The 122442-nt window shown below is 44.2% G+C and overlaps 9 protein-coding genes and 1 pseudogene across 18 annotated transcripts in view; all 10 read right to left on the minus strand.

Annotated features, from left to right (window-relative positions):
• The window catches only part of LOC147319798 (uncharacterized), a 4767-nt gene extending 4397 nt beyond the window's left edge, over positions 1–370 (minus strand). The window contains exon 1 of the mRNA XM_086312567.1: positions 258–370. Coding sequence (XP_086168693.1) covers position 258 — 1 coding nt within the window. The 5' untranslated portion in view covers positions 259–370. The remainder of the gene's footprint in view (positions 1–257) is intronic.
• A 3276-nt stretch (positions 371–3646) lies between these two features.
• On the minus strand, positions 3647–18013 carry hjv (hemojuvelin BMP co-receptor). Of its 5 annotated transcripts, none has more exons than XM_086312564.1 (6): positions 15612–18013; positions 12225–12275; positions 9167–9280; positions 8372–8491; positions 5335–5879; positions 3647–4964 (listed from the first exon to the last, which is right to left on the minus strand). In XM_086312564.1, exons 4-6 carry the CDS (start codon positions 8448–8450, stop codon positions 4341–4343), a joined length of 1248 nt encoding a protein of 415 aa, XP_086168690.1. In that variant the 5' UTR covers positions 8451–8491; positions 9167–9280; positions 12225–12275; positions 15612–18013; the 3' UTR covers positions 3647–4340. The 5 variants fall into 5 exon arrangements, with proteins under 5 accessions (XP_086168690.1, XP_086168688.1, XP_086168691.1 ...); XM_086312562.1 differs by lacking the exon at positions 9167–9280 and having other exon boundaries at positions 15612–15857; positions 16266–18012; XM_086312565.1 differs by lacking the exon at positions 15612–18013 and adding an exon at positions 12898–13066.
• Positions 18014–19020: 1007 nt separating this feature from the next.
• On the minus strand, positions 19021–46871 carry thbs3a (thrombospondin 3a). The gene is made up of 23 exons (XM_086312560.1): positions 43211–46871; positions 38729–38935; positions 34357–34610; positions 33639–33741; positions 33450–33476; positions 33278–33360; positions 31848–31899; positions 31616–31764; positions 31058–31195; positions 30224–30298; positions 29422–29574; positions 28447–28557; positions 28185–28292; positions 27948–28107; positions 27610–27728; positions 27158–27210; positions 25827–26008; positions 25119–25297; positions 24784–24832; positions 24504–24700; positions 24165–24337; positions 22375–22514; positions 19021–20900 (listed from the first exon to the last, which is right to left on the minus strand). Exons 1-23 carry the CDS (start codon positions 43290–43292, stop codon positions 20839–20841), a joined length of 2856 nt encoding a protein of 951 aa, XP_086168686.1. The 5' UTR covers positions 43293–46871; the 3' UTR covers positions 19021–20838.
• A 305-nt stretch (positions 46872–47176) lies between these two features.
• Positions 47177–61502, minus strand: mtx1a (metaxin 1a). The gene is made up of 8 exons (XM_086312566.1): positions 61378–61502; positions 54705–54774; positions 54540–54619; positions 52528–52620; positions 52263–52445; positions 49637–49713; positions 49070–49227; positions 47177–47644 (listed from the first exon to the last, which is right to left on the minus strand). The coding sequence occupies exons 1-8, from the start codon at positions 61456–61458 to the stop codon at positions 47409–47411; spliced, it is 978 nt and encodes a 325-aa protein (XP_086168692.1). The 5' UTR covers positions 61459–61502; the 3' UTR covers positions 47177–47408.
• LOC147319803 (uncharacterized) lies at positions 56348–58616 on the minus strand. The gene is made up of 4 exons (XM_086310125.1): positions 58596–58616; positions 58303–58374; positions 56821–57437; positions 56348–56429 (listed from the first exon to the last, which is right to left on the minus strand). The coding sequence occupies exons 1-4, from the start codon at positions 58614–58616 to the stop codon at positions 56381–56383; spliced, it is 759 nt and encodes a 252-aa protein (XP_086166251.1). The 3' UTR covers positions 56348–56380.
• A 2483-nt stretch (positions 61503–63985) lies between the features above and the next one.
• Positions 63986–69846, minus strand: LOC147319804 (uncharacterized). 3 transcript variants are annotated; one of them, XR_015131428.1, is made up of 7 exons: positions 69716–69846; positions 68112–68486; positions 67760–68023; positions 66077–66161; positions 65864–65936; positions 65313–65350; positions 63986–65054 (listed from the first exon to the last, which is right to left on the minus strand). XR_015131428.1 is itself a non-coding variant. In XM_086310098.1 (6 exons), the coding sequence occupies exons 1-6, from the start codon at positions 69765–69767 to the stop codon at positions 65047–65049; spliced, it is 822 nt and encodes a 273-aa protein (XP_086166224.1). In that variant the 5' UTR covers positions 69768–69846; the 3' UTR covers positions 63986–65046. The 3 variants fall into 3 exon arrangements, 2 of the variants coding, with proteins under 2 accessions (XP_086166224.1, XP_086166223.1); XM_086310098.1 differs by lacking the exon at positions 65864–65936; XM_086310097.1 differs by lacking the exons at positions 63986–65054; positions 65864–65936 and having other exon boundaries at positions 65160–65350.
• Positions 69847–72103: 2257 nt separating this feature from the next.
• LOC147319805 (uncharacterized) lies at positions 72104–81720 on the minus strand. The gene is made up of 8 exons (XM_086310099.1): positions 81473–81720; positions 80388–80473; positions 74571–74945; positions 74228–74491; positions 73858–73948; positions 73195–73249; positions 72885–73018; positions 72104–72660 (listed from the first exon to the last, which is right to left on the minus strand). The coding sequence occupies exons 1-8, from the start codon at positions 81718–81720 to the stop codon at positions 72603–72605; spliced, it is 1311 nt and encodes a 436-aa protein (XP_086166225.1). The 3' UTR covers positions 72104–72602.
• Positions 81721–82485: 765 nt separating this feature from the next.
• Positions 82486–91519, minus strand: LOC147319806 (uncharacterized). 2 transcript variants are annotated; one of them, XR_015131597.1, is made up of 8 exons: positions 90359–91519; positions 87753–88127; positions 87398–87673; positions 86665–86755; positions 85502–85556; positions 85094–85212; positions 83612–84529; positions 82487–83571 (listed from the first exon to the last, which is right to left on the minus strand). XR_015131597.1 is itself a non-coding variant. In XM_086312569.1 (7 exons), exons 1-7 carry the CDS (start codon positions 90408–90410, stop codon positions 84472–84474), a joined length of 1026 nt encoding a protein of 341 aa, XP_086168695.1. In that variant the 5' UTR covers positions 90411–91519; the 3' UTR covers positions 82486–84471. The 2 variants fall into 2 exon arrangements, 1 of the variants encoding a protein (XP_086168695.1); XM_086312569.1 differs by having other exon boundaries at positions 82486–84529.
• Positions 91520–93503: 1984 nt separating this feature from the next.
• LOC147319807 (methyltransferase-like protein 27) lies at positions 93504–102318 on the minus strand (annotated as a pseudogene). Its single transcript, XR_015131598.1, has 5 exons — positions 102052–102318; positions 100627–100755; positions 100100–100235; positions 99197–99289; positions 93504–94190 (listed from the first exon to the last, which is right to left on the minus strand). The product of XR_015131598.1 is annotated as a methyltransferase-like protein 27 (transcript).
• A 2030-nt stretch (positions 102319–104348) lies between these two features.
• On the minus strand, positions 104349–110022 carry LOC147319808 (macrophage mannose receptor 1-like). Of its 2 annotated transcripts, XM_086312571.1 has the most exons (6): positions 109631–110022; positions 109381–109426; positions 106568–106912; positions 106054–106392; positions 105830–105984; positions 104349–104562 (listed from the first exon to the last, which is right to left on the minus strand). In XM_086312571.1, exons 2-6 carry the CDS (start codon positions 109415–109417, stop codon positions 104419–104421), a joined length of 1020 nt encoding a protein of 339 aa, XP_086168697.1. In that variant the 5' UTR covers positions 109418–109426; positions 109631–110022; the 3' UTR covers positions 104349–104418. The 2 variants fall into 2 exon arrangements, with proteins under 2 accessions (XP_086168697.1, XP_086168696.1); XM_086312570.1 differs by having other exon boundaries at positions 105830–106392.
• Positions 110023–122442: the final 12420 nt, after the last annotated feature.

Below are 122442 nucleotides of genomic sequence, written 5' to 3' on the forward strand. Positions count from 1 at the left end.
TGATTTACCTTCGAGCGCTTTCCTTTTTGCCATTGTTTCTTTTACATTCATTTCAGGTATTTCTGCTTGTTCAAGCATGCAGATGTTTAGCTGTGCAGCTTATCCCAGCTGCTGGGAATAGACATGCATTTAGTTGGCAGACAAATATTGAAATTCAAGCACAAACTCTAAAAAATGGTGCAAAAATATCAAGAATACTAGTTTTAAATGTTTGAAATAAAAGGTAAGCAAAGGTAAGGAAGACATTTAAAACTGACTTGTTATCCTGTGATGGTCCAGACTTCAGTTTGGTCCCTGCTCCTCTGGTCTGTGGTCCTGTCCTGTGGAGGCTGTGATGTGAGGTCTTCATGCTCCTGATGCTCATATTTAAGCTCCGTCCGTCGTGTGTTGAAGCAGATTCCGAGGAAGCCGTCGGCTCGCTTCTCAGAAGGTTTGACATCAGTTTTTTTTTCTGCTAAGTCACTTTCCAGGACAATCCGGAGACTCTCAGAGCTGAGTCAGAGTTACACTGAAGGTGTTTCCTGCCTGCACGTTATATCACATCATTAAATAAGGGGATTTCCTGATCTTCCTTATTATTCACATTTCACAATAACTCTGCGTTTCATACTTGTAGTGAGGCACTTACTCATACATACATTAAATAACCACAAAGCACAGGAACAGGGATGTAAAAGGAAAACAATACTTTAATACTTTTTTCACTCTTCTAGTAGAGAATATCGTACATGGCACATAAAGACATGCTTTCAGAGAAAATGCTGATTGGACAATATTTGAAAGCCTTAAAATTCACACATTTCATTCACACGTTTTGCAAACCACTGTTTGCTGCACTTGGTAAGTGGACTGGCATTTCTAGTGTCACTGACATTCAAAAACACTTCACACTGCACGCATGCAGGGATTTATTTTATTAATAGTGTTTAAGTGCAGGCGGCACAGTGTGGATGGCTGCCTGCGTCTATGTGACAGGCTGGTGAGCTGTCCAGCTGTACCGCACCTCTCGCCCTAAGACAGCTGAAACAGGATAAGCGGAAGAGAATGGATGGAGCGTGTTTATGTATTACATATACACGACAATATAGTCACCATCACAGGAAATGATGAAGCTGGAAAAAAGTTGCCTTTAGGGCTTTTTAATAGTAAAAAAAAAGCATATAGGGAGCTGAAAAATAGTGGAAAGGAATTTTTGCCCCAAGTAGAGGACAAGTAGAGGAGTGTCTGCAGAGCTTTGCTACAGTAGCACCAAAAATGTGATCAGAGCGCTGTTTTATGCAAATAATGAACATTTGGGCGGTCGTGAAGTTTTTCAGTCCTCGAATGAACACCTGCAGGCTCAGCGGATCCAAATTTGGAAATAAGTCATACGTCTGAGGAAAAGACCTCAGGAATGCTGGAGAGATTAGATGTCTCAGCTTGGGATTGCGTCAGCGCTCCCCTAAAAGAGAGCGAGGAGCAGGGCTGTCGGCTTTGTGAGACAGTTTGAAAACTTACAGTAAGTGTTGAAAGATGGCTGCAGGGTGATTTGGGTCCAGGTTCATGTTCACTTCTGATTAAATGAAGGTGGATCATCAGCCTGAAATGAAATTATGACAAAAAATCTTTAAAAAAACAAATGAAGTAAAATTATGAAGAAGAAAAATAAAAGTGTCACCATTTTTCTTTTTAAACTGACACATTTGACATGAACATCCTGGATTATACTCGCAGGACTTTGCTGACTGTTTGAATAACCCCTGAATAATCCAGCCTGCTTATTAATTCATTGTGTGTCTTTGTTTTCTCATGGTGAGTCACGTTGTTTGACCCACGTTCCCTTTCACTTTGTGATTTTAAAGTAGCTTTTCCTTGGAAATGAGGGTTTACAAGCACTTCACTTTTACTGCAGCTTTTTGTGGTGGGCACGAACGTGATGCAGCTCACTCAGTCATCCTGCTCGGTTTGCTGTGAACTTCTGTTCAACATTACTCTGATTCAGCGATTAATCAGATCTGAGTGATGATGAAATTACATTTAAATTTGTAGAGGAAACGTTTCAGGCTGCTGGAATGCCATGTCGTCATTTTCCCTGCTTGGATGTGATTCTTTGGAAGTCTGAGGCTTTTAGCTTCATAATGTTTCAGACAAACACATAACAACCCCGTGTGTCTCTGCCTCTGTGACCAGGACCTGTCCCCTGCTATTCTTACACTGAAGCACACTCTTACACTCTCTTTGTTTTCAGGCCACTGCAGCTGTGTGCGAGCACTTCGGCTGGTGGCTCCTCCGGGAACGTGAAAGAATCCAAAGACACACAAAAAGATGCAAAGCAAGCAGAGAGAGACTCTGTCGCTAGAAAAAACCCAAAGTGAGACAGAAAGACAACGAGATGTCGACAGCGCGTCTGCGTCTCCACACTCGTGATCTCCTCTGTGAGTTTACTGTGGATCGCTTTTGCTGCGCTGCAAACAGGAAGATTTAAACGATCTTTATTGTCAACAAAATAAAGTGCAGTCCCTGCAGAGTCAAGAGAAACAGTTTGAATATAATTACAAAAGAATCCAATACGCAAGAGTCATAAACACGATGTCTGCGCAGTATTTGTGAGACTGAATTGGAGGAAATGACTTGTAATTCAAAGCTGCTATTTAGATCCTGTATCTTTTGCCTGATGGCTGCATTTGGGTGTTGCTCCAGAGGAACAGCCGAGTTCCTGCTGTGCAGCTGGGGACCCGCACACAGAGGCAGTAGCACAGGATGCTCTCGATAAACATCGATAGCAGGACACCGGCAGCTTTTGACGGATGTTATTTTTAATGTATTCTATTTTGTTTTGTATAGTATGATATTATTTCTAATCTTATTCTATTGTTGCTGTTCTTCTGTTTCTTAATCTTTGCTGCTCTTAAATTGTAACCGTGATCAAAACATTTCCCACTCGTGGGACTAATAAAGGTTTATCTGGTATTAATTTTCCTGAGGTTTCTCAGGAAATAGAGCTTCTGATTTTCACCCAAAGTAGACACACTGCAGTGCAGTCCTCCAAGCTCCGGGGGAGGTTTACTGAACAAACAGTAAAAAAAAGAACCGGGGTAACAAAGGGCTTCTTTTTTATCCTGGGTCCTCATTCAGCCACAAACACATCAGGAGTGGAGTTGATGGAAATTTGGGTTCAATGTTTTGCATCAGGACATTTCAGTTCATTATGGTAGAGCAGCTGAAACTGTCTCGTCTGAACTTCATTTGATGCCGTTTGTCTAAATAGTAAAAGCAGACAAAGACTCGCAGCAGAAGAGAGCCAGAGATGAAAAATAACTCAGATCACATGCAGTGAGTAAAGAAGAACTACTCATGTGCATCATGGGAATCCCCGGCAGCCTGCGTCTATTGCAGCATAACTAAGGGGGGATTCAGGGTCACCTGGTCCAGCCCTAACTATATGCTTTAGCAAAAAGGAAAGTTTGAAGCCTAATCTTGAAAGTAGAGACAGTGTCTGTCTCCTGAATCCAAACTGGAAGCTGGTTCCACAGAAGAGGGGCCTGAAAACTGAAGGCTCTGCCTCCCATTCTACTTTTAAATACTCTAGGAACAACAAGTAGGCCTGCAGAGCGAGAGCGACGTGCTCTTGTACTGCACTGGAACATCAAAATAAAACAAAATCACAAACTATTCAACATTTCACGAGGAAATCTTTATTATCAGATTGTTAATTAGCAGCTAAATGAATTTCTTTTTTCTTTTGCACACAGATTTTTTTAAGGTTCTGGATCAGCTGCAGTGATCCACAAACATTCGGGGCTCCGATTAAAGTCTGCGGCCCCGGAAAGTTTCCAAGCGGCTCCGTTCCATCCAGACTGTCACCATCAGGACGCCATCTGCTGGTTTTATGGTCCCACAAATGTCTCTGTGGGGTTTTCATCCACAGTAGACACACTTCCATGCAGTCCTCCAAGATGTAGCGCAATGCTGAAATTACATGATGTGAGTAACTGCCTAATGTCGACTGGTCTGGATACAAGAGGGAGTGAAAAAAGAGTTTAACGGGAGAACCGTAGCATAAAGTTCAAAGAGCGAAACAAACAGGCTGCAGTGACACTCTCAGTTTCAATTCAGCTCTTTGTGTTTTAGAGCTTGACTTTTCTCCGTGGCTAGCTAACGGACCAACAACAGCACAAAGACAGGCAGATGGGCCACGCCCGCACGGGAGCTTCCTCTGTGGGACCATGAAACCAGCTTCAGGTGTCAGCAGTGATGTCAGCGTCTGGGACGTCACGTTTAGGTCCTCTTCCAGGTGCTGTGTTTGGGAAATTTTCCAAACATTTCCTTCAGCTTCACAGTCTGAGGTCACTTCCTGTTTCTCAGGGCCTGCTAAGAGTTCCCAAAATGCTAAGCAGCAGCAGCAGCGTGAGGTGAGGTCGTGTGTGCCCTGCAGATCCAACCAGCAGCAGGTGAACCCCCTCCCTGTCTGGGATCATGGTTTGGGCATCCTGCAGTGCACTGACAGCGGCCATGCTGGAGTTCAGGTCTCCGCTGGCGATCAAGTCGAACACGCAGGCCTGATAGTAGACGTCTCGAGCTGGAAGCAGAGCCGCGCAGTGGTCCTCAGCGCTGATGGCGGTGGACATCAAAGGGTCTGATGGTGGTGGGTGAAGCGTGTTGAGTCTCTGGGAGGGGGGGCAGCCCCACACGCACAGCTGGAGGTCCTGCTCAGGCCTGAACGCCTCAACGACGCCACGTGGCGAGAGGACTGAGAGGCCGAGCGAGCGGCCGCTCTGACGCACCACCAAGACCGTGCCGACGTGCACCGCTCGGATCTCGGCGTGCCGGCCGGGATTCAGAGACCGAACCGTGAGGCTGCGATGACCTCGCCACTCGCCGCTCCACATCGAGCCGTCAGCGAAGGCGGCGGGGACGTTGTCCAGTTCGGCCTGGTACAGCTGCTGGTCGATACACTGACGCCAGTTCTTGAAGATGATGGTGATCTGAGAGGAAAAAGAAGACATTAAATGCCGTTTTCCATAATAGCTCTGTGATTATTTTCATTTTGGGGTCGTAAATGTTTATTTCTGCTCACTGTTACATTTTTATTTGCTGTTATTGGGACATTTTGTCGGTTTTCAGCATGTCTGACATTCATTTCTCTCTTTTCACAGTAAACTGCATTTTGTGCACTGGGCTGTAGTTTGAGCACAATGCGACGGCGCTCTATCGGTCAGCCCTGCAGCAGACTGACGGCATGCAGGGTGTACCCCACCTCACCCTCTGCTCGGATCCCCCCCCCTGACCGTAAGTTGAGGTTTACATGAGAAGCTGATGGTGCATTTGACTGCTCCTGTAAGTGTCAGCACTCACCTTGGTGAGAACTGTGGCGTACATGCCTCCCCTGGCTGGTGAGCTGGTGGCTTGTACGTACAGATACTCATTGTCAATGAGAGGCCACGCCCCCGGAACGGCACATGTGTGGAAGTCATTGTTGAAAGTTCTGATGTGCGGGTCTCCGAACACGCTGCAGTGCAGGTATTCGGGTGTCTGCCCCTCCCTGCTGAAGAAGCTCCTCTCATACAGGCAGGTGTCCCCCGACAGCGTTTCAGCAGGGGGGGCCCGGGGCTGTGCCGTGGGCCCGACCCGGGGGCAGCGATGCTGGATGAGCAGATCTTCGATTCCTTGGACCGCAGAGTGGTAAGCGAGGTCACCACGACACGCTCGCGACAGCCTCTTGGTGCACATGGCGTACGAGCGCAGGGCGCTGCAGTAACCGGCGTTCGCCGCCTGCCTGCTGACAGCTGCTGCTCCTCCTCCTGCTGCCCCGCCGCCGCTGCCACTACTGCTGCTGCCCAGGTCCAGCGTTGCAGCCACAAAATCCGAGTTACACCTCAGGATATGACAGGAAGCTGTAACTGATAAGAAGGAGAAAGTGTTTAGCATAAACAGGCTTACGGACACTCGAACTAGGGCTCCCACCATGCAGCAGTTTTCACATTTGCCTGATCAGCAAATTCTGGAAGGAGATACAAATCCCTCTGGAATTGCATCAGGGAGAACATCAGAACTGCTGTGGCAATCCTTTGTGAATAAAGGAGAAGCTCAAAGTAGCTTCTTCTTATACGGGGTTGACCCTGGAGACACAAGTGGACACTGGAACTGCAAGTTTTGCCACGTCCACATTGACTTTTAGACTTTTACCGTCACAGTTCTGGAGGTTGCTGAAAACCAGCTTCATGCAAGTGAAGCCAAATAAGGAAACGCTATCCTGGGTGTACTGAACTGGCTTCCTAGTTTAGTCTCCAGGAGCCTGTAATACAATAATACTGCAGTCTCAGCATTTTCTGGACTGAAATGATGTGAAGAATAAATATAAAAATACATTTCAAATGTAGGACTAGCTTACTTTGAAATTTGATTTGGTAAATGGTAAATAGACCAGACAGGTCGCATCACTAACAGAGAGAGAAAGACAACAATGGGCACTCACACTCACACCTATGGACAGTCCAGGTCTCAAACTCTCGGCCGCGGGTCACTTGCAGCTCCCTTAACCTCTACTTGGTGTGAAGAAATTTTTTTTAATCATTATTCAAAAATTCTATTAATATGAAGGCAATATGAGCAGAGTGCTACAGGCATGGGCAGTGTAGTCCGTGCTGCAGGGAGCATGGACTGCTGTTATGTGTCTGTGAGCGAGGGAGGGAGATAAAGGAAAAGTACGAGCTGTCGCCGAGCAGAAACGGGAGCTGGAAGCATGTAAATATAATAATAACCTGCAGCCAAGAAGAGAGCCTGACGAGCCCAGTTGTAAGTAAGCTGTTAAGACTCGACTGTACACCGTGTTCGTGTTTTCCTCCGAAACAATAAGCAGCCTTTCAACGCCTCTCTCTGTCTCTCGCTAGCAAAGTTGACCCAGACAACAAAGTAAAGCTAGTTTTCAGCTACGAGCCCGACGTATTAGCCAGAGGTCTCTTTACTACCGTGGCGATCGTGGCTCAAGAGTTGGGAGTTCGCCTTGTAATCGGAAGGTTGTCGGTCTCGGTCGTTGTGTCCTTGAGCAAGACACTTCACCCGTTGCCTACTGGTGGTGGTCAGGACGGCTGTGGCTACAATGTAGCTGCCATCACCAGTGTGTGAATGGATGGATGACTGGATGTGTAAAGCGCTTTGGGGTCCTTAGGGACTAGTAAAGCGCTATATAAATACAGGCCATTTACTATGGCTCGGAGCCGCGCACCTGTCTGAGGTACAGTAAAGTACAAACATGTTGAGGGATTGGCTGTGTTAGTTCAGATTAATGTGTACACTGATGTCTGCATTTTTATTTTGTTAAGTACGAACAAAATGATAGAAGTGCTGCCACGAGGAGAAGGAGCTTTGTTTAGTTGGTGGACCAATGAAAGGCTTCAGTTAGTTGAGAAAAGGAGTGAGAAAACAATTCACGTTTGCAGTTTTGTCGTGTTATACAATATTTGAAATTTATTTGAAGCAAACAAACAAAACACTACATTTCAGGAAATATCAGTGGGTGGTTTCTTGTTTGTTTGATTTTTTGTACTACTTAAGCACTAAAGTGGTCCTCCAATGAGATGACGATGCCAGCAGCGGCCCACGGCTCATTTGAGTTTGAGACCCCTGGTATAGAATCACCATTAACCTAACCGCACTAACTGCATGTCTTTGGACTGTGGGGCTGGGAGAGGACCCGTACATGCCACACAAAACAAGGATTTGAACCCAAGACCTTCTTGCTAACCACAGCGGTTTAAAACTCTTTACTGCTTGCAGTTAAATTTAAAAAAACAACAGGCATACAGACACATCTGAGCATCTAAGACAAAGACTGTTTGGGATGCATTTCCAGCCATACATCCGTGTTTGATGGATCTTCCAGGAATTCTGCTATTTTCGGGAGAACTGGTCAGCAGGTGGTGCTTTCATACATGCTGATCTATGACAGAGTCTGCTCTGGAGCAGGTGTGGAGTGGTGTTGTTGCTCGGAAAGTCCGAAAATTCTAGCAAAAAATAAATCTTCAGGAGAAAAACACAAGCTTTTAAGAATCCACTGGCACTCTGTCTCTCTAATGGGAAGCTTTTATTTTGAAGGCCCTAAGCTGCTGCTAAAGACTGATACCTGAGACATGCATTGATTAATGCTCAGCTGAAAGGCTGCTGGTTAAAAATCCATATTCTTACATGTTGGCAAATAAATATTTAAAGGATCAAAATAACAGTTTGTGGTTATTATCGCTAATGGCTTTCCACTTCCTGTTGGGCTCTCAAGATGAAGAACTCTCCTGTTTTGTCTGTAATGTACTGGGCAGTCTTTTGTTTATCTCTGTGTGTGTGTGTGTGTGTGTGTGTGTGTGTGTGTGTGTGTGTGTGTGTGTGTGTGTGTGTGTACCTTCAGGTAAAGAAACCTGGATGAGCAGCAGAGTCAAGTGGATCCAGCACTTCCACAGCAAGGCAGCCCAGAGCGCCATCAGCAGGCTCACAGCAGGTCGTTCAGTCAATCAGCACCAGTCTGAAAAATGCCACAGACATGTGCCACACTCACCTGTTAGCAGCCAAACCCTGTAACCCGCCTCCACTTGTAAATGAGCTGGTTCGTTTGCTCTGATAAGGATTTCTGATCATGATGATGCTCTGAGTGGGAACTGGTACCTCTCTTCCCCTCTCATGATGCTACTCAGCATGATTCACTGGCAGGCTCATGTGATAATTAAATATTACAGTCCATCAGTGATTTCACTGCACATGAGTTCATCTGTCTGATTGCAATCATCATTCTCTTTAAAACTGATCATCAGAGTTCGTATTAATTCTGTGGTTGACTGAAACCAGTCACTAACATAATTTTGACTTCCAGGTAGGGGTGGGCGATATACACGATATATGATAAAAACGATATAAATTTGGCCAACGACAGAGATTTTGACTATATCGCTCTATCCCGATAGCGCATGTTGATGACGTCACCAAGCGGCGCCTGTTTTGGTTGAAAGCATCGCAGCGGCTAAAACCATTATCATCTGCAAATTATGGCGGGCGACAGTCATAGCAAAGAGGTGAAGCACTTTTGAAATATGGGGAAAGCCAAAAACTGCGCTTCCTCCACTTCCGTAACATTGATTCATTAATGTTGAATTCTCTCGCAGCTGCTCTGTTCCCATGTTGTTGCAGTATATTAATAACTAACCTCGTATTGTGGATGAATGCTCTCAGTTGTTCTCCTGACTGAAGTTTGCCCCGTGTACAGCATCCTGCTATGCGATTGCATTTGTCCCTGACCACCAGAATCCCGCACGTTAACCTTTATTGAGTGGAAAAAAAGTTGGCGTTCATCCTCCAGCTTCACTGTGCTAATGTTATGCTAACATAGCTGTGTCGCTAGCAATCACGTAGCACAACATTATATACCAGCTAGCCCAACTTCAGTAACCCTGCAAACCCACTGCTGTTTAGTTTCCTGTCTTTATGTTAGAAGTGATAACAGAGCTGTACGTTTGAATTAGTTTCAAAAATCTGCAGCCAAAATCAGTTCGAGGTCAGTAAGCACAACCAGAATTCATACATAAGGAACACTCTCGATTTTTGAGAAAATTAAAGGATTTTAAGTCCTTATAGTGTGGAAAATACGTTATACAGAAGAAAAGAATATATTGCGATATATATCGTTACCGCACGTGCTTCAAATTATGTCGCGATATGGCTTTTAGGCCATATCGCCCAGCCCTACTTCCAGGCATGAATCCCTCCTTTCAGCCTTTTTGTCTCTGAGTTGGGCATCTTTTATATAAACTATTCATGTGAACAAGAATTCAGATAGACATAAAAAACAAATGCACTGGGATGTGTAAAATTATGATATTATTTTATGCCATGTTATACCCCTAATTAAAGATTGTGGATTATTATGTAGTTTTAGTTTGCATTATTCTCCTGAATTAGAAGAAGCTGATAACTATTGCATTAGTTAAACTGATTTGCATTACATTAAATTGCTGACTTGTTGTGAATGAATGATATTGTTTTATGATGCATTATATTGCTGAGTTATAAGAAATACTGTTCGCAGAAGGTTATTGTCTAATTTGTCTGAGTAGAAGAGAACAGAGTGTGCTGGAGTTTTCTGCCCCATTTCAGCAGGAGCAGATAAACAGGGAGCCAAGGTCGTAGCTTAGGCGCTGTGTGAGAGAAAGCATGTGAATGTTTAGGCTTTTTATGATAAGGTGGAGGCACCAGAGGTTATAAAAGTTTGAGCAATGCTCCACCATTTTGAGATTTTGAGGCTGTCTGCATCAGTGTCCCTTTTTTGTTTTTTTTCTTTATGCTTGATTACAGGCTGCTTTGTCGGCCCGGAAAAGCCGAGGCTGACCCTGGACTCCTGCTCTCCCCTCTACCATCTTTGATGTGACCCTGACTAAATGCTAAAGCAGCTGAACCCGCAACAACAACTTGAAAATGTCAACAGTGCTGCAGGAAAATGATCTCATGCAGCCCAGCTCTGGACTGATGTCATGCTTGGAGAAAACTCTCCTGAGTTTCTCTGATACACCGGCTACATAGGGGATGACAGTGTTGTTGAGTCTGTCGTTCTTATCCTCCCTTGCTGGTGTCTGATCTTCTCTTCTGATGCACAGAAAAGAAGATGACGACATCCTGGTGTACTTCAGACCCAGCAACACACTCAGACAAAACCTGGTTCACCCGAAAGACAAAACTCCTAAACACAAACTTCACAGGACAAGACTCAGCAGTCCATCTGCATCTAAAGGTCAAAGGTCACTCTTTCGAGGATGCCAATGTTCACATTTTGGACAGAGAGGACAGATGGTTTGAAAGAGGAGTGAAAGAAGCATCTATGTCCACTGTGAGCGACCATCTTTGAACAGAGGCGGGGTTTACGACACCAACTCTCTGCCATCTATGATCCAGTTTTGAGATCCCTCCCAGACGCCTTAACGCCCACTCACATCCTGGGCCAGCTGACCTCAGGAATTCACATGATAGGGTGGGGCCAGGTTTCACAATGAGCTCACCTGATTGTAACCCACACCCATTTTCACCCCTTGGCTCATGTGATTAGGTGGAGGATCATCAGAGGGTCCTTTGTCCCTCTGTGGGGGGAAACTCCCACTGGGTTTAAATCTGGGACTCTCCACCATTTGACCTTAGAACTGAAGAAGCTTCTCAGATGATAGTCATGTGCTTTTTGTATGCGCTGTGGTGTTTTTTTTTCTGTTCTCAAACTGATCTCCCTGTTGGAGCTCAGTCTGGGGGGAGTTCTTTTTTCTCCTCGTCTTTCCTCATGTTGTGCATTTTCCATTATTATACCTCTCTGACCTGATCGTCTCCATGAAAGTGTGCTGACATCCTGCATCTGTGTGGTTCTCCAGCTGCACCATGGCACACAAAAAGGCACTTCAGAGGATCATTATTATGGCCCAAAACATCCTCTTCCCTCCCTGAAGGACCTGTGCAGCACTCGCTGTCTCAGGAGGACACGCAGCATCCTACGGGACTGCACACACCCAGGACAGCGGGTGTTTACGCTGCTGCCGTCTGGCTGGAGGTTCAGGCTGCTGAGGTCCCGGACCAACAGACTCAAGGACAGCTTTTACAACAGGGCGACAGCCCTAATCAATGCTAACAGCTGACCTGATTGGCTACATCCCTGGACTTTTTGGGTGGGCAATAACAATAACAATAATAATGTGCAATAAACTTTCACTCACTCTTTTATTTTTTATTAAATCATTACTTTTTTTGCTCAAACCTTTCTTGCACTTGGACAAATCCACTTAAATTCCTCTGTTGTGTTTGTTGTGCTTAGTTGTGCTTATGCCAGCGTGGGACATTTTCCAGTTCCATTGTACTATTGTGCTAAGCATGACTGTGCAACGGAAACAAAGAGTTATCTTATCCTATTCATGAAAACCTCAGGAACGGAAGAATGACCAGTTCCTGTACTGTGAGTCAGCCACCAAAGACTCCTCTGTGAAAGTGTCCCGACTTTTACAGCAGAAAAAAACAACACATTTTGAGCCTTGTGCAACAATGTTTGGGGCCTTCGGTGTGAGTTTCCCCCCCTCTAAACAAATATACAGACGGATCTTTTCAAACAGCGATTCACACATCTGAGGATAAAACATAAGAGTCACATTCCTTTTTTTGACTTTCTGTGGAATCGTGTGACTGTTTTCTCACAGTAACACAGATGTGACAGAGCGCCACCATCGGGACCTTCAGCTCACCTGCATGATGCTCGCTGGAACCTTCTTCTTCTCCAGGAGCCATTAGAAAACCTGCACACACAAATGTCACATGACTCGTGATCACCTGAACGATTCTTTAACATTTTTTCAACCCTTTGATTGATTTTTTTATGTCATGGTCAACTTAGCCGAAGCTGCACCGACACTTTCACTGTAGACTGTGACGTTCATGGATTCCATTCCTGTTACATTCTTTTATTGTCTGTGTAGTTTTTGGTTGTCTGCATTTTTATTATTAAACGTGTTTTTCCAGTCTGTGATTTAGATCACACTCTGGCAGATGACTGGACCTCCCCGAGTCTGGTTCCCACTGATGCCAAAGCGCTTTCTCATACGGATCGTGTGATTGTTGGGGTTTTCTGTTTACTCACCCGTGAGCTAACTGTTGTTGGCATTTGATTTGCTGGCTTGAAGGGGAGGGGCTAAAAACAGCTGTTTTCTCTGTTCTCTCCAAACCACATTTATTGTCCCATTTCTCTCTGTTAACGTTATTTATATGTTCAATGCAAATGCTGCTTAAAAAATGTAAGCAACTGATTATCTTTTGTTAATTAATGATGATTTATCACTTTTATCTGTTTCACGCTAGTTTTTGTGGAATAAAGAAGTTAAAGATGTGAAATTTGGTCAGAAGCTTTAATATGAGGCCTACCTGCTCAGAGTTGGTCCTCACTGATAAACTCAATAACAAAATTACTTTAGATCCTTAAATATCCTGTTTCTGCAGTTTCCTCCAAGTTAAGCAGATCTAAGTATTAATAAAAGAACGATAAATATTCAGCCCGAGTGATTCATTCAGGTCAACCTGCCTCCTTTTTTTCTCTCTGCGCTGTAAAATGGACTCTTGTCTGTTTGTCTGTGTTTTTTCCTACAGAACAAACAGCAGCGGTCAGTGGGCGGGGCTTACTGCGATGGTTCCACACAGAACTTTGCGGACCGTCGCCTACACGTCGTCCCCGTGTGCTGTTAGCAGGAGGCAGTGTCAAAAATACGTTGAACACCTCAATAAATGATTGATGTTGTTGCCTGTTCCGTTGGGTTTTAGCTGCCACCACAGATCAACCTGAAGGCAACTAGTTTGTTCAAAAACCTCCACAAACACATGAAGTCAGCACAAATGTGGAACTACTTCAGTGCTTCATAAAAGCAGCAAATAAGGAATAACGGTGTCACCAGGTCTGACCGGGAGACGCTAAGGCTGTGACTACAGAAAGGTGACCAGACTGCTCTCTGGAGTTGGTTACTGGGACACACACACATTTGGGAATGTGGGAATGAGGGGCCTCAGCAGGGGCCCCCGGGTAGGTTCCAAATATGTGACGCTGAACAGGGAGCATGCCGGCTGTTTCCAGCATTTCCAGTCTTTAAATTGAGCTTTGGGGGCTTGAAATTGATCCTCAGTCAATCAAAGGATTTATATAAAAACACTGAACTGGTCCTTTAAAATAATGACCAGCATGAACGGTGACAGACAGCTGTCAGCTGACCTTTAGCCCTCTTTAACAGCTGTGTGTGTGTGCGCGTGAGCTTGTTGTACTCGTCTGTTTACACAACTGCATGGTGAGGACTCGACCTCCTGTTGATAAGCGAGTCCCTATAAGGTGAATGATTAAATCTGAAGGTGTGTCCTCGGTTTAAGGTCTAATGCGATACATTAATATTAATATGCAACGTTAGGTCTGCTGCAAATGCTCCTGGTCAGCGTCCTGTGTTTCCAGTAATGCAAACGTGACTGTGTGTGTGTGTTTTGGAGTGTGAGGCTAAATTTAAACCTCAGTTGCTCTGCAGAGTTACAGTCACACAGGCTTATAAATACCCACACACAATATGAGCAGTTTATATGTATGAGCACACACACACACACACTGGGAATATTTTTTGAGCATGAGTCTCACTGGTCATACTGGTCACAGAATTCTACCCAGGCTGAGTCACAGGTAATTTGTTCGTGTTTCTCACGTTTTCATCGCTGGTGTCCGAATGTAAAACGCAACCTTTACCAACCCTCTAATAGCCATCAGAGTAACGTCTGTGTGACCGGCGGGTTTAAAAATCCAAAGGATGTGATTGTTGTGCTCTTCAGTGTCTCTCGTCTCAGTGAGCATTACTAGCTGCCACTAACTTTGAAACAGGGTGAATGACTCTCTGCACAGAGAAAGCAACACTGAAGGGTTAGAGAGCTGCCCGCTGTGTTGGGGCACAGCTTAATCTATACCAGAAGCTTCCTCACGTTCTTGCCTTTCACAATAAAAGCAGTTGACAAAATGTACATTTTGGTGATACACAAATGAATAAAATGTCTTATGAAAGTACGCCAAAGCAGTTTACCTTAAAACTCATGATTAAAATAAGAATATTAAGAAATATAGTAATTAAAATTTTCTTGTCTTTGTTGTTGGACAAATGCACTAAAAACACTTTTGGTAAATAAACAGAAATAATTTGGATAAAGTCTTTGGGGAACTACTCTGGAGAAGTCAGACAATATCTGCTTTCATAGCAGTACTGTGGTGTGCTGCGAAATCACACGCAACCAGTTTACAGTGAAATCGCGTAACTAAAGTGTTTTCTGTTGGACAGCAGCTGCTAATTATTAAACCACATGAATTCACTTCTGCGAGACTGTATTCATCAAAAAAAAAGTGAAAAAGTGTGTCAGGGTTTAACGATTACACCAACGTGATGGTGAAACTACAAAGAGTCTCACTTAAGCCATGAAGGCGATCGTGGCTCAAGAGTTGGCAGTTCGTCTTGTAATAGGAAGGTTGCCGGTTCGAGCTCCGGTCGTTGTGTCCTTGGGCAAGACACTTCAGCCGTTGCCTACTGGTGGTGGTCAGAGGGCCCGGTGGCGCCAGTGTCCGGCAGCCTCGCCTCTGTCAGTGCGCCCCAGGGTGGCTGTGGCTACAATGTAGCTGCCATCACCAGTGTGTGAATGTGTGGATGACTGGATGTGTAAAGCGCTTTGGGGTCCTTAGGACCAAGTAAAGCGATATACAAATACAGGCCATTTACCATAGCCAAAAGAAGAAAAACATAATTCTATATTTTTTATACTTTTAGAGCCTGAAATGAAATTTGCTAGAGGTGTGAACAAAAAGTTTTCCATAATTCATATTACAGTCCAAAACTACATGTAGGTGGTTTCTTCAGTGTAAGAAAAACTCTGTTCTGTGACGTCTGGAAGTGTTAGAGGTGATACTAAACCATAAATATTCAAATGCTGCTGAAAACACACAATGATTTTATATTCTTTATGTTGAAGGTAAATTAGCGATACAGCCTCAGGTAAAATCCTAACAAATAATAATAAAAATCTGATCCAAGTTTGTAATTTTCTAATTATGTACTTTGTTTTTTGTCTCTTACCTTCTGCCGGTTCTGTCCGTCCATGTCTGCAGTTTATCGAAGGGAAATCGATCCGAGCTCCTGAACCTGCTGCTAAAGGTCTCGGTCCAAAACTCTCCTAGACTCGACTCAGATCTCAGACTCAGTCCAGGTTAGTGTCTGAGGATCGACCCACCCCAGGTCCTGGTCTGGAACTTGTGGTGCGTTCACACTGGGAGCTTCAGTTGTTCCTAAATAAGTCTGCAACAACCACCTGCTGCACGACAACTGTCCTCGCGCGCACACGCACACGCACACACACACACACACACACGCACACACACACACACACACACACACTATTTATATTTCAGACCTCCATAAGTCAAACTCTATTTGCATCCTGCTGCTGTTTTACTTGCTGTTCCTTTTTTCACATCTTTATAAGCATGCATATGTGTGGCTGACATATGTAGATAGAGCATTAGATGTAGAATATGAAAAGTGGCTGCACAAGACTTTAAGCTTCTTTTTGTACAATGCAGTGAAAGAAGTATAATTTTACTACAGTACAAAGTGTTTAAAATACATTTTATTTTAAAGTAAGCTTTAACATTAACCATATGGAGTACGATATCTTTATTATGCAGATTAGTCGAGGAAGAAAAAGTATAAAGTGTTTTAATGTAGACATACCTGCTGCTAGGGGGTCAGCTAGCTGGGGACACAACAGGCCACCCCTGTGAGGGTAATGAGGGGGAGGGCCGGTGGTGCTGGGGGCAAACGCGGTTCCACGTAGCGGCAGCAGGGGGCAGCACTGTCACTTTGAGGATGCAGAAAATCACCTGCTGCTGTTTTAATGTCATCGTCATTCAGACTTGCGGCTGATGACGTCAGAGCTTAGGCAGGTGGGAGCTACAATCAAACACTGCGTCTGCAGGTAAACACAGGTGATTGGCTCCTGCTCCATCGGCCCTGGGTGAAGTTCTGCGAGTGTGAACGAGGATGTAAGCGAGTGCAGATGGACGCTGCCGCAGGGCTTCCCAGGTTAAGTTGTTGGCCCTTTAAGCGTGAAGCGGGGCCCCTCTACGCCTCACTGAGCAGCTCCCAGAGCCTTTGTTAGTGTTTAGAAGTGGGGGTTTGTGGGTGTGGGTGGGGGTTCGGATTAAAACCAGCACTGACTGACTGGGACCCTCCACAGACCTGAAACAACAAGGCGACATGGACAGGCAGAGGGAGGCTGCACAGAGGTGAGCTCTTCTTCGTTTTCGCTTTTATCACAAGAACCTGAACTCATCACGTCAGCATGTGACGATGATCTGGTAAAAATAACGTCAGGAGGGAGAAGCGGAACCTTTTAAACACTCGTCATGACTCGCGTCTCTGTGAACCTCAGAGGCGAAATGTTAAACATCCAGGAGCTCCTAACCGCGGATGGGTCAGCTGAATCACAAACAGCTGAAAGGAAACTCTATACCCGCCAGAAAAAGTGCGTTTTTATCAAACGCTTTTTAATCATCAGTATCTGAGTGGCTGCTCTACATTTTTAGGGGGGGGGGGGGGGGGTTCTACTTCATTAGTTTGTTATAATATAATTGTGATGGCTAAATGTTTATAAATGTTTATGTCCAATCGGAAAATGACTTTTTGCATTGAATATAAAACTCATCATTTTCTGTATAACATGTTCATTTAGTTTTTATAACATCTTTCGCTGGAAGATGTTTAACTAAAAGAACAAGTTGTTAAGTACAAGTGTATTTATCAAGGTACAAAAGTGTAAAACTTGTTTTCAGCTGTGTTTTTCCTCAGTGTTACCGTTTAAAATAAATTAAAGATAGCGACATGTGTTCCACAGACAACTTTAAAGAAAGACGTGTGTAACCTTCACACACACACATAAATCCTGTGAAGATCCCTTATGTGTCACATGCGGAATCGCAATCCTAACTTTACTTTTCTCTTATTTACCTGTAACTTTCTGTAAAGTCATGATAACTAATGGACGATAAATAAGTTATAAGTTGTATTACTGGCAGCTGAAAGTTTTGTGTTTGGTTAAAAATTAAAAACAAACAAATAAAACCTGATAAATGTACAACAATCTTAAAATTAACGTGTAGCTTTAAACAAAATAATACTGCATAATATTGCTACTCAGATGCATGCATTTCTGAGTTGTATACAATTACTATTATTACATGCAGTAATCCAAACTTTGTGTGTTGAAAGCAAAGTGTGCATCAGGGTTTAGTCTGAGGAGAGATTAGGATTAATGAGCTTGTTCAACAATGTCAGCTATGATGTAATATCCTCTGTAGTCACGGAAACACGGCTGTGCGTTTCAGGGTGTGTGGCGAGTTTCCTCCCGGGGTCGGGCAGGTCCGGGATGTGGTGCGCTGTTGTCATATCTCCCCTCCAATATTGCACTCGTCCCGGCCTCCCCGGCCCAGGGGTCACGACCCCGCCCCCTCCCCTCCAGGCCAGCGAGAGAGCAAAAGCAGCGCTGGAGCTCAGAGACGAGGTAGATTACAAATCACGAGCTAACCCACAGTTTTGTCCTCCACGTTGTTACGAAGTTTAAAAGCTTAAACAAAAAGCTTTCATCGTTTCATTTCCAGTGATGAGGCCGCCTGACTGAAATAGCTCCCAAAGCTTAAGAGCAACGATGAGACGTGGTGGATATTTAGCCTGAGCAAAGTGTTTAGCTTGTTTGGAGACGCAGACAGCTTTCACGTCATTAGAGTGACGCTGCCTTTACGTCATCAGAGTGACAGCAAAGCTGTGCGGCAGAGACGAGGCTGCACTTGCGTCGCTGTGATATCAAACAGCTTGTTGGGAAAACAAAGGCTGATTCTTTTAACGCCTCTTTTTCACACACCTGTTCCTAAATACATTTTGCAGTCCATACATTTCTTTTTAGCAAAACATGGCACCAGAGGCGCCTTCAGTGATGCCACTAAGGCTGCGTTCACACTGCAGGCGAAAGCGCATCAATCCGATTTTTCTGACCCTCTGCGACCCATGTCCGATCATGGTGTGACAGTGTGAACGGCACAAATCCGATATTTTCAAATCCGATCTGCCACTTTCGTATGTGGTACTGAATCCGATACATATCTGATGTTTCAGAAAGCGACTGCTGTTTGATGGTCATGTCGCATTAAATCCGTCTTTTACGTCACTGACACAAGACAGACGCCAATTATCAGCTCCGGAGAAGACATCGCGAACGCTTCCTGGCCATCCGGTGAAACTGTTGGGAAGACAACGTTGGAGAAACGTGAACATTTTATTTGTACTACATAATCTGCAGATTCTGACAGAAATCTGCAGCTATCCTTTGAAGCAGCGCTCCTCTCAAACAGCAATAAGGATCATTATTAGGTTATCTACATCATTATGTAAATAACAAAATAACTTAAAGCAAAAATTGGGAAACGTGAAGTCCGAAGTCTTTATATTAAGGCCATCAGTCAAACATACTGTTTGTTCTGGGTCTAAACAGAGCGCGTTGTGTGTGACATCTTCTTTTGCGCATGCGGCCGCTTTGAGCGTTCACACTAGAGCGCGTTTGCTGTCGCATTTTATTTGTAGTGTGAACGAGCAGACAAAAAAATCGGATTTGATCAAAAAATCTGAATTGAGCATCAAGACCTGCAGAGTGAACGCAGCCTATGAACATCTGCTTTCTGCTCGTGGCTTCTTACGCGTCCTCCAATGCAGAAACACTGACAGCAAGAAGAAAGCTGCTCGTCAGTGCTTCAGTTAGCTCGTACGTGTGATTGAATTATTTACTTTTTTTTGTCATCATCTGTCAACCATAACACGTGTGTGATAATATCTTTGTCTCTAAATAAAAACGAATTGGTCATTTCAAACAGAAGTAGCCTTTTGAATCGTCTGTGTGGTTGATAATTGTGACAGCTGAATAGTTTAAGGAGCGATTTGCTTCATGTGCAAACGCATGTGCATGCGCTGATCTCTGTGCGCAGGGCAGCGCTGCAGGCAGATGCAAAGATGCAAAACGTGCAGCAGCAGGTGCATCAGTCTGAGCGCCTCTGCTAAGAAATCATGAAACGTGAAACCAGGATTGTAGGAAAAGTCATGGTTGGGTTTATTTCAACAAACATATTACATTACATTTGAAGAAACACAAAACATACATTTCACTTTTTGTTTGAATCAGACTTCTCTGTAACGTTAGCTTATCAGGTCTCAGCACGAGAGGTTTGTGTTTGCCGCTCAGTTAAACTGACACAATCTGATTTTTTTTAAAAAGGTCCAAAAATAATTCAGAAATCTTTGTTCCTTCTTCTTTGTTTAAGAGGACGCACACTGTTTTGGAAATGAAGTCTGTGTGTGTGTTTCTGGCTGTCAGGATGCTGATTTATACGTCTTTGTCTGATTTAAACATCGGTGATGAACATGAACGCGAAATAAACCCAGATCAGTAACAAGCAGAGAGAGGAGAGTCTGGGGGAACACGACGAGCGCGCCGACATGTCATCGAGATGAAGCAACAAGCTTTCACGCTGCATCGCTGTTCAGATATAAAAGAAGCAAATCTGGATTATTTCGTTCGCTAGAGCTTCACAGCAAACTGGACAGGAGATGATCGAGGATGCAGGCTCACGAGAAAAATGAAACAGGAATATTCACGGAGTGAAGCTGCTGTTCTTCACTCTTACTTAGCTTCAGCTGCAGATGGAAAAGTCCTAGAACCACCGTGAGGGCGCTAATGTGATTTTAGCGGCAGTTGTGACTTTGGCTTCCAAAGAAATTCAAGATAAACCCTCCAAAGGTTTAGTGATGTCACGTGTACGTGACGTGCATACTGACACATTTTGGTTCGAACTCGTTCTCCATTTCGCTCCGGTTATTAATGAGACAGACTGAGATGCGCAGCTTCTCCTACAGTTAAAAAAAGGTACATATCATTACTATCATACACTAAATGTTAACGTGGACCTATTCTTCTTCTCTTTAGTTTCTGTCGTATGTTTCCATGTTTATATTAAAAAACCGAGACACTCAAACGTCACGTAGAAGGACCCCGATGATGCGTTCAGGTGCTTCCCCCAGACTGTTCGCTCTTTGGTTGCTTTCTCTCCTTCGCTTCATTCGTGACACACACATAAACACACTCATTCAGACTGGACTTTCTCAGCTGGCGTTCAGACTACAGTTAAAGTGGGTTCAGAGAAGCTGTGTGTGTACTCGTTTTAATGGTGTGTGTGGGGTTGTGTTAACAGTCCCTCTGCAGCTCTCAGACCTGAATGTGCATCAGAACTTGTTTACGATGAGTCTGGAAGTCTTCAGGCACCGTGTCTGGAATAAAGAAGGAAATGAGCAGAAAGTTCATCAGTTGTCAGAGTCAGCAGGTTGTACTTCCTGCAGATACCGACTGAAAAGTGGACACAAGTCTTTAAGCCCTGATCTCATTGGGATTTTTTTTAGTTCTGCAGACATGAGAGGTAAAATGAATAGGAAGGACGATGGGTTATTAAATATTAATGCATGTGAGCTTCTAATTGTGCATAATTTTGGGCCTTTCCTCTGAGTATTTCATTTCAGGAACAAACACCAGCCTGCTTGTAGATGAAACTATGGCATCAATTTGAAAATCTTAAAGACATCTTTATGGAGTTATCAGTGTGTTCACAAACCTTTCAGAAAACTTGACCTCTGGACTAGTAGATGCATGGTAACAATTTGAAAATCCTACGTTGACTCGTTCTCTAGTTATCGTATTTACCAACTAGGATGTGCACCCTTTCTGTAGATCCAAGGAGTGCTGACAGTATTCAGTCAGCCTTTTACGGCCGAGGGGTAAAAATGATAGCAGGAGGATTGTTTAGATTAATAATATTTTTAAAAGTTCAAAAAAGCTTCTAAAATTCCAAAATACTGGTTCCTCCTCAATTATCACATTTACAAGCTTTTCAGAAAACCTGACCCCCAACCTTGAGGTCGAGGTGACTGAGATTTTCAGTAGACATCAGCAGGGAGACGACAACATTCATCAGCCTTTTACGGCCAAAAGTAAAAACCCTGCCTCACTACAGATTAGCCAATCTCCCATTCAAGATCATCTTCCTTCCTCTGGGCCAGTACAGAGGTGCACTGCACTTGTACTGGTGTAACTGTGATATGCGCTGGACCTGTGCGTCAAAACAGTGATCCTTTAACAAGTGTTCACTTTGTGGATGAAGTCACAACGAGCCAAATGGGACAACAGCTCCAAGTGGTGAGCAAAGACTAAGTTGGTGTAACAGCAGGGAAATAAAAAGTGTTCACATTTCACAGATTTTCACAACTCCATGAATCATCAAACTCTTGGGTCAGTCCTCACCAGGTTCCTGACAAGGTGCCTCTGTACTTGGGAACTGTGGACTCTTGAGCTGAAAACTGCTTGGTGGCAGCTGCAGATCCAGCTCTCATCAGTCGTGATGATCCTTGAAACAACGCTAGGATCCCTTCAGGACAGAAGCTGGTGTTTGCATGTTTGTGGTCAGAACGAGCTTCCAGGAAGTCATCCAGCCATGCGAGAAGAGGATCTTGGATCAGTGGTATTTAAATCAGGCAAGGTTTTGGGATTTTATGGGCTTGTTTTAAGAACTTCTTGTATGTTCGGGGAAAAACTGAAAAGTCTGAAGGTGAATCGGTGTCACTGGTAACACAATCGTCCACTTCAACACGGCAGTGACATATTAGCACCGTAAAAGGCTTATCAAAATATTCCAGGACTCCCCAGAAACAAATAAAACGACAAAATAATGCCAAGCAGGGTCGGCGGTCCTACCATTGCATCTGTAGCGCAGGTTGGACCAGATGATGTTTTCCTGGGAGAAGCAGAAGACACCGAGCCGTCCTCCTCTCATGGTGGTGTCGACCACAACGCCAGAGTCTGCCACCACGCGTGTCCCTTCAAACAGCTTTACCCTAAAACCACAGGAACACGGCGATGCTCCAGGTTAGAAGCCAATCATTCCTATGGATGAATACTAGCATCAGGCATCAGGCGAGCAAATAAATGATTCTCGGGTAAATGATCGGTAAGGATTGTAAATCCAGCAGCTTCAGAGATGAAAATGCAAACACTCCAGAAGATAACTGCTGTGATGTTTGGAGACAGAAGTTTCCTAAAGATAAACATGAACTCTGGAACGCTCCGAGGCAGAACCCGAACCCAAGCTTGAAATACAAGCCTGTTAGAAACCAAACATTGCTTGGGATAAATAATAGATCGGACTGGGAATTACGTGGATAGAGTGTATGAAGTAGGATGAAAACCTAATTTTCACATAATGTCTGTAATAAATAAGTAAACGGTTTTTTTCTCATTTTCTGAATATTTGTGCCACATTTGGACAAATCATCAGACGTACTAAGTTTTAATGAAACGATGCAAACAGATTGGAGGTAAAACCTTCATTTCTGCACTCTTTATTTTCAGTCACATGTCCAAACTGCACAGAAAGTCTCAGCAGCAGCTCTGAAGTACTGAGCTGAAAAATGCAAAGACAGAGTGCGAACAACCTGGGACTCTCTCTCTTTAACGACTCTCTGAAGAGACTTTCTGAAAACCTCCTCCTCCTCCTGCCTCGCTGCCTTTATTTCTTTGCTTTTCTCTTTCTCCTCCTGACCGGCTGAAGAATGTGAATCCAGACCTTTTTTTAATCTGCTGCCATTTCCAAAAACGTAAACGTTTTGAGAATCGTGACACTCACTGGAAGAACCAGAATCTGATCATTTATCCTTCAGTGAGCGTTGCAACACTGTAACATTTAATATCAATCAATCTAATATATACAAATGTATTACAGAAATAAAACAGCACGGAGGAAGAGTGTAACTTTGAGTCGATCTGCGTCAGGCTCACTTTTCGGTAACGTGACTCGAGGTCTTATCAACGACTGATTTAGCACTTCGAGTGGGTACAGTAGATATTTTACGGGATAAAGTTTTTCAGTGTGTCGCCGTCTCTCCGTATGATCTGCATATCAATGGCCTCGGAGGTGGATTCTTGCCAGGGCTTTGGTCGTCATGGAGACGAGTACAATGGAGTACCGGGGGGCCCCGAAGCCACAAAGAAGTTTCAGAGGGTGAAGAATGCAGTAAAGAGAAAAGAAAGAAAGAGACAGAAAATAGATGAGCGTGAGGGACACAGCTGCAGGCTGAGGGAGTACTACAGAGTACTGCAGTATCTGCACTTAGTATATATAATAAATTTGTGCTACAACATGAGTACTCACTGTTACAGAGTACTGTAGTATCTGCACAAGTGAAGATCTTTTAACAAAGCTGCAAGGTGTGAGTACAACAGAGTATATCGAGGCTACTGCAGTATTTGTTCTACAGATTATTCATATCTTTACTACAGCAGAATATATACTGCAGGCTTTAGTACTACACTAAAAAACAGAGTTAAAACCACAGAGCGAGAGTACTACATAGTACTCAAGTTCCAGTCCTGCACTCTGCATGTGCTATGGAGTACATCCAAATAAGAGTGTAGTACAGGATACTGTCACACTGCAGTATTTAAGATACTTTAGTCAGACCTCCCTGAGGGTCTGCCTGTGCTCTCACCTGATGTATCCCACCTGCGGTCGGTGGCTGAGCTGCCAGCGGTAGGACGTTTTGTCCATCCAGCCGGTGTTTCGCGGGTCCTTCCAGAGCAGCTTCACCTCTCCAGATGTATCTCCCGTGTGCCACAAGGCATTCCTCAGGAACTCACCTGGTCCGGTCCGAGACTTTACCGCCTGCAGGATGAACACAGGGAGAAAGTTCAGGGGGTGCAACGTCCTGAATGAGACAACTGAACTCTTCAAGAATGACCAGCAGGCATTACAACCTGCCAACACATGATGCAATACTGGTTTCTGCTGATTAAATGTGCATTAAAGGACAGTAGAAGAGAGTAGAAACCTTGAGCTGCAGTGCGGGCTGGGCCATGGCTCTGAAAGGTATGGATTGCCAGTAAGCCTGCTCTGTCTGTTTCCACATCACCACATAGAAGCTGGATGAATCCTGGTAGCCAAAGATGAAGCCAGCGTAGTCGTCGTCCGTAACCGTGTTGACGTGGAACGTTCCCTCGAAGTCAACGCCATTAAATGCCGTGTAGCCTGCAGACAAACGGAGGAGGTGATGATCTGCTCGAGGACCAGAGGACAGCTGTGAATTCTCCACTTTAAAGTGGAACTCGTACCTACGGCTAAACCAGGATCGCTGTTCATCGTCTGGACAATCTCCATACCCTGATGAAAGAGCATCGAGATCACACAGGCAGTTATTGTTTATAGCCTGAGACAAATATGGTAGTAGAGTCCAGCTGGTGCTGGAAATGAGCAAAATAGGCACCCTTGTTGTGCTTCCAGTCCACCAGAAAGAAACGTTAGTATCAGTTACATCTTCTTGTTAATGCTTTTACCGACTGTTTAACACCAATGGACAAGCGATTATACACATTTTCTAGTAAAGAACAGGTGGAGAAACAGTTGTACTTGATAACCAGCCATATTCACATAAGACTACCAAAGTTACCTGATTCAGCACCACCCAGTTGGGGTCAATCTGTGCGTCACCCTCCGGGTCCAGGATGACAGTCTGATAGGCTCTGAAGTCTGTCAGAGTGACCTCGGCACTCTCCGGGCACACATCGAACAAATCCATCACAGCGTCGTTATCAAAGTCGTTCTCACAGACATCTCCGATACCGTTCACTGCAGACGGACACGATGGAGCGGTTTAAATCTAGACCTTCGCAGGATTTCTATGAATAAAGTTACTTCTCTGTGCAGACGACACAGTTCTATTTACTGCCAGAAAAACACAGTTCACAGCTTTGCTACTGTTGACCTGTACATTCAAAATTCACTGAGGGTAATACCAACATTAGAAACACTTTGATGGCAAATACAACAAAACAACATGAATGTAGCTCCAACAAAAGACTTGTGGTAAACGCATCAGGGAACTTGGGCCACATCTGAATGCAGACATTACTACACCGATATGTAACCAGGATGTTAAAATCCTTGGAAACTAAAAGTATACATTTTATAATAAACTATTCAGTAAGAATATAAAAGTAATAATCACACAGAAAATGTAAACTTCAAGAGGTTAATTGTAACTAACCCGAGTCTAATTTTCTATCATATTTTCTGCTCTTTAAAAAAGAATAAATGGATGGTACACAGCAGCAGGTTCTGGTTGTTTAGCCTTTGTGGGCTTTTATATGATTGTTACCATCTGAGTCTTTCTGATTGGGGTTAACGATCAGTCTGCAGTTGTCGTAGTCATCGAGGATGCCGTCGTTGTCATCGTCGTGGTCGCAGTCATCTCCCAGGCCGTCGTTATCGGAGTCCAGCTGGGAGCTGTTGGGGATGTCTGGACAGTTGTCTCTGCTGTCCTGGTGACCGTCGCCGTCCCTACAGATGTTAAATAAGCGACCGTGTTTCGCCTTTAATGAGCAGGTTTCTGTTTTTAGAATTACTGTCCATTTTTAAACATGGAACTGTGTGCCCACTAAAGCCTGGCTATGAAAGTGAGTCAGTCTCCATAGACTTCAATATTTTCTTCTAATTAGAGGTGTGGCCAATTTTAGTGACACAGCTGGCTTGTAGCTCGAGGCTGTCATAAGACATAAGACTGATATACTGTATTCCTACCCTTAAATGTATGTTAATAAAACATACTTACATTTATCAGAAACAGCCTGTTTGACAGGAATTGAAACTAATTGAAAATAAAAATGAAATCACTTCAAACAAAGACATTTTCATTTTTTAATCTACAGTGTAATTTAGATCCAAAGTAATCCCATTTATTCCCAATTTCATTTACCTTACAATATAAAGCCCCCTCCCTGAGCAGATGGCCCCGCCCCTCCCTGAGCCTGGTTCTGTCGGAGGTTTCTTCCTGTTAAAAGGGAGTTTTTCCTTCCCACTGTCACCAAAGTGCTGCTCATAGGGGGTCATATGATTGTTGGGTTTTTCTCTGTATGTATTATTGTAGGGTCTACTGTACAATATAAAGCGCCTTGAGGCGACTGTTGTTGTGATTTGGCGCTGAATAAATAAAATAACATTGAATGGATCCCATGAAAACTCAACTGCAACTAGAAAACAAGTTTACATCATTTTTTAATTTTCATTGCATTTTTAAATGTTTTATGGCATCAAAAAATAGAAAACTAAAATAGATCTGTGTGTGTGTGTGTGTGTGTGTTCCTGTCTAGCTATCTTTGTGAGGACTGAAATCTGCATTCTACTATACTTGTGAGGACACACTCACCGGTCCTCACAAGTTTGAAGGCGTTTTTGAGGCTCAAAATGAGGTTTTAGTGTCAGGGTTACAATTAGGTTATGGTTAGGTTTAGAGTAAGGGTTAGGCATTCATTTTTAATGGTTAGGGTTAAGGTAAGGGGCTAGGGAAACCATTATGTCAATGAAGGTCCTCACTAAGATAGCTGAAGGGGGTTTTGTGTGTGTGCGTGCGTGCGTGCGTGCGTGCGTGCGTGCGTGTGTGTGTGTGTGTGTGCGTGCGTGCGTGCGTGTGTGTGTGTTTTCCAAACATACGTGTCCAGGTTGGTGTCGCAAACGTCTCCGACCAGGTCGTTGTCTACATCAGTCTGAAGAAGAAAGAAGACAGACTGTAACCTCTGACCTTTCTGCTATTGCTAGTTACAAACACAAAACAGTTGTTACTGAGTTATTTGTGCACACCGTGTTACACTGTCTCTGTTTACTGCTGAAACGCACAGAAATGCTGTTTTTACATCGAGCTGTTATTCATCAGCCGCCTCAGTTGTGAGTTGTTGGTGTGACCTTTTAATTCTTTTGACTTTCTCACAACTAAAAAAGTCACAACAACAACAAAGATGCAATACGCAAATACTTTTCAAAACATTTCTCAGCATTAACATTTAGTGTTTTTTGTTTGCGATTTTTATTAAAACAAATTTAAATTCCATGTGTGATTATTTATGTCCAATAAAACGTAGCGTGCCACAGGGCCTGAGTGTTTGTACCTGCATTGGGTTGCTGAGCTCAGGACAGCTGTCGCAGGCGTCTCCGACTCCATCTCTGTCTCTGTCTGTCTGCATCGGGTTCGGTACCTTTGGACAGTTATCCAGAACGTTGGGAATACCTGGACACAAAGCCATTCACCAGTCTTGTTTAATGGTTATAAATGGCATTCATGCAGCACTGTGGCTTCACCAGTTTGCATGTTTTTGTAAATAAACAGCCTTAAAGACAAACTTCTAGAGCTTAATTTGCTTCACAGCTCTTGTAGTTCCTGTTCTTTGTCTCTAGAGGGCAATATAGAGTCACGTGTCTCCTGCGAGGTCTGATGGCAGTTTCTAACCGTCTCCGTCGATATCCTGGTCGCAGGCGTCTCCCTGTCCGTTGTTGTCTGTGTCTTTCTGGTCGCTGTTGGGGACGTTGGGACAGTTATCACAGGCATCTCCGAATGAGTCGCTGTCCGAGTTCTGCTGGTCTTTGTTAGGAACCAAACGACAGTTATCCTGAAGGCCAGAGGACATGTCACATGACCACATCACAGCCACGACAGCCACTGACAGACGCATTCGCGGTCTCTAACCTCCACGTTTTTGATGCCGTCCCCGTCAGCGTCCTCATCACACTGGTCTCCGATCCCGTCGTTATCGGCGTCCTCTTGGCCAGAGTTTGGTGTGAACACACAGTTGTCCTGGTGGACAAAGACAGCAGGTAACACACACACATACATCACAGTCCAAATTACTTTTTAGAGTTTAATTACTAAATTAATCAAATGACCTATTATCAGTCAACAACAGCTGATCGCATGTGACACGATACAGTGATAGTGTCATATGTCTGACCTGTTTGCAGTGTTTGTCGTTGTCCATGCAGGGCAGAGAGCGGTCGGGATACCCGTCAATGTCCGTGTCCATACCGCACGTGTTCCCGTTGCCGGCCCAGCCCACATTACACTGGAAACACACACGTGACAAAACAGGATCATCCAGGTGATTCTCTGGTCTGTTTACATGAAACTGCAAATATATCTGAAAAACTAAGTACAAAGGCGTAAAACTTCTTATTGTAAAGACAACATTACGGTGGACGTCCACCGTACTTTATTAGCTGTTAATGGTTTGTCTGACCTTTTCCAACTTCAGATGAACCACCGCCTCATTTACTGACAATGTGTGCACCAGGAGGATGATTATATGCTCTAAATGTTGAGAACTTTGTGACAGCTCAGGACAGACTTGAGGCAATACGACCTTATTGGTGCTATCATAAAACCGAAGCTTTTCTTTCTGTTTAACTAAATCAAAAAGGTTAATTAACGCTTCTGCATTTTTCATTAGTTTTTAATTTCAACCCTAATCATGAGTGGGTTTGTTTTAACTCGTTATATCCATAATTTTGTAATCTATGTCGTATTGACAGAGGAATATTTAAGACGAAGCGGTATTAAAACACAGTATCAAAAAAAGATCCACCATTGAACAAGTTTGACCAAATTAAAAACACTAAACCCAAAGAAACGTCACGTATATATGTGTTGGTTTTCATTTTTTCTGGTCACTTTTCATAAAGCACTACTCCAAAATGCCACTAGAGGGCGGTGTGGATTAGTTTACATTGAGCTGAGCTCAGTGAGCTGTGAAGCGTGATGACAGTTAGTAGTAAACAATGCAGATGTAGTCGACTGTTTGGAAGTTTTTTAGGTTTGGTGTCATTGCTCCTCTGAGGAGCATCATGTTCATAAAGGTAATTTGTGTGGAAACATGGATCGTTACATGACAGTTACATAAACTCGAAACAATCAGGTCTGATGTCCTCACCCTGCAGGCAACCTCTCCGTTCCTCTCCATGGCACAGTGGGCGTTGATGTCACAGGGGTTAAAGGTCAGTGCAGCACAGGACTTCCTAGGGAAGCATCCTGATGTTTGGTTACCGAGAAAACCAGGTTTACAGCCTCCACATTTGTACGAGCCCTGAGGGGAGAGAGAAATATAACGTAGCAGTTACAGCTGGATCTCCACCAGAGGGCGCTGTTTCTCAGCTAAAGCCCCTTTTCCAGTAGTAGCTACTCGGATCGAGTCGCCACGGCTTGCCACTGCTCGACTCGGATCGACTGGTTTTCCATTACAATCGAGTACCACCTGATGTGTGTGGTCATCGTCATAGCAACATGGCAGAGCATCCCGTGACAAAATTAGTATGCAACATCCAGTTAACAATATACCTGCTGCTCGGTCTGCGGCTTTTCGTCAAAATCGGGAACACGGCATTGTTTCTGTAGCTGCTTCTCTCGTTGTCGGGTTTCAAAAATGGCAGTTTTGATTTTCCTGAACGAGACGCTCTCATGACTCATCGAGTGACGCCACTAAGCAGCCAATTGCACACAGTCTGATGATGTCACCTTTTAGTACCTGCTCAGATCACTTGGAACTCCGGTTGAGCAGGTACTAATTTATTAGCTGGTACCAGGTACTATGACTATGGAAAACTGTGGCAAGTCCATCCGAATAGGTACTAATGGAAAAGGGGCTGAAGAGAACAACGTGCAAGTAAATTTATGTTCTCGGCAAAGACATCACAGGAATTTTTATCTGTGTGAAGAGAACAGAGATGTGAACTCACCACAGTGTTGACGCACACAGAGTTTGGCACGCAGGCGTCAGGTAGATCAACACATTCATCAATGTCCACACAGTCCTGAGAAACAGATTCAGGTTTTCAGAACACTTTTCTCTGCAGACACGTTGGCTCATCGTGCAGGAAAAGCACAGGTCGAACTGTTTTTCCACTTATGTGAAGCACGGCCAGAGTGCTGCTCACTGTCGGGGCTCATTTACAGGGACACCTGATGTACTTGTTAAAAACAAGTTTAAAAAACTACAAAAATGCTCTCTCTCTCTCTCTCTCTCTCTCTCTCTCTCTCTCTCTCTCTCTCTCTCTATCTATCTATCTATCTATATATATATAGATAGATAGATAGATAGATAGATAGATAGATAGATAGATAGATAGATAGATAGATAGATATGAGTACGCACACAGTGGTCATTTACAGTGAATTTTGCCATATGTACTCAAACTTTCTATTTTTTTCTATTGTTTCCGTTTATTCTTTTCTCCAAAAGTTATTTTTAATTGTTTCCAGCTGCATTTTCCTTTTATAAACACATCCAGCGCTCGGGCTGTAAAACAGTGTGAAGTCTGGATACAGCAGACATGCTGACACAAAACTGTATCCACCCATAAAGGTACAGTGAAAGAGAGAAAACAAGCACACCTTTGTGTGTGTGTGTGTGTGTGTGTGTGTGTGTGTGTGTGTGTGTGTGTGTGTGTGTGTGTAAGAGAGAGAGAGAGACCCCGGGACAGAGAAATAAATCCAGAGTTGAAGTTAAAAAAAAAAAGAGTTAAACTGAGTGCCAGTGGAAAATTAAAAATAAGTGCAGTCTATTGCCTGACCTGTTTGTGCGTCTTAGCGTAGTCCAGTCCAGTTCCTGACAGTGGCGCCCCCCACAGGCCTGGAGGACATGGCTGACAGCTGAACCCCCCAGCTGTGTTCACACAGGCTTGGGGAGAGAAACATGGCTGCACATCGCACTAAGACAGAGAAGACGGGTGTTACTGAAACACACATCTGGCTTTACAAACATATACCGTGCGTAGTTGTGCTTATTCTAAAGTGACAGCTTCTTCTTTTTCTTCTTTTCCGTATTATGTATGTACTATTCCAGTGATCAATGTTCAAATAATGAGGTCAGTTTATGCGAAAGCCAAAAGCCAAGGATTCATTTTTTCTACTCCTACATCTGTATGATGTCAGTAAGTGAGGATATCCCTAATATGGTCATCTGCCTGCTGTTTGTGAAGGGCAGCCAATCAGAAAAGATTTGATTCAAAGAAGGAGGAGTTAAAACAGTACGGTCTGAGAATAAAAACACAGAGCTGGAAATAGGCCGAGCACACCCCCAATGTGCAGTACTGGCATTGTTGTCTGTTGAAGTGTAGTTGCATTGTTACCTCATCAATGTCCCTGCAGTGTGTCCCATTGCCAGTGGTTCCAGGTGGACAGGGACCACAGGTGTATCCAGGGTAGTGCAGACTCTCCATGCAGGACACGCCTTTGTGACAAGGGTTAGGAAAGCAGCGGGAACGAGGCTCATGGAAACCTGCGACAGAGACGCTGAGAGTCAGAGCTTCCTCGCATTTCAAACTCAAACTACGAGGAGGACAAAGAGCACCGCCATCTCACCGCAAACCTGACACTCCAGGATGGTGTTCCTGATCAGAGACATCTCCTTCACCTGCGGACCATGACAACACACCAATAAGCTTTTCAGGTTATGCCACTTCTCTCCCTTTACCTCACTGTATTTGTGTGTATTTAAATTTATACATCTCACTCTTGGTGAACTGAGAGCTGAGCATAAAAGAAAGGTCCTCAGTTTACTGGTTGAGCTACGTCCCAACCCTCACCTGTGGTTATGAGCTCTGGGTAGTGACTGCAAACTGAGATCAGGGATATGTCACACAGTGGAAATTTGGTTGTATTGCAAGTTTTTAGTTTGTTATTTGACATTGTTTTAATCCACTGTGTACTGGCTGCGCATGGGATAAATTAGTTGATCATGGATGTAAAGATGGATGGATGGACGGACAGATGGTTGGATGGATGGATGGATTGACAGATGGTTGGATGGATGGATGGATGGATGGATGGATGGATGGGTGGATGGACGGACAGACGGATGGATGGATGGATGGATGGATGGATGGATGGATGGATGGATGGATGGATGGATGGACGGACAGATGGTTGGATGGATGGATGGATGGATGGATGGACGGACAGATGGATGGATGGACGGACAGATGGTTGGATGGATGGATGGATGGATGGATGGATGGATGGATGGACGGACGGACAGATGGATGGATGGATGGATGGACAGATGGATGGATGGATGGATGGATGGGTGGATGGACGGACAGATGGTTGGATGGATGGATGGATGGGTGGATGGACGGACAGATGGTTGGATGGATGGATGGATGGATGGATGGATGGATGGATGGATGGATGGATGGATGGACGGACAGATGGTTGGATGGACGGACAGATGGTTGGATGGACGGATGGATGGATGGATGGATGGATGGATGGATGGACGGACAGATGGTTGGATGGATGGATGGATGGATGGATGGATGGACGGACGGACAGATGGATGGATGGACAGATGGACGGACGGACGGACGGACGGATGGACAGGGGCGACCGTGGCTCAGGGGGTTGGGAATCGCATCTGTAACCGGAAGGTCGCCGGTTCGATCCCTGGGCTCTCTGTCCTGGTCGTTGTGTCCCTGGGCAAGACACTTTACCCTACTTGACTACTGGTCTTGGCCAGAGGGGCCGATGGCGCGATATGGCAGCCTCACTTCTGTCAGTCTGCCCCAGGGCAGCTGTGGCTACAACTGTAGCTTGCCTCCACCAGTGTATGAATGTGAGAGTGAATGAATAGTGGCATTGTAAAGCACTTTGGGTGCCTTGAAAAGTGCTATATAAATCCAATCCATTATTATTACAGATGGACGGACGGACGGATGGATGGATGGATGTACTCCCTGAAACATGAAAGTCTACCAACAGAAGACTTTTTCTCACCTGTTTGTCTGCCTCACCTGTTCTCTGATGTCCTGTCGCAGCTCTCCCAGGATCTGATTAAAGATAATGAGCTGGCCAATCAGAGCCTTGGTGTGGTCACCTGACAGGAAACGTATAGTCAGTGATCAGAAATCAGCTCAAATGTGATTATTGGTTTTGATTATTTGCATAAAAAAAAGCAAATCTCACCCAGGATGGAGTTCACCTCGCCGCTCACTGGAAGAGAAAGAATTCATCACTGTTTATTAATGTCACACAGGGTATAATTGATTACAGTTAGAAAATGATCAGCTGGAGTGTAAAGCTGCAGGAGAAACCAGCTCTCTCTGAAGGTCTGAGTGCAGAGAGCCACACTGAGTGAGATCTCAGTGAGCTGACCTGAGTTATAGGATGACGAGTCTCCTTGGAACGGGCAGTCAGTCAGAGATCCAGCTTTAGCAACGCTGCCCCCTAAAGCCATCATGAGGGACACCAAAGCCCCCTGAAACAAAGAAGAAGAGAAAGTGTGGAACAGAGCAAGAACTGTGAGGGAACCGTTCCCTTCATTTATCAAAATGTGTTCCTCACTCTCACGTTGAAGCTCAGACGCAGTTAAACTGGCAGAGGGCTGTAATTAGCACGCCCTTTAATTGGGTTTTTTCCTCATGTGAAGTGCAGACACTGACGAATGTTCCACTGGCGGTGCTGCCCATCACTGCTTTATTCACTCTCCTCTGTGCTCGTCCCCGTGCTGGCTCATGCACAAAGGCCCTTTCAGATGGGATTTATTTCTCTGAGGGAGGTGGAGTGATTTTAATATTACCTGCCCCACTTAGTGATTTTAATCCAGAGTTTATGCGACTCATTTTTCACCCCCTCTTTCACAAATAATTACCTCCTGCTTTTTCAGCAAACTGGCTGCTCGTCAGGTAATTTAAACCCTGTTCTTCTACTTCACAGTAAAAGTCTCATCTGTATTTCCACAGCCTGAAGCAGTGTCTTCAAAAATCCAGTTTAGTCCAACCAGCAGTTACCCCTGACACATCCTTCTATTTCAAAAACACTCATAATATTTCCTTAATCACTGAACAGATCGTTAATTTTCTGCTGCTCCAACCTGGAGTCGGGCGTAAGTCTTCTGCCCGTGTCTAATCTCCACCATCTCCACCTCTCTGGGCAGGGGAACCAGCGGCGGCAGGCCCTGGCTGGAGTCAGCCAGTCGGCAGTCAACATACAGCTCCATGTTGATGTTGTTACGCTGCAGGCCACCGACTCTCAGGATGATGGAGTGAGTCCGTCCATCAGCCAGGTTAGCGTTCTGCATGTTCACGGTGTGGACCTTCCCGTCAGCTTTGACGTAACGAACCAGGACTGAAGAACCAGAAGAACATGGACGGTAGAACAAAAGATAGTAAAAGAAAGGAGAGGAGAGAGAAGTCGCAGTTGGAGCAGAAATAGATGGAGTAGAAGAAGAGGAGAAAAAAATGAACAGTTTGACGTTTGGTTTAAATGCATCATGATCACAAACACGGCATCAGGTATTTTATAGACTTACATATAAAGCATAGCTCTGTTTTTATAGGGTTTATATTAAGATAACGCAGAGCCGCTGGTTAGAGATTATAGATGACCACCTTGTAATTTGCAGTTTGATCTAACAGTGGCAGTATTAAGTCATTGCAACAACACCTATAATTAGACACAATAATGATATAGAAGTATCATGAAGGTTTAGTGTTAAGCGGCATTTTCTGTCACATGTCAGAGAACCAAGTCGGCCAGATTTTATTTTCATATATTACCTGCTGTAGTGCCATTTGTGGCAGCATTTTGAGTTGCTATATGTCAATACAGCCATTATATCCCAGATGTTAATAATATGTTTGCATTAAGTCCATAGTAACTACATAAATTACAAAACAAAGTGCAATAAACTAGGTTTATATTTAGTTGCATGAAATATTTTCCAAACACTGGAAATTTATTTTGAGTGTCTTTACATTTTTGAGATGCACCAATTTTTATAAACTGCAGGAAAAATGAAAATAAATAATTTGTGAACATTTTGCAAAAAAAAGCATCAAAATAAACTATTTCCAACAACAGTGCAGTTTAAGTCCTGAGCCTCCAACAAAATGACACAGACAGGCCAACATGACTCACAAACACCAGCAAACCTTCGAAAGGCCCCGCAGGGAAAAACTATGTTTCCCGCAAAAATGACATCACTTCCGGTTTTGGCAAGTGAGGGCGGTCGTGCGATAGCTTGCGCTGACGTTTATTCCAACGTTGATCGGCTCGGCAAAGCGTGTTTCTCGATTATAATGTTTTTGTTGTTTCCAGCGCTTTTTATGCGGTTTTTAAAAAAAGACATTTCTGGAAGGAAACTGTGACCTGAGACAAGCTGAATGCGTGTTGCTTAAGTACGCTCCTCCGGTTTCATATGCAAAAAAATTAATTATTGCGCTAGCTTATGTGGCTGCAATTCTAACGGGATTTAGAAATAGTTACACAAATGGGCTTTAACCTCCTGGACATCACATTTTGGGTTATTTAGACCAAAAAACTCAATTTTGCTCTACAAGGGCCTGATATCCACTTACAAGAACATTATCCTGCTACTGTTCTATCAAATATTTTAAATGAATATCCTCATATGTGGCTCTTAATAAGGTAAAAATCTGGTAATTCTTTGTTTTTACATTCATCAGGTCCCAATCAGCCCAAATATCAAAGAGAAATTAAAAATGCTGCTGTGGGAGAGTTCGGGTCTCAGGAGGTTATAGAGGACAGCTCTGCAGATGAGAACAAACCTGAGAGATGTTGATGAAAGAAAAATAGAACTCATCGATATTAGACTGCAGTACTGAGCAAATATTAATCCAGTCTTTAACTCCTATCTGTCTTCTACACAGAAAGTGTTACTAAGATACAAATAAGAAAGTTATTTATGAGGGTCAACAGGAGGAAATCATCCACAGCTTACTCATAAAGACAGGAACTGCCCATGCTCTAATTTCTAAATGCTTTTGTTTGAAAGTAGGCGATCAGGGCAACGGTTCCGTGGATGAGAAAATGGAAGAAGCGTAACGGAAAAAATTAAAAAGAATAAACAGTCTGAAGGAGCGGATGGCTGGCAGCTCGCAGCAGCAGGAAGAAGGAGCTCTGCTGACCAATAAAAACATGAGAAGCACCAAGAAAATAAAACTACCAGGATAAAATAACTGTGGTGGCGTAAAGATAAAAGTTATAGTTGTATCTTATTTCTCTGTCCCACAGAGCTGCGCTCAGTTCAACATAAATTACTGTCACCAGAGAACCCAGTGCAGATTCATCCGCTGCTGGAAATAGTCCCATTATTGGCCTATTTTCAAGGCGAGGAGGCTCTCTGGAAAATTTGTGTGGATCATATTCAGACTAAAGCATTTTGAGACAGCTAAATCACGAGGTCAAAGGTCGGCCTAAGCCAAAACACAGACACAGAGTAGTTTATGAAACATGGAGTCTGATTACAGCAATCATGTAGTTAGAGCAGCTGCAGGCAGTCTGTCATTATCAGGATGAAGAAGATTATAAAACGACAACAGAACCAGATTCCTGTGCCGGCCCGGCGGAGACCAGCTGATCAGACCAGACTGCACCCGCCCAGCACAGAGCCACGTGAACGTCATTCAGAGCTGAACCATCAGAGCGCAGTGTTCAGTTTCAGCTTCATTAAACATCATTGAGCTCGGCGTGATTACCAGCTCTGTAATCAGCCACCGTCTCAGTTCTGCAGGACTCAGAGTTTCCACAGATCTTCAGTCTGTCAGGCTCAGCTGTGTGTTTGATGTGGCAGACATGCGTGGAGTCTGCAGGTTAAATGTGTCACTCAGTGGAAACGTCACATCTTAGTGTCTGCATCTTTACAGCCCATGTGCTCCTGGACCAGCTGATGTATTTTATTTGCCACTTGTGGGAAAACTACATCAGAATGTATCAATAGGTTCATATTTGATTTTTTGACAACAGATTTTTCCTCCATGTCTAACTGTCAGTGGACAATCTGTGAGAAATTTCTGCTGTTCAACCTTTATGACAGGTAAGAAGGAGACGCTGCACCTCGAGTGGACGTAGATGGTGACGTAGTCCTGAAGTTATATACATTTTCATCTATAGCAAAGACAAGAGGGCGTGCAAGAGACTGATGTCACAAACTGAAACCTGAGAGAGCGGCCTGTGCAGAACCAGAAATTCCAATACATTCAATTCAATTTTATTCACACAGTGCCAGATCACAAAGTCGCCTCAAGGTGCTTTATATTGTAAGGTAGACCCTACAATAACATACAGGGAAAACCCAACAATCATATGACCCCCTGTGAGCAGCACTTTGGCGACAGTGGGAAGGAAAAACTCCCTTTTAACAGGAAGAAACCTCCGGCAGAACCAGGCTCAGGGAGGGGCGGGGCCATCTGCTGTGATTGGTTGGTGTGAGAGAAGGAAGACAGGATAAAGACATGCTGTGGAAGAAACAGATGAACAAACAAGTGTGACGGAAAACTCTGTGCACTTTCTGATGAGCTGTTTAGGTCAGAGTCTGACTCTGGGGAACTCCAGGCCTCGAGAGCCGGTGTCCTGCAGCTTTTAATATCACCCTGGGCCAACACACCTGAATTACATGATTAGTTCACTACCAGGCCTCCGGAGGACTTCAAGACATGTCGAGGAGGTCATTTAGCCGTTTAAATCAGCTGTGTTGGATCAAGGGCACATCTAAAACCTGCAGGACACCGGCCCCCGAGGCTTGGAGTTCCCCACCCCTGGAGCACAGGAAATTAAAGTGTAGTTTAACCTGTGGAATATTAAAGACTGCTTTTGTCCCCAGATTGTTCAGTGTCTCTCTGGTGAGTGGAGTGTGCAGGATGATTGGTGGAAACGGTGTGAATAACTCTAACAAGCCTGTCATAACGGTTTTTACTTCCTCCATCATCATCATCAGCTGAATGATTTTAATGAAACATCTTCAACAACAACTAAAACCTTTGCAGTGACCATCACACCTCCTGAAGAACCCCACAGAGTCTCGGGATTCCTCAGTGATCTGTGGAACCTCCTTACTGCTCCACGGTACGGTGCGTTACTCTCCAGGGCCCCGTGGGTTCAAAGGTAAAATAAAACGTTTCTGTCAGATGTCACAGAAACACTGTGGACCAGCTGCTAAGCTAAAGACGCCACATTTCCTTCCTTTCTTTCCTTGTCCTGAACCTGCTACGTCGACCCTCTTGGTGAGGTGTTTCCTCTCAGTGAAGTATTCGAACCGCAGCCTTCATGCTTTCATGGAAAGCTTTTACAGCTCTGCTGTTTCATTTCAACAAAATCCATCCTGACACTTTTGGGATCTGTGGAAAGTTTAAGATTTCCAGCAGAGTTTAAAATAAAGAGGATTTGGATGGTGTTTGGATCAGAGCTGGAGTCAGATGAGGGTGAGCTGCTACACGTCCACCAACCTTTGTTGATCTTCCCCATGATGGCGACCTCCAGGTACTTCCTGTTGTCCTGCTTGCTGTAGATGCCCAGCAGAACTCCTCCGAGCTTTGCCGGCAGCCTGAACGTGGACACCACGTAGATGTCACTGAGTGCGCTCAGACCACCAGACAGCTTCTCCACCGCTGCAACGCTCTGCTTCGAGTCCTGCAGACCCAACACGTCGATCACTGAGGAGCAGGAAAGAGTGCACACAAGTGTTTCGTTAACACGAGAGTCCGTTAGCTCAGAAACCTCAAAGAGAAAAAAGCTGAACTGGTTTTTGACTCCTGTTCAGATTTCATCAGAGACACCGTGAGACAAATCTGACACTCAAAGGACTCACACAGGAATCGAACCACTGCCCCAAACAGCCAATCAACGGCCAAACTGGAAATTAGAAATCATGTTGTAGTGACAGCTGTGGACAAAGACCCACCGTGTGATCGCAGAGATATCTCTGTACTGATTATCTTAGCAAAGATGCAGAGAAGAATCCTGTTTTACTTTCTCGTCACTACTAATTAATCCACATGTCACAGAAATGTAACTTGTATAAAAAGATAACCAACAACAACAACCATAAGTAAAGAATGACACAATAAAAACATCTGGTTATAACAGGCATCAAAACTAAGAAATAAAGCGATGAGGGAATTCGCTCATTTCCAGATGTTTTCGATTTGTTGAGAAAGTCATCAAATAGAAGAACTTTTTTCTTTTTATTACATTCAACACCAGGGCAGATGTTTGGCAAGTCTCTTTTGTTTTGATCGTCGACAACATGAAACGCGTTAGGTTTTGGTCTCAGTTTCAGAACCTTTACATACAATCAGCACACTTTTAACATCTGGAAAAGTGCCGGGCGGCGTCAGGTCGATGCCAAAGCCTGGCAGCATATTTTAAGACGTTCTGTGGTGACGTAGAAACAGATACTGCCTCGAAATGATTGATGCTAAGGCTGAAAGTTCAACACTAAAAATCATAAACTCTGTGATCGCCTGCTGAGCTGTCCAAGGTACACGCCGCCTCTCTCTCCAGCCAGCTGGGATCAGCTCCTGCCCTCAGGACGCTCTCCAGAATAAAGCAGACATAACTGATGGATAAATGGAAATCATTTAGAAAGATGTAGGAGACCCACCGTCGCCCCCATTTTCCTTAAAGACCATCTTTATTGGTTTCTTCTTCATTTTTTTTATTAGAATCATATGAGGATCTGAGCATCTAACAGCTAATATCTGACTTTCTTGTGACCTTTGCACGTTTAAATTAGACTCCAAGTCACAACAATACTGAGTTAAAGCTTCCTTTTTAACATCTGAAACTTCCTGCAATCACTCAACTGCTCAGACTGCAAAACGAGACAACAGATGCATTTCTGCACCTCAGCTGGATTTGTACAGACGCATGAAGGTGGTTTACATCTCCCCTCTTGTTCTCACTGGGTGTCTCTAATTGTTGCTCCTCCCACTGTGGATTTAACAGTGATGATTTCAAACACACCAGAAAATTCTGGGCGAGGATCACATGAGTCAGAGCGGCTGCTGCGGTTTAATGTCACCGAGACAAATAGATGAGATTCCTCTGGGAGCTAAAATATTGTCTGAACATCGCAAAGGATGCAAGAATATTGTTCTTTAATACTTGACTCAAAGAAAAAACCTCGCCTGATCTAAGATAAATGGAACCTGTGCTCCATGAATGCTCTTTCGAGACAAATAAAAATACAAAAGTTAATCCGTATCCTTACACAGAATAGGCGTGGTTCAGGAGTACCTAAGAAATCTCTACCCTGAGTGAGCTGCATACAAAACCGATTAGGGACCACCAATGCAGGAACACAAAAGTGAAGCTGCTCAGCAGAACGGCTCTTTCCAAGCAGCTACGGTCTGATGACAGAAGGCGAGATAGAGATCAATCAGGGCAAGGGCCGGCTTGCCTTGATTGACACTAATCAGCACACAGAGCAGAGCAGTGTGCGAGGTGCTGTCGGCTATGCTGAAAGCAGTGACTCACTTTACCTGCTGATACATGAACCGACGCAGCAAACTTCAACGTGCAGCTTCCAGGTTTTTATTGTGAAACTAAGCTACGTTGGTGAGCTCGACTCAGGAAGTTTCTGATCAGTCCATCTGCTGAACACAAACACCACAGAGGAAGAACAACACAGACAGCTGATAATCCTGCCGCCCCTCCACCCTCACACCAGCCAGGATGTCTTAGTCCAATAACAACAGATGACTCCTGATGTTTTAAAACAAACCCCAACAATCTTCAAACTGGAGACTAGTGTAGCACCTGAACCTCCGCAGAAAGAGGAGTCAGCTCCATGCAGCCCGCAGGAGGGGGCTCAGACCATAAACATCTGGCTGGAACCAGTTTAAGCTCAATTTACTGGTTTCACAAAGGTGGCTCAGTGTTAGACACAGTAACAGGTCAGAGCATCACGCAGACACAGCTGACGCTAAAACTGATCCCAGTGCAGAGGCTTTAAAACGCAGAAGAGTCGTGAAACCAGCAGGCGACCCCACAGTGGCCACGCCCACCTTTCAGTCTGCAGACTTAACACTTGGTCCTAAATAAAGTCACTCCTGCAAACGTTAAACACCTTTTCTCAGATCACTTGACTGAGTAGTTTCTTTTTGATAGTTTGTTGGTCGTTTCTTAAAAGCAACAGAATCTCTGCCTCGCCTCCAAAACCCTGCTTTCCATGTTTTAATGGTAATAAAGTATTTGTTAATAAAATGAAAGATTTAAAGATGATCTCTGTCTGCACTGGGCTTACGTCACAGAAAATGAATCCTTAGCAGACGGGGAACCCCTTTCAAGTCCTCGCTTTTAGTCCAAATCTCTTGCAGCTGTTTTCCAGAAGATAAAATTGAAAAGATTAAAAAAAATGTTGTTGGAAACCCAGAAAGTTACTATAAACAATCCCAAAGTGGAAGAAAGCAGTGAAAGCGCTGACACACTGAGGAAGCTTTCTTCTCATCAGATTGTTTTAAACACTTGAAAAATAGGAGCAGTGATCCTGCTGATCTATAACATCTGTTCCTCTTTATTAGGCCACTGTGAAGATGGTCTCTCAGCCCAGAGTCAGCAGAGGTCCGCACCTCAGTCCTGAACTCCTTGCTCGGTTTTTATTTGGTGTCTGTGTCTGTGTTTCTCTTTAGTCTGAGTGAATCTGTCCTCACAAAAAAATAAAATCATTACAATTCACCCCAATATGCAGCTGCTGTGTTTTATGTAACATTCATCGGTGAGCAGCAGCTGCTGTCACTGTGGATTACACAGCATGTGCAATATGGACACCTTTTGTGTTCTTTAATGTTTTCTGTATTATTCCAAAAAGGACTTTGGAAAGTTAGGTATGATTAAAAATCTGGATCTCTAAGACCACAGACTGTATGTAGAAGATGGACATGGCTGCCATGACATCATCCACTGGTTTTGGACTCCACATTTTAAAGGTTCAGTGTTAGTGACTTAGAAACGACCTCATTCAGTTATCAGCTAGTGCTAGCTGGCTCCCTTTGCCAGCTGGCTGCATCACTATTTATTACTATAATGGACTAATAACGCACTCAGCAGGACTGGAGTCTTTAGCAGGCACTGATGTTATTATCAGACTATAATTCAGATAACTAAACGCTCCATCATGGACGTGAGGCCTGAGGTGAGACCTTCGTCAGCTTCCACCTGCTGTTCAAACTTCCTCAGCAGCACACTTTGTTTCACAGAAACAGCATCCTGAGCCGAACACGTCCTCGGGATGTTTTAGACCATCTCACTCTGTCTCCGGGACTGGAAATCCAAACTAAAATATCCAGGTTGTGCATCCATAATCACCTTTTCACTGCCTTACTAAAATTTCTGACTTCAGGTGATCGACTGATATCTGATACAGTCTCAAGAACTTTTATTAAAGAAATAAAACATTTTAATTTGAGTAATTCATGAGTATAGATTAGTTTTTAATAGGTTTAAGAACAGAAAGGGAGATTTTACACCACCTGGTTAGAAGGTGTAATAATGAAAAGCTTATTAATACATTTAATATAAATGTAGAACACATTTACCTTTTTTCCATAAAATCGTAAGACCAACACTAAAACAGTATCAGTAATGATTTATTTGTTATTAATAAACCCGTTTGCTATGAACTCATAACCTGAAAGCTGGTCGTGCAATATTAGTAACACAAACCTGGTATTAACATTAATAAACACCATTTATTAAAGAGCAGTTTTTCAATGTATTTGCTAAGTTTGCTAAAACTGTGTGTAGCGTTGAAACAATATTAGTAACGTGCTCGGAGTTAATAAAATCAGCAGCTATAGTTAATGTGTCACTACGAAGTGTACTAAAGCAGTACTTCAGTGCAGTACTCGAGGATTACAACTACTTCCCATCCCATTTTACTCGGTTTCAGTTACAGCATCAGCTGCAGGTTGGTTCGGTTCTCTGACCTTGGACGTCCGGTCCGTCCGGGACTCCCGCAGCGAGCTGAGCGCCGATGAGTGACAGCAGAACCGGGACACACCAACCCATGCTGGACCTCAAAGAACCGGCTCTGGAAACTTTAAACCGGAGATCCCGGAGGTACAGAAACCCGTGCAGGTCCCACGCGATGCTGGACTTGGGGGAACCGAAGGAGAACCCGAGGAGCTCTCCAAAGAAGGTCGGAGAAGCTGGAGGACGGAGAGGGGAGCAGGGGCAGTTTCAGCCAGGAGGAAGGAGCAAGAGGACCGAGAGAGCAGGCTGTATCCACACCGACGAACAGCAGCGGTGAGCGGTGAGGAGAGGAGCCGAAGCACCGCAGGACAAACCGAGCAACTGACGGGCGGGTTCACGAGCACAGCTGGAAACTGCTGCTGGCGCGCGCTCAAGTCGTGCGCGCGACCCGAGAGCAACAATAACAATAAAAGAAAATCAAATTAATTCAACTTTAAAAACAACAACAAAGTAAAAACAGAGAAAGGAAGTTTTTTTCATAGGTTAAAGTTTTCTTTTCTTGAAGTGAAACATCTGCACTTCACTTTTTTGGATAACAAACAGAGAAGCAGCTCGGATCAGATTACATAACAGCGAATAAGGGGTCGAGAATCAGTTTAGTGCCTGATGGCTGCAGCTGTGAGGGCAGTAAACAGATCACTCCTCCATCCATCACAGCAGGTCAGAGGTCAGGTGTCAGAGGTCAGGAGCTGCCTCCCAGGAGCTCTGATGTCCGTACCACCTTTGTGTTCTGGGACCCTCATTCAGTCCTGCAGGGGGCCAGCTGAGGGTCCAGGGCCAGACTGTGACACCCCCGGGTGCAGGGTCCTTGTGTGAGTTCAGAAAATAATTTACAAGAAGAATTAGAAGAAAAACGTCCAGAAGTTCAGGAAGTGGACCTCTGTTGAATCCTTTTGGATGGCTAATGGAACTAGCTGAAAAAACACACATGGCATGCTGTGCGATACGTCCCACGTGTTTGTACTTCAGTGTCCATACGGATTTTATTAGCCTGATACTGCAGTGATTTGCAATTTAATTCAATTATATTTATACAGCGCCAAATCACAAGTCAGCTTAAGGTTCTTTATATTGTAACATAAAGACCCTACAATAGTACACACAGAGAAAAACCCAACAATCGTATGACCCCCTGTGAGAAAGCACTTTGGCGACAGTGGGAAGGAAAAACTCCCTTTTAACAGGAAGAAACCTCCAGCAGAACCAGGCTCAGGGAGGGGCGGTTGGGGGATCGTCTTTACAGGCTGAGACCTCAGTCTAAAGTCTGTGTGTGATCTCCAGCGATGGGCAGTAATGCATTACTGTAATCCGATTACTTTTTCAAGTAACAAGTAATGTAAGGGATTACTATTGCAAAAAAAGTAATTTGATTACTGTTACTTTCCCGTAAGCAAGCTGCGTTATGATGACATTATTTTATTTTATATGCAGGAAATAGGTTTAAATGTTAAACAATTTCTTCAAGTCAAAGACTGTTGAATATAATTTATTTTCTGCTTGATGCATAAAATTAAAAGTTTAAAAGTAATTAAACAAGTTTTAAAAAGAGGCTTTCCATTTGATTCAATTTTATATGACGATTAGGCATAAAAATTAGAATTGGGCTGAAAGGTCTGTTGCTTTATTACGTATTCAGGTTGTGTATCATGTTTTTAAAAAGTAACTAAGTAACTAATTACTTTTGATCAGCAAAAAATGTAAGTAATCAGTAAAGCAACTGGATTACTTTTTTGAAGAAGTAATCAGTAATTAGTTACTAATTACTTTTTTAAGCTGTCTGAACTAAATTGTTTGGTTGGTGGGTGGGCGTGTCTTAGATGGGTGGGCGTGTCTTAGATGGGCAGGCTGTACTGAAGGATTCATGTGTGAAGAATTACTCAAGGCCAAGCTGGCACAGACTGAGAGGCATCAAGAGGTCGCAGGGCCCTGCAGCCAAACAAACACACATGAAAACATCCATGGATTCATGATTTTAATGTTTCTAAAGTCCTCATCACAAACATGACTGAACATGAAGCGCTGGAGGTTTCCAGGCTCCCGTCCTGATGTAAAGGAGAGAAGCGAACTTCAGTGAAAACGTAACGTGGGAGTGATTCTCGATGAAATCAGCAACACAAAGAAGGCGAGCTCTCGGTTTCTGCTGCGGTCCTCCCTGCATGCCTCCTCTCACGCTTTCAGACTGTTTGTTTCTGACTCCAGCACGTTGCCATGGAAACTCGTGTTTAACAGCAGGTGAGGGGAGGAAGGAAACGCCACCTCTCCACCTCCAGACCTCCGGCTCCTTTTTGCCTCCTCAGTCTGAAGCAGAAGTGTGTGAGGAGGGAAAAAGTGTCACACAGAGTTTGTAATTCTGTCTTAACTGCGTCTGGAGAAAGAATCCAGCTCCTCAAACTGCTTCCAGATCAGTCATTAAGCCCAGCAGAGCAGGAGGGGGGGGGGGGCACGCACGTTAACAGCATGCAGCACAGAAGCCAGGCCAGGATTCCTGTGAGGTGGCGTCATGTGCAGCTGTACGTCCCCGGGGTCCAGACCCGGTCAGGATGGGTGGAGTCTCGGGGCGGAGGGGTGGCTCAAAAACATTCATTTCTATTATCCTGACATGTGGATGTTGTCTGCTGTTGTTTCATTGTCCAGTTTACGGTAAAATCACCTCTCGTGACCTCTCGTTTCAGTCAGAGTGAGTCCAGATGATTCTTACTTCTCATTTTCAGCAACATGTTTTCATTCCTAAACTAGTAGAGTGGCTTAGCATGATTACCAGCTCAAACAATAATCCTTATTTATCTTACAGCGCACTGTGACGCAGCTCCCCAGTTTCAAACTGTCTGGAAACTTTATTCTGATTGGCTCAGAAGATTTGAACAGAAGCGAGAAGGGAGCATACTTGATCAAATAAACATCACGTTGTATTAAATAAGACCTCAAATTGCTGCTGGAGATAAACTCCATCAGAGGTCACGGAAATGAGCGGAAGAGTCACCGTGCTGTCGTGGAACCAAGACGGTGAAGCTCGGGTTCGGATTTGGGAACGAATCCATGTGTGTGAATGAGACAGAAGCAGGGAAGGAGAGACAGAGGAGTTTAAATACCTGGGCTCCAAAGCAACAGACAGCACACAAGAGAGGTGAAGAGGAGTGGGTGGAGACGGGAGCCGTTTATTGTGACAGGATAGTTTAAAGATGGAGGCAAGACCTGCTGTGATGTATCGTTTGGAGACGCCGGAGGCCAAACTGAAGATGTTCTTGAGCGGGATGGACGGGATTAGAAATGAGCGCGTGCAGAGGAGGGAGGCGGGGATGGAGCTTTCAGGCAGGAAGAGAAGAGCATGGATGAAGGAGGACATGCAGAAGCATGACAGAGGAGGATGCTGGGATAGGAGGAGATGGAGGCAGATGATCTGCTGTGGCGCCCCCTACAGCGAGCAACCAGAAGAAAAAGTAGTAGTTGGTGACTGGAACCACGCTGGAAATGTGGTAATTTGGACCAAAATCAATGAAACTCCAGGTTGAAAGCCGGTAGAATTCCAGCATGAATAACAACTGGTAACGAGTCGTTGTTATATGTGCTGGTTTAGGCGCTCTTCTGCTTCTGTGCACCTCCCCTCTGTCATTCGCTGATAACTTCCACAGATGAAGTGAAGGCAGCTGCTGGTGACTTTGATTATATGGAGAAAAAAAATCATTTAAGCCACAAAACAACAAATGAACCCAAATAAGCTTTGTTTGAATCCTCCATGAGTACGGAGCCATCCGTCTGCATTTAAAGCTTTATTCTCTTGTGTCGTCATCACATGAAACTTACGCTGAAACATGTTCAGAACAAAGATGCATCAGTAGTGAACGCTGTCAACATTTCTTCTCCTTTTGCTTCATATTATGTTGAAAATAAAACAGAACACATGAAAACTAAACAAAACCATGTGACTCCACTTTTCCTTTAATTCATTTCTGTACATACACCAGCACCAAACTCCACTTCCTGTCCACAGAGGCTCGTTTGTGTCGATAAATTATTTTTTCATTTGATAAACTTCACACTGACGCTTCCTGTTTGGTCAGATGGACCCAAACTTTGTCTAACTGCACCTGGATCTTATCCTGAACATTTTCACTGCTGTCCGCGGAGTCCCACGGCGGCCTCGGCCCGTCGTCCTCAGCCGTCTCCTTCGTCCTCGTGGTCGTGATGGGAGCCGATGTCCTGCAGGTCCGGCGGCTCCTCCAGCGCCTCGTGATGGGCGTGCTGGATTGACACCATGCCTGTCAGGAGGGCGTAGCTCAGCATGGCGCCCAGAGCCACCAGAGCAGACAGGAACTGCTTCCTCCGCTTGTTGGGAACGTGGTCGAAGTCTCCGCCTTCAGAGTGGGGGGAAGTCTTCTGACTGAAGCTCTCTGAACCAAAAAACAACAACGGGGAGAATGTCAGCCGTGTTTCTACTGTGTTTCTACTCTAGGCGGTTTCTGCTCGCTCACGGTGGCTTCGCTAACCGCAGCGTGAAACACTACATCACAGCTGCTGGTGCACTTTGGTGCCATTTTGGCTCATCGTGCACATTCTGACTTTTTCTGCCTCGGTTGGGGTGGAAATACGAGTGTGCGGACCGGGTCTGCTGCCGTATCAATGCAGGGATTCCCACAGGACACATAAGGAAATCACCGCAGCAGTTGGAAACGAGAATTCCTGTGGAAAACTTTGCTTCTCGTCTTCCTATCGAAGAGGCGAAGCGCTTCATTTCTTTCCTGAGCTGTGATCATCCAGCAGCTCCAGAGAGCCCGGCGCGCTTCGAGCACCAGTTTGAACACTAATGTCAGAGTTTCCAGGAGCAATAAACAAAATGTCAACCACAACAACGTGTCAATGTCACATTACTGAAGCATGAGACGAAGTTGTGTAGACCATCAGGAACCGCTGCAGGTTGCATTAACACGAGCTACAATTCAAAAGCTCCCAGGATCCTTCACAGGGTTTGTGGCTATGGTTTAGGTTTAAAGCTGAACCATCAATGACAAGCACCCTGACCCTTGACCCCATGCTCTTAGAACATGTGAGTGGGCTTTTAAAAGTTGTTCTTTCAAGTGAAACACTGTAACTAAAGAAGTAAAGTAGTAGTAAAGTGCTGCGTCACAGATTTGTGGGTTGATGCTGTAGTCTCTTTACTTTAGAGCATAAAGCAGGACTGTTGTGGTGAACTGGTGCTTTATAATTAAATCTGAATTGAACTGGGAACTTTTCCACTGGTGTCCCCGCTCACACAGCAGGAAACGGTCCACACAAGACTCCGACTACTGGAAATACTCTGTGTGCTGAAATGAAAGCGAGCTGGGAGCGTTTCAGACGGTGTCAAGTTCACAACCAAAACTTTCTAAAAGGCACCAACAACAAAAATCTCTCCAATAAAACAAACATCGTCTTTGTGACAGCGCTCCGATAAGCGTCCCGGGTCTTTTCCCCCTAAGTGTTACAACATGTGTGCCTGATGTCATCTTCGTTCCTCGTTAGTGATGGCAGAAGTCAAACAGCAGAAAACACGTTTCAGACTAAAATGAGACAATCTGTTTAGAGTGACGGTTTACACGATGTCACATCAATCTCAGACGGATAAACGATTCCAAAACATCTCAGAGGCAAAAAATGCTGACGGGCTTGAACTGTTGTTACTTCTCTTATTAATGGTTTCAGACATCTCGCTCTCAGAGTTTCACTTTAAAGTCTGCGAACAATTTGTCAGAAGATTAAAACGTCCTGAAGTGAGCGGGACGGCGTCCAGCCTCGTCCTGGACTCGAGAAGTCTGCTCTCGGACTGTTGTGTGCCTCACCTCGGCCGTCTTTGGGGAAGTAGAGCTGCAGGATGTTGGTGCAGAAGTTGGTCAGGTTGTCGAGAGACTTCAGATGCTGTTGTAGTTTCCCATTGGGCAGTTTGCACTTCAGGATGGGCGCCAGGTGACCAAACACATAGGCATCGAGAGAGGAAGGCCTGCAGGGAGAAAAGCTTATTAGGGTCAAAGTCCAATAATCTGGTGTCACCACTGCAACTCCCAGTGACAATTACTGAGTGCATCACTGTATGCAGTGCAGTAAGGTACATAAGGAGGACAGACGTGCATGAACACAGGGTGTCTACAAGAGTTTTTACCACAGTTGACATGATACACAGTGTTTTTCAAAATGATAGCCATCAATCTATCGTCTAACGTATATTTGACCTCCTTCTCCCGAACCCTCCAGCGGCCCCGGGTCTCCTCCTGGGTGGAGGTGCCTGAAACACCTCTAGAAAAGCTTTTAACTTAATGACCATCTTCAAAGTTTCCCCAGAGTAATACAAGTGCGCTGCCTGTGAGAAAAGCCAACTTCGTGTTTTCACGTTAACGTGTGGATGAACTTACGAGTCTCCAAAGAAGAATTTGTGAGAGCCGAGTCGCTGGGACAGCAGGTTCATGCACTCGGCAGCATCTCGGTACAACTGAAAACCACAAGACAGACACAGAAAGACAAAACTGGGTCAAAGCCAGAAGCTTCAGTTTATAGATCAACAATATCTGTAAAAAAGGCTCAAAAGGTGCAGGAAGTCTGGTTCTGCTAAAAAGCTGTAAACAAAAAAACTCCGGGCCAGTTTTGTCGTCTCGTGCTGGAGCTTTTGGGGCTTTTTCTGTTCCTGGTACTGGGACGGTAGAAGAGAGGCCTTAGGATACCCAGAGGTGTGTTCATATGTGGCCCTTTGTCCCACCAGACTTCACAAGATGGAAAGTCTCGAGTAGTCTAAGGAGCTTGGAAAGAAAAGCGTCTGGACTTCTTTAAGTTGCTTGAAGATGTTTCACCTCTCATCCGAGAAGCTTCTTCAGTTCTAAAGTCTCGATTACTTGCCCCCGATTCCCAACCTTTAACCTTAAATCTGCCAAGGCTACAATGGAGTCTCGAGCTGCCTGGATGTCATGCTTGTGACCTTGGTCCTCCTTGTCTGGAGTAAATTTCCTGCAGTTCATTGTTCCTCCTCTCACTGTGTACACAGCTGTTCCATTACCAGCTCCTCTGACTTAGTGCTATTGAAACCAAGCATTAAAAAGCCAAGGGCCACCATAAATTTAACTGTGAAAGCTAAAGCAAGGAACTAACATGGCCAAGGCCAAAGGTCCGTGTCCAACTCCTGTGCTGAAAGTCTGCACGGTGTGATGCCTTTTACGACCACTGAGAGCTGTTAATATCTCCACTGGACACCTCCAAAGAGAGCATATCAATTCGTTTCTTCATGCCTTAGAAACTCCTGCGACTGACTGCTGAGGTCGGGTTATACCAAACGTCTTTGGTACGGTCACTTAGAAAGGGCTTCTCAAACATGAGCGTTATAGCCTCAAGCACAGCCAAATGTTCACCAAAGTCATCAGGATTTATTTGTGTGACGTGTTTATAATCTCCAGGGGAAAAGTGTCTGACGAACTCACTTTTCTGGAGCATCCAAACACACCTCAGACTTCATCAGTGCCGACCACAAAAAATGTCGACTCTGTGCAACATTTCAGGCAGTTCTTCTACGGTTTCCCTCCAGATGACGGAAACACTCGGCAGTACATTCATATTTTACCCAGTCAGTATTTTAAAGAGCGTGACATCAAATTAATAACTGAATTATCTGGATGTTAATATTATGCTGTTGGACTGGAGGCGTGTTTTTGGCCCAGAGTTTCCATTTGCATCGGGTACTATGGACATTTAAAGGGCCGGTTCATCCAGATGACCATGTCGACGTAATGCGTAACTTCCAATAAAATGAGACTTTCTCAAACTTTGATTGAATCCATTATAAATACAGCCGCCACGCTGCTCTGCCGCCTTGATCACAGCGGGCGAAACGGGCACCGAATTTCAATTCGTGTCTGCATGAGTGCATGTGTGAAGCAAAGAGAGAAGCCCTCGAGGCTTTCAGTTACCATCTGATAGTCTACACCCACAACGATCATCGTGAAGCGGTACTGTGGTTTAAAAATCAGTTACAGGCTTGAAACGCCACCAGAGTTTCTCCTGGGATCACAAATATCCAAACTGTGATTCAGATGTTGTCCAGATCCTCTTCTTGGATGAACCATCAGACCAACTGATGCTATCACCCTCAGGCTCCATGACTGACTTTTTCCCTCTAGTTCACTCTGCTTCCTGGCATCTCTATTCCCCTTTCTGTACATACTCAAAATTCCAGCCTCACTGGTTTCTGCTTGACAAGCCAGACTACGTCTCTATGAACCATCCACCGTGACGTCTTTATCTTGGTTACGACCTGAAGGGGAGTCAAACTCAGAGGAAACAACCCTGGAAAATAGGCGACTTCGGCGATCGTTCATTCCTGAAAAGTCGACTCTGAAGGTTTCCGCACTGACAGGAACAAATTGCTTTTTAACTACCTTCCCCTGAACGCAGCGTGGCCTCTGACCTTTGTCCAAAGCGGACTGGTTGTTCTGCATGTGCACTTTTCCAACAGAAAGCTCCGCTGACAAAAAGTTTTCCTTTCAGTCTAGATTCGTTCCAACCACTTCAGCCGCCCGAACACATGGAAACGATATCTGCGTCTGAAGTGGAAAACCGCGGAGCTTCTGCATGTTCTGCTGTCACTGCAGCCGGCTGAAAGTCAGTGTTTCCTTCACAAAAGCGGGGGGTCTGGTGGACGCTCCACGGACACGGTGACCTCACTTTTTATTCTCATGCTGGAGTTTCAATTCAGGGGAAATTCGTTCACTTCTTTTATAAACACAAGGACAAAGAGAAGGCTGGGATTTATTGAGAAAGGAAGGAAGTTGGGAAAAAGAGAGCGAGGAGGAAGGGAAGAAAGAAATGCACAAGTTAGATTAGATAACAGGCTTTACGTATGTATCGAAGATGAATTTACTGCCTATAAAATGTTAAAGAATGACTTCACAGTATGGCATCTGGATCATCTTGATCTCGATCAGCTGTTTTATTCTGAAGCTGGTAAATCAGAGGAGGCTCGATCTCTTCTGACCTCCTCCCCCTCCGAGCGCTCACCTCCTTCTCCAGCTCCTCTCCGGCCTCCAGCCTCTCGTCTCCTCGCAGCAGTCGCAGTTTCTCCAGCTGTTGCCGCTGCATTCGTCCCGGCAGGAAGAAGTTCAGGGGGAACGGCATGTGCTCGGCGTACCAGCGCCGAGTCACGTCCACGTAGTTCTTTGGCTCGATCCAGAAAGCGTAAATCTGCAGAGGATTGATCCAGAGATTCAGGGACGAGCTCAGGAGAAACGCACTCTCGGTTCGTTAGCAGAGAAACTCGTCTCACCAGAGCCGGCATGAGTTTTTCCTCCATCAGAGAGATGAAGGCCAGGCTGTCGGCGCCTTCCTTGGCCGACAGGTCGTAGTCTGCATTGAACTTCTGGGAAGAAAAAAAAAGTACATCAGGATTAAACGTCGATAAAACAGGAACAAAGAGTGGAGCAAGTTAATGATGCTCCAATGAAAGGAAAAGGAGCTCACTGCAGTCGCTTCTAAACACTTAGAATCTGTTTTTGTCAGTGATTTGTGCCTGAATGTTCAACGACTTTAAAAAACAAGAACTGGCTGCACAGTCTGAGTTTATTTACCACATCACATCTTAGCGTCCTCGTTGTCTCATATTATCTACTGCCTCCCTGAACCTCCATGAACTGAAGCTACGGCATGAAGAAGAGTTGCTCCACAACAATGTGAGACACTGATGAAGCCATGCACAAGATGATTCCTGTTGAAGGTGGTTCTACAAGCTATCGAGTCACTGGGAGTACTGGAAGGACTGGGGTAGCAGCAGGTTTTAGGACACGCACAATACTGCAGTTAAGATGCTGTTTGAAGGAATGAGAGCTGGGAACGGGAGCGTGCTCCATGTTAGCAGGAATGTCAGTGAAAAATTCATTTGCATTATGCGTCAGTTTTACAACAAGCTGTAAACGGATTACAGTTCCAGCTTTATTTGAATAACAGCAAACAAAATGTGAGAGTTTCAGCTGCTCTTAGAGTCAAGTTCAGTTTCTGAAGCTTCGGTCGTCTGCAGGAACGGCTCGAGAGGAGCTGAAGGTGTTTGTTTTAGTGTGTGTTGGAGGGTTTACAGGCTGCTGCCGTCTCTGCGGTTTGAACCGCTTCCATGTTTCCTCATTAGCACAAGCAGCTGCATACAGTGGCAGCAGCAGGGAAACCAGAACGAGCTGCTGCTGAATTCACGCTCAATGAGCCGCTCTGATCAACAGCTGAGTGCACGCAGCATTAAGAGAACACTTAACAGGTCCTCCTCGTACACGAGCGGGGCCCCGAGGGGCAAGAACACCACAAGAAGATGCAAAACGGCAACAAGTTCTGTAAAGAAAGAGAGGAGCTGAAGGGCTGACGGTTTTTCCTTCCAGCAGTTTTCTCCTCCGAGCTTCTTCAACAGCTTTCCTGTCGCTGTGGTTTCTGAACAACCCACCACATGGAGAAGGCACCGAGCATGCTGGGTAATGTGTTCCAGCTGCTGAACGAAGGCCGAGCTCCTCAGCGAGGGGGGTGTGGGCCAGAAACTGCTGTTATCACTGGGTTTGAGAGTTTCTTCCTCAAAGATATTCAGGAGCAAATGTCAAAGACGCGCTTCCAGTTTGGGCTTACGATGCTGCTTTAACAGCAGGCCGCACGACGCTGAAGCAAACCTGGAAGCTCGACAGCAGCTTTAGCTCATTTTATTCCAGTGAGCAGGTGCAGAGACACACCCACACTAACAATCATGACAACATGTGATCAGAAAGCATATCAAACCCCTGCAGGCTGAACAAGTCTGAGTAATGCACGCCACTCTTCACGTGCACGACTGTGAAATATTTATGACAACGTGTCCAGGTCGGTGTGAAAGTGCCTGAAAAAGCTCCTTCTCCATCCACACTGTACAAAGGTGGAGGTCCACCTTTCTTTCTACCTTCTTTCTCCTGCTGAGGTTTAACAGCTGGAATGTGTCTCTGGCTGCAGCTTCCTGTTGTTTAATGAGTTTTTCCAACTGGCGCGCACACACACACACATGCGCACACACACACACACACACACACACACACACACACACATGCGCACACACACACACACACACACACACACACACACACACACACACAGCAAAGGGAAAAGTTTTGACTGCAGAAACAACAAGTGGCAATCAGAGTTTTGTTCCTCGCAGCTCTGCTTTTGTTTTCCATCAGTCCTGAGAGTGATGATTTCATTCTCCAATGTCCAACAGAACATTTGAATGTTAAAGACGTTTGTTTCTTCTGTCGGACCGTAACCCTGGGAACAAGGTTTTACCTGTTTTCTGAGGTGGATGATGATGTCAGAGGGTCGGGACAGAGTTTCTTTCTGATTGGTCCTCAGAGCAGGAAGAGAACCTGAAGACAGGAAAAACAAAAATCAATAAGCGCTTTCAACAAGTCAGAGTTTCTTCTTCGTGTGTCTGCAGCGCAGCCGCCTCACCGCTGGGACTCCTCCAGGGGTTGGAGATCTTTCGAAGTTTGAGAGGAGCTCCAGCGAACTGGGCGTAGGCCTGAAAAAAAAGAAGAAAACACGACAACACATGAGAAACACAATTCAAACTTTTTTTTTTATACAGCACCAACTCACAGCAACAGTCAAGCTGCTCTGTATTGTGAAGGCCCGCAACAAAGGACGACCCCTATGACCGCGGCAAAAATGACCCCAGATGAATGAAAGTGAACTTTCAGGAGTCCAGAATCTGCATTTTACGCTCCACACTCTAAACAAACGTTATTTATTGTTTACCCTGGTGTTTAGTTTTGCTTCCTTCTTTGTGCCTGTGGGAGCGCTGACCTGCTGATGGACCTGTCAGAAGAAAAGCATCCAGGAAACAGACCGTCTGGACCTGATTTCATCACAATCCATCCGACGGTCGTTGAGACATTTCAGTCTGAACCGCAGTGTTGGACTGAGCAACATTTCCATGTGTGGAGCCAAGCAGGCAGCCTGAGCAAACCCACTCAGACCACACTGACATGATGTCTTCACGGGAAACTCAGACGAGTTCAAGGACTCGTTCAGCAGAAACTACAGCCCCGATGTTACGATCAGATCAGACTTTCCAGAGTTGGGACCAGAAAACCTCTGAAAACAAAGCTGCAGACCGAGAGAACCGTCAGTCACCGAGGACGAGGACGCTCATTATCCGGAGACCTGCTGACCCGAGGCTCAAAGAGCTGCTGTAAGACAAACACCTGAAAGCTTCCTGAAGCCTCTCTGTTCCTCTCTTCAGTCAGAAAATCACTGACCCAATTATTTCTGCCAGACAGAAACAAAAACAACCTTATAACGAGGTCCCGCTCACACGAAGAGTTTTTGAATTACTATGCCCACACATTCCTCTAAAGGTGGGCGTGGCCAAACTTGGAAGCTGGATTCCCTGAATATTAAAAGGTTTATAAAAAGTTGGGAAGCTGTGAAAAACAAGAGGCGCGTAATGCTGGATACAAGAAACGGAGCGATATTTCCCCGAGTATATTGGTGATCGTTATTAGTGCATTTGTGTTCATAGAACTTCATGTTTTCCTGGAGTGTTTTGCCTCAAAAATATGCAGTTATGATTGAAAATAACCAAAATGTAACATCACACAATGGTTTTTTATGTTCTCTGTCTTTTGTCAATTGCCTGCAATTTAAAAAAAACTACTGTAACGGTCAGAGGATAATTAGTAATGAGCAGCGGGGGATTGGGACCGACTGCTCTTACAGTAAAAGCTGGAGGTGACTCAATTCTTCTGGAAAGAAAGAATAAAAGCTTCGCTCAGAGTCGAGAGCCTCGTTCTGCTTTTACAACCAGAAAAAATGAGGAAGAATTTCCCCATAAATGTGCAGCAGTGAAGTCAGAGGACGATGAAAGTGGAGCTGTTTGTTCCACGCAGCTGTGGCAGAGCGTGAGCTGATCTCAGTAACACGGGCTGCACAGTCACTCTCCAGGCGCGATGGACGCGCTGGATGTGCTGAAAACAGAAGAGTGTCGTCCACTCCTCTGCTAAACAGTTACATGCAGAAACAAAGGGAAAGAGTCCTCATGACTCCCAGTAAAACCAAACGCTTCATAACACTGCATCTCACAAATGATCAAATTCAAATTCAAATTTTATTTGTCACGTACACAGTCATACACAGTACGATATGTAGTGAAATGCTTGGACAACTGCTCGTGACCTAAAGAAAACAAAAAAGGAAAAGGCTATGAATAAGATAGGAAATAAATATGAAAAATTAAAAAGGGTAAATTTAACTAGGAAGGAATAAAATATAAATTAAGGTTAAAAATGAAATAACTGTACAACACAAATTAGAATGAAGGGTAAATTTAACTGGGAGAATAAGATAAAATATATAAATTAAAGTTGAAAATAAAATAACTGTACAACAAAATACACAATATAGAACTATATAAGAATGTATGAAGAAATCTAAATATAAATAAATATATACACAATAACAGCAGCGTGATTTAAGTAATGAAGTGATAACAATGTCCAGAAAGTCCAGTGTGTGTGTAAGAACCATATGTGTGGGTCAGTACTGTGTGGTGGTGTGATTGAGAGACCGTATCGCCTGCGGGAAGAAGCTCCTCCTCAGTCTCTCTGTGTTGGTCTTCAGGGAGCGGAATCGCTTTCCTGACCTCAGCAGAGAGAACAGTCTGTTGTTGGGATGGCTGAGGTCCTTCACAATCTTCCTGGCCTTGGTCCAGCACCGCCTGCTGTAGATTGAGTGCAGGTCAGGGAGCTCGGAGCGGATGGTGCGCTCAGCTGACCGCACAACCCTCTGTAGAGCTCGTCTGTCCTGCATGGTGCTGTTCCCGAACCAGGTTAAGATGTTTCCCGTCAGGATGCTCTCTATGGTGCACGAGTAAAAGTTCCTGAGCACCTTGGAGGGCAGTTGGAAGTCTCTCAAGCATCTGAGGTGGTAGAGACGCTGTCGGGCCTTTTTCACCACGGTGTTGATGTGACAGGACCATGACAGGTCCTGCGTGATGTGAACTCCGAGGTATTTGAAGCTGTCCACTCTCTCCACTGGGCACTCGTTGATGACGGGGGTCTGGTAGTTCCTCTCCTGCTTAGTGCTGAAGTCCACTATCAGCTCCTTTGTCTTACTGACGTTTAGAAGGAGGTTGTTCCTCTGGCACCAGTTCTCCAGATTCTTAATCTCCTTCAGGTAGGCCGTCTCGTTGTCATCAGAGATCAGGCCCACCACGACGGTGTCGTCAGCAAACTTGATGATGGTGGTGGAGCTGGTAGTGGCCATGCAGTCATATGTGTACAGAGAGTACAGCAGGGGGCTCAGAACACACCCCTGGGGGGCTCCAGTGCTGAGAGTGGTGGAGGCTGAGACATGTCCGCCCATCCTTACTGCCTGTGGTCTGCCAGTTAGGAAGTTGGAGATCCACTGACACATAGATGAGCTGAGTCCCAGATGCTCCAGCTTGGTGGTGAGTGTGGAGGGAATTATGGTGTTAAATGCAGAGCTGTAGTCTATGAAGAGCATTTTAACATAATTCCCCCTTCTAGTGTCCAAGTGAGTGAGTGATGTGTGGAGGAGATGAGAGATGGCATCGTCTGTGGAACGATGTGGACGGTAAGCGAACTGTAGTGGGTCCAGTGTGTCTGGTAGTGAAGAAATGATGAAGTCTCTGACCAGGCGTTCAAAGCACTTCATCACTACTGAGGTGAGGGCTACAGGGCGATAGTCATTGAGAGAAGCAGGGTGGGGTTTCTTCGGGACAGGAACAATGATGGACTCTTTGAAGCATGTGGGGATCACCGACTGAGATAAAGAGATGTTGAATATCTCAGTGAACACAGGAGCTAGCTGGTATGCGCAGTCTCTTAGGATACGACCTGGGATGCCGTCTGGTCCTGCTGCTTTCCTGGTGTTCACTCTCTTGAAGGCTCTCCTTACTTTATGCTCGGAGATGACGAGCACGTTTCCGGTGCTGGCAGTGATAGAAGCTGAATGTGAGCAAAACGACATCACAAATAAAAATGGTGATAAATGTGTTTAATCTGAATAAATGCAGCCTGTTCGTGACCTCGGTTAAGAACAGGCTGCGAGCGCCGGGGTCACAGCTGGACGCTGAGATAACAACTCGGACTGAGAGACGCTTAAAAGAAAACACACAACAGGAAGACATCATTTGTCACGATGAAGTGCTGAAAGTCTTTCACTTCACCTGTGTGGACGGCTGAAGCTCCGCCTCCTATCTGCTGAGACCACAATAAGAAAACCAAGAAAGCTCTGATTGAGTGTAAAGTGCAGTGGTGGATTCACATTTCTCCAGTGGTTTGGAAAAACAGCAGCAGTGACACATTAGTGTTTTCCAACCGCTGCTGAGGAGCCCGTCATTACCCAGCATGCACTGCTGCTCTGCTGTGTGATTTCAGTCCAACACAAACATGTTTCAATCAGCTTTAATCACTCAGCAGAGCTCTGAGGCCCTCAGCGCGGTCGGCAGGCGGGGATCATCGTACCCACACTGTCACCAGAGTCTCTGGACCACGGCAGTAATGGAAACTCTGCAGCCACAAAGCATTCTGGGTGGTCGCGAGTCTTTCACTACACCTAATGCCTCCACTTAAAGGACAAGTCCCCGTTTTTAAGCATGAACTGAATGAATGATGAGGGAAGCTGCTTTTATAGGACGGTAGAAAGTCACAGCTCTGCTCCTACAGAACAGACTCGTTTCTTTGCCTTTGTGGATGACGCAGTTCTGCTGTTTAAAATTAAGACAAGTGCAAGTGCATTAGCAGCAGCACACTGCTGCGCACGCACACTGCTGCGCACACACACTGCTGCACACACAGGGCTGCGCACACAGGGCTGCGCACACAGGGCTGCTGCTGCTGATTATAAAACATAAGAAAAGAAAATATGTCTACAAAAAGGCAAGAAGACATTTTTGCACTGTCCATAAGTTTAGTTTTTCGCTCAGCAGTGTGACTGTTTGCGTCTGCTGGTGAATGCCTGCACCATCAGGACACAGGGTAAGGAGCTGGTCAGGTGGGAGGAGCTCAGAGGGGGACGGTTCCAGCTTCTGACCAGGACTCCTCCTGAGCGCCTCCTTTGTGAGGCACTGAGGCGTGTCCAGATGGAATTATGGAGATGTTTGGGTGTTTCTCAATTCAGAAGATAAAACTTTTCAGGGACACAGTCATGAAACAGCCAATGCTTCCCCGTTACATCACCAGCTGTGCTCGCCCTTACACCAGCAGCACAGTGCAGATTAATACACACAGCGACTTAAAGCACTTTTAAAAACACATTTGAACCACTAGACTGATGTAAAACTGAAACTGAAGCTGATGTCTGACGAACGTGTCGATAAAAGAACCTCTGGTGCCATCTGGTGGTCATATAAGGAACTACAGGTCAATGACTATTTGGTAAGAGACAGATTTAGAATTAATTTATTAATATTATATTATTAATTAAAGGCAAAGAAAACAGATGGATGGATTATTACATCTGGACTCTGAATACAGTGTGTAATAAAAAATAGATTAGATAACAGTAGAAAGCTTAAAATAACAGGCAGTTCTTCCTCCCGTCCACTGAGGACGAGTAAACAGTCACACTGCAGGAACCATGGCACGCAGCACTGCAGCTCTGCCCTCTCTCTCTGGGCTCAGGACCAAAGCAGGAGGGTGAGACATGCCCACTGGAGCAAAATCACAGCAGGTCCTGTTAGGCCTGTAACAACACTGCTCTGCTGACTGAAGAAATAGAACATTTAGGGACTTGTACAGCTGTGTCATGTCAGATCGTCCACAATTAATTTTTATGTGATATCAAAATATCTGTTACTGCTGTAGCAACGCCTTGTGCTCAAGTTCTCTAGGACACGCAACAGCGAGACGATCCTGGGACAAAAGCCACGTCGGCCTCTGATGGTGATTTAGCATCAAAAAAGGGAGCAACTGTGAGAAATGAGGAGCTGGTGATGTGACCCACATATGAATAAACATCATTTTTGTCCATAGCATCAGAAATATAATTACTGCAAATGAAACATCATAATCTAATTTTGAGGGTATGAATGAGAAAGATTTTTACTGTATTAATCATCAGAAGCTTTTTTCATCTGAGCTGTACTTCACTTCCTACAGGTGAGCTGGAGTCAATACAGCCGGCACTGAAAGAGCTGGTTTCCACCATCATCCTTCTTCATGAGGATGCGAGCCAGAGATCTGGCTTCAGTCAGCACACAGGCACAACTCCAAACGATCGGCCGTTTTTTCTGCTCATCACTGCGCTCTAAAACTCACTGTCACACAACAAAAACAGACCCTGCTGTCATTCAAAACACCACAGAAGGAAAAGACCCAACACACAAAATCCAAAGTCCTCCATGGAGTCAGACTTTCCTGCACATCAACCAGAAGCACTGCTTCACGAACCATGAAATTCATGTTTTAATCAGATCAGCTCCAGACTGAACGTGGAGCATTTCCACCTTCCAAAGCTCCACGGCGAGCTAGTGCTGTGTGATACTGCAAATGTAGATGCCGAGTAGATAAAGAGCCAGTACTGCTGATACCAATACTTTTAACTCATGAACGCAGATGATGTACAAGAGAGCAGTGTGCTATGATTTATGAGATCTACTTACATTAAACTTAGCAGATAGAAACAAAGTATCGATCCTATCGCACTACTATCGAGCCGATACCAATACCAGCTTTAGTATCGACACTATCGATACTTGGATCGATCCGTCCACCTCTACAGGAGCCGAGAGGAACCATGCCAATCATTGTTGAATATTGTTATTATGTTACCGCTGATCGGTCAGAAAACTTCCCGTTTCACCTCCAGCTGAGCCACATGGACATCAAGCTTACTTATTTTGAGAACAAATGAAAGAAAAACTCCGTTTCCGCCTAAAGTCGGTTTATTGCAGTCTGGTTGTGGCGCCATCACTTTACTGTTTACGTGAGTAATCGATCACGCTCCGTGCAGCCGGCAGTTTTATGATGAAACCTCGCTAACGCACGCTTACTGAGGCGTTAGCATTAGCAGCCGTTAGCACAGAGCCGGCCCACGCCCCTGAGCGTGAACGCGCCCGTGCACAGAGCCGGGACCGGGCCCGGTGTTAGCGGACACTCACCAGAACCACCAGGCAGTCGGTACTGACCGACGGCAAACCCCAGTCTCCTTCCCAGCAAAACAACTCATCGGGCGCCGCCATCTTCACCCCGGATGGTGACCTCTCACACCGGAAGTAGCTATCAAATGAAGTCTTTTGTAAAAACGCATTTCAAAGTAAAAGGATTAATAAAATGTTTTATTTTTCGATCCAGAGAAGTAATCCGTAGAGAAGAACAAGTACTTATCATCAGCACCACTAGCAAAACTCAGGGTGAGGTCATGTTTTTTTTTGTTTTTTTTTAATTAAACTTTATTTACAAACAACAGTATAACATACAAGGCACCATCATTAATCCGATTATGTTACATCCTCGGTTGAGCATTATAGCAAAACAAACAAACAAACAAAACGAACAAAAAAACCAAAAACAACAACAATAAGCACAAAGTTAAAAGAGTTAGCACAAAAAGAAAGAACAGTCATTGAAGGATTCGAACCAAAGGCAAAAACTAACGTGCAATAAAAGGGCAGTCGTGATTATAAAATAGGGAGTTTTTTTTTTTTTTTTTTTTAACATAGATTAAACTCTTTAAATAAAACAACAAGTTTATGGGCTTTCTTGTTATTCACAAGTTTCAGCGATTTAGCCCAGAGTCTAAAGTCATTCAGCCATCTGTTTATACATGGTTTAGCTTTAAAGTATCTGCATTTGTGAATAAAAATTTTCCCATTAACAAAAACGTCCTAATCAACAGGTCAAAATCTGCATTCTCAGCAAGTATTCCAAATTTTATTACTGTCACCGTCAAATGTGGTAACTGAATTCTCCTGGACTGTAGCCAGCTCCACATGTCAGTCCAGAAGGAGTGCACTGATTCACAGTTGAAAAACAAGTGATCCAGACTTTCAATATCATTTTCACAAAATGTGCATGCGTTCACATCTAAATTAAATTTCCGTCTTAAGAATTCATTGGTTGGATAAACCTCATTAATGATTTTAAAGTGAACCTCTTTTACTTTAGGGGAAAGAGGAAGTGAAATATACTTTTTTCTTATCGCCTTAACCTCCATGGTCTCAAATTCTTTAAGGATATAATTTCTTTTAACCAGATTAGGGCAAATTTTGTTTATCAAAATATTCCTGATCACTTTGTTTGTAAACCTGCTGTCACCAAATTCAACTCCAGCTATGCAGAGCTGCCTCAGTCCAGGAGAAATTTTAGAGTGCGGGTGAGGTCATGTTAGCACCCTGGAAAACTCAGCAGGCGTTCACAGCAGGAGGTCAGATAAATACAGTTATTTATTTATTCTTAGAAAACATGAAGCAGGACACTCAGACAGAGTCCACAACTCAGCTGTTTCACTCCTGAACCACCTTTAAGAAAGTCCAGAGCATCAACAGTTACCGGACAGAAACCAGCCAATCACGGGCGAGCAGAGTGACCTTTCAACTGATCCAGTGTAGAACCAACCTTTATTTAAAGCAGTGATGAGTCAAAGTGATACAACCTTGGCAACCCTGGCCTTTATTTTAATCTTTATTTCATTAATTTAGTGACACAATCCCATCTTATTTTATTTTGGATTAATTTTACGATGTAGAAATGAAAGTAGACGTGTTCATGCGTTTGATTTTTTACCGATCGACAGTTCAACAATCAGTCTCTCACTGTAAACACAAGCTGCCGTCTTTCATCGTGTGCTGTGTGAAACAACAGGATGAAGGAAACGTCCTCTGCTGCGTCTCGAGTGGGGAAACTGTGGCGTTGTTGGTTTTCAGCAGCTTCCACTCTAAAGCTCAAATGTTGCACAACTAAATCTTCCTCAATCAGAACTCGGAGCAGATTAAAATGAGAAGTCAGGTGGTAGATATGGATGTTTCTTAACTCGAGATAGGAAACCATAACGGAATTATTCATTCATTTCATTACACAACACCACATTTAACACAGCAACAAAGTAACTAATGACAAATAATGCAATACTTATTTCCCTTATAAAGAGTGTGAGGCCACAAAAACACACTCAGGCTTTCTAACCAGTTAATATTTCTAACATGATCATGTCTGAATTATTCATATAAACACGATCTGTGCTGAGAGAGTCCACAAAGATATTTTCTTTTATTTGGAGGCAAATCTTTAGTTTTGTAAATGCTTTCAGTAGTTCGGCCACAATGATCAACGAGCTGCGTTATGAAAGTCAGACTGGAGCTTCCTGCAGCTCCTCCTCTGGTCTCTGTGAGAGGTGACTACGGCTCAGCGTTCAACGCCATCGTCTCAGACAGCCTCACCACCAAACTGGAACGCCTTTAGACCCCCCAGCTCCTGGATCAGACACTTCCTCACCAACTGGCCTCAATCTGTCCAACCATCTTTGTCCCCCCAGAGGTCATCGTCAGATCCTCCTGTCTCAGGTAAACCAGGGCCATCACAGCTGAACCCTCAAACCCCGCCCACCAACTGTTTGACACCTCCAGACTCACTAACAGCTCCTTCCCCCCACACCCCATCCTGCCCACCCACCTCACCAATCTGAGCCATGGTCACAGGACACTCCCAGACTCTATACTCAGCCCTGTCTTTGCACTGCTCTCAAACACGTGTGTCTCCATTGGCTGGGGGGGGGGGGGGGGAGTCTTTTGTCTCTTTTTCCACTGTAAGAGATAGCAAGGGAGACGGGGAAAGACCCCCAATTCCTGCAGTCTTTACTATTTAGATATTTATTTTTTACTCTTGCACACTCAGCCACATATCGTTTCATTGTACATGTACAGCGGCTTTACTTCCTGAGGAGGCTGAGGAAGTTTGGCATGAACTCCAACATCACCTCAAATTTCTACAGGTGTGCGATCGAGAGCTTGCTGACGAGCTGCATCACAGTTTGGTACAGAAGCTGCTCTGCCAGCAGCCGTAAATCACTACAGAGGGTGGTGAAGGCAGCAGAGCACATCACTGGCACGAGGCTTCCTGCCATTCAGGACATTTATCTCCAGCGATGCCTCCGTAAAGCACACAGCATCATCAAGGACCACAGCCACCCAGCACATCGAGCCTGTCTGCTCGGACTACAAGACTCAAAAACAGTTTTTACCACCAAGCCACACGACACCTCAACCACAACACTTAAACACACACACACCACAGGACGCACTCAGAAGCTACCTGCAGCTTCACAAGTTCTCTGTATAATCTGCACTGGTCACTGCACTTTATTGTTATTGATATTTATATTTAAAAGTGCGATACTGTAATTTTCTGCTGCTCATTCCTGTGCAATGTCCCATCTGCCCTCCGTCATATTTCTTTTCAAGATTTTCTTGAAAATCACTAGTGTACATATATTTATATTTATAGATATATATTTAGTCATCTTTTCTCTTTTACCACGTCTCTCTAATAGTTGCTCCTTACTATTTTTCTAATTTCTTTTTTATTATATTTTCTCCTACTGTATCATGCTGCTGAGTGACTGCTGCTCGTCAAACACATTTCATTGCAATGTTGACCCTGTGCTAACTTCCATATGACAAATAAAACTGAAACTGAAACTGAAGCAATGACTTTAAAGACCTATTCTATTCTATTCTATTCTATTCTATTTCTCCTGTGTGAGCTGGACACAGGTGTAGCCGACTGTAGTTTCCTGTTGGTCGTGTTGTTCTTGAACGCTGCTGTAGACGTTATCAGGAAGCTGAAACCACAGACAGATGTGAAAACAGTGAAGAGGACAGAAACACAGGAAGATGGCTGTTAGTTTGCTCCGTAAAGGAATCACTGATCTCTTCTTCTTTCTCCCATTAGACGTCATCTCACCCCACTTAGCCTACTGCATCGTCTGCTTATTATTCTTACCAAGTCATCACATTATAAATATATCTTAATCCATCCCATTATCCTCAATAAAAGGGGTAAAGTGTGTTAAACACAGTTCCTCCCATCAGTAACTCACCTTCAGCAGCTCTCTGACCCTCTGCTGCTCTCAGCCTCCTGTAACAATATGACTGATTTTACAATCAAATATCAAAAACTACAAAGAAAACAAACATGTGGATAAAGAAGGATGACATGTGAGTCAGGGTTAAGATTATAATTATTCATAATATGCTGTGAACATATTTAACAAAATCATTAAGTGTTTAAAAGAATAAACAGTAAGAATCAGTTAAACAAACCCACAAACTGAGAAAGTGAAGCGTGTTGGGTGTTACTGTGTATTTGTGAGATGTGAGTATGAAAAATGATTTGATGTAAAATTGTTTTCACAGGTGTGACGATGGAATTGAGATATTTCCCCCACATGTGTTTTATCATGTAAGAAACAGCAGGAAATGCTCTGTTTAGGTGAGGGAGCTGTGGGAGGTTCAGGGCAGACGAGTCAACGCACATATATACACGAGGCGTGAGAGACGGAGGCTGATTTCACATTTGTACTTCAGATCATTTCTGTGTTTCCTGACATCAGACCTCCACCTGTGCTGTGGGCTTGATGCTAACACTTACACAGGCTGCTGAACCAAAGCTCAGCTGTCCGTCTCTTCAGCTCTTTGTTGGCAGAGAAAGCTTTACTGTTATACTGTTAATCACACAGGTGATGTAATGTTACATACGTGTACTTTACATGAACACAAGTAAAATCACTAAAACGTAATATAACTCAGGTTCAGCACAGCCACCTTCAGCTGCTGCTGAAGAGGAACTCAGACTGATTTGTACCTTTCGACGATGAAGAGCACGAGCGCGATCACAACCAGCAGGACAACAAACACCACACCAGGTATCGGAGGAAGGTTTCCACCAGCTGTGAAAACAGAAACATATGTAGAAATCAGCACAAACTGTCGGTATGTTACGGGTTGGAAGTGAGAAAGCTCTGATAGAAATATAGCTTTGAAACAACCTGTTTTTATGTATTTATATATGTTTAAGTCAGTTTTCATCCTGCATGTAATTTATCCTGAGTGATGAGTTTGTGCTGTCAGTGAAGTGACCTGAGCGTCCGATCATGTTTCTACTAACTTTAGTTTTCACAGAATGTCACTGGGTGCTGTTGAGGTGGTGTTTTGCTAAAAAAAAAAGAAAAAAGAAAAACGTTTTACTCACATGTTGTAACTTTATTGACTAAATAGAAAAACTAGTGATAAAAGAATCCATCCACTCGGACATAAATAGAGTGGACATGGTCCCCGTGTCTCTGGCTGGCTCGCACGAGGTTTTCTTTTCTTTCTTTCCCTCTCCCTCACTCCTCTCTGCCTGGGCGGAGCTTGTTACGGGCTCTTGCGCTTGGCCCACGCACCTGTGTGATTGTCACCACCTGCTGCTGTTCTGGCTGATTCCCCAGCTACTATTGAAGGCAGTTGCACAGAGCAGCTCTCCGCTGGAACGCAGAGTCTCCTGAGTTCGTGCTCTCAGCTTCTTTAAAGAAGTCCCTGTGTGTATTCGCCTGTATGTAGATACCCCCCTCCTGGACCAGATTACGGACCTATCGTGTGTGTGGCGGTGTGAGTGGAGATTTGGAGCGATTGCGGCTGAAGAGGAGTGAGTGTGCGTGGATTACCCCCTTCTCCCTGGAGCCCCTCCCATCTCACTGTACATATCTCACTGAGGTGTTCCATATTGTAAATAAACTGCCTTCGTTTGTGTGCAAAGAACTCTGTCTGTGCTTGAGTCCATCCAGTAGCCATGCTTTTTAATTCTGCTGCAGATCTCATTAGATCATCTGAGGACAGAGGATGCACAGGTGAGTCCACCTGTGATGTTTAAAACAGGCTAACATTGCTGAAACATACAAACCACGGCAGGACTCAACAAATACATTTTCATTTGTATTCAAGTCATTTGAGTTCTTCAGATGTTTCACTTTTTGTGTCTGAAAGTCTGTGTTTGGGGGAAAAAGTGATTTTATTTTTTTAAGGGTTTGCAAAAGTCACAATAAGTTTTGGAGGCTCATAAAATCCTTTGATATGTTAAAACAAAACTTGAATCTTTGCAAAAATTATTATTGTTATTATTATTATTATTATTATTATTTGAGGTTCCTTCCTGCCAAACACCACGTAGCTCATAAAGTCACAGCTGTGAGGCGACTCTGTGGAAGAAGTGTCAGTATTTAAATAATTTCCCAATGTGTGTAATCATTTTTTAGAACATCGTTTACAAAAGGCAAAGTTTATCATTTAAAGTTACTTGAAACCTAAAAGAATCAAATTTGAGGTTCATCCTATCAAAACACTTTACCAGTCTTTGTTTCATTTAACAACTTAATTTTAAGCATCTTCTAACTTTTCAAAGCTTCTTTTTTCAGTTTGAAATTGTGGCCGGAGATCGCTCCCACATCTCTGTAGAGTTTGTGTTCTCAGTTTGATGACGTCTTAAAAGGTTTCAGAAAACTGAACAAACCTCCAGCCTCCACCTGCAGGCTGTACGGCTCAGAGAGAGTCTTCATGCTCTTCTTCAGAGCACAGGTGTAGTTCCCAGAATCCTCTGCAGTCAGAGGGCTGAGATGGAGGGAGGGGCCAGTGTCTGAGAGGGCGTGGCCATCTTTGAACCAGGTAACCTCCAGTTGGTGGAAAGTGCAGACTGAAGCACAGAGCAGTGTGACGTTTTCACCTCTGCTCAACTTTTTATCATCACTGGAGCTGATTATTCTCATTTTAGACGAATCTAAAATCAAAGTGTTCATATTACTTCACACTTATTAATTCTTAATGATGAATGATTATTTGCAGAATTAAGATTTTTTTGTTCTCACCAACAACCATGACATTCACTCCTGTCTGGTTAGTAAAATGTCCTCGAGGACGATCAGCTTCCATCCTGAAGCGAAAGCTTGCGTTGTCTCCCTGCTGAACATCTCTGATCTGTAAAGTGCAGTTTGTCTTCTTGTCTCCCAGATATTGATAACGAGGATCGATGTTTGCTGAGTTACTGTCATACACAGATGGCATGCTGCCCTGACAGAGTACATGGTTCTTACACCAGCGGACTCTGATGATCTTTAGAGGAACTTCTCTCTGACCATCACTGAAAGACTTCCGAGGTGTGAAGGTGCAGGGGAGGGTGACAGTGGACCCTCTGACAGCACAGGTAGACGTGAAAGGATAGACCACAGTTTGACCCACAGCACCTGTGTGTGAAATATACAAAGCTGGTCAGATTAAACAAAGAATCATGGCAGGGTATTCTGGGTAGTTGTTATGGTTGCACACAAACTATCAACACAACTTTTTTTTATGAACATAACTCCAAATTTCGAGTTACTTTTCTCAAAATTTCTGGTTTTTGACACTACGGGCTTCCATACTGTAGTGTCTGCTGTTATACTGACAGGAACAAAGTCAGGTACTGATGAGTTAGCGGTTACTAATTGTGTATTTTATATTTTCTCATCACCTGTACTGCAGCAAGCCACTAGAGGGCGACTGTGATATTAAAGGCTTCGTGCAGTCCAGATCAGAGGGTTAAGATCACTTGAAAAATGGCAAAAAATCATGTTTTGCATGGTTGGATCTTAACAAGGTTCCAGGTCGAGCTTCAACATGAAACAAGGAGAAATGAGAGTGAAACAAAACATTTTTTGAACATGCAATTTATTGAAAACACTGATTAAACTGAAACAGGGTGTTTCGAAAAACAAAAATACCCACAATTTAAACTCCATAAAACCAGTTTTAGACACCAGCACACAAACAACGGTAGTTCCTCTACTTTCTAACAAGAGTTTTTGATACGATGCAAAATAAGTAAATAAGACAAACTGTAGAGATGAAGACAGAAACACATCTGATAAGCAGGAAGATGTCACAGCAAAGCTGGCCGGAAAAAAGAAGAATGAAGGAACTCGAGTGTCCCAACAACTTCCTCAAATAACTGCCTGACTGTTCACCAGGTTCCCAGCGCCGAGCAGCACCGATCTCAGGAAGGAGGTACGAGAAGATCCATGAGCAAATAAAAAAATAAATAAGTGCCAATAATAAAATCAATGACTGCATTCATTGAAACCTGCTGTCTTCAATAGTAACTGTAAAGTTTTTCTATCAAGTAAATGTGACGTCAGTCAGAAATAATGAGTCTGCTACAAAATGTTTGTGTGAAAACAAAGTAACGTAAAATAACTTCTCCTTTTGATTTCCCCTCAGCAGCTTTGAGGTGGCTACAATGATCACATCCAGCTGCTCGATCACTTATTGATCTTCTACATTCACACTCACATCTCTGACATGTGGTTTCTGCTTTTGTGCCTTTAAACAGGATTTGGATGCAGAGCAGCAGCAGCGAGCGAGTCAAAGGAAAACTCTGAACCCTGTTTCCACTGATCGTCACTAAAACAGGATCAAAATAAGACTTCAGTCTTACCTGCCAGCAGGAACATGAAGCTCCACAGAAGCTGTTTGTCCCAAACTGCCATCCTTAGTTTCTGCTGAGGCTCTGCTGCAGTCAGAGGAGCGAGCAGAGAGTAAAGAGCTGGATGATGAAATGAGGCTGAAGAGTTGTCTCTGTGAATCTGTCGTTTCTTTTATGGTCACTTCCTGAAACCACGTGATTCATTTAAAAAATAGAAACAGTTTGCAGAAACTCAGAGACCAAAGCACTCTGAGCTGCAGGAGGAGGGTTTCATGTTCATTAGATTTGCAACATGCAACAAAGAGAACAAGAACGTTGTGTAAAAATCTTTGTTTCTTGTTTTATTCAAAGTTCTCTGTTTCATCATTTGCATGAAATCTCTGCTGAACATTGAAAACAAGTGTGGACACAAAGAAAGAAGATTGTTAGCGATGAACTACTGAAACAATCTAGGAAGTGTCCCAGTCTGATGTGCAGAAGCTCCAGATGTTGGTTTCATGTGTCAGCACCAATCGTCAGAGCTGACGACTGACGATGGTAATTAACACGTTTATCCAGTGAAATGCGTTAACGTGAATACATGACATATTATTTTTATCTCTTTATTTTTTTGCATTAGCTGCATCAAAACAAATAAAGATTGTTATGATCAGTAGATTTTCTCTCATCTAACCTGCACCGAGGATCCTGTACACAGGAGCTTTTTTGTGTTTGAACACACAGATGTGATGGATGAAGTCATCGCGGTTACTTCTTCAGGTTTATTTTCAGTGTCTCCGTCATGATTTTATTTCACTTCTTTAGTTTTTTCTTTTTATATTTCTGTAAAGGTTAATTCAGCAGCATTTAGAAGCTCTTAAATGAAAATTACATTTTAAAGCTAAAATCTGATTATTGTTGTCATGCATGAATTTTCACATTTCGATAGTTTTAGTGGTTAAACTTTATGATTGATTAATTTCTGACGTGCTGCTCAAATATAGATATAAAAATGTAAATTCAGCTTCCTGTTTGTCGAATTAAAAACTGTCGAGATTTTAGTTTTACACGTTTTTGTTATGACAACATTCTAATCATTCTGTTCATGTTTTGTTGTTTTTACGACAGGTTTAGTCTCAAACACGTTTCCGTCCCTGCAGGCAGAGTCTGACATCACGTCCTGTCTGCTCATCCTCAGAAGCTTGTGCCATCATCTAATGTTTCACAACTTTGTCCTACACTAAAGGCATTTGTGAGGGATGATTAAACAGACGTCAGAGCAGATTAAAACATTAATATAGTCGATGTTTTCTCTTGTTTGTTTATCAAGAGGAAACAGGAACTCTCGAGAAATTTAAAGAAAATCTTAAAATTTTTCATAAAAACTTTTTTACAACAAACAACAAAAAACAGACGAATTTTAAAAAAAAAAATCATTATTTTTATTGCAATTAACACAGAAGAAAAATGAAAGTTATTTTTAATAAAGTTATGTGTTCATAACAAACAAAACATTTTGGACTAAAACAGAAGTCGTGACACTGAAACACAGACTGTACATAGAAGATGTCCAAAGGCCCATCGTGACGCCGCAGGTTCATGTTTTTAAGACTCTGTTTTGGTATTTTGACTCGAGATCGAGCGAGGCGGCTCTAACAGTGAAACCGAGACCACCGCAGGCTCGTACGGCTTTTGGATCAATTAAAAATAGACTAAATGATACCTGAAAATAACAGGAGAACTACTTCCTCCTCTGAAGTTCTGCAATCAAGCTGCAAAACATCTGAGGAAGTCTTAATGTGTTGCTAATCTCACTGAGCCAGTGCTGGTATAAAAAAGTGGACTCGTGCAGCTGTGGCAGCCATGACAGGGTAAAGACAAGCCGGTTATTCATTTCCTTTTCTGCATATGTGGCGTCTGCGTGGACGGCTGAATGTGTGTGAATGCAGACAAAGTGCTTTCATGAAAGGGTGAATCAGGCGTGTTGTGTAAAGTGCTTAAAGCGCTCGAGTAAAGCAGAAGAAGTATGGAAATGAACCCCACAAAGCAAACTCTCCTCCATCATCAGCACTTGGAAAATGAACTTCATGTTTCATTCAGCAAAGCTTCAAACTGCAGATGAGCCTTCAACTCACTGGGAAACATTTAACGAGGTCACAGATTAAGTGAAGGTTCGGCTCATTTTCTCACCTCTTATTGAGGTTTTGCAGACGTGTGACCACTAACCAGGTGATGGTTAATGTTTTAGATGAGTGACAGTCACAGAGACAATGAAGGATCAAATGAATTGAGTGGCAGTGATATGGGACCAATGAAGCTTTCTGACCCTCAACGTGAAATAAAAGTGAATTGTGTGCAGATCGCTCGGCTCAGATCAGGCAGCATGTGGAGGACACGACGATGGTTGTGGTTCAGCAACGTGAAGTTTTAGCTTTTGTTCTCAGAACAACCTGATCAGAGAAAAGCAGCTCAGACTCTGAAGAGTACAAAGTCTGCATTGTTGCATTTTTCCTCGTCCTGGTTTAATGAGCGCTGTAAGAAGAAGTGTGCTGGGTCCTTCACTCAGACTCGAGTTTCAAACCAGCTTCCAGATGACTGAGAAAATAATGAAGTGGAATAACAGAGAGAGTGTGGAGCAGATCATGGCCCAGAAACAAATAATTCGATTGTGAGTTATTCCCGATATGGACAGCGTTCCAGTTTGGACTGAGCTGCATTCATGACTTCCTCCACCTTACAGCACACATGCAGCACCACAGAGCTGCAGATACGCCTTCGACTCATCTCTCTGAAGTTTTTTAATAGTTCTGTATAAAGTCAGAGTCGAGCCGCAGCTTCATCAAACAGATTTACACAAACTGCCACAGCTCACAGCTTCCTGCAGCTGATTGGTGGATGGAGGGAGTGAGAGAGCTGCGATTCATCCTCGACTGGACACTGAGGAATAGACAACGTCATCGCTGGCCGCCTGCAGGCGCCTACGAAGCAAAGATCAAAAGAAAATGATCTGATGACAGCTCATGCATGCAGCATAGACAGACACTTCTGTGGTGTTATTGTGATACGTTGTGCCGAAATAAAGTTTAATCTTTCATCGCTGTCTGTTTGTCGCAGCGGCTTCAGTGTCACAGCCACAAATCTGAGCTGTCTGTTGTTTGTGTGACGACACAAACGTGAGTGTTTAAACGTTTCCGGGTCCTACCTGCCCTCCTGTTTCTTCTGTTTGAACTGGACGGAGGCATAGCTGACGTCCTCCGCGGCTCGGCCGGGTTCCTGCTGCTGAGCCGCCTCAGTTTGTGCAGACTTCACCATGTTGCTGTAGATGCTATCAGGATGCTGAGAACCACAGCAGGGAAACAAAGAGATCAGACGACTGAAGGTCCAGAATCAAAGCAGCACACTTTCAATCAATGCACATGTTTTGAACTCGAGCTTGCTAAAATAATAACCTATACAGAATGTCACATCCTATAAGATTCATTCATAGTAAAGTCCTCCCATCACCCACTCACCTTCTGCTCTGGATCACCTCCCACAGCCCTCTGATCCTCTGCTGCTGCCAGCTTCCTGCAACAGTATCAGTATTTATGAGAATCACACAACAGGACTGTAGAAAACAGACACAATGTGATTATAAATCACACACATTAGTAGGTTAGGAGTTAGGAAACATGCTGTGACGTCAGACTTGATCAGCTGATATTGTATTGGTTGTATTGTCTCTTATTAATATGAAAAACTACTCAGATTATTAAGTATTTAACAGAACGTTTGCCAACTGTCTCTTAATCAGCTCTTTCATTCTTGGGCTGCAGTTTGTACCTTTCCTGCATGAGCCTGTGGTGGAAATGTCTTCATTCATGTAAAGGAAAATATTAACATCAGGAAGCATAATAATTTCTAAACGTTATCACGCTGTGCTTCTGCATTTTTCTCATTTATTTAAAGGGATTTGATCAGATGATATTTTCCAGATTGACATAAATATATAGCAAACACGTTTTATTTTATTATTAATTATTTAAAAAAATAAACCTTTATATATTTAAGGTGAACGTGTGCTTCGTGTTTACTGAGGATGAAGTTTGAAATCCACACCAACTTCACATAATTTGCTTCTTTGCTAAAGTAAAACCACAAAAACATGAAATACTTCAAACACTCTGTTTCTGCACCTTTTGATGATGAAGGTGAAGAGTACGAGCAGGATCACAGCCAGCAGGAGACCAAACACCACACCAAGTACCAGACGAAGGACACCATCAGCTGTTAGAACAAACAACAGATCATGAGTGACATCACTGGGTGCTGCGATTTGGGATTTACAGATTCATGAAAGTGAACAAAGCTCTTCACGTGTTTTACATGTGGTTCTTTCATTAGCTGAGTATAAAAACAGTGAGTGCATGAAGGAGTTTTTCCAGATACAAATGTCCCAGTTTTATTCTGCTGTTGATCTGGAGATGATTTGGTGTCAGGCTGAGCATCATTGTGTGTTTGCAGTTTGATGACGTCTTCAAAATTGTTTCAGAAAACTGAACAAACCTCCAGCCTCCACCTGCAGGCTGTACGGCTCAGAGAGAGTCTTCATGTTCTTCTTCAGAGCACAGGTGTAGTTCCCAGAATCCTCTGCAGTCAGAGGGCTGAGACGGAGGGAGGGGCCAGTGTCTGAGAGGGCGTGGCCATCTTTGAACCACGTGACCTCCAGTTGGTGGAAAGTGCAGACTGAAGCACAGAGCAGTGTGACGTTTTCACCTCTGCTCACCTTTTTATCATCACTGGAGCTGATTATTCTCATTTTAGATGAATCTAAAATCAAAGTGATCATTACTTTCATTGAACGCTCATTTATGTTTTTTTTATTAATGTCAGGATATTTTTCTCTCACCAACAACCATGACATTCACTCCTGTCTGGTTAGTAAAATGTCCTCGAGGACGATCAGCTTCCATCCTGAAGCGAAAGCTTGCGTTGTCTCCCTGCTGAACATCTCTGATCTGTAAAGTGCAGTTTGTCTTCTTGTCTCCCAGATATTGATAACGAGGATCGATGTTTGCTGAGTTACTGTCATACACAGATGGAGTGCTGTCCTGACAGAGTACATGGTTCTTACACCAGCGGACTCTGACGATCTTTAGAGGAACTTCTCTCCAACCATCACTGAAAGACTTCAGAGGTGTGAAGGTGCAGGGGAGGGTGGCAGTGGATCCTCTGACAGCACAGGTAGACGTGAAAGGATAGACCACAGTTTGACCCACAGCACCTGTGTGTGAAATATACAAAGCTGGTCAGATTAAACAAAGAATCATGGCAGGGTATTCTGGGTAGTTGTTATGGTTGCACACAAACTATCAACACAACTTTTTTATGATTGGTTTGCATCAAAATTCAGTTTTTACACACTGACCCTGCAGTTCAACCTTCAAACAGTCACTCATGCTGTGATATGATGCTACGTGCAGCAGTTCACTGCAGCCCTGCAGACTCTGAAACACAGAGTGACCTGCTATAAACAAACGGCTGCAAACTTTCTATAGGTCATTATTGCTTATGTTGATGATTAAGTTCTTTTTTTAAATTACAAAAACTCTGGACACTAAAGGATTATGTTTATTCCCTACAGACAGAGCAGCAACAAGGATGGGGAATATATGCTGAGAATATAGCAGGATCACAGCTGGATAACCTCATCTGGCTGTTTATGATGAGCAGGAAGCTCCTCTAACCTCATCCTGTTTTAAACCACACCACAATGTTTCCCTGAGGCAAACCAAACCTGAACCAACAAACAGCGGTCTATGTTTGGAAACCAGGAGAGAATGGAGCCAGCTAAGAAGAGGAGGATGTCCTCCCCTGTGTGGGAACATTTTGATTCTATTCCTCCCAACAAGGTATGTAAATTTCTACAGAAGATGTATTGTCATAATACTGATGGTGCAATACAATTTATGTTGAGCGGCTTTACTTTTGTACAAGGTGAAGTGTTTGCTATGTGCCAGGGAGCTGGGATATAACAACAACACCTCATCCATGCTTAGGCACTACAGAGCTTTGCATGAGAATAAGAGGAACACCGATTGTGGAGCAAGACCAGGTGAGCCATCAAATGCAATGATAATAAGATAAGATAGAACTTTATTAATCCCTCGGGTGGGTTCCTCTGGGAAATTCGACTTCCAAAAAGCACAGCAACGACCGAAGTTACAGTTACAGAATTGTTACACACACACACACACACACACACACACACACACACACACACACACACACACACACACACACACACACACACACACACACACACACACACACACACACACACACACACATAAATAAAATATACAAAGGGGATAAATAGAATAAATAGGAATAAAAAATAAAAATAAAGTGAATTGCACATTTCAAGTATTGAGTCTATTGCACTGTTGACTATTTACAAAAAGTATTGCACAAGGTATTGCACAGTGAGGTGAAGAGGCACTGCAGCTTAGTTGTTCCCCCCTCCTTTGTCCTCCTGTCTCCCCTCCCTCTCCCCTCCAGAGAGGAGTTAAACAGTTTGATGGCGTGTGGGACAAAGGAGTTTTTAAGTCTGTTAGTTCTTGTCTTGGGGAGAAGCAACCTGTCACTGAACAGACTCTTCTGGTTGTTAATGGCCGTGTGCAGAGGATGCCTAGCATTGTTCATAATGTCCAGCAGTTTCTTTAGTGTCCTTTTCTCTGCCACTGTCACCAGAGTGTCCAGCTTCATGCCGACCACAGAGCTAGCCCTCCTGATCAGTTTCTCCAGCCTGGATGAGTCCTTCTTTGCTGTGCTGCTCCCCCAGCACACCACAGCATAGAAAAGTACTCCAGCAACCACCGACTGGTAAAACATCCTCAGGAGCTTCCTGCAGATGTTAAAAGACCTCAGCCTCCTGAGGAAGTACAGTCGGCTTTGGGCTTTTTTATACAGGTGCTCTGTGTTGCATGACCAGTCCAGTTTATTGTCCACCCACAGCCCGAGGTACTTGTACTTGTTGACCACCTCCACCTCCTCCCCCTCTATCTGAACCGGCAGTGGACCTTCTCTGGACCTCCCGAAGTCCACAACCAGTTCCTTAGTCTTTGAGGTGTTGAGTTGCAGGTGGTTTGTGTGACTCGAAGCGACAAAGTTCCTCACCAGACTTCTGTACTCCTCTTCCTGATCATCCCAGATACACCCCATGATGGCCGTGTCGTCTGCAAACTTCTGAATGTGGCATAATTCAGAGTTGTAGCAGAAGTCAGAGGTGTACAGGGTGAAGAGAAGAGGGGACAGCACAGTTCCCTGTGGTGCTCCTGTGCTGCTGACCACAGTGTCAGACGTGATGTCCTTCAGCCTGACGTACTGTGGTCTGTCGGTGAGGTAGTCGGAGATCCAAGCCACCAGGCAGGGGTCCACCTCCATCCTGTTCAGTTTTTCCTGAAGCATACAGGGCCGGATGGTATTAAAGGCACTGGAAAAGTCAAGAAACAGGATCCTGACCGTGCCTTTTCCCCCATCCAGGTGTGAGTGGGCTCTGTGTAGGAGGTACAGGATGGCATCCTCCACTCCGACACCCGCCTTGTATGCAAACTGTAGTGGGTCCTGGGCATGTTGTACCTGTGGTCGGAGGAAGTTGAGGAAGAGCCGCTCTAGAGTCTTCATAAGATGTGACGTCAGTGCCACCGGTCGGAAGTCATTCAGCTCATTGGGCCGGTTCCTTTTAGGGACCGGGACGATGCAGGATGTCTTCCATAGGGCGGGCACTCTCCCCAGTCGCAGACTGAGGTTGAAGACTCGTTGTAGCGGCTCCCCAAGTTCAGCAGCACACGCCTTAAGCATCCTAGGACACACCTTGTCTGGGCCTGCTGCCTTTCATGCTGTAATGTTACTAAATGATATAACAATATTATACAACTGTTATAAGTTACGTGTGTGATATTTATATCTGTGCTTTGTCTTTATTGTCTTTCCTCAGGAGAACAATCTCAAATAGATGAAGACCTGGTCAGCATGGTGATTGAGGACTCACAGCCATTTAGCATTGTGGAGGACAAAGGAGTTAAAAGATTTGTTAAATCATTAAATCCCAGCTATGTTCTCCCCACTAAAGGTTATAAAAGCAGTGAAAATTTAGTTTTTACTGAATAAAATATGGGCAGGACTGAGGCTCAAAGCCTCAGTGTGTAGCTGTCCATACCTCAACGTTACAAAAGCACAACTACTGTCCACACCCCAACCACACCTCACCTCACAGTAAATGATCATTTCCATTTCAAGCATTTCCAAATAATTATTTCCCATACTGCCACTATAAATATACACAGTATACTGCCATCACTACAATATACATGTTTTACACACTCCTTTTGTTGTTGACATTTACAGGCTGTGTGCAAAATGCCACACTCTTCAAATTCATGCCAGCTATTATTTTTACGTCCAGTAGGTGTCCTGCTAGAGCAAATGAAGCTTCAAGAAGCTTTGTGCTGGGGTGAACCAATTGGATGAAAAGCTTCAGTGCTTCATGAAGCTTCATCTGCCCATCACTAGTTGAACCTGTAGTTTGGTGTATTGTCAGCCCTACCTGTGTCTGTCCTTGGTGATCTGTTCATGTCCCCGTGTTGTGCTGTAAAACAGTCTGGGTGTTTCCTGTTTTACTTTGTAGGTCTGTGTCTCATTATGCCCATTAGTTCCAGCTGTGTCCCCTCCTGTGTGCCATTTCCTCATTACCTGGTGTGTGTATTTATAGTTGGTGTCTGCCTGTGCTCCTCGTCGGCTTGTCTGCATTCGTCTGTGTGTCTCTGCTTTAATCTGCATTCCTCTGCGTTCTATGGTGTTTCGTTCCTGTCTCTGCGGCGCTCTGCCCCGCACCCCTTTTGTATGGTCTCAGGTTTGTCTTTAGTTTCTCCCAGTTTAGGTTTGTAATTGCTCATGCTGCGTTGATTGTTTTTGCCACCACCACCTCTGTGAATAAACGTCACTCGTATCATCAGTTTGCTGCATCTTGGGTCCTCCTTTTCCTCCTCACCACACAGCTCCCTCCGCCAGCCGTGACAGTGATAAAGCGATAGATCTTTCAGCCCAATTCTACTTTTTCTGCATAATCCATCATACAAAATGTAATCAGATGGAAAAGTCTCTTTTTAAAACTTGTTTTATTAGTTTTAATCTTTTAACTTCATGCATCAAGCAAACATTTAATTATCTGCAACATTCTCTGACTGGAAGAAATTAGTTTAACATTTAAACCTATTTTCTGCACATTCCAGCTCATAAAATAAAATATTTTTTGTGTTTACACTCAGTCTTTCAAATAGATGCAAGTAAAACACAGCAGAAAATAAATAAAGTCAAAGACTCAGCGGTCCTGTTGTTCTATTTTCACCTGTAAAGCAGGAGTGGGGCAGGCGGAGGTTTACCCTGGTGCAGGTGTGCCGCGGTCAGTGGAAGAATCCGTGAGTTTCTCTGTGAGTTTCCCATTACGTCGTAGCTACTCGGTGCTTGTTGGAAGTTTAGGGGTTTTTTCGCTGTAAAAAGAAGTTTTCTTCCCACGCACAGCGGACACTAATGTTTTTGTCACTTTTTATGGAATCAAACTCAAAGTAAGGTCAGTACTTCCACGCTTTAAACGCTGCACGCTCATACTCTCTCCCACACTCGATATGTGATCCATTGTTGATCTGCACACAGCTGTTGTCTCAAACGTCGCACTCGCTTACGTCACTGTCGTGAGACATTCTCGCAAAAAATCACGGTTTTAGTAACGCAGTAACGCAGCGTTCCTACGGGAAAGTAACAGTAATCTAATTACCGTTTTTGCAATAGTAATCCCTTACTTTACTCGTTACCTGTAACTTTACTTTACGCATTACAAGGTAACGCGTTACTGCCCATCTCTGGTCTTGATGCATGCTCAATATTCCAGGCAAGGAAATCCCAAAACATGGATTCTGTTCATCTGGACGTTTTCAGTGGGAGAAACGTTTCATCATCATCATCCAAGTGACTTCTTCAGTCTCAGCTGACTGCAGGTTTCCAACCTTACACATAATGACTGACACTGGCACCAAACTATGGGCCGAGAGGTCAGTTTCATGCTCATTGATATGCATGACTATTGATCAACGGTGATTTATCAGTCGTCCGGAAAACACAGGTGAAGCACCGGGCAGCAAAGTGGCATTAAACAGGCCCAGCTCACCTGTGTAAGAGCTGCACCAGCTTTCAGAGCACCAACAGCAACAAGCTTTTATTTACAGAGCTTATCTACACAACTGACAGCACAACAGGGAAGAAGGAAAAGAGAAGTAATGAGAACAGACGAGTTTTTATATGACTGCTCCAATAATACTGCAGTAAAAGTACGCTGTTAAAGTAAACGTGGGTTTAAAGTTTCCGTCACTAACAGACAGAAATAATCCGTCTGTTATAAAATACTCGAGTTTGAATAAAAACTAATTTAGAAAGCCTTCTCCTTTCCCCTCCAGCAGCTTTGAGCTCTTCGAAACGATCGTTAACCCTCCGTGTGATAATATCAGCTTGTTTCACATCGTTATTAAGTCTACGTGATTCGAATCATTTCTCAGATTTAATACGTTTGTAGATTTGGAAACAGTTTGCAGGCAGAGCAGCAGTGAGTGAGCGAAAGCACAACTTCACAGATCCGTCATTAACAAGAATAAAAACATCTTTTCAGTTTTACCTGCCAGCAGGAACACGAAGCTCCACAGAATCATCTCACCACAAACTGACATGTTCGGGTTTCTGTTGAGCTTCTCCGGGTTTCGTCTGTAATCAGAGGAGAGGGCAGAGAGCGAAGCTGAGAAATGATGATGTCTCGTTTTTGTTTTGAGGAACTCTCCTCTCTGACTTGGCTCTGTTAGTCTGACCAGCCCCGCTCCTTTTGGAGTTACTTCCTTTCACATTTTATATGCGATCAGGCCTGAAATCATTCGTGCAAAGAAAAAGAAAAAACGAGAAAAGAAAATCAGTTTATTGCAAACAGACTGAAAGATTCTCAACAAGATGAAGTTTGTTTTTATCACAGAAACACAAGAGAGTTGTCAGTCTGGAAATAAATGAAGCACTGCTTTGAAAATGAAAAATTCTGCAAGGTTTTTTCTTCCTCTTTTCTATTTCAGAAGCACAAGGAGATATTGCAACAGAGGACAGAGAGTTTTCACAATCATGAGCTCTGCAGAGCAAATATAGATCTAAAAAGGTTTCAGACCGACACAAGTGCAGAGTAAAGGACAGACAGCATAACGAGGAGAGGGGATCAGGAAGAGGCAAAGAACGGGTTTTAACCCAGTGGGACCCCAGAGGGTTAATCCAGACATGACTTTCAGGACAGAGAAACAGCATTTCAGTCTGGATGGAGGCTGAAACATAAAAATGAAGCTATATTTATGAACCTATCCCCCTTGTTATGGATATGGTCCACATCAGATGCATCTGTGGTTCAGCTCTCTGAGGTTTATCAGTAGTTCAGCTAAAACTAACGTCACAAAAAGCTGCAACTTCAACAAAGCGCCAAACGGATCGGCTCGATCTGCAGCTTCTCCTGTGGTCGCTGCGTTTACTTCAGCTTCTGTGAGTGTGACTAAGAAGTGGCTTCAGCTTCGACTGGCTACTGAAGAGCGGACCACAGCAACGTCAGCTTCCTCCACAGAAGAAAGGACAAAGTTATAAAAGGGACTAAAACTGCAAATGAATGCATCAGAGGACATCCACTCAACACTCAGTCAGAATAGATCACACACACACAAGCACAAAATGTTAACGTACACAGATGTGGAGTTTCCATCTGCACAGCTGAAACATCTGTCCATCCTCCCCGTCCTCCTGTGTCGTTTGTTTGGCATGGACGGTGGAGATGATGTCCAGATGCTGATGTCCCCCACAGCTCGGCTGCTTTCACATTGGCGACCTTCGTGTTGGGCGTTGCTGAAGACCGCAGACAGAAATAAAAACACAGAACGCTCTTCAGGAGTTAACTCTTTGCAGGGTTGTTCTGCATCCTGAATTTTGCTCATTTTTAGTGAACACAAAATTCACATTTTTGCTCTTCCTGTTCATCATTAGGACAACAAACTCCTCCAGAAGCCTCAAGATTCTTAAATTCTTATATCCTGTATTTGTATCATTGTTGTGCCTCATCGTTACATCTAAACGATGCTAAGAATACACTTATTTATTTTGTGGGTTTGATTGTGTGAAGTCATCTTACAGGAACTGCTTTCTCGCTGACCTGCTTCTCCAAAATTGCCCAGAAACGTTTCTTTTTTTGGTACTTCCTCTGAAAACAGCCTTTCACGCTCGAATCAGCCCACGTCCTCAAGGTGAGAAATTAAAAAAAGAAACCGTTTTTTCTGAGCTGCATCCTGCTGGTGCAGTTTCATCAGCACGGATGTTTCCTGCTAAAAAATTCCATATTTACGAAATGATGCAACAAGAACAAAAGTGCTGCTCAGGGAAGCTTTTCAGTATTTATCCTTCTCCCTCTGAGCGAGAATGTGAACAAGAGTGCAGAGTACAGTGCAGAATACAGTGTACAGAGTACAGAGTACAGAGTAGAGTACAAAGTAGAGTACAGTATAGAGTACAGAGTACAGAGTAGAGTACAGAGTACAGAGTAGAGTACAGAGTACAAAGTAGAGTACAGTACAGAGTACAGAGTACAGAGTAGAGTACAGAGTACAGAGTAGAGTACAGAGTACAGAGTAGAGTACAGAGGGTCTCCAGAGGGTTCAGTCAGACATGTTTTGCAGACCAGTGTCAGTGAAGAAATTATTTAAATTACACAAACATAAGAGACAAACTCACACTTCCAGTCGTCACAGTCGCAGACGGTGCTGAGAGGAGGCTCCAGCACCCGAATGTAGACAAAAAGCGCAGAAACAAACTCAGTATTACGTGAAAGCGAGACGTTTATTATGGCTGATGGAGAAATACAAGGAGAACCGAGAAAACAACTACAACAAAAACTGGAAAAACTCAACATGAAAAACTCTAAATGTGAAACTTGGCATACATAGATACCTGGAACATGGAGACTTGACGCACAAGACAACAGACGACGTGACACTGAACAGAGGAAGACAGAGGACCTAAATGCAGCAGGTCCAGTTAGCATCAGCTGAAGGTCGTCAGGTCCTGCACAGATCACCTGAGGCTGAGAAGAGTCCCACAGGTCTGGAAAACCTCCTGTGTGCTACCAGTGCCAAGGACTCCACATCCCAATGACCTCAACAGCTACAGGCCGGTGGCTCTGACATCCCACCCGATCAAGACCCTGGACACCGGTCCTGGTTCAGCCCCTGGTGAGCTCATCACTGGAACCACTTCACCTGGAGACCGCTGGGAGCACTGTGTTCATGTTCTTTGATTTCTCCAGTGCCTTCAACACCATTCTTCCCACAGTCCTGAAGGACAAGCTGGAGACTCAGGAGTGGACCGTCACCTCACTACATGGATCCTAGACTACCTCACTGACCGACTACGGTATGTGAGGACTCAGGGCTGTGTGTCGGACAGTACGGGGGCCCCACAGGGAACGCTTCTGGCTCCGTTCCTCTTCACCATCTACACTGCAGACTTCTCCCACAACTCCACCCAGTGCTTCCTGCAGAAATTATTTGACGTCTCTATAATAGTCGGCCTTATCACTGATGGGGACGACAAAGAGTACCAAGAACTGACCCATGGTTTTGTGGACTGGTGCCGGCAGAACTACCTCCAGATAAACACCAGTAAAACCACAGAGCTGGTGGTAGACGTCCACAGGCACAAACATCCTCCACCGCCACCACCGAACATCCAAGGTATGGATCTTATCTTATCTTATCTTATCTTATCTTATCTTATCTTATCTTATCTTATCTTATCTTATCTTATCTTATCTTATCTTATCTTATCTTATCTTACACAGAAGAGTAATGAGGGAAGTGGAAACACCTGGAAACACAGCTGACACAAATGAACATGATGCCACAGGGGAAGCAAAACTAAACACACTGAACATGGAAACACAAGACTGATTGACAACTGGACGTGGGAAACACAGACATGAAGCATAAAGCACACTGGGAAGATTGAATGATACACAAGGAGAGGAACATGGAAACAGATAAGGGGAATGAAGATATAACTAAAAATCATGCAGGAGGACAAGACAGGCTTTCACAGGAAACAGAAAACAACACACACAGGGGAGCATGGATGAAATTGTATCTAAACAAACCTAACTAAGACACACTAATAACAACACACGAACTTACCATTACTCTGATACATCATAAGAAATCAAATATACAAAATAAACTTGCTGCGTCACAGACTGAGCGCCCTGACAACAGAGCTCGGTACACTCAGTACTGTACGTGAATGTGATGTCTCATAGTGTGAGAAAACAAACCAGACAGCAACCAAAACCCAGAAGGCAGACACGCCCAACAACTGAGCTTTCAGTAGAGACGCGTCGAGCCTTGACGCTGCCAGTGATGCTGATCTTGAACAAAGCACGATTCCTCTGCAGGGCCTGCAAGAAGCAGCTGCCAAACCAACACGTAGCCCCCCAGGCAGGGTGGACGGGGTCATCACACTAGAACAATACCATTGTAGTACTGATGGAGGCTGTGAAGGAGATTTATGAATTTATCCAACTGCCTGCACCACAGAGCATGAAAGTCAGACTGCAGCAGATCAACACAAAGTGCTGCAGAGCTTCCTGCAGCTTCTCCTGTGGTCAGTGTGGCTCCTTTCAGTTTGTGGGTGAGATTGTGACTTCAGCGTCGACTGGCTAGTGAAGAGTAGACGACGGCATTATCGACTTCCTCCACGTGCCTGTGAAAACCAAGAGAAAACTCCACATGAGCGCCATAAAAACATCTGGGGTTAGAGTGAGCGCCCACATCTGGCTCCCAACAGGGCTGAGCCCCCCGCACCACAGTTACACCACTGTAATGTTTGCAGACGATACCACGGTGGGGGGACTCATTTCTTGGGGGGGGGGGTGAGTCAGTCTACTGCGTTCTTTTATTCTTCTTTTGCAGATTTGTGTCTCTATTTTGTTGTTCAATGCTTTGTTGCTACAATGACAATAAATATTCTGATTGTGATGATTGGAAAATTCCATATGTGAAAAAATAAAGAGCCACGAAGTCCAAGAGTTAGAATTAACTGCTGTTTGTAGCTACTGTTAGCTGTTAGCTGTGTTTTATGTTTGTAGGGTAAACGAACAAGTAAAAACAAGTAACAAGTAATAATGATGTTTGTAACTTTTATTCATTTTAATTTAGTTCCTCTGATTTTCTTCTTACGTGTCTGTTTCTCACCTGAAAATCTAAAACACTACAAGCATCAAGCAAAGTCTTTCCATCCTCACAGCTGAACAGCTGTCGGTCCTACCTGCTCCTCTCATGGCTGTGTCTGAACTGCACCGAGGCGTAGCTGACGTCCTCCACAGCTCGGCTGGTTTCCTGTCGGTGACTTTCTTCTTGGATGCTGCTGTAGATGTCATGAGGATGCTGAAAACAGCCAGAAATACAGACGCGTGTAAAGCCATCACTGCCGAGCTCCCCGGCCCGATCCCTAACCGTATGAACCAATATCTTACGATCAACTATTATTATGTTTTTGACCATTAATTGCAAAGACTTTGGAGAACCATTAAAGGAAAACAACGTTTAGGATTACAGTCACTGAGAACCATTTAGATTTCACGTAGTCGTAGACAGATCATAATCTCCCCTCTGTGCTCATTTAAGATGAAATATTCTACGAGAGTCCGAAATTATCTTTGAAATCATAACTCACCTTTGGCTCCGTCTCGCCTCCATCAGCTCTCTGATGCTCTGCTGCTGCCAGCTTCCTGTAACAATATGACTGTCATGTCAACAGGAACCAGAAGATCTATCGAAAATCATGAATGTAGAAAATCAGGGGCAAAGAGAAATTGCATTATCATGCAAAAAAAACCAAAACATTTATGTGTTTTGTTGTTTCTGTGTGTCTGCAGCTGATTTCCCACAAACTCAGGCAGCTTCCACGGTTGTCCTTTCACACAAACACAGCAGGAGCTTATCTGCTTTGTGTACACCAGTGGAAATAGTGTGAATTAGGAGAAGTAGCTGCTCGGACGGAGTGAGCAGGAGGCCGTGCTGAACCAGAGTTTTTACCACATTTCTCACATGTAACTCACAGAAAACATAAACTGACCTTGACTTGCTGCCTCGACATTATTTTGTCTTATTGTATCACAATTATGTGCCAGAGACCAGCTTCACTTCCCCTTCTCCTCCGTTGTGGTCATCAGCACATAACAATAATTTAATGTAATTCTTTCTTGGATACTTGTTTCTCTTTTGACTGTTACGCACAACAGATTCTTTCATTATGCAAAAGTTTAATAATGAACAGACTAAATTCATCTTCTCAGATCGAGGTTTAGAACATTTTGAACCAAAAATATCTTTTCTGCACTGTGGTGAAAGTTTATGCACCGATTTGTATGATTTCTGTGTAAAAGTGTGCTTTAAACATCTTTCATTTTATACATTACTATCATAATCCTAGAGCAGTTCAGAGCTGCAATGCTTGTGTAAAAATAAACGCAGAGTTGACAGTTCTCGCTGCTGCTTCTCCCACTTACATTTGGGGAAATGACTTATATAAAAATGCAGGCAAGTATTCATCAATACTTCGTGTTTATAGTTCTGATATGTTTCCGCTCATGTTCAAAACTTTCTGCACACAAAACATGTCACACACGTCTGTGTTTCCTGTGACTTTTTGGGATCATTATCATTAAAATAACACTCATAAAATAAAACAAAAGATATAATTTACAGTGTGTGTGTGTGTGTGTGTGTGTGTGTGTGTGTGTGTGTGTGTGTGTCCTTTAAGATTCTTTACACATTAAAAACCACCAAAATGTTAAAAATTTTAAATGTAGAAGAAACATAAAGTGTGATTTGTACCTTCTGATGATGAAGATGAAGAGTATGAATGCGATGACAGCCAGCAGGACACCCGACACCACGCCGACTATCAGAGGCAGGTTACCATCAACTGTAAAAATCAGAAATAATTCATAAAGAAATTTACAAATAAAGAAACAGACTAGACAAAAATCCCCTTGTTCTCCAAAAAACTGTAAACTTTTATTTATTTCTGCATCATTTATGGTTACGTTGTTTGTGGTTTTCCATATAATTTATCATGAAGATATCTAGAAATCCTCACACACCAGTCTGGTTTCCCTTCATCGGCTTACTGTGGAAATTCAAATGTTTTTAAATATTTTAATTGCATTTAAATCCCTGCAAAGCCCGACTCCTCCCCACATAACAGACCTGCTGAGACCTTATTCCAGCCTCGTGGCCTCTCTGCGTTTTAACTGTTCAATACTCTGCGTTTAAATCCAGAGGTGACCAGGCTTGCAGCTGTGGCGCCTCTGAAACAGTCTTCATCAGAACGGCTGAATTAGTGGTTTGTTTTAAACAGCAGCTGAAGCTCATTTTTAGAGGCTCACTCCTTCTTTATCTTTCACACTCTGGCTACTTTACACCGAATATCCATGAACGAATAGAAGTATGCTTGAATCTCTCTGTTCTATAAAGTGCTCTACTGACTGACATCAGCCCCCTCTGCTGTGTATTAGAGAAACGCCTGCAGTGTATTTACAGTTTGTGTAATATCTGAAAAAGATACCAGGCTGTCGTTCCTCCGCCTCCACCTGCAGGCTGTACGGCTCAGAGAGAGTCTCCATGATGCTCTTCAGAGCACAGCTGTAGTTCCCAGAATCCTCTGCAGTCACATTGTCGAGCTCAAGAGAGGAGCCAGTGTCTGAGAGGGCGTGGCCATCTTTGAACCAGGTGACCTCCAGTTGGTGGAAAGTGCAGTCTGAAGCACAGAGCAGTGTGACGGTTTCACCTCTGCTCACCTTTTTATCATCACTGGAGCTGATTATTCTCATTTTAGACCCATCTAAAATCAAAGTGATCATTAGTTTCATTGAACGCTCATTTATGTTTTTTTTATTAATGTCAGGATATTTTTCTCTCACCAACAACCGTGACATTCACTCCTGTCTGGTTAGTAAAATGTCCTTCAGGACGATCAGCTTCCATCCTGAAGCGAAAGCTTGCGTTGTCTCTCTGCTGAACATCTCTGATCTGTAAAGTGCAGTTTGTCTTCTTGTCTCCCAGATATTGATAACGAGGATCGATGTTTGCTGGGTTACTGTCATACACAGATGGAGTGCTGCCCTGACAGATCGCATGGTTCTTACACCAGCGGACTCTGATGATCTTTAGAGGAACTTCTCTCTGACCATCACTGAAAGACTTCCGAGGTGTGAAGGTGCAGGGGAGGGTGACAGTGGACCCTCTGACAGCACAGGTAGACGTGAAAGGATAGACCACAGTTTGACCCACAGCACCTGGAAACAGATGGTATAGAAGTAATTATATGTATATGTTCACAGGCGTGAGTTTCTCAAAATGGGCTCATTGAGTGCAGCACGGATAAGATCTTGGAGAGGCTACGGCTGCTGTGAACACTCAGAATAAGATCTCTGACTGCAGACTGGATACATCTCAGAAGGGCTCGCTCGGAATAACATCTCTGCGTGCAAATTGGATGACATCTCGGGGAGGCACACTGCCGTGAGTTCTCAGAATCGGCTCTTTGAGCACAAGAAATGACAACATCACAGAACGCAAGTATGGCGAAGCTCGCGGCTCTCCGACGGGAGATTGAGAGACCGGTGTTGGACTGTAGAACTGCTTTGAAATTCATATGAGCTGTTCGCATTAAAGTAAAAAATACCATCACTTCATGCGGAGACCCTCTCGGCACCAGCTGCAAGGCCGGAGCTGAACAAAACACCCTGATGACGACTGTGTTGAGTCTGTTCCTTCCCATTCCATGCAAGGCCACCTGGGTTGGCTGGAAGACTGTTTACTTAGCCTGGCAGGGCGAAGGACACTGTCTCAGCTGAACTATGGACACGCACACACATACATATACTGATACTGATAAGCACTCACTGACGCATCACCCTCCCTATCCCGGATCCAACGCCACCTCTAACGCTTACCTCCCCCATGATGTGGACATCGGTTCAGCTGGAGGCGCAGTCGAAGATTGCAGCGGTCCCAGATCAGATGTACACACTGGAACTCTTCCCCATGTTGCTGTCTGTGTTTGTTGTGCTATGGTGTGTTGATATCTGTGCATTCCTGTATTATCCTTCTGTGTTACACATTTTGATGTTTTTTTCCTGCTACCTGGCCTGACCTGTCTCCCCAATGTGATGTTTCTGTATTGTATGTACGGTCGGCAAGGTCTGTCATCTCGGTTGTGGGCAAAAGACCTGCAACTGACAAATAAAGGCTATCTCATCATCTCGTCACTATAACTACTGATGCAATAACACATGCTGAAGCCCACCGTAACATCCTGCAAGTGTTCCAAGGAACACAACACGTATTAAACATGCAAACCATAATTTCACTAGCTGGGCCCACGTCCTCGTTTTAGGTTTGACAGTGTTTGAGTAGGTAAAGGTGATGCTTGGACATGAATTGAGCTGCGGTTTGGGGAAGGCCTCCAAGGATGGAGTGGGGCACGTAAACGAGAATGAACAGCTTGCAGAAACCTATATAGATGACAACAGGAAGGAGCATGTTTAGAGGCGTGGTCCTGCTCCTGAAATTCTGATACATAATCTCCAACGAATAAAGCTCACGTGTGCTTTGCATGGTTCACTGTTAAGGTAGCGGGCCACAGATAGTGCCATCTAGTGGTCACTATGACACTGAAAGGCCTACATGAGGACATCAGGCCATGTAGTTTATCGAGTATGGAGGGCGCTGAGCTAGAAGGATGTTCAAACCATGGACTTATTATTGTATAGCAACAAAAAACATGTATAAGAAATAAAGTGTTTTTCTCTCTGTCTATCGATTTCCTCACACACCAGTGTTTGTTCTCCCTCACATCTCCGGCCTGACATACGAGCAGATGAGTTGAGGATGTACAGCCTGTGAAATGAAATTATACGTCTATCTGTACTTATATTGCAAAATTAAATATTGAAGCAGTTACTCAGCTACATTTACCTGAAAGCTTTAATCATTCGTGTGTTACATTAGGATTGTGCCACGAAGAGTTTATGATATTGTGTAATATTGTGTTAAAGTAAACTTTCTTCAACCTCTTTTGACTGAGATTCATTTATAGATATTACTTTAAAAATGTACTTTTGTTACTTTATTATTAGTACATATCTCCAGTGTGACTGAATGTAAACATTTCTGCGAGTTTTCTGAATTCCTGCAGAGTGAAGTAAGACTCACTGACAGCTGTCACACACACCACACAACACTTATTAGGCTCAGGCAGCAGTTACTTTGTCACATTTGTCACAGTAAGTTTAAACTGTTTTTTTTTCATTAATGAATGAAATGTTAAAAAAAGCAAATATGTTTCATAGCAGTGCAGCCAGGGTCATCATTTCAGCAAAAAGAGAAAAACAATGAGGTCATAAATTCTTTTACACTAATAAATCTGCTCAGACGCCCTTCTGCTTTCTTCTTTCCTGTTCCTGTGACAGTGTCGGCTTTCTCTGGAGGTTAAAAACTAATAAAAGCATCACTTCAGTCTCACCTGTCAGGAGGAACATGAAGCTCCACAGAGTCTTTTCAGTGCAAACTGCCATTCTCAGTCCTCTGCTGACGTCCTTCAGTTTAACCTTCTGCTGCTTCTGCTGGAGCGAGAGAGAGAGCGATGGCTAACAAGCAATTGTCTGGTGGTGTTTGTGACTGTCTGTCCCAATGTCACTTTCAAACTTCCTTTTATTTCAGCAACTCTTTTCTCTTTGACTCTGTTTCGTAAAGTTGCTAACTCCCTCTTTTAAAGTAACTTCCTTTCTTACAAAACGCTGTCACTGTTTTTAACGTAATTTCTAAAAACAGTGACAGTGTGAAGAAACTCCCATCATGCAGCAGTAAGAGGTGTTTCTTTCCACTGTTGAACCTGTGGTGGTGGTTGGAGAAACATCAGTGACCAGGTTATGTTGGCGTCGCCCCCACTGATGGACACACTTTGTCCTAGTTTGTGTGGCCTTACAAACCCAGCAGTGAGATCTTAAGAGATCCAGCCTGCGGCTCTTCAATGGGGTGTCACAGGGTCCCCAGAAAAAAACATTGTAAATGTAAAATAATAAAATAAATATTCTTCTGTAGCAATAACAAAGTATAACATAAATTATTCTGTAGCAATTACACAAGAATATCCAGTAATGTCCCTGCCTACAATTAAACACATTCACTTACTGAAAATCATCTGCTGTGGCAAACGGCTGCAAGCCTTTGACCACAAACTGAGTCACTGCTCGGTGACGTTCGTCTATCCTGCCTGAAAGGAGACGCTACCGGTAGACTGCAGCGAGAACTGCCAGCATCTGAGCCAGACTCTGTCTCATCATGGTCACTAAATGCACAGTAATGGCAGGTTTGTAATAAGGCAGATCGCGCTAACATAATATGTTAGTTGATTATTTACCTGCCGCATTAACGGGAGAGGACGTGCAAACGTTACCGCTGCTGCTGGGTTGAGATTCACGAGTCCAGAATTAAAAACACGACATTCATTTAAGGTCATCGCATGTTTGTGAGCAAATGCTTTTGCATATTCGTAGTGTTTCCTCCCTTAAATGAAATCTCTACTTTGCAAGTATTGCAAGTTTCCCTGTTGTCATCCGTTCTCGTAAAGTGTAATCAAACTTTTTAGTGTTTGAGCCGCTTAGGCGCCGTGTTTCCTGTTAGGTAAATGACGCTCCCACCCCCATTCTCTGCGGCCTGCTGGAGCGGGAGGGCTAGTAGGAGGAGTTGGCCGTCCGACTGTGGTCTGGGGTGTGGGGCCTCCCTGCTGCTGCGGAGTCGGGGTGGTCTGCCTCTCCCCACCGCAGGGAAAAGGGTAACACCACCTGGGTCTGGGTGCAATTCCCCCCTCCAGGGACAAGGGTACCTAGACCCGGTTTGTAGAGTACGCTTGGGGAGTGTGATCGTGTGTACAGCGTCTCTTTATGTCTGTCTCCACGTTGGTTGAGTGTGGAGTAAGTGCATATGAGAGCATGAGGGTGGGAATGGATGTTTGTGTCTGTGTGTGCCTGTATGTCTGTGTCTATATGTCAGGTTGGGTATCAGACGCCACCTCTCTGGGGACACCTCAGGCCCTCCAAGGTTTGGAGGCCTATCTCCACCCACCACCAATTCCCCTGCCGGTGGCGGACTCCCTCAGGTGTCGGTGTGTTGGTGGTTCTTTGTGTCTGGGGGTGGGCGTCCGGGTACACACCGGCTCACTCGCTCGGGCCCCTTTGGAGGTGGGGTGCCCCCGGCCTCTCGGCCTGGGGCTCGGTCACTCAGGCACAGCTGGGGGCCGGCGGAGCTCACGGGCGCGTCACTGCAACTCCCCCTGACTTCTGCTCCGCGGCTGCTGGGCGAGCCCTCATCTGGGACTCTCCTCAGCTCTTACTGGAACAGTGGCGCGGCTGCCCCTCTGTTGGTCTTCCTTGGTCTCTTGTGTTCTGGGGGCCTCTGGATGTCTGGAGTTTTGATCTCCTCCATACCCGCTTCACACCCTGGAGGACGGGGCTGTGGCCCCCCCACACTCCCTAGCAGATCATTACATGAAGAAACCTTTGGAATGCAAGCATGCTGATCCACACAGGTATGCACACATGGGTATTCACAGACGTGGACTAAAGCTTTCTTGGCTGCTGCCTCAAAGCACACTGTGCGCTGTCTATCTTGCGTGCTGCACAATATCGTTTATTATTTAGTAAATATTGATATCTATGACTAGCTAGTTTATTGTGATGGTGCTTTGTTTTCTCTATTATTATGTTGCTCTTTGTTGTTTGCTGTCTCCTCTGTTTGTTTTTTTTGTTTGTTTGTTCTTTTTCTCCATACAGGTGACCCAGGAGTTCTTTTTTTTTTATTTTTATTTTTTCTCTCTCTCTTCCCCCCCCTTCTCACCGTCTCTTCTCCCCTTTGGTTTTCTTTCTTTCTCTCCCCCTCTTTCTCTCATTCATTCCCCCTGTCCTATTTATTAAAAAAAAAAAAAAAAAAAAAAAAAAAAAAAATGACAAAGGATGAACTGAAGCTCTGCCATCACGTAATGTCGCATACTGCTGTTTCTGATGTCATTTAAAGAAAAAAAAAAAAAAAAAAAAAAAGGTAAATGACGCTCCGCAACGTGGTGACGTCATTCGGGGCGACTGGAATCGATAAGGGAATCGTTTGCAAAAATGGCAAACAACTCCAAGGAATTGAAACAGTGGGAACCGGTTCTCAACAAGAACCGGTTTTCGATACCCATCCCTACTGATAACATCCTACAATGAGTTGAAACATTAACTTGTTATTTATTCCTGCTTAAAACAGGTTATTAATGGTTACAAAATCTTATTTGGTTTTCATATGTACCTGTTTTCAGTGATATCAACTTTAATAGTTGTTAATAGTTAACACTATGTGTTAACAGACCTCTCTGCATTAAATCATCCCTGTTATTAATCTCTGTCTCTCTTCCACTGCTTGTCTTTATCCTGTCTTCCTTCTTTCACCCCAACCAATCACAGCAGATGGCCCCGCCCCTCCCTGAGCCTGGCTCTGCCGGAGGTTTCTTCCTGTTAAAAGGGAGTTTTTCCTTCCCACTGTCGCCAAAGTGCTCATAGGGTTTCTCCATTTCCTCTGTGGAATATTTACCAACTGTTATTGTGATTTGGTGCTGTATAAATAAAACTTCTGGTTTATACTGGTTTTGCTACTTGATGCTGTGCTCTTGAAGCAGATATGTTTAAGGGCCCTGTTAAAGGTAAAAATAGTGACACTAATGCTGAGTGTTGACCAGAGACGATGTAAGAGAGAGACATTAAAAACTCGTGAGCTGAAATCTACTGAAGAATTCTGAAACATAAGCAAAACATCCAGTGGAAGAAATAAAAACTCAGAAAACTTTGAGCCTTGTTGTTTATGTGCTGACCACTGAAAGAAAGGTTTACATAGATAACACTGTCATGATGGTGAGGTTTGATTTTAGAAGGACTTGACTTGGACTTCTGATTCAATTCAGTTTAATTTATATACATCGCCAATAAACAGCAATAACCATTCAAGGCACCCTGTACTCTAACGCTAACGCCAGCACATGCTCGACGAATATGTAAGCTCACATTTTTGGCTCCACTCCTAATTTTACAGCTTATTAAGAGACTTCCTGTACAGGTACATGGTTCCCTGGAGGAATTCCTCCCTTTTCTCATCCTTGCTTTTATCATTATAAACATCCATCATGTATCTGTGCATCTCTTTGGTATCGACAGGGCTCCACAGGCCCTCCTCCACCATCAGCTGCAGTTCATGCTCCATAGATGTTTTGTATTTGTTTCCAGACTCGGACTTTGGGTCCACTCTGGACATGCAGACGTAGCCCCCTGAAGGAGAAAAAAACAACAAAACCACAACAATTTATGACCTTTTTCGTTTTTTTGAAAAACAGAAAGTTTGCTCAGGTTTGCTGGACACTGTAGGATGTGCTCCAACGTCAGGAGAGCATGAGTCCTCTGCCACATGCTGTCACATATCGTGTGTTTTTATTCATCTGAGGTCCCATTTACTGTCATTTGAAGACCCAACAACAACCAGATTATTTTTATATATATATACCAGCACGCCCCTGCGGGCGGTTTATCCTTCAAGCTCGGGTCCTCTACCAGAGGCCTGGGAGCATGAGGGTCCTGCGCAGTATCTTAGCTGTTCCCAGGACCCAGTAAGGGTCCTAAGGCTATGCTAAGCAAGCCTACTGCAGACATGAGTGAGACAGATAAATATGAAGGCATGCCGGCTCGGACGTTGCCCGGATCAACAAGGTCCGCGTCAGGTGTTGAAGAACCAGGGCACCCTGACGAAAAGTGGGCGTTGTTGGAATGCTACTACGCAAGTAACCCCGGCGGAAGGGGCTACATGAATAGGATGAGGGACCTATGGATTCTTCGATACCCAACATCCACAATGACGGCGAAACAACTAGTAGCTCAGTGTTCCAACATTCAAAAGAAGGGACTGCTCTCACAGCTAGAGATTGACGAGGTACAACACAAATGCTACGGCAAGGAGGAGTCAGGACGCCAGGTCAGGGGGGAGATATCATCACCCCCACCCGAGATTGGGTACATAGCCCCAAGTGCGATAGGAGAAGGATCGTTGAGTGCGAGAGGAACTGACCTGAAAAATAGGATCATGGCCAAGCTTGAAACCTGGATCCCCTGTAGCCGGTTACCAAGATTACGTGAAGTACCCTCAGAAGGTCTGCTAGATGATGTTAATGCAGCACTACGGGCAATACCTACAACCACGATTACCGACACTAACAAGCTGATCTACAATACGGCAGCAGTGATCAGTGAGATGCTTGGCTACAAGTTGAACAGCCACAAGGGGCAGTACCCTCCATGGAGAAGGAGGCTAGAGGGCAAGATCAAAGTAGCACGGAGGGAGGTTAGCCAACTAACGGAGTTGCAGAAAGGTGCGACAAAGAAGGTGCATAAGAAATACAGCAAGCTGTCCATACCTGAGGCCTTGGAAACTGCCAAGCAAAGACTCACAGCCTTGGCCAGCCGCTTGAGGAGGTACACCAGAGAGATAGAAGGCAGGAGAATAAACCAGCTGTTCGCCACAGAACCAGCAAAGGTGTACTCTCAGTGGCAAGGGAACAATAATAATAAGAGAACAGCACCACCAAGGCCGGAGATGGAGCATACTGGAAGAGCATATGGGAGAAGGACGCAACCCATAACGGCAATGCTCAGTGGCTAGTGGATCTGAGGGCAGACCACAGCGACCTCCCTGAACAGGGTCCAGTAACCACAGTGGCAGATATCCAAGAAAGGGTCTCCAGTATGAAGAGTTGGACAGCACCAGGGCCCGACATGGTTCACGCCTATTGGCTAAAGAAGCTGACTGCACTCCACGAGCATCTGGCAGCACAAATGAACCAGCTGCTAGTTAAAGAGAGACACCCGGAATGGCTAACCGAAGGTCGAACGGTCCTGATCCCCAAGGACCCCAAGAAGGGACCGGTCCCCTCCAACTACCGACCAATAACCTGCCTCAGTACTACATGGAAGCTCCTGTCAGGCATCATATCGGCTAACAGGCACATGGGTCAATACATGAGCGGGACACAGAAAGGAATTGGCAAGAATACCAGAGGCGCAAAACACCAGCTACTGGTAGACAGAACAGTCAGCCGAGACTGCAAGACCAGACTGACCAACCTGTGCACTGCCTGGATTGATTACAAGAAGGCCTATGACTCAATGCCCCACAGCTGGATACTGGAATGCTTAGAATTGTACAAGATCAATGGGACCCTAAGAGCCTTCATCAGGAACTCAATGGGGATGTGGCGTACAACACTAGAGGCCAACTCCAAGCCCATAGCACAAGTCACCATCAAGTGTGGGATCTACCAAGGAGATGCTCTGTCCCCACTGCTGTTCTGCATAGGCCTGAACCCCCTCAGTGAGATCATTAACAAGACTGGCTACGGATACCGACTACGGAACGGAGCAGTTGTCAGCCACCTCCTGTACATGGATGACATCAAGCTGTATGCCAAGAGTGAACGAGACATCGATTCACTGATCCACACTACCAGGCTATACAGCAATGACATTGGAATGTCGTTCGGACTGGAGAAGTGTAGTCGGATGGTATCAAAGAGAGGGAAGGTAGTCAGAACTGAGGGGATTGAACTACCAGAAGGCAACATTGCAGACATAGAGGACAGTTACAAGTACTTGGGGATCCCGCAGGCGAATGGGAACCATGAAGAGGCCGCTAGAAAAGCTGCAACCACCAAGTACCTGCAGAGGGTCAGGCAAGTCCTGAGGAGTCAGCTGAATGGTAAGAACAAGATCCGGGCCATCAACACGTACCCGTGATCAGGTACCCTGCTGGGGTAATAGGCTGGCCAAAGGAGGAGATAGAAGCCACTGACATAAAGACAAGAAAGCTCCTTACCATGCATGGAGGGTTTCACCCCAAGTCCAGCACCCTGAGGCTGTACGCTAAGCGGAAGGAAGGGGGCCGGGGACTGGTGAGTGTCAGCACCACAGTCCAGGATGAGACAACGAACATCCAAGAATACATTGGGAAGATGGCCCCAACTGACCGAGTGCTCAGTGAATACCTCAGGCAGCAGAAACCCAAGAAAGAGGAGGGAGACGAGGAACCATCATGGAAGGACAGGCCCCTGCACGGTATGTACCACCGGCAGATAGAGGAGGTGGCTGATATCCAGAAATCCTACCAGTGGCTGGACAAAGCTGGACTGAAAGACAGCACAGAGGCACTAATCATGGCAGCACAAGAACAAGCTCTGAGCACAAGATCCATAGAGGCTGGGGTCTATCACACCAGGCAAGACCCCAGGTGCAGGCTGTGAAAAGATGCCCCAGAGACAATCCAGCACATAACAGCAGGGTGCAAGATGCTAGCAGGCAAGGCATACATGGAACGCCATAACCAAGTGGCCGGCATAGTGTACAGGAACATCTGTGCCGAGTATAACCTGGAAGTCCCGAGGTCAAAATGGGAGATGCCCCCAAGGGTGGTGGAGAATGACCGAGCTAAGATCCTGTGGGACTTCCAGATACAGACGGACAAAATGGTGGTGGCTAACCAACCGGACATAGTGGTGGTAGACAAACAGAAGAAGACGGCCGTAGAGATCGATGTAGCGGTTCCGAATGACAGCAATATCAGGAAGAAGGAACACGAGAAGCTGGAGAAATACCAAGGGCTCAGAGAAGAGCTCGAGAGGATGTGGAGGGTGAAGGTGACGGTGGTCCCCGTGGTAATTGGAGCACTAGGTGCGGTGACTCCCAAGCTAGGCGAGTGGCTCCAGCAGATCCTGGGAACAACATCGGAGATCTCTGTCCAGAAGAGCGCAGTCCTGGGAACAGCTAAGATACTGCGCAGGACCCTCAAGCTCCCAGGCCTCTGGTAGAGGACCCGAGCTTGAAGGATAAACCGCCCGCAGGGGCGTGCTGGGTGTTGTTTTTTTTTTGTTTTGTTATTTATATATATCCTTAGCAGGTGTGTGGTGGTCTGTCTAAAAATCTCCAAAGGTTTATTCTGTTCATCTGGTCGTAGCGTTTTGTGGGAGAAACGTTTCGTCACTCATCCAATTGACTTCTTCAGTCTCAGCTGACTGCAGGTTTCCAACCTTATAAACAGTACATTTGCATAATGACTGAAACCAGCCCACTGAAGGAACAATGGGCTGGGAGGTCAGTTACTTCATTATGATTATGCAAATTCTCATGACCATTGATCAGCAACGCATACAGATCAGTACTTAAAGGTCTGACTCTCATCATCCACTGGAGGATAAACTGGGTTTCATCAGTGAGTAAATGTGGTTATCCCGGCTGGATGTTTGTCAAAGTTGGGAAGGCGCCAAAAGAAAGCTCCAACTGATCCAGGAGAGAAGGACAACCGCTGCCTGAGCGAAAACCTGTAGTGATTCCATATGTGTCAGGAGTATCGGAGCAGCTGAGATGCATTTTTTCTAAACATCGTGTCTCTGTGGCTTTCAATCCCCAAAACACGCTGCGCCAAAAACTGGTCCACCCCAAGGATCGGGTCCCCCGACACAAACAGAGTAACATAGTGTACGCTGTTAAGTGCAGGAGGATTGCCAGGATTTATACATCGGGGAAACCAAACAACCTCTGGCAAAGCGGATGGCACAACACAGAAGAGCCACCTCGTCAGGCCAGGACTCTGCAGTCTATTTACACCCACAGGCCAGTGGACACTCTTTCAATGATGAGGATGTAACATCCTGGACAGTGAGGAACGCTGGTTTGAGGGCGGAGTCAAGGAGGCCAGTTATGTGAAAAGGGAAAGACCATCTCTGAATCGAGGAGGGGGTCTAAGGGTACATCTGTCCCCATCTTACAATGCTGTGATTGCAGCCATTCCCCAACTCTCTGTGAATGGGACTCATGGCCTTTGATCAGTGGTTGTTGATCAGTGGTCATGACAATTTGCATAATTAAGATTAAGGAACTGACCTCCCAGCCCATTGTTCCTTCAGTGGGCTGGTTTCAGTCATTATGCAAATGTGCTGTTTATAAGGTTGGAAACCTGCAGTCAGCTGAGACTGAAGAAGTCAATTGGATGAGTGACAAAACGTTTCTCCCACTGAAAACGTCCGGATGAACAGAATCCACTTTTGGAGATTTACTTACCTGAATGCATCCATCAAGACGTCTTCTAAAAATCACATCACAGCATTGATTATGTTATTATTGAAAGCTAAAGAAGACTCTGAGTTCATCACATCAGATAAATGGTTTTAGATTAAATGGAAAAAAAATATCTCACTCAGATTAACATCAGTTTGTTTGTTTGAAAGTTGGTTGGTTACCTGGTTTAGTAGCTTTGCAGAGCTCCCTGATAACGCTGACCGGCACGTAATCATCACGTAAAGCACCAGTAATGATCACCACATCAAACCCACCTGAAACCAGAAGCAGACCAGGAGGGAGAGGAGTTAGTAAAATGAGTTATTTAGAGTTATTAGTTAGAGAGAAGTTAGTTACAGAGGAGTTAGAGGAGTTAGTTGTTTTGGGGTGAAAAGTTGGCATTGTCACGTTGTGGGTTTTTCTACGTTTTGGTTCCTCTTTTGTTTTGCACTTCTTTCTCGTGTAATGTTCTCGTGTTCCTTCCTCTATCGTGTCTTTGCAGTAAAGCCTCCTGTGTTCCTCTGTAAGTGTTTTTAGTTTTAATCTTCATCTCATGGATAGTTTCCTGTTTTACTCTGTGAGGTTTTTTCATGTCTTGTTTTTGCTTTTACTGTTTGTCTTCCCCCCCTCTTTCTTCTGTTTCTCATCCGTGATGCGCTGCAGTTTCAGACCATTATTGACATAAATATATTTTGAGCATCTAACTAATCGATATCCTCAATAAAAGTATTTTTTATATTTATAAAATTAAATAGGTAGCAAAAGTTTTGACTACATCAGCATTAGCACCGCCCCCTGACTGTAGCAAATGAATGATCAAATAGTTAATAGTTAAGTAATTAACTATCTTTTAAAGTAAAAAAAAAACATTTTTAAGTTATTAATGACCAATTTCATTACTTATGTATTTATTTAGTTTTTTTATTTTGGCACTTTCAGTCCCCCATATTCTATAAAACCTCAGGTGTTGTTATTCTCAATTGTGCTGTTTTACTATCAGCTGGCGGTGCTGTCTTCTTGTCTGTGGTGCTAATGTGTCTGTCGGGTTATCTGCTTTGTTAGCTCAGAGTGTGAGTGTGATGTACCAGTCTGTGCAGGCAGCGGGTCTGTTCCCAGTAAGGCCAGTTTGAGCTCCCGATAAAGGCCACTCTTAGCAGCTTGTTCCAGCATGCCCTTACTACCATCCACTCCCACAAAGTGTTTGAAGCCGAGGTCAAACATCTAAATACAGAGAAAAGACGATCAGTTCTGAGCCTGCTCCATGAACTCTGGATGTTCGTCTGAGGATGAATTTCACAGATTTTGAATAAGTGCTGAAATTTCCCACTTTCAAAAAGAATCACACGTAAGACGGTGAGTTCATGTTTGCATTTACTATTCTACAAAACTGATTTGGGATTCATTAAAATGTTATTGTTTTTCCATAATTAGATCAATCTGAACATGTCCTCACGTGTGATTCATAAAAATGCTGACCACAGTAAAACTTCCTGAATCCCATTTGTGACATCAGCATTTTAAACATCTACAGGTCTCAAATCAGCTCGGAGTGACGGCCCCTTCCAGCTATTGGAAGGTGCCACCTTCCAGAGTTTTCCAGTTATTGGTTCACCAGTTTTGCAGCCAGTCCAGATCCGCAGGCCACATCGAGAACCTGAGCGTCTCCACGACTTCCACAGAAGTGATCGTTCAGAAAATCTACGGCCAGCTGTGGTGCTCTGTACTTCATTGTCTCTGAATCCTGTCAACATAAAGCAGCGGAAAAAACAAAGTATTCTTATTGGCTGTTGGGATTTAGGCTGTCCAGTGCTGTTTTTGTCACACCCACATGTTTCAGATCATCAAACAAATGTGAACATTAGACAAACCGAGTAAACTGAAAATTTTTATTGATGATTTCATTTATTAGGGGAAAAACTTCCCAAATCTCCCTGCAATAATTGTCCCATAAATAATAACTAGTTGTGCCACACTTGGCGACAAGACCTGAAGTCAAGTGTTTGTGTTATCCTGCCACGAGTCTTTCACGTGTCTGCGGAGGAGCTCTGCTTACTCTTCTTTACAGAATTATTTGAATTTCCAGTTGTTTTCCAGCATGAGCAGCCTCTTTACGGCAATGCTCTGCTTGCTTTTTTCTTGTGACCTCCTGTGACATCATAACCATCTTCATCAGTTTTCCCGCGCTGCTCTCCTCCCTGAGTGTGTCCTGTCCTGCTCTCTTTCCTGTGGGACAGATGTCGCTCTCCCTCACGTATCCTCTGAAGCGTTTACATTTGGCACTCAGAGTGTCTCCACTAAATCAGATCTGATGGTGAATGTTCGGTGTTCATCGGGTCAGCTGTGCCACACAGAGTTTAGGTTTCAACGGCTCAATCTTCTGTAATAATGAAACTCTCCTCTGGATCGATCCTCCGTCGTCGGGGCTTTGTAACGCATTTCAGAGAGAAATAAGATGCGCTTACACTTTATTATTTCGTTCAGGAGTTTCTGCCTCATGAAACGACCCGACTGCATCTTTTTATATAAACTGGCATTTTTATAAATGAATCATTAGCTGATTTGCTCCACTGCTTTCAGTCATACAGCTGCGTCTCTTTGGTGAACTCTGGCACCAGAGAACAGAGCGCACTGCGACCTAATCTGGGCTCGATAGATGACGATGCCAGCTCTGAGCGCTCATTTTGTATTTAAAACTTTCTTAGATTAAATAATCTGCTCTTACAACTCAATGTCAAACGAATAAACTGTGAACATTTCATCTGGTTTATCGAAGAACAAGAACAGCAGCTCACTCCGTCAGCTCCACACCTGTGAGTTTAGGGTTAGCGGGAGAAAATCTCAGGTCCAATCTGAAAGTTTTCGGGGGTTTTTGCTTGAGGTCAGGGCGGAAACATTCTGATTATTTGAGAAGAAACAAAGAAGAAACGGTAAGAACTGGTCTTCACTGCCAGACGGAGTCCAAAGACCAGTTAAAGCGCGTTTGATATTTATTTATTGGTTCACACAGTCAGCCCAGGAGGCCTTTCTTTCTCCTCACCTGTTCGTACGTCTCAGCCCAGCTGTTGTAAAAATCCGTAGTCTGCTGCGGATCGAAACATGACCCTCATATCGTCCACAGTTCTTCTGGAGCCCGACATGATGAGGAGCTGAGCTCAGACCTGGAGAGAGTGCAGCGGACTCACTGACACGTAGAGACCCGACTAACCTGACTGTGCCCGCCGGGCAGGTATGCACCACAAGTATCTTCGACACAGACAGGCTGCGTTGGTTTTAGCTGACTGCAGGAGAAAAATAAATGTTTAAGGTAAAGTATGACGACGGTTGATAGCTGTGGGTTTTTATTAATTACAGTGATCGATAAAAACGAACGATTCTCCGAGTCTGAGGCTGCAGTCCAAGCTGTTTAAAGGGATGACATCACTCATAAAAACATAAAACCATTTATTTTCTGAACACATGCACATTCCAGGGTTTGGGCTGCTGTGACTTCACATCTGAAAGAATACGAAGCATAAATGAAATGGATTCCTGAGTCTCTCTGCCTCTCATGGTGTAATGTAAAAAAGACCAAACATGGCAGCTCCTTTAAACTCGATGAGGATAAGAGTGATTGGCTTCTAACAGATGAACAATGAGGTGACACTGAAAACGAACTAATCATTTGTCTGTTCTTCTGATATGTGTTTCCTTCAGGTGATGATCACTAAATGATTGCTCTCTTCAGATACTTTGTTACAGTTAAACACAATCAGATTTTCTCTGACCTGACTGATCGCTCTCTTCACATCTGTCAGACATTCAGTCCCCTACAGATGTGAGACTGTAACTTCTCATCCTGCTTGGTTTCATTGTAATTTATGAAATAGTTACGAGTTCCAACTCTTTTTAAAACGTGGACACCGATGTTACAGACATGAATTTACTTTACTTACTTTAGTGAAGAGCAGGTTTACACAGCCTACTCGTACTTTGTTGAAGTATTTGTGCTACTTTTGACTTTTACTCTGCTAATTTGAATCCAAATGTCATACTTTGTCATTTATTTTGCTGATCTTCAAGTCACAACACATCACAATCGCCTGCCAGTTTGTTACTCATGTAAATCATCTGTGACTCACATGTTACAAGCAACTCAAGCCAAGTTCAAACCCAGCAAAACAGTTTTTGTTGGCAGGTATTTCAGAAACTGTGGATCTGCTGTAATTCTCCCACAGTCGGGCCTGTCAAAACCTGAAAAAACCTGAAGGGAAGCCAGTATAGGAGAAATATGCTCTCTTTCTACTTACAACATGTGCTCAGCTCGGGTAACTAAAGCTATGCTGTCTGGTAAGGTAAGAACAGACATGGTAATGCACATGTGTTTGACAGTTTATTTCCAGCAAAACGTTCAGAACATTTTCATGCTTTCGAGCAGGTGTGACGTTGTACAAGTACAGTGTCCCGGATTCGACAAGTGGCACAAAAACAAAGCAATGGAGGCCCAGTAGAGTGCAATCAGATGAAGAGTTTATTAAGAACACACGTGTGGGAAGAAGTACACAGCATCACATCTGCGGACTTCTTCTGCCACAAATACACAGAGAATGGTTTATATAACGTCAGCGTTAAACGCCCCTTCACGCGTTCTGATAACATATTTTGTATTTCTAAGAACATCATTTGCATTTTGTACAGACAATGAGCAATTTTGAGAGCTAAGGTCAGACACAGAAGTTCCTCTTTCTAACATCTTTTCCCAAATATGGCCCTGGAGGTTCCCGTGGACTTTTCTTCCTTTTGACCCATCTTCTGTCACCTGTTACTAAGCAAACTCAAATGCCAAAGGCTACAACAAGAAGCTGAATACATTCAGGCCTTCACTCAAGCCTGTTTCTAGATTATATGTACTATATGTGTTTTGTAAGCGTGTATGCAGTTTTAACCTTCTGTTGCTCTAAGTCACCTACAATAGACTGCCCAAACAAAGCTTGAGACCTTCGATTGACTGAGCAGAATACACTTCTTTAATGAGCACAAAATGCCATGTGTATAAAATGGTCTTAGCTGTAGCTGTAATAAAAAGTTAATGTAAAGCCAGCAGGTTTTAATAAACATCTTAATGCAGTATCAATACTATAGATTATATCATTAATGATGCAGAATATATTGGAGCCATAAAATAATTACCTGTTCCTGTTGTGGAATTAAAGAAAGTTTAATCCACAGATCATGTAATGATAGTGAAGACAGCTAGAAGAACATCAGTCAATAAAATTCATCAACATGAGAATAAATCAAACCGAAACCTTGTCAGGCTACATTCAGCACAAGTGGGGACAAAGAACAAGGGGACAAGCTCTATTTTAAGATTAAGGGATGAATTCATTCAGCCTATGAACGTCAGCCAATAAGAATTAGGAAACGTTTAGACCGTGTCACAGTCTTCCTCCCCAGAGTATCCAGGAGGCTCCGTTGGACCCACTCTGTGGAAAATCTTCCCATCAGGCTGCGTCTTCCACGTCAGCTTCACCTCCTCCGTGATCCCTTCCTCGCCCAGCTTCACCTTCAGCTGAAACATAGTTTTCATATATCAACAGAAGCTCCTCACTGACTGGTCGAGGTGAATGAAGTTTTTATCGCTATAAAGTGCGACTGATTCACGATGACAGGTCTGGCTGCAGTTCTTTGATGTCCACCACATGCTCCTTGATAATTTACAAAAATAAAGTTAAAAAGTAAGATTTTGTTTATATAACACCTCCCATGATAAATATCACAACCGGCAGCAATAAAGGCCCCAAAAGAAAACCTGGCGGTACACCGCAGGAAGGAGAAGGACCTGCGCACAGAGCCAAACATCATTCAGGCAGAGAAGCGCTCCAGAACAGACCCTGATCTCAGCCTTTCAAGGATAACACGATGGTCAGCAGTATCAAATTCTAAAATGAGGGCAATATGAAAGTGTGCAATGTTGAGATTGATCTGTAACTGCAAAGAAAAGAAGGGTCAAGGACTTTATCAGGGTCCAGTGAAAATATTCATAGCGAGCACACGGAGAATAAATGGAAAAAATAATAAGTTTAGACTCAGAGATATCAAAACTACGGAAGCCCGTCTCCGCCACTACAAAAAAAAAGTATCAATAACTTGAAATTTCGACTTACTTCAAAACTTTGAGTTAATAAATCGAAATTTTCGAGTTAGCGCTGCCGATCAGTAATCTACGTGAATGACGTCATTTCCTTGTCAGCCGGAAGCTGAAGCCCTCAGCTGCAGCCAGTCATGAATGCAAACATTGCTGATCATTTTCACCGTGGCTTCACAAATGATGAAATCCCTGTGCTATTAGCTGAATCACATGGCGTTACTGTCAGCAAACTCTCGAATGCGCTAATTTGTTGCGATCCGGTTTTGAGTGATTACTGATTGGCAGCGCTAACTCAAAATTTTGAGAAAAGTAAGTCAAAATTTCAAGTTACTGTTCTAGAAATTTCGAGTTAAGGATTGTTTTTAGTGGCAGAAACGGGCTTCCATTCCCTTTTTCCAGGTCTCAGCAGCTTCTTAGTTGGCTGTATTGTGAGATACTTTTAAATTTACCCGGTAACTAAAGCAAGCAGCATGGTGGTGCAGCGCTTGCAGTTTCACTTTGCAGCATAAGATCGTGGGTTTGAATCCATGGACTGGTCTTCGTGTGCTCTCTGGAGCTCCATTCATTTGATATTTTATTTTTTTAATTGGATTATAGTTGCAGGAATGCGACTTCCTGTACCTGCATTTATTATTACAGTTATTATAGCTGTGCGCTCACTGAGTCAGGGCATCGCGTGTCCTCTGACCTGCTGCAGGATGGATTCTTGCACTGTCGGGTCGTTCAGGTCTGCAGATCCCACCCTCAGCTGAACCTTCACGTTGTACTTCATGTTGTACTTCACGTTGTGCGTCACGTTGTGCGTCACGTTGTATGTCATGTTCTTCTCTGCGGGCTTGACATCTGCAGTGAAATAAGAAGTCACCAGACCAGGAAGATCATACTCTGAGGAAGCAGTGATGAAGGACCCACCTTGGTAACAGAGGAACTCATGATTCTTGTCACAGTCTTCACCGAACCAGAAAGCTGATGACGTTTCCATCAAGGCACAGTTCTTACCATCCTTAGGCTCTCCAGATTTCCAGTTTGTGTACGTGGCATTGCTTCCATCTAACCACCCCCACGATGTTTTGTACAAACCAATCCAAGCAGTTTGGGTGTTTATAATGTTTGACAGTATCAGAGCAGTGATCTTGATGTTGTCCTGCTCTGTGTTGATGCTTATCAGGTCTGTGTACTTCTCCCTGCAGTAAGACTGAGCAGCAGACCAATTCATTGGTGTCTGAACCAGGATTTGATCACGTGTTGCACCTGAACAAGGAAAAAATAGACAGATTCACACCAGTGACTGTTCTTTAGAGACAGTCTGATGCTTATGTTCTTTTCTGTTTGCAGTACTTTCACTTGTGATGTTTTTAAGTGCAGCATCTTGCATGAGTATAGACTTTGTTTGATGCTGATGTTGGTGAATTTAAAAATAACTCACCACTGTAACAGATGAAATGATTCTGAACTGTACAATCTCTGGTAGACCAGAACCCAAACTTAGATATTATGACACACTGTCCCGTCCCTGGCTCATTCAAGGCCCATTTCCTGAACCATGACTGAACCTGGCCTGTTTGAGACCATTTCCACATGTTCCTGAAGAGTCCGATCCAAATGCGTCCTCCTGATGCTGCCTGCTGGGCTTCCGAGTTATTGGCCGGTCCCTGGATGTTAGCGAGGTCGGTGTACGTCTGTCTGCACTTTTGGAAAGCTTCATACCAGTTCAGTGATTGACTGACGTAGTGGAACTGAACAGGCTGAAGATCACAGACCACCACACAACCTGAGCGACGACACGGGAAACAGTCAAAAGATTCTCTGTAGATTAAAAAATCAAAACGGTGCTCGAACCCTTTAAAATGTTGTTTGTTTGTTTGTTTGTCATTATAAAGTCACATGAAATGCAAAGTTACAAACAGGACTCTCAGTCTCGACTTGAGGTGACTGTTGTGATTCGGTGCCTTCTACATGAAATATCATCTGTGCATCATTTAATCATATGGACCACCTCGAGTACCAACTCTGTGATTGAGGCCTAATGATTTGAGGACAGAATCGCTAATTTGACATTGAACTTCTCCGTATAACAAAGTATTCTAGAGTGAAACTTGAGTCATGCAAGAGGACGATGGTCCCATCACAGCAGCATCTGAAAAAAGTCCCAGAAAGTTGATTCTGTTCATCTGGATGTTTTCAGCGGGAGAAACGTTTCATCATCATCAGCTGACTGCAGGTCTCCAACCTTGTAACCAGAACATTTACATAATGACTGAAACCAGCCAACTGAGGGAACAATGGGCTGGGACGTCAGCTCCCTGATCATTAATATCCAAATAGTCATGACCATTTGTTATGACCCGGCTCGAAATGACCGTAACAAGAGCGGGGTGTCCCATGACTTCCCTGTTAGGATGTTTTTGAGTTTATTATATTATTTATACTTTCTAAATGGTAAATGGCCTGTATTTATACAGCGCTGTACTAGTCCCTAAGGACCCCAAAGCACTTTACACATCCAGTCATCCACCCATTCACACACTGGTGATGGCAGCTACATTGTAGCCACAGCCACCCTGGGGCGCACTGACAGAGGCGAGGCTGCCGGACACTGGCGCCACCGGGCCCTCTGACCACCACCAGTAGGCAACGGGTGAAGTGTCTTGCCCAAGGACACAACGACCGAGACTGTCCAAGCCGGGGCTCGAACCGGCAACCTTCCGATTACAAGGCAAACTCCCAACTCTTGAGCCACGATCGCCCTGATTCTAGTCGTTGGTTTCTTTGAGTTCTGTCTTATGGTTTATGTCTGTCTTCTCTAGTTGCTCTGTCTCCAGTTCACGTCTCTGTGTATCCTTAGTTCCTATATCCCCGTGTCCAGTCAGTGTCAGTGTCTGCCCTGGTCCCACTGTAGTGCCTGCATGTGAGTCTGTGTCTTTGTTCAGTCTGTGTTATGTGTTTCCTGTTTTACTTTGAAGGTCTCTGTCTTATCTCAGTATGTTCAGTTTACGCTTCCTTTGTCTCGTCAGTTCTGATTTGCCCCAGCTGTGTTTCCCTCCTGTTATTCATTCCCTGATTGCTCCCTCTGTGTATTTAAGCCCTGTGTTTCTCTGTGTCCGTGTTGTGATCTACCGTTTACCAAATGGTGTGTTCTGTCAGTCCTCCGGTGTTAGTTTATTTTGATTGTTTCCAGTTATGTTATATTTGAGTGTAACATTAAAGCGGTTTTGAGTTCACATCTGTCTCTGGAGTCTGCACCTTGGGTCCTTTTCCTGTCTGCACACAGCCGTCACATAACATTCCCACGCCCAAACAGACACAGCCACAGCATCGGACTTTTAACAACGGTTTATTCACAACAATGGCACTCACGGTAGTGGGAGTGTATAATTTCGGGGTGAGCTAAGGCCAACACAACAAACAAAACTCAACCTAGGCTTCGGTTCCCCTCTGACCTGTTTACGGAAAAGAAAGAAACAACACAGTCTGACCTCCCTGGTCTAAAAACACAGGAGAAAAGAAGGCTTCCCAAAATAATCGGCAGCTCACCCCTACTTGCTCCGCACTTCACACACATGCCCGACCTTTTATCTAAATAGCTATGGCTGCGGCTGCTCCGTCCGGACCTGAGGCAAGTGCACGGGAAGTCTGCCACACCCCCCCGCACCGCAGCTCTTCGGTCGCCCTTTTATAGTCCATGTCCACAGCAGGAACCAGTTACATCAGGCCGTGGCCCTGCACAGGTGAATCTGCATACACACGTTAAGAAACAGAGAACCCACCAACACACGCACGTAACACCATTGATCAATGATTAATTCTTTGATCAATAACCACGAGTACCATTCACAGAGAGTTGGAGAATGGCTGCAATCACAGCGTGTATGTCACAGCATGACAGATGCACCCTTGGGCCCCCTCCTCGACTCAGAGATGGTCTTTACACAAATGGCCTCCTTGACTGAAGAAGTCAGTTGGATGAGAGACGAAACTTTTTTCCCACTGAAGACGCGTCAAGATGAATTTCATATAATTATGTTCCTGTGAATTTGAACTTGGCAGAACAAGCTATGGGTGTGGTCCGCTTTATTTATTATCATGTCCTAGCAGCGTGTGCTTTTGAAGCCCTTGAAAGAGCAGTTTGCAACTTTACTTTGTCCCAGGGTTTAGTTGGTAGGTGACAGGAGGCAGATTCTACAGTCATGGTACAACATTGTGACTTCAACAGTTCTTTGATGGAATAATTTCACTGACCTGAGAGCAGCAGGAGGATCACTCCACGTCCAATCATGACTGAGAGCTGAAAGACCGTGAAGATGTCGTCATTAATATCATTTGCAGCAGATCACGAAAGCAGCAGCATCAGAGCAGACTCAGACTCCAAAATATAATTACACAGAGCTCTACTTAAAATATATTACTTTTTATTAAAATGTTTACTTAGCCCATGTAGGAGGTACATTTTTAGACAAGTTACTACAGTCAGCGCAGTCAGCAGCCTCACCTGAGATGCAAAGTAATGTAACTGCAGGTTCAGAGTAAACTGCACAGACGTCAGTATCACAAAAAGAAGGATGGATACAAAAAAACCTTTCTTTTCATCATTAGCACAAAGTTTTCAAACATCCACAGAGCTCAGACAGGAACAGAAACGTGATGTAAGTGGGCAATATTCTTATCAGGGACATGTTGTGCACGGGCACAGTGAGGAGTGGACCCAAATGCAGACAAATTAAACGTGAAGACAGAACTGGATACTAACGAAATGCGAGCCGTTTAATAAGGCTGATGAAACAAAACAAAGGGGCAAAGGTGAAACAACATGAAACTAAACAATAATCTAAGCTGGCAGAGCTAAGGTAAAGCAAACGGACATGAAAACCTGGACACGAGGAACGTGGAACACAGACAGATATGTAGTGATGTGACGTTCTGTATCGAGGCTTCGAAGCGTGTGTCGAGTAATGGAGGGGGCGTTTCCGCGAAGCGCGTATCGAGGCTTGCTTCATTTATGGGAGGAGCTGAAAATGATGACGTCCGAAGCCTCGCTGCCCGGCTGTACCACGTGACTGGTTCATGAAGCGGTTCGAACTTTGCCGCGAGATATGACAGCGATATAAACCCCTCAGACTTCATTCAAAATGTGGGTGTTTGATGGAGAGTTGCGGTTAGTGAGAGTTAGAGACAGTTTAGAAAAAAAAGAAATCGCCTACGACCTGCCACAGTGGAGAAACTGTTGTTTTTAAATAAAAACCAATGATGTGTCCCCTAAACACTAATCACTGTCCTTGCCTCAATGTTACAAAAGCACAACCACTGTCCACACCTCACCTCACAGTATATGATCATTTCCATTTTAAGCATTTCCAAATAATCATTTCCCATACTGCCACTATAAATATACACAGTATACTGCCATCACTACAATATACATGTTTTACACACTCCTTTTGTTGTTGACATTTACAGGCTGTGTGCAAAAGGCCACAGTCTTCAAATTCATGCCAGCTATTATTTTTACGTCCAGTAGGTGTCCTGCTAGAGCAAATGAAGCTTCATGAAGCTTCGCGTTGGGGTGAACCAATTGGATGAAAAGCTTCAGTGCTTCATGAGGCTTCATCTGCCCATCACTACAGATATGGGAAGATTAACAGGCAATCCGACAAAGACTGAATGACAGCTAAACCAAAGGAAAGGAAACACACGGGGAGCACAGCTGGGACGAATGAACATAACGGCAAGACAGGAGGAAGCGAGCTGAACACGCTGAACATGGGATACGAGACTGTCAAAATAAAACAGGAAGTGCAGAGAAGCAGACCCGAGACACACAGGCTTGACATAACCTCAGGGAAATAGAAACGGGAGATCGAGCACGGACATAACTTTAGCTGCGTTCAGACTGCAGGTCTTGATGCTCAGTTCCGATTTTTTGATCAAATCTGATTTTTTTTTGTCTGCTCGTTCACACTACAAATAAAATGCGACAGCAAACGCGCTCCAGTGTGAACGCTCAAAGCGGCCGCATGCGCAAAAGAAGACGTCACACACAACGCGCTCTGTTTAGACCCAGAGCAACAGCATTGTTTGACTGATGGCCTTAATATAAAGACTTCGGACTTCACGTTTCCCAATTTTTGCTTTAAGTTATTTTGTTATTTACATAATAATGTAAATAACCTAATAATGATCCTTATTGCTGTTTTAGAGGAGCGCTGCTTCAAAGGATAGCTTATACAGTACAAAGAAAATGTTCACGTTTCTCCAACGTTGTCTTCACTGGATGGACAGGAAGCGTTCGCGATGTCTTCTCTGGAGCTGATAATTGGCGTCTGTCTTGTGTCGGTGACATAAAAGACAGATTTAATGCGACATGACCATCAAACAGCAGTCGCTTTCTTTCTTTCTTTCTTTCTTTTTTCTGCCTGTCCCATTTGGTTCTTTAGCCATCAGAATTGTTGTCTGAAGACCAACAAGGAGACCCAATGGATTTATTTTGCCAAATGGATCATCGTGGCATTGCCGTATTGGTCCATTTGATCGACCTTTGTTTTTATTATTTATTATATTTTATTTTCAGATGTTACAGACGGGACAGACATGAGTGAGGGATAGGAAAGGGAGAGAGAAAGAGGAAGGAAAAGAAAAACAGAAGGGGAGAGGGACAGCAAGAAAGGGGGGAAGAAAAAAAAATCTCCTGGATCACCTGTTGAGAGAAGAAGAATAGAAAACAAGCAAAAAAAAACCAAAACCAAAGCAACATACTAAACACAACACCATCGCATTAATCTAGCTAAGTGTAAACAGCAGTAAATACTAAATATTCAATGTTGTTGTGCAGCACGCAGGACAGACAGCGCACAATGTGCTTTGAAGTAGCAGCCAAGAAAGGTGTAATTTAAGTCTACGAGCAGTGAACACCCGTGTGCACACCTGTGTGGATCAGCGCGCTTGTATTCAAATGGTTTCCACATGTAATGGTCTGCAAGAGGATGTAGCGAGCCATAGCCCCGTCCCCCAGGGCATGAAGCAGGCATGGAGGAGATCCAGGTTCCAGACATCCAGAGGCCTCAGAGTGCGAGAGCCCAAGGAGGACCACCGGAAGGGCATCCGTGCCACCCTCATGGGAAGGGCTGAGGTTCCTCAGACGAGGCGTCACCCAGTAGCCACCGAGCAGAAGCTAGAGGGGGCTGCACCGGCGTGCCCGCCGGCTCTGCCGGCAGCCAGCTGTGCCAGAGTGAATTGAGCCGCAGGCCCAGAGGCCGGAGGCCCGAGGGCCCCCCGCACCCCGGAGGAGGCCTGACCGAGCAACAGGCGCCAGGCCCCGCCAGGTAGCCACCGGGAGTGAGCCGGTACATACCTGAGTGCCCAGCCCCGGACACCAAGAACCACCAATGCACCGACCCCTGAGGGCATCAGTCACCGGCAGGGAGTGTGGTGAGGGGAGACAGGCCTTGGAGGGCCTGGGAGTTCCCAGAGAGGTGGAGTCTAAGACCCGACCTGACATATAGACACAGACACAAACATGCATTCCCACCCTCATGCACACATATACAAACACTCAGCACTCACCCAACGTAAGGATTGACATAAATGGACATGTACACACAATCACACTCCCCAAACATACTCTATACCCCGGGTCCAGGTACCCTCGCCCCCAGAGGGGGAAACAGAACCCAGACCCAAGAGATGTTACCCTTCCCCCCGGGGTGGAGGCAAGCAGACCGTCCCAGGCTCCGCAGCAGCAGGGAGGCCAATCGGACAGCCAACATCTCCTCCCAGCCCCCCCGCCCCGATGGCTAGCAGAGAACGGGGGTGTGTGAAGACCACACACCTCCCTCCTCCCGCTCATGTGTAGTGTTGCTGCGTGTTGTTCTCAAGTGCATTTAAAACAAGGGAGAGCATGGTGCTGCTGCCAGAGAGCAGCAGGTGTCAGCACGGCCCCTCCCGAGAACCCTCAATGTCTACATGGATTTAAAATTGAGAGGTGGGCACCGGCGCCAGAGGTAGGTTTGAGTACACCAACCGTCCACTGGACGCCGTTAACGTGCCCCGCTTTCTAAAACATCGGATATGTATCGGATTCAGGGCCACATACGAAAGTGACCCAGATCGGATTTGAAAATATCGGATTTGTGCCGTTCACACTGTCATACCATGATCCGATATGGGTCGCAGAGGGTCAGAAAAATCGGATTTGATGCGCTTTCGCCTGCAATGTGAACGTAGCCTAAGAAACAAATACAGAGAACATGACAGCAGGGAGACACACATGACAGACAGAAGGACACGACGGGAGACGTGTAGCCAAGATGAGACGAGACCCAGAGGGAGACAAAGACAGCACTGAGACACACAAAGGGAGACTTAAACACAGGGGACATGACAAAGTGGGGAAGAAGACACAAGGACACACACATAAACAGAGACACACAGAGAGGGACACAAAGGACAAAGACACAAGCGGAGCCTAATAACAGAGAACTGGTCATAAGTAAGCTGAGAGACGTAGTAAGAGTGAAGTCAGAAATAACCAGTTAAACAAAAATAATCATAATAATACACAACAGAAAAGTCAATGACGCTCTGCCAGATTAGCTACATGATAAAACAATAATAAACATGTAAAGGTATCATCTCTGTCCAGTGAGCTTCTGTTGAGGTTTGTTCATGAGAGCAATGACGTACCTGAGACGAGGAGCTGCAGGCGGGCTGATGGACTGACCGCTCAAAATTCTCCATCTGATATAAATCTGATGTTTCTGCCTCCTCCCACATCAACATGAAGTATGTAAAACCAGATGAAGTGTGAGTAATCGTTCATTAGAGTCCATTTGTTTAGAAGATGACATATTCAAACTTGCTGCAGATGCAAACGGGTTGTTAATTACAGCTAAATGAGGTCATAAGTGTCCATCCGTGAAACAAAGACGGAGCTCGTGCACAACAAGCAGGATGTCGAGGGGTTTCCCTCAGTTTTCCTTCAGTTTTCCCTCAGTTTCCCTCAGTTTTCCTTCAGTTTTAAGTCTCAGACTCGTCCCTTTACCAAACCTTTATCCAAACGTCACATTTTCCGTGTTCCTTCTGCATTGTTTGTCTTTAAAGACGGACACGCTTGAAACATTGGTGTCTTCATTTGAATTGGAAGCAGCATTTTGTGTGTTTGCCTTTTGTGTTTGCATAGATGTTAGAGACTTTCTGGCTGACAACTTCAGGGTTATTTGAGTAATGTTGTAATTAAGATAATTCCCTTGAAGGCTTTACGCATCATCTAAACAAATCTGTGATGAGCAGGATGGAGACACAACCTGAGACATTTAAATCCTAGTCATAAAAACATCCTAATGGCTCACTCACTTCATTCATTGATGTTGGAGCAGTCATTTGTTTTCCAACATTTTAGTGTTGCTGCTTCTCCTCGTGTTGTATTCGAAAACTGCAGATATAAAATTTTCATTCATCATTTGCTTTGCATGCGTTTTATGCAAACATGGTTTTCTGTGTAAAAAGCAAAGTTTCACTCCAACGATGAAATCAACCTGACATTTTACTGAATGAAAAAGAAGAAGAAGTGACATCAGAAATATTTGCTCATGTTGAATTTGATACCTGCAACACGTTACGTCCAAAATAAATCAATAAATACAAATAAAAGTTTCCCGATGTCTGATGACACGTCGCCCGTCCTCAGGTCTGATGGATTGATCCAACACTCCATGTAATACACTACTGTGTGTGTGTGTGTGTGTGTGTGTGTGTGTGTGTGTGTGTGTGTGTGTGTGTGTGTGTGTGTGTGTGTGTGTGTCATGGATTGATTTGTGTCCACTTCAGTGCTGTGACTGACTTTGTGTGACATCAAAGTAAAATGATAAATGCACGAAAGAGTCAAAAGACTTCAGACTAAACATGTAAACACAGAAAAACAAAAACAGACTTCCATCTCTCCGGTTTCTCATTTAAAGGCCTGGAGACCAAATATAAACATTTTATGGGAATAACATTTTTCTTCTGATTGTTTTTTAATCATGTGTTTTGTTAAAGTTTGGGACGCTCCAGCATCACGTTTGTGTTCGCAGCGCCGTGATAGCGGTCCTTAAATGATCAGGCAGCATGCTGGCATGTTGTGGACAAAAAGCTTCCCTACAAGAAAAAGGAAAGAAAAGAGACACATTACAATCAATAAATTGATCAAACAGGAGAAGCGTTGCTCTTCTGAGGCTGTAAAATTGCTGCGTGACGGATGAGTGAAACGCTCTCACAGCCTCTTCTCAGCAGCTTTGTCTCATAAAGGAGGAAAAAAAACTACTAACAATGCTAACAATTTGTTTTTGATGCACTGATGCAGCTGAAAGAAGCTTAGTTTATATATTGGTTCTGGAGTCTGACATGACCGTGACTTATAATCCTGCAGCTTCTACTTTGAGATGAGAGACGAGACTATTGTTCATCTCACAGACCAAATCCACTAGGATCTCCAGAAACGGCCCCCGTTCTCCTTAATTTTTGGAAGAGGTGAAATAGTTACGGCCTGGGGCGATGCTGTCTCCGTGTGTTCACATCTGGTTTGGAGAGAAGTCACGACAGGGCGCAGTAACCCCAGTATTTCAGGAAAACAGAGTATAAAGTTTACGCCTGTTTTGACGACTGTCAGTAAGGTTGTAGCAGAAACCTTGATTTGTGGTGACAGTCGAGCCGACCGCAGAGATTAGCGTGGCGGACAGACAAACTGAGTGTGACGCATGTTTGGGTAAACTGTTTCATCTTTCTGGTGACTGGAAGATAAACTTATCGCTCATCAGAGCGGGGATAGCGCAGGTCAGTAGGTGGAGTGGTTACCTCATGATCGGAAGGTCGGGGTTCGACTCCACTGAACGGCTACCCTGAGGTACCCCTGAGCAAGGTGCCGTCCCTACACGCTGCTCCCCGGGCGCTGCATTGGTGGCTGCCCACTGCTTCACTGGGTGAATGGGCTCAATGCAGAGGAGTCATATCCCTATGGGAGACTAACACACACACAGTGGGTCAGAGCCCTGACTGTGCCCCTCAAGTAGCTCCACTCACTCGACCTCCACGGCACTGTGCAGCGTGCTTCCTGATGGTCTAAGTAGAACCTGTCTGGTGTGATCAGTGAACGACCCAAAGGTCATGTGCTCTCCTGTGTCGGGCTGAATGAAAGGCTCCATATTGGTCTCAGTGTTCAGATAAACTCAAACGGACGAGTGGGGATGGGTACCAGTATCCGGTGCCATGATCTGTCATAAACGGTAGTAACCAGACCGAAAAGCAGCGCACATTTCGGTGCTTTATTTCGGTGCTTTATTTCGGTGCTTTTTTTTCCTGAGCTGTGATACACTTTAGATTCTAGCCAATCATTTTATGTTTCCGAGGATAGTAGGCGGGTCCAGGTACGTAGGTTCTTTTAGAGCAGAGCTACAGATTAAAAATGCCCAAAGCGAAGCGGTCAAAAGTCTGGCTGTACTTCACAGCAAAAGATGTAAACTCAACAGCAACAAGTGCTTTAAGCTGATACTGTGATACTGTCAAAGGAGGTAACACCTCGAATCCGATGAAACACCTGGCGACGCATAGCGGTTTTTAAAAAAGTCGAGAAATGCGTCGTATTTGACAGCTTGCTGCGAGACCTCACACCGTGCACATCTACTGCGGGTGTGGTGCCTGTTATCGGACCCGGAGTTAGCAACATCCCCCAAAAACCCGAAGAGGAGAGTCCTGGCCCCTAGCCCTGCCAGTGTAGCAGAAATGATGAGGATGATGATGCAGCAGCAGCCGTTCTTCTCTGCGTGAGTAGCTTAATGTTGTTCGTGTGTAATTTACGTTGAGTAGGCTAACCACGTTATTACATTAATGCATGTAAGGTGAACTAGCAAACATCATCATAGCTACATGCGGCTGTCTTCTTGTTTGATGGCAGATACTCCCTTCACCCTGGCCAAAAAGGCTAAAATGACCAAAGAAAAAGTGGAAAACAGTTAAACATGAGAGGTTTTTGGACAAAGTTTGTGATTTTTCCATTGTTTAAGCACTGCTTCCAGCCAAGAGTGATGCCATATATGCCCCATAGCTGCAGAAAAGGCTAACATTGTTATCTTTTTACAAAAAACCAGCTGAACATGAGAGGTTTTTGGACAAAGTTTGTGTTCTCCATTCTTTAAGCACCGGTTCGAGCACCGTTTAAGCACCGGCACCATTTCAAAAGTACCGGTTTGGCACCGGTATCGGATAAAACCTAAACGATACCCATTCCTACGGACGAGTCATGTTTCACATGTGTGACCATGACAGAGACGTTGTCTCTATTCTGTGTTTGCAGGCCCTTGGACTCAAATATATGCAGGCTGCTGCCACACTGTTTGACACCTTTGATAAGGAAAAATAAACCAGTTTATTTCCAGTGCAATACTTCAGTTACCAGTCAAGTCAAACAGTGATGAGCAGTGCATGATCACATCCCCAGTTCATATACTTCAACAATCACCTTAGGTCAAAGCATTACTGTCGCACATACCTGTAGACACAAAATGCTGCGACTGTATATGATGCGAACATAAAGAAGCACGAGCACAAATATTCTTGGCACGCTGTTTGTCTGCTGTGTCAGATACCAGGATCCATGTAGATGTGCTGTACTGTGATTAGAATATTTACCCATGTTTCTCGCTTTATTTACAAACACAAAACTGTCTGATTGAGTTTATTTAGATCAACATTCACAAATGGGAGAACTTTATGAGAGCTGCTGTAATCAGCTGTGCGACAGCATTATTTACTCTCGCTGCTAAAGGAGGGAATAAAGGAAGCATCCAAGCTCCTTTCCTAAGCTCTCATCATGACCGCCATGCAGCTGCTTCGGGGTCACTTCACACAGGAGGAAACCTTCATGAGCAACAGAGGTTTTGATTGGACGATCCGTTTTAAACCGTTTGATTTTTGGATTTTTCCTGTGTTTCTCAGATCTCTCTTTAATGGTTCCCAGTAAACTTATGCTCACCTAAATGTTTTTCTTGGATATACAGGCCTCAACACATCTTCGTGACTTCGTGTTGTCCTATCAGAGCACTTCGCTCTCAGACGGCAGACTTATTTGTGGCTCTTTGAGGTTCAGAATGAGAGAGTTGGGCTGAGCTATCAGCTCTCCTGTGGAACCGCGTGCTGTTTGGCCTTTAAACTTTCCTTCTTTTGACTGTGACCCTGAGTCATCTTTTAATTATTATGCTGCAGGTTCAGGTTGCTGGAGGACGTCCCGTACACTGAGCGCTGCTCCCTCACGCTCCTCTGCTTCATTTCCTGAACTGTTTGTTTCTCTGCCGCAGCGTCTTTATTTGCCTCTCTGGGAGGAGTGTTGCTGTGAGCTGTCACCTCGTAATCTTCTTGTTCCTCTTTTGTAACCAGGAGTAGTTGGGTTAAGACAAGTATACCCAAACAGTTTGAACATAGCAGCACTGCATCAATACTTAAGCAATACTGCAATATTTTCACTGATCCATTTAAATGGAAAGTCTACCTCATTAGTCTCTTGTCTCTGTGAGTCTCGGTTTTAAATCCCTCGACTGTCACATTTGGCTCAATGCAGTGTTTCCAGTTTTAAGCAGTTAATAAAAGCTCCCATCGGTGGAACAGCTGCAAGGTCCCGTTAGTGATCTGATGTTTTCCTGAACAGTGAAGACTGGTGTGTTCAAATGTGAGGCCTGTTTGCTTCATCATTTATTATTAATTTTGCTGTTTTAAATGACAATATTAGAGAACTGTCACGGCGGGGTGTGCCAGTGTGAGGAAAGAGGTAGACCCAGATGCAGACACGGTGGAGACAAAACGTAGTTTCAGAAATAAAGCGAGCCTTTATTGGCTGATTGCAGAAGAAAAAACAAGGAACTAGAGAAACTAAGGAGGCTATGAACACTGTTAACAAAAAGGCTGTGACACTCAGTGAAAAACTATGACAAGAACACTGAGTAAACTAGAAACACAGAGAAACAATGGAGTAAACCTATGAAAGCTGTGGTGAGGTTAACAGACGCTCTGACACTGACTGAGTGGAACACACAGACTAAATACACATAAGGAATGACCAAAGGAAGTAGAATCACATGGGGAAAACAGCTGACAGCAATTAATACAATGACAGGACAAACTAAACATAATAAACACAAAACTCTTTCAAAATAAAACAGGAAACATAAGGAGATCCAGACATGACTTGAACTTGACAAACAAAGAAAACTTAGAGATGAAACATGGCAGAATGTAACCAGACAAACCGAAATGAAACGAGACTAAAAAGAATAACAAAACACCAGGAAACTCAGAATACTGGGTCACATGACCCAGGAACATGACAAGAACACGGAAAAAACAATATTGTAGTTCCAATTTGGCACAAAGTTGAATTTCACACTACTGTAAAATAAATAAAATAAGTCACATAGATTCATCTTTTTAAAAAAGAAGAATCCTCAACATGAAATTCTGACTCACAGAAAAATTTATTTTCATTCAACTTTCACGGCTGATTGAGTAAATACGACAAGTCACACCACAAACACAAAAATATCAGCAGCGTCTAATCTGAACACAACAAAATTCTTTCTCGATGGCACTAAGTATAATATTACAGGCTTACAAGTAAAATACTGTCCGAATAAGACATAAAGGATTTTTCCTTTCATAATTAAATTATCACAAAGCAAAATTAAAACCTCAAAGTGCTCAGAGCGCAACAGAAAACTACAAGTGACTAAATGTTTTTTATTACTAAAATGTTGTTATGTTTACACTTTTTCCGACTGTAGTTATTACAGGTTTTAGTGCGACATAGAGGATGACATCATCTGATTCCCGAGCTTCTGCTTGAGCTTATGCAAAAAAAGATGCGAAACAAAAACTTGGTAACTTACCCGACACAAAGATGCCGACGCTCTGTTCAGCATCAAAACTCTCCATCTGATATAAATCTGATCGTTCCTCCTCCCACGCCTATCAGAAGGTCCTCATGTAACGTCCATTTGATGCTCGCAGTCATTTAAAGTGAAGATGACTTATTCAAATGTTATTACAGATGCAAACAGGCTGAAGAGATAGTGCGAGATAAATGAGGTCAGGAGTGTCTTCTTCATGTCTCCCGTACCTCTTTATTAAAGTGCGTTTCAAACCAGCACATCTGCTGCATCATCTGTCAGTAACTATGGAAACGTTTGGAAACGGCGGCGGCGTCCTCTGAACTGAAAGCAGCTTTTTGGGTGTTTTTACACCCAAAATCTTTTTGCCTGAGAACTTCAGTGATATTTGAATATTATTATAATTATGATAATTCTGTCACAGGAGTGTTCAGGCTCGATTCCTCCTCTGAACCAATCAGTGATGAGCAGGACGAGGATGCAGCCTGGGACAATTTACATCTCAATCCTTATTTTAATGGAAACACAAAATGCTCGTACTTTGTCTCAAACCTTCATTTTGTCGTTAAATTTAAACTGGATCAAATGATTCAAACTCCAGTCACCCGTCTCCACGTTACAGTTAACTGAAAACTGCAGGAAGCGAATATATCGACCTGGGAAGTGTTTTGTTTTGTTAAATGCATGTAAGTACTAAAAAAGACAAAAATCTTAGGAACTCTGCACAACAGAGCTGTGGGCTCTAACAACAAGAATAGCAAAGGTCCACCCTTAAAGATGGATCATCGCGGTGCAGCGGTTAGTACTCGTACCTCACAGGAAGGAGGTTACTGGTTTGAATCTGCTGGTCAGTTCGTTCTGTGCCGAGTGTCCAGGGTTCACAAAAGGAGTTTGTCTGCATGAGTTTCTGGTAAGAGTCCAAAGAGATGCTTCTCAGGTTAACTGGTAATTTTAACTGGTCAAAACTTTGAATGTGAGCATTATAAACCTTGAACAAAAAGTAAGGAAATTTGTGTTTGCTTTGTTAATGCTGATTCGCCTTCAGAATTAATAAAGTTCTATGAGATGTGCCCGGATTTATCTCAGACTGTTCAGGAGCTCAGTGGTCCAGATGTGGGCAGAGATCCAGGACACCATCTTTTACGTGTCGGGAGTGAGAACGGGTGTAAATATTTTACTTTACAGAGGTTTTTTTTCTAATTTAACACTGCAGTGATGGCTCTCATACAAATTGATCAGCTCGAGGTCAATGAGTAAGTTTTCTAAACTGAGTTAATTCTGCAGTTTCAAATTTGTTTCATAAGGAGTTTTTGTTGCATCCTGTTGTAGTTTAATCGCTGAACGTCATGGATCAGCAGTGTGAAAGGAAGGATGTGGACCCAAATGCAGGACTCGGGAGGCGGGACTTAAACTCAAAATTACAACTTAATCAATGGCCAAGAACACAAAAGGGAACTAATGAGAACCAACTCGCATGTCAGTGGTAACAAAAATAACAAGAACAGAAGCTCATAAAGCCATAAAAATGCACAAACACGAGATTTGAGAACACAGAGAACAAAACTAAAGAAGCTCCTCCTCATTCTCTCTGTTTTGGTCTTAAGGGAGCACAGACGCTTCCGGACCTCAGTGACCAGAGTTGCTGGGATGGGAGAGGTCCATCGTGACCTTCATGCTTTGGTCTTGCACGCTTGGTGTAGACGGACCGCAGGTTCCCGGGTCCACACCTGGTCCTAGAACACAGGTACAGCTGTTTCCTGTCATTCTGCTTCAGCGGTTTGTGGACATATAAGTACACTTCCTGTTTATTATCTAACACTGTAATGACGCAGCCTGGGGCGGGGTCTCCACTCCCGCGAGTACCAAGCGGACCCTCGCAGTGATGAGGATGCTGTGATGATGTCTCACTCTGTTCACATTTCTGGAAACCACAAATTTCAGACGGATTTTAAAGGAAAAGGCTCTTTTGTGTTTTTAGTTTACTTTAAATATGATGTAATAAATATATTTGAATCTTCACTACAGAAATTGACATTTTCTTTATATAGAATATGGACACATTTTGAATTGACTACATTTTAGTTTTGATCTTTTGTTTCTGTAGTCACATAATCAACCATTACTGCCACACTTAAAAATCTGTATCATCCAAGTTACGTTATGGGGCATAATATCTAACTGAATTTATGAAATTAATATCTGTCTCTCTTCCACAGCATGTCTTTATCCTGTCTTCCTTCTCTCACCCCAACCAATCACAGCAGATGGCCCCGCCCCTCCCTGAGCCTGGTTCTGTCGGAGGTTTCTTCCTGTTAAAAGGGAGTTTTTCCTTCCCACTGTCGCCAAAGTTCTTGTTCAAAAGGGGTCATATGATGGTTGGGTTTTTCTCTGTATCTATTAT

This window comes from Aulonocara sp. 'chitande type north' Nkhata Bay, linkage group LG11 (assembly GCF_057382095.1).
Source record: "Aulonocara sp. 'chitande type north' Nkhata Bay isolate Kocher_YH1m ecotype deep benthic linkage group LG11, A_spYH_male_GT1.1, whole genome shotgun sequence".
In the NCBI taxonomy this organism is placed as follows: domain Eukaryota; kingdom Metazoa; phylum Chordata; class Actinopteri; order Cichliformes; family Cichlidae; genus Aulonocara; species Aulonocara sp. 'chitande type north' Nkhata Bay.

What these genes read in the sequence shown, in the direction of transcription:
- hjv (XM_086312564.1), bottom strand. Translation starts at nt 8,450, where the DNA reads ATGGCGCTCTGGGCTGCCTTGCTGTGGAAGTGCTGGATCCACTTGACT. An exon ending in CCAGGTTTCTTTACCTGAAG is followed by an intron (nt 5,880 to 8,371) that starts GTACACACACAC and finishes CCTTCTTATCAG; the next exon opens with TTACAGCTTCCTGTCATATC. An exon ending in ACGCCACAGTTCTCACCAAG is followed by an intron (nt 4,965 to 5,334) that starts GTGAGTGCTGAC and finishes TTTTCCTCTCAG; the next exon opens with ATCACCATCATCTTCAAGAA.
- thbs3a (XM_086312560.1), bottom strand. Translation starts at nt 43,292, where the DNA reads ATGGGTTGGTGTGTCCCGGTTCTGCTGTCACTCATCGGCGCTCAGCTC. An exon ending in GACAGGACATCAGAGAACAG is followed by an intron (nt 31,900 to 33,277) that starts GTGAGGCAGACA and finishes CATGGTCCGCAG; the next exon opens with GTGAAGGAGATGTCTCTGAT. An exon ending in TGCGACACCAACCTGGACAC is followed by an intron (nt 26,009 to 27,157) that starts GTATGTTTGGAA and finishes TAACATCTGTAG; the next exon opens with GGACGGCGACGGTCACCAGG.
- LOC147319803 (XM_086310125.1), bottom strand. Translation starts at nt 58,616, where the DNA reads ATGACGGGCTCCTCAGCAGCG. An exon ending in TGACGGGCTCCTCAGCAGCG is followed by an intron (nt 58,375 to 58,595) that starts GTTGGAAAACAC and finishes TTTTCTTTTAAG; the next exon opens with CGTCTCTCAGTCCGAGTTGT. An exon ending in GCAGCCTGTTCTTAACCGAG is followed by an intron (nt 57,438 to 58,302) that starts GTCACGAACAGG and finishes GATGACAACGAG; the next exon opens with ACGGCCTACCTGAAGGAGAT.
- mtx1a (XM_086312566.1), bottom strand. Translation starts at nt 61,458, where the DNA reads ATGGCGGCGCCCGATGAGTTGTTTTGCTGGGAAGGAGACTGGGGTTTG. An exon ending in CCCCTGGAGGAGTCCCAGCG is followed by an intron (nt 54,620 to 54,704) that starts GTGAGGCGGCTG and finishes TCCTGTCTTCAG; the next exon opens with GTTCTCTTCCTGCTCTGAGG. An exon ending in TCATCCACCTCAGAAAACAG is followed by an intron (nt 52,621 to 54,539) that starts GTAAAACCTTGT and finishes TTTTCTTCCCAG; the next exon opens with AAGTTCAATGCAGACTACGA.
- LOC147319804 (XM_086310097.1), bottom strand. Translation starts at nt 69,767, where the DNA reads ATGGCAGTTTGGGACAAACAGCTTCTGTGGAGCTTCATGTTCCTGCTG. An exon ending in CTTCATGTTCCTGCTGGCAG is followed by an intron (nt 68,487 to 69,715) that starts GTAAGACTGAAG and finishes TTTCACACACAG; the next exon opens with GTGCTGTGGGTCAAACTGTG. An exon ending in CCTGCAGGTGGAGGCTGGAG is followed by an intron (nt 66,162 to 67,759) that starts GTTTGTTCAGTT and finishes CTGTTTTCACAG; the next exon opens with CTGGTGGAAACCTTCCTCCG.
- LOC147319805 (XM_086310099.1), bottom strand. Translation starts at nt 81,720, where the DNA reads ATGAGCAAAATTCAGGATGCAGAACAACCCTGCAAAGAGTTAACTCCT. An exon ending in GATGGAAACTCCACATCTGT is followed by an intron (nt 80,474 to 81,472) that starts GTACGTTAACAT and finishes CTCTGATTACAG; the next exon opens with ACGAAACCCGGAGAAGCTCA. An exon ending in CAGAAGAAACAGGAGGGCAG is followed by an intron (nt 72,661 to 72,884) that starts GTAGGACCCGGA and finishes TTTGCTTCGTAG; the next exon opens with GCGCCTGCAGGCGGCCAGCG.
- LOC147319806 (XM_086312569.1), bottom strand. Translation starts at nt 90,410, where the DNA reads ATGGCAGTTTGCACTGAAAAGACTCTGTGGAGCTTCATGTTCCTCCTG. An exon ending in CTTCATGTTCCTCCTGACAG is followed by an intron (nt 88,128 to 90,358) that starts GTGAGACTGAAG and finishes ATCTGTTTCCAG; the next exon opens with GTGCTGTGGGTCAAACTGTG. An exon ending in TTCATCTTCATCATCAGAAG is followed by an intron (nt 85,557 to 86,664) that starts GTACAAATCACA and finishes ATATTGTTACAG; the next exon opens with GAAGCTGGCAGCAGCAGAGC.
- LOC147319808 (XM_086312570.1), bottom strand. Translation starts at nt 109,417, where the DNA reads ATGATTGGACGTGGAGTGATCCTCCTGCTGCTCTCAG. An exon ending in GATCCTCCTGCTGCTCTCAG is followed by an intron (nt 106,913 to 109,380) that starts GTCAGTGAAATT and finishes GTCGTCGCTCAG; the next exon opens with GTTGTGTGGTGGTCTGTGAT. An exon ending in AAGAATCCATCCTGCAGCAG is followed by an intron (nt 104,563 to 105,829) that starts GTCAGAGGACAC and finishes ACTATGTTTCAG; the next exon opens with CTGAAGGTGAAGCTGGGCGA.